Genomic DNA, 142,657 nt, shown 5'->3' on the forward strand with positions numbered 1-142,657 from the left:
TCTTTTTCTTGGCTGGGTCCCAAGGGGGGGCCCCCCGAAAATGAAGCTGCGCACAGGGCCCCACTAACTCTAAATCCGCCTCTGCCTCCAGGTCAGAGTACTGAGGGTCTGAGTCAAACTGGTCTGGGTCTTGTGATTCAATACAATCAGTGCTGGCTTCCCTTCTTTGCACTGTCCATCCCCCATGTCCCAGGCATCCCCTATGTATGTCATCCCCCTACTGATTTTCTTTCCCCTATAGCAGCCTGGCCTATCTACAGAGCCCCCAGGAAGTTCCTTCCCTGCCCCTGCCTCCAATGGGAAGTTTCCCTCAATTCCCGGCTTGGCTCCCTCCATTTATCATGTAACTTCCTGTCTGCTGGTTGATTGGCCCCACCGATAGGTAGAAACATGCATGGTGTAATTTGGTTACAGTGTATTGCCTGTTCCCCTCCTCCTGATTCTGGCTGTATAGTATAGACAGGCAAGTCCCCTTGTCTTCTGATCATGATATAGGGAATTGGTTCCCATCTGTCTCCCAGTTTCTGTTTCCCTTTCTTCTCCTTGGTTACTAGCATCCTGTCTCCAGGAGTCAGCGGAGCTTCTCGCATCTGGCAGTCATAGTACTATTTTGGGTGAAGTTTGGTGGCTTCAGATGCCTGTGCAGCCTCTCTAGGCATTCCCTTAGCCGGGAGATGTACTCCTCCACTCCCTCATCTCCCCGGTGGGGGAAACCCAGAGCCACATCTATCTTCAGCCTGAGGTGCTGGCCAAACATTAAGAAGAACGGGGAAAACCCATTGGACTCATGCTGGGTGCAGTCATGGGCTCAATATAGTCCTTCCAGTTTGCCTTTTGGTCCGGATGCAGGGTTCTCAGCATATCCATGAGTGTTTGGTTGAACCGCTCAGTAGTCCCATTCCCTTGAGGGTGACAGGGTGTGGGTCTGCTCTTTGAAGTCCCCAACAGTTTCCAAAGCTGGACCAGGAGATTACATTTGAAATTTCTCCCCTGGGCCATATGTATCCTTTCAGGGATGCCATAATGGCAGATGAACTGTTTCCACATCACCTTGGCCACAGTAGATGCCCGCTGGTCGTGAGTAGGTTATGCCTGAGCATAGCAAGTGAAATGATCAGTGACTACAAGGACATTCTTGATGCCCCCCCACAGGATGATTCCAGGGTGAGAAAGTTGAGGCACACTAGCTCCAGGGGCCTTTTGGTATGGACTGAGGTAAGTGGAGCTCTGCCTTTAGAGATGCCTCTCTTTCTTAGGCAGCACCTTTCACAAGAGAGGCACCACCCCTGGATGGTGGATTGCATGCCTTGGCAATAACAGCGAGAGTAGATGAGATCCACCATACTGTCAATGCCCATGTGTCCCATGTTCGTGTGCAGAGCTTCGAACACTTCTCTCTGGAGTTTCTCTGGCAGCACCACCTGTTGGATCTCTCCTGGGATTGTTGTCCTCCTGTAAAGGATCCCCTCTATCAGCGACAGTCGCTTCCATTGACTCAGTAATATCTGTACTGGTGTTTCTTCCTTCAGCCTCTCCCAGGCACTGGGTGCCCATTGCCTGGGCAATCCTTACTTGGGAGATTAGTGCATCCTTTTCCTGCAGTCTCTTCAATTCTTCCTTAGGCAGGCCTGGGATTAATTCTATGCTTGGCCTGTGGAGCTCTCTCCGTTGCATTCCTTTAGCATTCACCTTGGGTTGCTATGGAGGACACATTGCATATTCATAATAGTAGCCACCTCCTCCTGGGGTAAGTGAGACAGGCCATCAGCACTGGCATTACTTCTCCCAGACCCGTACTTTATGTTGAAGATGAACTCTGCCGGCTTTGCCATCCACCTTTGACTGGTTGCATCCAATTTAGCAGTAGTAGTAACGTAGGCCAGTGGATTGTTGTCAGTCAATACTGTACATTGGTGTCCTAGAAGATAGTCTCTAAATTTATCTGCAGCCGCCCATTTTAATGCCAAAAACTCCAGTTTATGGGCAGGATATTTTTTTTCTGAGGGAGTTAAGCCCCTGCTGGTATAAGCTATGACCCTCTCCTACCCTGACTGAACCTGAGCCAGTACAGCTCCTAGCCCCTCTGTGGATGTGTCTGGAGTATGAATGGTAAGCTGTAATCAGCATATCCCAGTACTGGTGCAGTAGTCAGCTTTGTCTTCAGCTCTGTAAAAGCTTGGCCACATTCCTCTGTCCAAATAAAAATGGGTATCTTAGTGGGACCCCTCTGATTTCTCCTTCTGGTCTGGGCTTCAACTGCAGTTAATCTGAATAATGGGGCTGTCAGTTTGGAGTAGCCTTTGATGTATCTCCTGTAATAGCCAGTGAATCCAAGAAACTGTAATACTTCCTTCCTGTTAGAAGGGGTCTTCCAATCCCTCACCTGCTGTATCTTATTTGGACCTGTTGCAATGCCTTGGGCAGACGCTATGTGCTCTTCTCATAGCAAGTGACACTTCCTGGGCTTCAGCTTGAGACCGTGTTGACGGAATCTATCAAAAGCCATCTCCAGGCACTGTAGATGCTCCTCAAAAGTATGGGAGAACACGATGACATCATCAAGGTAAATCAGTATTGCTGAGAAGTTTTAATCCCCCAAGACATGCATCATCAGCCCCTGGAAGGTAGCCAGGGAATTCTGTAGACCGAAAGGCACCCGATTACATTCAAACAGCCCCATAGGGGTTTTGAATGTGGTTTTGGATTTATCCTCCTCTGCCATTTCCACCTGCCACTATCCTGAGTGTGAAGTAATATCTGGCTCCTCCAAGGGCATCCAGGGCTTCTTTGATACGGGGCAGAGGAAATGCATCTCGAGTGGTTTTAACATTCAACTATCTGTAGTCAATACACACTCGCATAGAACCATCTTTCTTCCATGCCACCACCATAGGTGAAGCAAAAGGGCTTTGACTTGGTCTGATTGCTCCTGCCTCCGCCATCCCCTGCAAGTGTTTACGGACCTCCTGATATTGTGCTGGAGAATAAAATGGGTATCTTAGGGTTGCCTAACAGCAATAGTATCAATCAGGGGTATCTCATGCTTGATTGTGGAAGTGCAGCCCAAGTTGAGATCATTTTGAGAGAATACGTCTGCATTCTGCATGAGCAATTCTTCCAATATCTTCAGTTGAGCTGGGTCCTGCACAGCTACCTGACTCAAGTCCACCTCTGGCACAGCAGTATCGGCCTGTGCCACTTCCCTCAGTGCTTGTCCTGGAGAATATTTAATGTTGCTGCTCACACTAGCCATGCTGTAGACTACTGAAGCTGTCACTAGATGCTGGTTCCTCTTTATTACAGCTGTTGTTTGTCCTACATTTTGTAGATAAATATAACCCTTCCCGTATTCAGCATCTGTTATGCCTATCTCCACCCTCAGGTCTTCTGGCAGGTGAGTCTTAGCATCAGGTTCTACCAGAATAGTGTATGGTCCCCATCCTACACCACAGGAGGCCTTCACAGGTTCACTTCTTCCTTCTCCAGCTCTTAACAAGATGGGTTGCTGGCCAGTGTATCTCAAGGATGGCCTCCCTTGGCCAGAGACCACTTGCTTGTAGGCTGCATACCAGACACTGACTTCCCTTTCAGGCAGGCCGGGAATTAGTTCCCCCACTTGTTAGCTAAATCCGGCCAACTGGTACGGATGACATTTGTCCCTAACAACATGGGGACTTCCTGGTGGTACTTCATTCCAGGCACTACAAGGTCAGGGACTCCCTTGTAGGTTCGGCAAAGAAAAGATAAATCTAACTTGATTGCTCCTTGATGGGACTGATGGAATGGATAAGACAGAGTCTGTCTGGGCAAAAATCACATTGGGAAAGAAAGCTACTAGAGCCTCCCCTGAGATACTGCTTGGGGTGCGCTACAGACTGCCGGGATCTAATTTGGACATGGCTAGAGACCTCTTTAATGTTTTTAATGAAGTAAACACTAATGGGAATTGTGTGATCATGGGAGACTTTAACTTCCCAGATATAGACTGGAGAACAAGTGCTAGTAATAATAATAGGGCTCAGATTTTTCTAGATGCGCTAGCTGATGGATTCCTTCACCAAGTAGTTTAAGAACCAACAAGAGGGGATGCCATTTTAGATTTGGTTTTGGTGAGCAGAGAAGACCTATAGAAGACATGGTTGTAGGGGACAACCTTGGTTCGAGTGATCATGAGCTAATTCAGTTCAAACTAGATGGAAGGATAAACAAAAATAGATCTGAGACTAGGATTTTTTATTTCAAAAGAGCTAACTTTAAAGAATTAAGGAAATTAGTTAGGGAAGTGGATTGGACTGAAGAATTTGTGGATCTAAAGGCGGAGGAGGCCTGGAATTACTTCAAGTCAAAGGGTATGTCTACACTACAGGATTAATCCGAATTTATATAATTCGAATTTTGGAAACAGATTGTATAAAGTCGAATGTATGCGGCCACACTAAGCACATTAATTTGGTGGTGTGCGTCCATGTACCGGGGCTAGCGTCAATTTCCTGAGCGTTGCACTGTGGGTAGCTATCCCATAGTTCCCGCAGTCTCCCCCGCCCATTGGAATTCTGGGTTGAGATCCCAGTGCCTGATGGGGCAAAAAATATTGTTGCAGGTGGTTCTGGGTACAGCCTCACCCCTCCCTCCATGAAAGCAACAGCAGACAACCATTTCGCGCCTTTTTTCCTGGGTGAACACTGCAGACTCCATACCACGGCAAGCATGGAGCCCGCTCAGCTCAAGACAACAGTCATGAACATTGTAAACACCTCGCGCGTTCTCATGGAGTTTATGCTGAGCCAGGACCAGAAAAACGAGGCGAGGAGGCGGCGGCGATGGCAGCGCAGCGACAAGCGTGATGAGGACATGGACATGGACATGGACACAGAATTCTCTCAAACCGCGGGCCTTATTGGCTCAAAGGGTCTCCTTCAAACTACAGAATCTTTTAAAATACCTTTTCCCCGTAATCTCCCCCAGCAAAGGATACAAACTGGCCTGCAAGGGCAAGTCAAAGATGCCTAGAGGATGAAACAAGCCACACAAATCCACTCACCTGCCAAAGAAAATATTCACTCCTGCCCATTTGCACATGTGCAAAGTGCACACAATCTCACCATGCCCTGAGCTCCCATGGAGCTGCCATTCTGTTCCCTGCTCAGGGGCTTGTGCACTAACGAGGCTTGTGAAGTGAGCGTATTTCAAAGTACCACCAGATTAGCTAGCCAGGGGCTCCCACCTGTCATGGGAGGTGGTTGCCTCCTTTTGGAGTCAAATGCCTGTTTGCATCCCATAAGAAGAGAGGGAAATAAGAATTTTGGGTTGGCTTCCCAGGTCTGATTCATTGTGGGATGATACAGATGTGGAGCTTTTTGTAGAACAACTGCTCTTAACCCTTATTCACTGCCACTACTTCGGTGGATGATGATGTGTCACTAGGATACACTGGCTACCAAGGAAGTGATAGCTTGGAGCTGCCAAAGGACCATTGCCATGGCAGGATATTTCTGCTTTTTAGTCCTCATGGAACAACTTTTCTGGACAATATATAAAATCAGATGTAGTTCTTTATCATGGTCTTGACTCAACACAGTTTGGAGAGCCATATCCCAGAATACTTTCCTTTGTTCCAGTTCTAAGTCCTGGCTGACCAATACAATCAGCCCTTGCTGCATAACTAACCCTTAAAGAACTGAGGCTGGACTCACTCCTTGATAAATTACAATGAAGAACTGAAGCTGATTTTAGTACATAGCTATTACAGTGAGGGGTGCTTTAGTAATCTATCTCTGGGCATTTCCAACACACCCCTCACCTAAGTGTCTGGGTACCCAATAGAATGATCAATCAGTGATTGCTGTCTGAAACGCACTATTCTCTTCATGACCTTTTTCACTGTGATAGGCAGCATTATCTAGTGCAATGGGATAGGGCTCAGGAGACTGGGGTTCTAGCTTTAGCTCTGCTACTGCAGTGCTGGGTGGCCTTGGGCAAGTCACTTAGAATCATAGAATCATAGAATATCAGAGTTGGAAGGGACCTCAAGAGGTCATCTAGTCCAACCCCCTGCTCAAAGCAGGACCAATTCCCAGCTAACTCATCCCAGCCAGGGCTTTGTCAAGCCAGGCCTTAAAAACCTCTAAGGAAGGAGACTCCACCACCTCCCTAGGTAACGCATTCCAGTGTTTCACCACCCTCCTAGTGAAATAGTTTTTCCTGATATCCAACCACTGCAACTTGAGACCATTGCTCCTTGTTCTGTCATCTGTCACCACTGAGAACAGCCGAGCTCCATCCTCTTTGGAACCCCCCTTCAGGTAGTTGAAGGCTGCTATCAAATCCCCCCTCATTCTTCTCTTCTGGAGACTAAACAATCCCAGTTCCCTCAGCCTCTCCTCATAAGTCATGTGCTCCAGACCCCTAATCATTTTTGTTGCCCTCCGCTGGACTCTTTCCAATTTTTCCATATCCTTCTTGTAGTGTGGGGCCCAAAACTGGACACAGTATTCCAGATGAGGCCTCACCAATGTCGAATAAAGGGGAATGATAACGTCCCTCGATCTGCTGGCAATGCCCCTACTTATACAGTCCAATCTTCCACTTCTTGTAAGCTTCTTTTTTGCGTTTAAGATCAGCAAGGATTTCACTGTTTAGCCAAGCTGGTCGCCTGCCATATTTACTATTCTTTCTACACATCGGGATGGTTTGTTCCTGCAACCTCAATAAGGATTCTTTAAAATACAGCCAGCTTTCCTGGACCCCTTTGCCCTTCATGTTATTCTCCCAGGGGATCCTGCCCATCTGTTCCCTGAGGGAGTCGAAGTCTGCTTTTCTGAAGTCCAGGGTCCGTATTCTGCTGCTCTCCTTTCTTCCTTGTGTCAGGATCCTGAACTCGACCATCTCATGGTCACTGCCTCCCAGGTTCCCATCCACTTTTGCTTCCCCTACTAGTTCTTGCCTGTTTGTGAGCAGCAGGTCAAGAAAAGCTTTGCCCCTAGTTGGTTCCTCCAGCACTTGCACCAGGAAATTGTCCCCTACACTTTCCAAAAATTTCCTGGATTGCCTGTGCACCGCTGTATTGCTCTCCCAGCAGATATCAGGGTGATTAAAGTCTCCCATGAGAACCAGGGCCTGCGATCTAGCAACTTCTGCTAGTTGCCAGAAGAAAGCCTCATCCACCTCATCCCCCTGGTCTGGTGGTCTATAGCAGACTCCAACCACGACATCACCCTTGTTGCTCACACTTCTCAACTTTATCCAGAGACTCTCAGGTTTTTCTGCAGTTTCATACCGGAGATCTGAGCAGTCATACTCCTCTCTTACATACAACGCAACTCCCCCACCTTTTCTGCCCTGCCTGTCCTTCCTGAACTGTTTATATCCATCCATGACAGTACTCCAGTCGTGTGAGTTATCCCACCAAGTCTCTGTTATTCCAATCACATCATAGTTCCCTGACTGTGCCAGGACTTCCAGTTCTCCCTGCTTGTTTCCCAGGCTTCTTGCATTTGTGTATAGGCACTTAAGATAACTCCTCGATCGTCCCTCTTTCTCAGCAAGAGACAGGAGTCCTCCCCTCTTGCGCTCTCCTGCTTGTGCTTCCTCCCAGGATCCCATTTCCCCACTTACCTCAGGGCTTTGGTCTCCTTCCCCCGGTGAATCTAGTTTAAAGCCCTCCTCATTAGGTTAGCCAGCCTGCTGGCGAAGATGCTCTTCCCTCTCTTCGTTAGGTGGAGCCCGTCTCTGCCTAGCACTCCTTCTTCTTGGAACACCATCCCATGGTCGAAGAATCCAAAGCCTTCTCTCCGACACCACCTGCGTAGCCATTCGTTGACTTCCACGATTCGCCACTTCTCTTGGTGCCTCTTCTCTCTCTGCCCCACCTTGTCTATTTCAGTCTCTTTGGGGCAGAGACTGCCTTTTTTCATGCCTGTGTACAGTGCCTAGCACAATGGGGCCCCTGATCTGATTTGGGGCCATTGTGTAAATGGAAATGTGGACAAAAGTGATCTGGTAGGTTCTAAGCCCCCTGGGACAGGGATTGTCTCCTCAGGCCACTGCCACCGCCCTGACAGGTGGCTCTTACCAGCTGGCTTTTGGCGGGAGCAGCACAGGGGCAGCACTTCCAGTGGCAGGATCTGGCCCCCACTCCCTGTTTGTGCACCACAATATCCGTGTTAATCAGTGGTAACAATAAATGGCATCAGAGCTGGGCTTTCTCCTCTGGATCCACTGGGCTGAGGGACACCTGCTACCTGCAACTCTCCACCATGGTGATTCAGGCTGCAGCAGTGTCAGGATACTGATGGGTGATGGGGGTGGAGGCGTGGGGGGTGTTTGCACTGGAGAGATACAGGACCACCTAAGGAGCAAGGATCCGTCCTCTGGGCAGATGTCCCTCAATGCTAAATAGAGAGGGGGGAAGAATCCAGGAAAGAGTGGATGGGAGCAGAGCAGCATCTGTGTTTCCCCATCTGGTCCCAGCTATTCCTTCACAAGTGCTGCATTCATGTCAGTGGGCTGGAGGACCGGGGTTCTGCCCCCAGCCACCCCCCCCCAGTGGTGGGGTAGTGTGCTGTCCCTCTTAGAGGTGCAGATGGGGGACAGCGGGACCCAGTGTTTTCCCCAGAAATTGAAATGGGAGTATGTGTTCGAATATGGGAGGGGGGTGAGGACCGACGAGAGTTGAAACCATGAGGGTAAGGTGGGCTGTATGGCACTATAGTAAAATCTGAAAAATGTTTTACGACTATTTTATTAGATTTAACTCATGTTTTAAAATCCTCACAGAAATTAAAGTTGGCTACTCAAGCCTACTATGAAGCACTGTATCTACATCCTTCTTGGTTTCTTCTTGTAATTTTGCACAACTCTTTGGTGTCTTCTTGTGTGTCCGATACTTCCAGTCTTTCATTATATGCTCATGTTCAGACAGAAGGCAACTTCTTTCAGAATACAAAATTCTGTTCAGTAAGGAAAAAGAACACTCAACTATAGCTGTTGAGACTGGGAGTAGCAAGAGATGAATTCCTACTTCTTTCATCTCAGGAAACATAGTAGCACAAAGATTGGGCCAAACCACTAGTGATGATAAAGAAGAAAAAGTTGAAGTTAAATTTTCATTCATTCGTTGTAGGATATTCCACTTTGTGTTCAAAATTCTCTATTCTGTCCTGAGCACAAGGCAGCCCCATTGCTGGTAGATACTTTCCAACTGGCCATCACGTACAGCTCCCAGCTAAAACCTCTCCATCACATCATCAACAATCTACAACCTATCCTGGAAAACGATCCCTCACTCTCACAGACCTTGGGAGGCAGGCCAGTCCTCGCTTACAGACAGTCCCCCAACCTGAAGCAAATACTCACCAGCAATTACACACCACACCACAGAAACACTAACCCAGGAACCAATCCCTGTAACAAACCTCGTTGCCTACTCTGTCCCCATATCTACTCTAGTGACACATCAGAGGACCTAACCACATCAGCCACCCCATCAGGGGCTCATTCACCTGCACATCTACTGGTGTTATATATGCCATCATGTGCCAGCAATGCCCCTCTGCCATGTACATTGGCCAAACCGGACAGTCTCTATGTAAAAGAATAAATGGACACAAATCGGACATCAGGAATGGTAACATACAAAAGCCAGTAGGAGAACACTTCAATCTTCCTGAACATTCTATAATAGATTTAAAAATAGTCATATTTCAACAAAAAAACTTCAAAAACAGACTTCAAAGAGAAACTGCAGAGCAACAATTCATTTGCAAATTTAACACCATTACCCTGTTTCCCCGAAAATAAGACATCCTCCGAAAATAAGGCCTACTTACAGTTTTGCCTCTCGTTGTAATATAAGGCATCCCCCCGATAATAAGACCTCCCCGATAATAAGGCATCCACCGATAATAAGGCATTTTTCATTTCTGAAAAATAAGACATCCCCTGAAAATAAGACCTAGCGCATCTTTGGGAGCAAAAATTAATATAAGACACTGTCTTATTTTCGGGGAAACAGGGTAATTTGGGCTTGCATAGGGACTGGGAGTGGCTGGCTCACTACAAAAGCAATTTTCCCTCTCTTGGTATTGACACCTCCTCATCAATTATTGGGAGTGGACCACATGCACCCTGATTGAATTGGCCCTGTCAACACTGGTTCTCCATTTGTAAGATGTCATAACTATAAAGGGAAGGTAATAACCCTCCTGTATACAATACTATAAAATCCCTCCTGGCCAGAGGCACCAAAGTCCTTTTACCTGTAAAAGGTTAAGAAGCTCAGGTAACCTGGCTGACACTGACCCAAAGGACCAATAAGGGGACAAGATACTTTCAAATCTTGGGGGGAGGGGGAGAAGCTTTTGTTTGTGCTCTTTGTTTTGGTGGTGTTTGCTCTTGGGACTAAGAGGGACTGGACATCAATCCATGTTCTCCAAATCTTTCTGAACAAGTCTCTCATATTTCAAACTTGTAAGTAACAGCCAGGCAAGGCATATTAGTTTATCTTTGTTTTCTCAACTTGTGAATGTTCCCTTTGCTAGAGGGAGGTTTATCCCTGTTTTGTTGTAACTTTGAAACTAAGGCTAGAGGGGGTTCCTCTGGGCTCTTTGAATCTGATTACCCTGTAAAGTTATTTTCCATCCTGATTTTACAGAGATGATTTTTACCTTTTCTTTTTAATAAAATCCTTCTTTTAAGAACCTGACTGATTTTTCCATTGTCCAAAGACCCAGGGGTTTGGGTCTTTGATCACTTTGTAACCAATTGGATAGGATATTATTCTCAAGCCACCCCCAGGAAAGGGGGTGTAAGGGCTCAGGGGGATATTTTTGGGGAAGAGGAACTCCAAGTGGTCCTTTCCCTGTTTCTTGTTAAATCACTTGGTGGTGGCAGCGTACCAGGTTTTAACCTAAGCTGGTAGAAATATGCTTAGGGGGCTTTCATGAGTGTCCCCACATCTGTATCCTAGAGTTCAGAGTGGGGAAGGAACCCTGACATAAGGTAACTCCTTTCTCTTCATGTGTCAGTATATTTATACCTGCATCAGTAATTTTCACTCTGTGCATCTGAAGAAGTGGGTTTTTTTTACCCACGAAAGCTTATGCCCAAATAAATCTGTTAGTCTTTAAGGTGCCACTGGACTCCTCATTGTTTCCCCAATAAAATGACCTCTCGAGACAGCGATGCTGTGAGATAATACCTTGGCAAATAATGCATTTTAAAAATCTTGACCTATTAGGAAATGTATATTTATGTAAGTTTCCTAGCCACAAATCTAGCATTCTGGAGTGAAGTCACTAAAACATAGTCCAACAAACAAATGCTCTGGCTGCTGCTGTTCATCGTGCTGCTGTTCATTCCACTACTCCATCCCCAATGGCCCTGCACCATTACCTTCTGCTGCCACCTGCCACTGTGACCTCTGTGAGTTGGTCTCTTGAGGTTCCATCCAGCTCTCAGAGATTTCAGCTCTCAATGAGGGAACCTCGCTGCTAGTGCAGGCTTGGCTGTCTCTTCCACAGAAATACTGTTCCACAGCAGTAGGGTGACCAGACAGCAAGTGTGAAAAATCAGGACAGGAGGTGGGGGGTAATAGGAGCCTATATAAGAAAAAGCTCCAAATATTGGGACTGTCCCTATAAAATCGGGACCTCAGGTCACCCTACACAGCAGATCTAAGCACTTAGATCTGGTTATCAGTGATTTCAGCTCTCGTGGTCACTTAACAAACCAAAAGACTCTCTATGGAGTCTAATCAACTGTATCTCTAAACATGAGGGAGGGGCAGGTTGGTGACTCTTAGGCGAGCCCACACCACCAAGCAAAACATCTGTGCGCCTCCCTCTGTCTTCACTAGAATATGGCATCCAAACCTCCGGCTTAGGGGTGCAGTTCAGTTGAGGGTGACCAGTGCTTAATTTGTAATGAAAGAGGTGCCGGGGCTCAAGCAAGTTTGTTACTTTCATAACTGATGTGACCAGCCAGAGGTCCCAGGGCTCTGAACTGCGAAGCCCAGAGGTGCCGCTGCTCAGACCTGGCAAGCCCTAGCACAAATTAGGCCCTGACAGTGACCCCCACAGGCAGGCAGGCTAAGCACAGTTCTGCTGCCCTTCACTCAGACAATAAGGAGAACAACATTTCATGACCCCCACATTCAAAATGATTCATAACACAACACCAGCCAAAATGGATCCCTTGGGCAGCACAGCTCTGTCTGCTGGATACCTAGTCAGAGCAGGTGTGTTCATGTAAATACAGTTTTGTCCTGAAGCCTTTCCACCCACCCTGGCTCATCACTAGCTGTCAGGGGAGAGTTCATTCAGACCTTGCTTACAAATCATAATAGGCCATTATAGCCGAAACAAATGTGCAATTATCATGAATAACAGCTGTGTGAAGAAGCTAGGCTTTGTTCAGACTTTTCCAGCCCATTATGCTTTCTCAGTATTGCATCACATACTGTGTATGCTTTTATAAACTTTCAATTTCAATTCAAATGGCCATTGGCAACACTGCTAACTGGGGGGAGGGGGGCTGTTGGGGAAATCCCTGGGGGACCTATTGCAGGAACAGGGCAGAGTAAAGGGCCACGTGCAGACGCCGGGATGTCTGCCCCTTTGGAGCCTGCCCAGCCAGGCCCAGCAGGGGGCAGCCGTGTGCGTTGTGTCCTTTGATATGCTGCTAATGGGGGGGGGGGGAGGAGCAGAGCCTGCGATTATCTCCCCGGGGCTTTAAATAGCCGGCCGGGACTCCCGGCTCCAGTGTACGCCCGGCGGAGACTCCCTGGAGCTGAGGCTGGAAGTTGGTGTGTTTCGCAGCGCCGCCGTGTGAACCCTGCAGGTAGGAGCCCGGCCCTGGTGCGGCTTCGCTCCGGCCCGCGGCAGCGGCTCTGGCCGCTCGGCTAGCGCAGGGCTGGGAGGCGTTTGATTAATAGCCGAGACCCCCCCGCGCGCTCCCCATCAGCTGTTCGCTACGCCAAGGGCCCCGCTCGGCTCTGCAGCCGCGTCTCCGAGAGCAGAACTTCCGACGGGAATTCTCCGGCGGGCTTTGCTGCCCGGGGAGCTGCTTCTCAGGCCAGGCGCCAAGACCGAGTTTCCAGGGAATCCGTCCATCTCAGTCACTCGCTGGTGGGGACTGAATCTGTTCCGAGGCTTCTTTTCAAACCCCCCCCCCACTTTGGGTTTGATCCCTCCTGGCTGGGACGGGGGTGTGGTGTGCACGAGGGGGCAGCGGCGGCCCCCAGCAGAACGGGGGCGGGGTCTGCGCTGGAAATAGGAGTCTGGGAGTTCGCAGTGGGACTGCAGCAGCATCCGCCGTGTGTGGGGATCACCCCCTTCACTCCCTCCTCCAGCGGCTGCCCTGTGGCTGTGCTGGGGAATCTTGCAACTAAACACCAGTTGCTACTGACCTGATCTGGAGGGAGAGATGCCGGAGGCTTGTGGCTGTGAGTGGGTGCCAGGTTGCCCTGAAAAGCCCTCTCCCAGTACTGGCCCTCTGGAGAGCTAAGGGGTTAGTGGAAGTTCTTGTGCGCGATTCCCAGCCTGTTTGGACACTGCTTTGGTGCTGTTGGTCTCCTCCCAGGGTGCTGGGCTGCCCCCCTTTGCGTGGAGAAAAGTTTGGTAGAGAAGTTGGGCTGTTAACAGGGTGTGTGATTTGCAGTTAGCTCTGCTCCCAGAGGAGGTTCTGGCTCAGAGCTGCTGGAATGTGTCCCAGATGGGTTCACATGCCAGACAGTGGGTTTGCAAGGAGCTGGGTGGTCCTCAGGCTTGAAGTGGGCTCCCAGAAATGCCAGGACTGTCACCCCCCCATGACAAGATCTAATGGCAAAATAGCCTCTGCAGAATTGGGGCAGATGCTCCAAGGAAACCACCCCTGGGGGAGAGGATGCCAGGATGCAGAAGGGAACTACTAAGGCTGGGGATTGCGTGCTAATGCACTGTGCCAGCCTCTCACCAGTAACTGATGCCCCTTACAGTTCTCTCTATCTGGGGTGGGAGGTTGGTTGGTGACCCAGTCCCCACAGAGACTGATTGGAGGGAGTTTGGCCCAGGAGGATGAGTGGGACTTATCTTCAGATGCCAGTTGGAACAGTTCCAGTCCAGCTAGAGGGCTGTGTGGATGAGGCCCAGATAGGGGAGATCTCTGGGAACCCCACTATGGACAGATTTATCAGGGCTCTGGGCACAGCAGGGTATGGACTGGAGAAATGCAGCACTAAGGAGAGCATGGGCATTTCCTGCTTATCTGTTAGTACTGCCCTTAGAATCCTGTGCCTTGCTCTTTGAGGCTGGGCTCCCGTGTCAGTGTCTTGGCCCATGCAGAGTAGTCCCAGGTCCAGCACCATGCAGTTTAGGGGACCTGTGGGTGAATGGGGGGATATACACTTTATGCAAGAGGTTCCCCCTTCCTGGCTCTGCAGATGACTCATAAGAAATTCCCCTACTGAGATTCCTAGCCAGAGACCTCCCAGATAGTCATTCAAAGCCTCAGCCTGATCCTAAGGTAGGCAAAACTGCTGCTGCCAAGGGACAACCCCTTCCCTCCCAGCTAAAGCCTCCTGAATGATCCAGGGGTTTCCTACAGCAGCCAACCCTGCTCCAGCAGACATGGCCATAAGCCAGCTCTCGCACTCCCACCACTCATGGCTGGCTCTTACCATCTGACTTTTGGCAGGTTTCTGTGCTGGCTGGTCAGTACCATGAGCTGCATGTGTGATGGGGCCCTGTATTTGTCATGGGTCACATGGTTTGAAAGCTCTTTGGAAAAGAGCACATTTTTCCAAAGAACTTGCCACATTGCATGCTGAGTTCTGGGCAATGTCTCTCCCAAAGGGAGCTGCTGGCTTTGGGAAAGCTGGCACTTCTTTAGGGGCCTAAATGGGAGCCTGAGTACTTTAAGGAAATCTGCCCCACACAGGCTGGATTCTGACGTGGCTCATACCAGTGCAACTCCATTGTTGACAGTAGTTATCCTTGACTTGTGGCAGTGAGATCAAAATCAGGCCCTCTAGCCCTTGAGACAAGGCTTGTTCCCCTGCATTGCACAGGTTTCCCATTTGGCGGGATACATACAGTGTGTTCTCATATTGATTGTGTTGTAGTACTGTGCTAGGCTATATAGGAAGAGAAGGTGCCTGCACCGAAGAACTTGCAGTACAAGTTGTTAATGTCTGCAGTGTCATTCCCAGCAGCCAGCCAGGGAAGTGCAGGTCACATGCCTCTCTGCACCCCTTTACCTGGAAAGGTGCTTGTGCTGTCAGGCTGTGGTGGTAGGAGGCCTCATTCTGATCTCCCTGCTGGGCGTCCATTGACTTCAATGGACTGACTTCCGCTGCTTCTGAGAGCAATGCTAGTCAGAACAGCTTATCTCTAACTGTTCCCACCAGCACCCCAGCTTGCTGATCTTTAGAGGGCAGTGCACTGTGCATCCTGGCTGGGTTATTTCATCTGGTCTGTGGGGGGGCTCTCGGCACTGTCCTTTGTGGGCAGTCAATTTAACGTGAGGCTGTGCTGAATCTGTGTGAGGCACCAGATGTTGCAGTGACATGCATTTTTAAAAATCAATGACTCAAATTAAATCTTAAGAGTGGAGGTGGGAGGAGCTTATTTCTAAAAATGCCCTGACCTGACTTGACCCCCCCCCCCAAATATTTGTTTGAGACTCTGCCCCTCAGCCAGTCTAAGTGTAAGTTAGAACCTCCTGGAGACCAGGAGGCTGCAATGCCTCTCAGAACCGGGTCAGACAGGAGCTGATCCAAAGTGGGTCCAGGGGATCTCTGCCCTCGTCTGCAGTTCTGCAGCTGCATGCTCAGACTGTTGTGGGATACAACTGCTGCTGCAAGATCAGTCAGCCATAGCTTCTCCATTCCCGTGCTGGGTGGGTCCCCATCCTGCCCAGCTTTGCCAGGGCAGCTGAGCCCCAACTGGCTTCCCCCACACCTTCCCAGCTCTGCCGATGCTCTTAGTTCCTGAGCTGCAGCCCTCCAGCTCCAATCCTAACCCCCATCTCTGTCCCAGCTTTGCTGAAACACCTTAGTCCCATGTGAAAACTCTCCAGGTGTGGCTGGCTTTTAGCATAATGTTAGTTTCTCTTGGAAAGCAGCCAGGAGGGAAAACCCTGTATGCCATGTTTTCCTTGCTTCCTGATGATGGAGATCTCCCACATTCTGTCATTCAGGGGCCCCCAGACCAGCAGCGGCACCAGTGCTCCAAGCACGTGCCTGGGGTGGCAAGCCACAGGGGGCAGCGTGCCGGTCCTTGCGAGGGGGGCAGGCAGGCTGCCTTCAGCAGGGGGAGGTCCGCTGGTCCCGTGGATTTGGCGGCAATTGGTTGGTGGGTACGCCGGAGCTGTGGGTCCGACAGACTTCCCACAGGCATGCCGCCAAATCTGTAGGACCAGCGTACCTCCCGCAGCCGTGCCACTGAAGGCAGCCTGCCTGCTGTGCTTGGGGCAGCAAAAAAGCTAGAGCTGCCCCAGACCATTGGGGGTGGTCTCCCAGGGTCCCTGAGCTGACAGGGTGCCAACTTCCTGCTGCCCATGGGATCTCCAAACACCACTGGCATGATATGCTCATGCCTTTGGAACATGTCCACTTCAGGAAGAGCTGCGTTAATAAGCACATAGTTAAAGAATCCATGCAGTGTCATTAGGATCCAGTTTTCCAAACTGGGAGGGTGCTTTGGGTACATGCACTGCTTTAAACTGAATGGCAAATGCAGGATCTCTCAGGGCCCTAAAGCCTGCTTCATATGAGTTACTCAAAAGGAAATAAATAGCCTTCTCCTCCCAGAAATGTTTTCAGTTTCCTTGGTGGAGCTGTGCTGCTGTAGCACTTGTGGTGGAGACACTCCAGCTTGCAGGAGAGAGCTCGCCTGTCTGCTTAACTCCTGCCTCTGTGAGGCAGTAGCTATGCTGGCAGGAGAAGCTCTCCTGCTGAGGTAGTGCTGTCTAAACTGGCAGTTAAGTTCATGTAATTTATGTTGCTAAAGGGGGTGGATTAATCACATCCTGAGTGATGCAAGTTCTACCGAAGTAACCTGTAGAGTAGCCAAGGTCTTGGTGAATCCACCCTGCTGGCAGTCAGAGGGTCAGGGGCATGGAAGCACAGCTCCTTGGGCTGAACACTTCCCCAGGCCAGGAGCAACTGTGGCACTGAGTAGGTTATTACTTGTTCTAGAGAGACAGCAGCTGTGGAGATGGCTCAGTGGAACATGCTTGTGGTGTGACTGGATGAAATGGATCTCTGGATTGTGGGATGAGGGAGAATGGGCCATGGGAGGGTTTTGCAGGTGAATCTGCAGCAATATACCCTGTGATTGCTAAAGCAACAGGAAACCCTTCAGCATTAGCAAGCAGCCTCTGGTGCAATCTCCTCCAAGCTGTTACACTGGGTCAGCGCAATGGCAGGAAATGCTGGAACTCCCCAAAGCCCTGGCCTCTGAGCAGTGCCTGGCCCAGCTTGGCTGCATGTGTCAGTGAATAGGGAAGGATGAACTGGCATGTCCCTTGGAACACCTGGTTGGATGGCTTCCTGCCAGTGAAGGAGTGGGGTATGCCTCAGTGCTGAGTTGACCTGAGAACACTGGAGTTTTCTAAGTAACTCTTCATCCTGAGCTTTGGGGACAGCGACCAGGGCGAGGGTGATGGAATGGGAGCTGCTAGGAACATTGTGATGGCAGAGGGAGGAGCAGAGCTGAATTGCACAGGAGCCTTGCTGATGGACACTTGGGTGGCATTTGTGAGTACTCTGCCCCTGTGGCCCTGCACATATCATGGGTGGGTGTGTCCATATCCATACAGAGCTGGCTTGACTAGCCCAGTGCTTTCTGTGCCACAACTCTTCCACATTTCCATCCCCCCTCTGGCACAGCCTCAGAGCAGAGGCAGGGCAGAGATTGCCTGAGGAGGGAGGGGGCAGAGTGGAAGTGTGTGTGTGAGGGGGGGGGGGGGGCTGGGCAGGGGAGGAATTGGCCAAGGAAGGACTGCCCCATAGTGTTTTGTGACCCTAAAGGCCACTGCAACAGGAGTACAAGATACCATGGCCTGTGCCAGGGGCCACCATAGCTCCCAATAGGGGAGACACAAATCACCCTCTACCTGGGCAAGTGCAGGGCTCTGTGCCCCAACCCAGGAGGAATCCCTCTGCCTAAGCACATGTCATGGAGTTCCCCAGAACAGTGGGGGAGGGCAGGAGATGTTGGCGTTATTGTTGCATTGCTCAGATCCATTTCCATTACAAGATCCATTTGTAAGTAATGCAATGGCTTGAAATGTGGAGAGAGCTGCAGAGACAACACAGTGGTAAGAGCTGTGGTGCCGTCTGCACTAGTGCTTGCAGCTGCAGGAGAATTTCAGAGAATCCTGCTTGTGGGCAAAAGCCTGGGGATTAAGAGAAGGGTCTCCATGGCCTAGCCCTTCACTTGGCATATATGTTGCAGCTGCTGCCAAAGCAGCCTGGGATTTGTGAGGGTCTCTTCTTGGAAGGAAACTAACTTCTACAAGTGAAGGCTGGTAGTAGAATGTGACCCACACAATTATTACAAGTGGCATTACTGCCTGGTGACGGCAGTAATGCCATGTAGCCTCAGGCTATAGAAGACCCATCTACCCCACTGTCACCTTTAAAAGTATAATATTGGCTGACAGTTGCACTCCACCCTTTCTCTTAAAGGCATCCTGGTTAGCATTGTTTCAATGTTAAGTTGCTGATGAATGAGGGAACATGCTCCTTTAAAGTTGTGAAATGCTCCCTTCTAACTTGGCAGTCTCCTGCTTTGTCCATTGCTTGCAGGAAGAGCAGCCCGTTGCAGCTAGCTGCTGGGGGCTTGGAACCAGGGTGGACCAGCAGCCCCCTATCAGCTCTCCACTCCCCTAAGTTCCCTGTGCAGCAGCTGCCTGCAGTTCAGCTGTGTCCCTCCCCCGCCATGTGCTGCTCCTGCCCTCTGCCTTGGAGCTGCTCCCAGAGACTCCTGCTTGCTGTACAGGAGGAGGGGGGGAAGAGGAGGGCTAATGTCAGGGTGTCTCCCTCTCCCCCTGCTCCTGCACCCCACTTACCCCATCTTCCCTAGAGCAGGGGGAACACACTACGGAGGAAGCTTCTGGGCAGTAGCTGCCATCTCAGGAGGTCTCAGCAAGCTGATTTAATTAACAGGGCAGTGTACTTAAGCCTGGGGTCAGCTACTTAAAGGGGAAATGCTTTTTTTTCCCCCTCACACACAGGGTGTGTCTGTCTGCCCCCCTCCTTTCCTGCTGCCTGGTAGAGTGTGAGAGTTAACCAGTGAGGGCTCAGTCAATTGCTAGTTCATTCAGCAGTAAGGCATTCCCTGGAAATATCCCACCCTCCAACTCCTCCACCTCAACCAAGCTTCTCAATCATCATCACTATGTACCAGTATTAAATTTTTTGTTTAAAACTTATAGTGTGTTTGTGTATAATCTTGTCTGGTGAAAAATTTCCTTGGAACCTAACCCCCCATTTACATTAATCCTTATGGGGAAATTGGATTTGCTTAACATCATTTCACTTAAAGTTGCATTTTTCAGGAACATAACTACAACGTTAAGTGAGGAGTTCCTGTACCAGACCCTACTGGAACAGGAAGGGGTAGGAGAGAAAATGTGGTGGTGATGGGGGGTGTGTGTGTGTGTGTGTGTGGTTCCCCCCCCCCCCATAAAGTATCTCTTTTCCATGCAGTTAGTCATGTCCTCTGTGGGGCTTTGTCTAAACACACAAGCTGCATGAGTCTGGTGTGGCTCTGCTGTACTGCTTTCACTATGCCAACATCCTGTAAACTTTGTGTTTAGACAGAGCCCTACAGAGGACACTGACTAACTGCAAGGGAAAGAGTGAAACTGACTCTACAAAAAAATCACAACACCCCCAATGACAGTTATATGGGTACAAAATCTGTTTATGAACCAGGCCTTGATTGGGGGGATTTCACACCACAGCAGGGGAGAGAATTCTGTGCTTAAAATGGGAAAGTGGGAGTGGGAACCACAAACATTGAGAAGAGGTTCTGGGGCAGCAGTATTGCCCAAGCATTTAAAGATTGCAAGTCCCCTCATCTGCCCCCACCCCCAAATGAGATTGTTTTAAAAATCATGAGGTTGTTACTGTTGGGGAGGGGTCTGTCTATTGAGCTTCTGGTTTCTGAGCCATTAAACTTGGAAACATGCCTCCTTTGCTTGGCCACCATAAAAACTAAACTTTAGAAAGCTGAGATTCTCACATCTGCTGCTTGGTGGCCTGTGGGTTGGGTTCAAAGAACATGCCTGAGGGTTTTGTGTATGGCTGGTAAGTGGGTCTGGGTAAAAACACCCACACACTAGACCTACAGAGCAGATGTAACCATAATGATCCCATTATGAATCTGTCGACTTTACTAGCTAGAGGTCTCATTCCTTTGTTTTTTGTCCTGCTCCTGTACACATTTGCATTAACTCTCCTCAAGCCAGCATGAATGTAAATAGCAGCATAGCTGCAGTAGCATACAGTGTTGTACTCGGCATGGCTAACCCCTGCCTCTGCTGCTACTACCCATGTGACTGCAGCTGCCTTGCTATCTATACTCAGGATAACATGAGTGTGTGTACAATCCTGAGAATCCTCTTTAGCTCTTAGTGTACATGTAGCCTGTGACTCCAGGAGTTGGAATCTTCTGAAAAAATGCCCCAAATTGCAAGAGTTTGCAACAAGCAAACACTAGGAGCTATTTGCAATCTGGCCATCTTAAAACCAAAAGGCATTTCAAGTTGCTTCTACTTTCTCTGCTCAGAGCCCTGGAGCCACTTCAGAAGAGTTCAGCACCCAACATGCAGAGCCTTCTTGCAGGCCTGGCCCCAAAAGTCATGCTGGGGGCTGAATGTTTGAACATGGGGCCCCAAGATCCTTTGGGGGTTGGACTAGATGACCTCCTGAGGTCCCTTCCAACCCTGATATTCTAGGATTCTTTGACTGTTTGGTTCCTGTTGCATTGACTGTCAACACTGGCCAGTGCCTTGCTGTTTGAAAACAATTGCAACTGATCTGGGTGAGATTCTCTGGCAGGAGGTCAGATTAGATGACCTCAGCTGGCCTTGAATCCAACTGCATAAAGCATATGGAGAAGGGTTGAGTTTTGGGAACAGGGATTGCATGGGCCTGTAGACTCCCTCCACCCTTTCCAGCTTCTTCCTATGTCTCCTCTTACTGTCACCACCTGCAAGGCTGATGGTATCAGACCAACATACTGAGGAGGTGACACTCACCATGCATATCCTCACAATCCCATCTGAGCAAGTCTTACTTGCCCTCTTTGCCAACAGCCTGCCTCACCCTAACCCCATCCCCTCCAAAAATGCCTGAGGAAGGTGCTGAGCTCAGTGGGACAGCTCAGTTCAGTACTGATCTTTCTCTCTGAGGGAAATGTGTGTGGCCAGCTGTGAGGGCCCTCCTGGGATGTGAAGGATAACCCCAAACAGGTCCCTGTTTTGAGGCATGGTTTCCATATACATCTGCATAAAAGAGCTCACTGTTCTCTGGAAATGAGAAGGATCCAGCAGGAGTCCTGCTGTAGTGGAGACACTCCCTTGAAGAATACTTGATTTCCAGAGCATAATGCTAGCTCAGAAGTTTGGAGTGTTGGGTGACTAGCACAGAAAAGATTCTGAGGTGGCAGAGGATAGCTTAGGTGGAGCTGAAAAGGAAGCTATTATCTAATTAGCAGTTTCAGTGGAAGTGTATTTGTCATGCATTAGACTTCCTCTTAGCTGACGTAAGGATTCCTTTGAGGCTGTTATGCCTTTTTTGCATACAATCTCAGGTCAAAGTCATTAGAAGACACATCTCCCTGGTGTGGCAGAACCCAGTCTTTTTGCACATCAGTTGTCCACTTCACTTCCTTACAAAGTTTGCTAGGCTGTTCTTTCCTGAAGGGGGCGTTGGCATCTCTCCTTAAGATGCCACCTTAACACACAGGAATTAAATTCATGACTACATTCACATACATGCATCAAATATGACCACTCCAGACTATCATATCAGGATGTCCAAAGATGGCTTAGTGATGGTGCCCTTTATTAAGGTGGAAACTCCTAGTTTTACAAGTGTGCACACCCCCCCCCTCCCCGAACTTAATTTATAAACCTATAAAAATATCCTAGCCTTTCCTCTCCTGCATACCCCTCCCTGCTTTCCCCTCATCCTGAAGGCACTGGATAAAGATCTGGAGTCCAACAAGATGGACCAGGTTACTGCAGTGAGTTGCTGAGTTTGTAGCTTTTCCCCTCAGGGTCCCTAGAAGTACTCTGGGGGGAGGGCATTCTACACCAAAAAATAAACATTCTGCACACTATTTTAAAATTATGCAAATTTTATTTGTCAAAATAACACCACATAATCAGGCTAATTTCAAATATTTTGATAATTTAATTGAAAATACCTTTAAGCAAATATGTCTAACAGTTCAAACACACAAATTCCCCAGCAGGAGAGAGTTAAAGAACCCCCGGTGACAACCCAGTTCCTGTTTCCCTGCCCTCTTCCCCTCCCAAAGCCTAGATGGGGAGGTCAGCAGAGGTGAAAGTAAGCTGGTATGGGCCTGTACGGAGTACCAGTTAAAGTTCAGCAGCATACTGGCAAATAAGTGGAGCATTCAGTACTGGCTTACTTTCACCTCTTTTGGCTGCATTTAAAAAAAAAAAAAAAAAAACAGTTTAAACTCCAAGCTAATAAAAGCTTGGAAAGGGAAAACTCACTGTCACATCAGTTTCTCTCCTCCCTCCTCCAGCCAGGCTGCCAACACTTAGGCTCCGTGTTCCCCCAACTCCTTGCACTCAGCAGGGGCTGCAGTGGCTCCCCTCTAGCTTGGAGCAGGGAGACTGGCTGAGGGAGAAGCCTCCCCAGGACGCCTGCTGCCTGCATAAGAACAGTTTAAATTTAGCTGTTCACTCTGTGGGATTAGGGGCCATTTGACATCCTTGTTAATGTCACTCTCAGTTGGGGGGGGGGGGGGGGGGGGGAGAATGGACCAAGGCAGGGGCAGAATAGATTAGGCATTTGGCTGCACAGTTTAAATCCAGAACTCATAGACTCATAGACATTAAGGTCAGAAGGGACCATTATGATCATCTGGTCTGACCCCCTGCATGCTGCAGGCCGCAAGACCCTTCCCTGGACTCTACCGTTGAAGTCCCCAATCCTGTGTTTTAGTGACTTCAATCGGCTGAGACCCTCCTGCTAGTGATCCCTGCCCCATGCTGCAGAGGAAGGCGAAAAACCTCCAGAGGCTCAGCCAATCTACCCTGGAGGAAAATTCCTTCCCGACCCCAAATATGGCGATCAGTAATACCCCGAGCATATAGGCAAGAGTCTCTAGCCTGACCCTTGTTGGCCATTATGCTGTTCATGTACCATTGCTTGGTTTTCCTTGGCTACTATGTTTTATCATTAAACCATTCCCTCCATAAACTCATCCAACTTAATCTTAAAACCAGACAGGTCCGTCGCCCCCACCGTTTCCCTCGGAAGGCCGTTCCAATATTTCACCCCTCTGATGGTCAGAAACCTTCGTCTAATTTCAAGCCTAAACTTCCCCCTGGCCAGTTTGTATCCATTCGTTCTCGTGTCCACATTAGTACTAAACTGGAATAATTCCTCTCCCTCCCTTGTATTAACCCCTCTGATATATTTAAACATAGCAATCATATCCCCCCTCAGCCTTCGCTTTGTCAGACTAAACAACCCAAGCTCCTCTAATCTCTTTTCATACGACAGGTTTTCCATTCCTCTGATCATCTTAGTCGCCCTTCTCTGCACCCGTTCCAGTTTGAGTTCATCTTTTTTAAACATGGGAGACCAGAACTGCACACAGTACTCCAAATGAGGTCTCACCAGCGCCTTATACAACGGAAGCAGGACCTCCCTATCTCTACTAGATATACCTCGCCTAATACATCCCAAGACCGCATTGGCTTTTTTCACCGCCACGTCACATTGCCGACTCATAGTCATCCTGCGGTCCACAAGGACCCCTAGGTCCTTCTCCTCTTCCGTTACTTCTAACCAATGCGTCCCCATCTTGTAACTAAAATTGTTGTTCGTCCCCAAGTGCATCACCTTACACTTTTTACTATTAAATTTCATCCTATTTCTGATACTCCAATTCACAAGCTCATTCAAGTCTCCCTGCAGAGTATCCCTATCCTCCTCCGAGTTTGCAACTCCTCCCACCTTCGTATCATCCGCAAACTTTATCAGCCCACTCTTGCAATCGGTCCCGAGGTCAGTTATAAATAGATTAAATAAGATGGGTCCCAAAACCGAACCTTGAGGCACTCCACTAGTAACCTCCCTCCAACCCGACAATTCACCCTTTAATACGACCCGCTGCATTCTCCCCATTAACCAATTCCCTATCCACCTCTGGATTTTCATATCGATCCCAATGTTTTTCATTTTAACCAATAGTTCCTCATGGGGTACTGTATCAAACGCTTTACTGAAATCCAGGTATATTAGGTCCACCGCATTTCCCTTATCTAATAAGTCCGTTACTTTCTCAAAGAAGGAGATCAGATTCGTTTGGCACGATCTGCCCTTCGTAAAACCATGCTGTAATTTATCGCATTTGCCATTAACTTCAAGGTCCTCAACTAGTTTCTCTTTCAGAATCTTCTCCAGCACCTTGCACACTACTGATGTTAAACTAACAGGCCTATAGTTACCCGGGTCACTTTTTTTCCCTTTCTTGAAAATAGGAACCACATTGGCTATTCTCCAGTCTAACGGGACTACCCCCGAGTTTACAGATTCATTAAATATAGTCGCTAATGGGCCTGCTATTTCCCGCGCCAATTCCTTCAATATTCTCGGATGAAGATCGTCCGGTCCACCCGACTTAGTCCCATTAAGGCGTTCTAGTTTTGTTTCTACCTCGGATGCGGTAATCCCCCATCCCGTATGCCCCTCTGTAACGGTGCTAGTATCCCTAATACCTTCATTGGCCTCATTAAACACCGATGCAAAATATTCATTGAGATATTGCGCCATGCCTAGATTATCTTTAATCTCCTCTCCGGCTATAGTCTTCAGCGGTCCCACTTCTTCTTTCTTTGCTTTCTTCCTATTTATATGGCTGTAAAACCTCTTACTATTACTTTTAATTCCCCTCGCTAAGTCCAACTCTTCCTGGCCTTTGGCCTTTCTCACTCTATCTCTACATTCTCTGACTTCGCTAAGGTAAGTTTCCTTACTGATCCCTCCCCTCTTCCACTCTTTGTACGCTTTCTGTTTTTTCCTAATCGCCCCTTTCAGCCGGTCGCTCATCCAGCTCGGTCTAAGTCTCTTGCTTAGTAATCTTTTTCCCTTTTTGGGGATACAGGCCTCTGACAGCTCTTGCATCTTTAACTTAAAGTAATCCCAGGCTTCTTCTGCCTTTAGGTCCCTTAATACATTTGCCCAATCCACTTCCCTTACCAGTCCCCTTAATTTGTTAAAATTGGCCTTTTTAAAATTATAAACCCTAGTCTTTGACTTAATTCTGGTACTCTTTCCATTTAGTTTAAAGCGAATTAGCTCATGATCACTGGAGCCCAAGTTGTCCCCCACTACCACTTCCTCAACAAGGTCCTCACTACTTACCAGAATCAAATCTAAAATGGCCTCCCCCCTCGTCGGCTCAGCTACCACTTGATAAAGGAATTGATCCGCAAGCACATCTAGGAACATCTGAGCCCTATTATTGCTACTAGCGTTTGTTCCCCAATCGATATCCGGGAAGTTAAAGTCCCCCATAATTACACAGTTTCTATTAGTATTTACCTCCCTTAATACATTAAACAATTCCTTATCCATATCCTGGGTTGATCCCGGCGGTCTATAGCACACCCCAAGCACTATCCCCGGAGAGGCTCTAGTAGTACTTTTACCCAGTGTGAGTATTGCCCAGACGGACTCTGTGTTATCTATTCCATCCACTATTATTTCTTTACAGCTTATTTCACTATTGACATACAATGCCACCCCCCCACCTTTACCTTTATCCCGGTCTTTCCTAAACAGCGCATATCCCTCCATACCTGCGTTCCAGTCGTGACCGCCATTCCACCACGTTTCAGTTATTCCTACGATATCCGGTTTCAATTCTCGGACCAAGAGCTCCAATTCCTCCATTTTATTACCTAGGCTTCTCGCATTGGTGTACAAACAGCCTAATGTATGTCGTTTAGCCTGTCTCCCATTACTAGCACTGTATGTTGCGGGCCTCTTTGTGTTCGTCCCCCCTGTCCCTCCTATGTCCAATCTCATCTCCCCGGCTATGTCTCCTCTTATTACACTCAGCTTTCCAATACCGGAAACTGGCGTGGAGATTAACTGTGCATCTCCCAACCATCTCCCCAATAAAAAAGCCAGTGGAAGGGGAAAAGTCACTGTCACATTGGTTTCTCTCCTCCCCCCTCCAGCCCCAACAACATTGAGACATTAACAAGGATGCCAGTGTCAAAGTTAGACTCAGGACTCGTAGTTTGTTAGACCACTCTGTTTTATTAGCACAGCGCTCTAATACATTCAGATATTGTGAGCCCCCATGCAAGATTCAAACAGTCTTATTTATACAGATAAAAGGGTGCAAACTAAACAAAGGGACAGAGCAAAATTGTAAAATTTGCCTGGGGCATAATATGCATATCCTGCTTCCTTATTAACTCTTATCGATCTAAGGCTAATGCTTCACCAATTGCCCTTAAGTGGGGCAATTCATTAAGCAGTTAATGTCTGCTTTCCTACCCCCTGGCTTGCAGCATTTCTCATTTCTACTTAAAGGTACATACAGCATGCTTTAATTCATTCTACTTCTTTAATATAATTCATCTTACTTTCACACCAGAAATGGTCCCTAATTCCACAGGTTGAACCAGGGAGGTGAACAGGTGAGTTTAAACTGTTCCTATGCAGGCAGCAGGCTGGCTGAGGGAGAAGCCTCCCCAGGAAGTCCCCCTGCTCACTGCTGCAGCCCCTGCTGAGTGCCAGGTTAGTGGGAGAGGAAGCCTGGAGCCTAGTCCTGTCAACAGCCTGGCTGGAGGAGGAGGAAGAGAAACCAATGTGACAGTGACTTTTCCCCTTCCACTGGCTTTTTTTATTAGCTCTGGATTTAAGCTGTGCAGCCAAATGCCTAATCTATTCTGCCCCTGCCTTGGTCCATTCTCTCTCCTCCCCCCCCTTCCCCCAAACTGTGAGTGAAATTAACAAGGGGGCAGAGTGGGCGCCATACCAGTAAGAGCTGTATTTTACTTTCACCTCTGGCAGTCAGACACCCACAACCTTCCTCTTCTCCTCCTCCCCACCCCACAATACACCCAAACCCCCTCTCCTCAAAGCCCAGCTGCAGTGCCCCCCAGTCCAGATATCCCCACTGACTCCTCCCCAGAGCCCAGCCATGGGGCCCCTTGGCCCAGATACCTGCACTGTTTTCCAACCAGAGCCCAGCTGGGGGGGCCCAGCCCAGATATCCACCCCCCCCCCTCACCCAGGGATCCAGAGGAAGAAACAGCCTGATGCTCGGTCCCAGGCTTGAATGGAGTTTCCTGCACATGGCTGTCTCCTTCCCTCAGGGCATGTGGGGAACTGGAGCTGCCAGGAACTCTCTAGCTTCCTCTCCCTCCCCCATCAGTGTCTCCAGTGTGTGGACTGGGCTCTGCTGGGTCCAGTGGCCCCTAGTAGCCCTGCAGTCCATTTCTGTGGAGGAAAGGAAATTCTGCATGCACAACATTAATTTCTGTGAAATTCTGCATTGTGCAGTGGACAGACACATTCTCCCCTGGCACATGTAGTGCAGCACAGCTCCCTGCAGTGTGGCAAACTAGGGCATGCCCCCCAGAAGTCTTAGCACCCCACATGAAGTACTATGTGGATGCAGGATATCACAGCAACTTGTAGAGTCAAAGGCCTGAAGGGACCATTATGATCATTTGGTCTGGCCTCCTGTGTAACACAGGCCAGAGACCTGCCTACAAGTTCTGTAGAGTGGCTATTTTTTCTCCTAAAAGGATAACATAAGGGAAGTACTCAAGGGTGGATTGCTTATGTGAATTCTGGAGTTCAGACCCACCTGCAGTGAAACAGAGGCATCCTCCAAAAGATGCACCCAGTTAGCAAACACACAATGAGAGCACATTGGTGTGTTCGGATAAGCCTGGCACTCTTGTCCCAGTTGTACCAGATGCTCTATACTCTTCACAGTAAAGGTCCTATCTATCTCATAGAACTGGAAGGGATCTGGAAAGGTCATTGAGTCCAGCCCCCTGCCTTCACTAGCAGGCCCAAGTACTGATTTTGCCCCAGATCCCTAAGGCCATGTCTAACTACCTGCCGGATTGGCAGGTAGTAATCGATCTATCGGGGATCGATTATCTCATCTAGATGAGATGCAATAAATCAATCCCTGAATCAACACCCCTACTCCAGCTTGGCAGGAGGAGTAAGTGGAGTCGAGGCAGTCAACTTGTTGCTCTGGATGGCCAGGTAAGTCAAACTAAGATACTTTGACTTCAGCTACACAAATAATGTAGCTGAGATCATGGTGTGTGTTTTTTCTCTCCTCCCCCATGTAGATAAGCCCATAGTGGCCCCCTCAAGGATTGAACTCTCAACCCTGGGTTTAGCTGGCCAATGCTCAAACCACTGAGCTATCCCTCCCCCTCTGCCAAAGAGATTAGTCTCAGGAATGCATTTTTCTTTCCCAACACTTTCTGTGTTTGGACAGCACCCAGCCAATGCAGTCCTGGCACCCCCACAACAAGATAATTGCACCAAGTGGAACATTAAAACAAAAAGGCCTGTAGACAAACAAAGCCACCTCATTCCTCTCCTCTTTGTGGTGGCCTTTCCAAGGGGCTAGTTGCTGGAGTTTGTCTTTCTGTTAGTGGAAGGGGGTATCTCTGCTTTCCTGCTAATAGCAATTTCATTTCTTGCCATAGGAAGAGCTGTGCTAATAAACAGCAGTTTGATGTTTGTCCAATATGTAATAAACAGAAGCCTGGCATCAAGGGTGCATTCCATACCCCTAATTTGTTGTCCTTTTCTATACCTTTCCAGTTCTAATATATAATTTTTAAGATGGGGTAACCAAATCTGCATGCAGTAGTCAAGGTGCAGGCATACCATGTGTTTAAATAGTAGCATTATGATATTTTCTGTCTTATCTATCACTTTCCTAATAGTTCCCATCATTCTGTTGGCTTTTTTGACTACCACTGCACATTGAGTGGATGTTTTCTGAGAACTATCCACAATGACTCCAAGATCTTTAAGTGGTAACAGCTAACTTAGACCCCATGATGTGGTATGTATAGTAGGGATTATGTTTTTCCATTGTGCATTACTCTGCAGTAAGGGGCTTTCACTGCCTGCCCAGCAACTCTACATGCCTTCAGTGCTCTGCTTCTGTGGCTCACACCCCTGACACCAACAGCCCACATACAAGCATGCAGGTCCCACCCTGCTTCCGCCGGCCTTGGTTACATTTTGCAGAGTGACCCCAACACCTTCCCAGTCCCAAATTGCCCCAAACCCATCTGTCTTGTGATCATCTGCTGAGGTTCCCAGAATTCTGAGTTAGTGTTACCCTTCTCAGCCTCTGCCAGTGAGAGCTTTGCTAGTGGGAAGCTGTGTGACAACTCCCAGACATGCCAGCTTGTCTGTCTGGCCAGCCAACTCTGCAGGTCCACACCTTGCCTTGGAGGTAACAAACCATGACCCCCAAGCTCCCCAAATATGTCTCCATCCACTCCCACAAGTCATTAAGTTCACTGCACCTTTAAAGAGACAGTAATACCAGCTTGTTAATGGAACTGAGGTTTGAAATAAGAGTGTTTGTCAATCACAGCACTGAACTGGCATATAATTAAATTAAAACAAGTTTATTAAACAAAGTCATAGGTGTATGTGATAGAGTTTAAACAAGCAAAAGTAAAAATGAATTTCAGCAAGCTACAATCTTTGCCCAAGCAGGATTCTTATCTGTATTGAAGGATCCCTCTGCCTCAGATATACAGGAGCTCTGGCCTTTTGTATCTGTCCAGTAGAATCCTAGAATATCAGGGTTAGAAGGGACCTCAGGAGGTCATCTAGTCCAACCCCCTGCTCAAAGCAGGACCAATCCCCAACTAAATCATCCCAGCTGGGGCTTTGTCAAGCTGGGCCTTAAACTCCTAAGGAAGGAGATTCCACCACCTCCCTAGGTAAACCCCTCCAGAGCTTCACCACCCTTCTAGTGAAATAGTTTCTTCTACTATCCAACCAAAACCTCCCACCCCACTGCAACTTGAGACCGTTACTCCTTGTAACGCATACCAAAAATGACTTACTTTCTTCTGCTTATATTTCCCAAAGTTCATTAACCTTCCTTCAAGAGGCAGGAAGGCTTCTGGCTGTTCTTCCCATCCCCTTGCTGATTCATATGTAAATTAGACTTCCATTGTTGTTGGTCACATCTTGCTTAATTTCACTGGAGACAAGTAGATAGCTACCTTTCCTCCTGGCAGGAGGGAACCAGTTTCTCCCTGTGTTTGGTCAGATTGTAAAGCATGATATTGGTGAATATCCATAATTCCCCATATAGTGTTAATAATATAATGGTGAAATATCTGCAATCACCAGTATCTCACAGGCTGTTCTAAAAGACCTTGCTTGGTACACTTCTATCATACAGGTTTCAGAGCAGTAGCCGTGTTAGTCAGTATCGGCAAAAACAATGAGGAGTCCTTGTGGCACCTTAGGCTATATCTACACTACAGGGGGGAGTCGATTTAAGATACGCAAATTCAGCTACGTGAATAGCGTAGCTGAATTCGACGTATCGCAGCCGACTTACCCCGCTGTGAGGACGGTGGCAAAATCTACCTCTGCAGCTTCCCGTCGACGGTGCTTACTCCACCAGCAGAGGTGGGAGTAAGAGCATCGATTCGGGGATCGATTGTTGCGTCCCAATGGGACGCGATAAATTGATCCCCGAGAGGTCGATTTCTACCTGCCGATTCAGGTGGGTAGTGTAGACCCAGCCTTAGAGACTAACAAACTTATTTGGGCATAAGCTTTCATGGGCTAGAACCCATTTCATCAGATGCATGGAGTGGAAAATACAGGAGCAGGTATAAATACATGAAAAGATGGGAGTTGCCTTACCAAGTGTGAGGTCAGTCTAACAAGAATTCAATTAACAGTAGGATACCAGAAGAAAAATAACTTTTGTAGTTGAAATGGGCCACTCTCATTACCAACAGTTGACAAGAAGGTGTGAGTAACAGTAGGGGGAAATTAGTATGGGGGAAATTAGGTTTAGGTTTTGTAATGACCCAACCACTCCCAGTCTTTATTCAGGCCTAATTTGATGGTGTCCAGTTTGGAAATTAGGCCTGAATAAAGACTGGGAGTGGTTGGGTCATTACAAAACCTAAACCTAATTTCCAAAATGAATAATTTTGTTAGTCTCTCAGATGCCCCAAGGACTCCTCATTGTTTCTCTCATACAGTAATATTGGATTGCATCAACTGATTTTATTGCTTAGTGTTTGAAGTTCAGAGCCGCTGTCCTTGTAGCCCAATAAACAATTGCAGTGTATTCTCCAATAAAGTTCCTTTTCTCCTTCTGGGAAGAGGTACCATGTGGCCTGGTGAAGACTTCATGCAGGCTCCTTCCCAGCTGATGGTGGTTGAGTTATTGCCATCTCCCCTTGCTAGCTTGATGGCTTTGTTTACCTGTTCTGTAAATTCATCTTCATTGCCACTGCCTGGTGATCATGGGGGTCAAACAAGCAAATAGACATTCCTTTGTCTAAGGCAGACTGGGCTTATGCATTGCTTACCAAACTCATTTTAAGAACATAACTTCAGCAGTTGTGTATTACCCTTTGTACGTGCCCCATACATCCATCATGCAGTGATTAGTGGGGCCATCGTGTTACCAGTTGGTATATGAAACCTTACGCAACAACCTTTTTGATACAGGTTATGACACCAGTGTGCAAGGTGTAGTGAGCACATCAGGCCTACCGAGCTGCTGACGCAGGTTAGTGGCGTGCCAGTAGAGCTCCGTCATGATGTTTGATGATAGGAAACTTGGAGCTTTTATCAAAAGAACTTTATTGCCCATCCAGTAGTGCAAACAATAAAATCATTAACTGACCAAGGCTTGCAAACTGTTAACCCCAGTACCACAAAATAAAAGGCTGCAAATTTGGGAACAGTGAAAGAAGGCAGAATGCATACCTAAAAGAGCTGTGCCCATTTCTGTCGCACTGCTTGTAAGTGTGCGTAGGTGCAGGAGTTTAGCTTCTTTCATCCTTCCCTTGCAATGTAGCATGAGGAGGAAAGAAGCCTGCAGTTGGATGGGAGCTGGGGTCCCAGTATCTGCTGTTTTCCATGTCCTGCAGTGTAGAGTGGGGAGGGAAGTGCCTGTGGCTAGAATCTGGGAAGGGTAAAGCTGCTCCCGGTACAGTGTTCATAGGTTGCAGGCAGGGCCGGTGCAATCCATTAGGTGACCTAGGTGGTCGCCTAGGGTGCTACAATTTGGGGGGCGGCGACTGCAGCGATATTTTGGCTGCAGGACCTTCCACCGCCTCTGGGGGGGGCGGCATTTCAGGGCGGGACCTTCCGCCGCCTAGGGCGACAGAAAAGCTGGCGGCGCTCCTGGCTGCAGGATATGGCTGGGATATGGTGGTGGATGGAACACTGCTTTAAGACTAGATCTTTGTAGTGTCTTGTTTTTACTGCATCTGGCATTTTGGCAGACACATGTACATTACATAGGTGTTTTAACCTCACTGCTAGCTTGCCAGGATGGGGAGCATGGCAATCGAGGGAGGGAGCAGGTATTGGAAAGGGGAGTGGGTGTGGGTGCTGGCCCAGCCAGGGCCCATGGATTATTAAAATGTAGGGACAACAATCAGTTGAGGAGTTCAGCTTTGCCACTGCAGATGCCATTTTGAGCATGGGATGAGGGGCACCTGAACACTCAACCAGCAGAGAGTGGGGAAGGGGCTGACTCTAGTTTCTGAACTAATTTAGGGCTGGTTTCCTGAGGAAGTTGCACCTGTTTCACTCTAAGGTGGGAATTTCAACCAGTTAGTAAAACTGGTGTAACCCTACCCCACCTAGGGTTGCCAGATGTCTGGTTTTTGATCGGAATGCCTGGTCGAAAAGCGGCTCTGACAGCTCCGGTCAGAACCACTGATCGGGCCGTTAAAAGTCCAGTTGGCAGTGCAGTGGGTCTAAGGCAGGCTCCCTGCCTGCTGTGGCTTCCAGCCTGCTGTGGCTTCCAGAAGCAGCAGCATGTTCCCCCTCCAGGTCATATGCATAGGGGCAGCCAGGGGGCTCTGCACGCTGCCCCCACCCCAAGCGCTGGCTCTGCATCTTCTGGGAACTGCAGCCATTGAGAGCTGCAGGGGCAGCGTTTGGGGACAGAGCAGCATGTAGAGCCACCTGGCTGCACCTCTGCATAGGAGCTGGAGGGAGGGACATGCCGTTGCTTCTGGGAGCTGCCTGAGGTAAGCACCGCCCACAGCCTCCTCCCTGATCCCATTCTATGCCCCTGCCCCACACCTGATTGATCTCTCTCTCTCTCTCTCTTCTCCTCCCCCCCCCCCCTTGGCCCCAGCCCAGAGCAACTCCTGCACCCCAAATCCCTTATCCCCAGAGCCCGCACCCTCAGCTGGAGCCCTCACTGCAACCTCCTGCCCCACCCTGGAGCACCCTGCAAACCCCTTATCCCCCACCCCAGAGCCCACATCCCCAGCCACAGCCCTCAACCCTTCTGCACTTAAACCCGCAGCCCCTTCTCCACCCTGAACCCGTCATAGAATCATAGACTAGACTATCAGGGTTGGAAGGGACCTCAGGAGGTCATCTAGTCCAACTCCCTGCTCAAAGCAGGACCAATTCCCAACGAAATCATCTCAGCCAGGGCTTTGTCAAGCCAGGCCTTAAAAACCTCTAAGGAAGGAGATTCCACCACCTCCCTAGGGAACCCACTCCAGAGCTTGCACCCCCAGCTAGAGCCCACAGCCCCCTCCTGCACTTCAAACCCCTCATTTCTGGCCACACCCCAGAGCCCACACTAAGTGATTCTGCAGCAATCCCATAGCTTCTGGTCAAGCTAGTGCACATTTCTTTAGAAAGAGACATCTGATCTTGATTTACAGACTTCAGGTGATGGAGAATCCACCCCAACCTTATCCCAATGATTCATTGTCCTCCTTGTTAATCACGTGCACCTTATTTCTAGTCTGAATTTGTCTAGCTTCAGCTTTCAGCCACTGGATCTTGCTCTGCCTTTGCCTGCTAGATTAGAGTCCTCTATTTGAAATCTTATCCCTTTGTAGGTACTTGTAGACTGTGTGATCAAGTCACCTCTTAACTTTCTCTGCAATAAGCTAAATAGATCGAGAGAGAGAGAGACTCCAGATCATTCTTTTAGTTCTTTTTTTGAACCCTTTCTAATTTGTCAATGTCCTTTTTGACATGAGGAACCAGAACTGGACCAGTCCCCAGTGATATACACCGAGCTAATATTACCTTCCTACTCCTGCTTGTTCTTCCCATCCCTCCACCTACTAAAGGAAGCTTCCAGAGCTGTGACTGTGGGTGTGAGCTACATTGGCACAGCTGGTTTGGGAGGCTACAGGACTGGAGTAGCAGGGGATGCTGCAGGTAAATAATGCCACACATCTGCAGAGCTGGGGTGAGTGAAGTTTGCGGAGCACCTCTCCGTGTTGCACCTGGCTCTGCTTGGGAGGGCAAGAAAATTTTATTGCTTATCTGAATGTTACAATTCCAAATTCAGTTCAGAGACACAAGGGCTGGATTCACATTGGGTTGGAGGATTGTCTCAGTCAAGTTCCCCAAATAGCAAACGCTGGATACTGAAAGCCTGCAGAGGAGCTTGACCCAGCACCAGGCTCATGCCTAGAGCCACCTGACTGCTGGAAAACCATTTATGGCTAGATCTTTATAAGACATCAGCTTCCCTTGTGAGCAACGGTCCCTACAGTCCTTCCAACTCCCTCTCCAGTGGAGAAATCCCACCTTGCCCCTCCACTGAGAGCAATGGAGATCTCTGCTTCCCTCCCCCATTGAGAGCAGTGGGGAATTCCCTCCCCAGGCTGTTCTCAATGGGAGCTCTTGGATGCTGAGCTCACTTGTAAACCTGGCCTCCAGCCTCTGCCCCTGGGTACCCATGCTGTCCCGGGGCAGCCATGAGGCCTGCTGGCAGGAGCTGTCCTGCTGAAAGAGGCGACTCAGCACTGCTGAGTGTAATGTAGCTGATCAGTGGCCGATTCCTGCCCCCTGCTCCTCTGGGCCATGGGGTCTTGTCAGAACTTGGCACTGAGCAAACCACCGTTTTCCCCCATCTGTGAATTAGGGCTGAGGCCCACCTTATGGGGGCTGAGGAAAAGTTAATACATCTCCAAACAGCAGGCAGGCCCTCAGCTGGAAAGCACAATAACCTCCCTCCATGCTATAGAACATGCTCCAGCTGCTTGTGATTTGCCAGACCAGCTAGCTCTCCCTGCCAGCTGGCATGGCAGGGCTCGTCAGAGGTTTGTGCTGGGGATGCTGGTTAGTTCTTCCCCCTGATGCTGGCTGGAGTTTTTGGAGGAGGCCTGGTTGTGCAAGGCAACTGCTGTCCCCTGCCAAAATCTCTGTGCTACCCAGGGAGCAGTTACTGAGCTCCAAAGGCACCTCTGTCACTGGCACCCAGCAGGCTAACCTGAGGGAATTGACTATTGACGTTCACCAGGCTTGTCTCAGATCCTCCCCCTCCCCAGAGGAGATGGGTCCCATAGCTTGACAGTGCAAAGTGCGTGCAGTGGATCCCCTCCCTCCCTCCCCCACCATGGTGCTGCTGCTCAGGAGGTGAGGATAGCTTTCATTCTGCTCTGTCCTCCCTATCCATCCTGGGAGATTGCTAGGACATTAAAGGATATTGCTGGTTTACCTGTCGCCTCGCACAGCTCGTCAGGTGAGAGCTGGAGTGTTTGCACTGCAATTCCACTCTCTGTGTAGTGATTGCCACAGTATCGGAGTGAAGATCCATTCTTAAGTAAAAAGAACAGGAGTCCTTGTGGCACCGTAGAGACTAACACCTTTATTTCAGCATAAGCTTCTGTGGGCTACAGCCCACTTCATCGGATGCATAGAATGGAACACACAAGATATTTATACATTCTATGCATCCGATGAAGTGGGCTGTAGCCCACAGAAGCTTATGCTGAAATAAAGGTGTTAGTCTCTACGGTGCCACAAGGACTCCTGTTCTTTTTGCGGATACAGACTAAAATGGCTGCTACTCTGAAACCATTCTTAAGTCATGACTTGAACCATGGGTCACCTGTGAGGACTGAACCTGTGACCTAAGCACAGGCCTCAGGAAGGAGGGCTGTGTTTGGGCAGAGGAGTGATGGTGCTGGGCACTGCAAGACAGTGCAGTTCAGTGCATAGGGGTCTGGACAGGGAGTCAGGAGACTTTGGTCTATCTCCAGATGACCTTGGGCAAGTGGCTTCAGCCTCTCTCTGCCTTGGTTTTTCCTTTCCCACTCTCTGATCCATTTGGGGCAGGGGCTCTCTCACTAGGGCTCCTTGTCTTCACTAGGAAAAAAGGGTGGAAAGCCATGTGGTAAAACCCCCATGTAGACAAGGCAGTTGCAGTTTCAACGCATGTTAGCAGGATGAGGTAGTCTCCAGGGCCCCCCTTAGTGTTTACCTCAACCTGCTACCACATGGGAAAACTAAACTGCCGTATCCTCACTAGGATTTTACTATGCATCTGACAAAGTGGGTATTCACCCACGAAAGCTTTATGCTCAATACGTCCCTTAGTCTATAAGGTGCCATAGGGCTCTTTGTCACTTTTTACAGATCCAGACTAACACAGCTACCCCTCTGATACTTGACACTGTGTAAGCTACCAACGTGGTAAGACCACACCTTTCTTCCTACATGTGGATGCATCCCTAGTTTCTGTCCAGCATCTTGCACCGTGGGGCTCTGATCCCTCCTGGTGCCACCAGGCCCCACTGTAATACAAACAGGAAGCCCAGTCAGAGGTGGTGCAGTGCGGGGGCCCTTGCTGCATTGAGAGGGAATTTAGAAGATGTTGCAGGACAATAAGAGCTCTATATTGTTTGAGAAGTGCCAGCATGTCTTAATGGACCTCAGCACCCTCCCCCTGGAGCAAAAACTATGTCCTGGGCTGAGTTGGTTGGACAGCAGAACAGTTTAGCCCTTCCAGCCTACCTGGGACAATCCAGTCCCTGAAGGATTTCACCCAGGCTACAGCCAGGTCTGTCCTCTCATGAAAGCTGTTCTGCATGGGGGAAGCAGAGAGAGGGACAAGGAGATGGGCTGGGGTAGATGTCCTTTCTCTCTAGTGCAGCAGTACAAGTGTTCTCTGTGTCTTCCATTCCCCAGAGTCTGCTACACAGGAACAGATCCTCTGCTGAGCATACAGGTCCCTGGCGTCAGTCCTGAGTGATTGCCAGCAGCGTCATGAAGGCTCTTCTCCTCATCCTGCTGGCTGAAGTCTGTCTTGCTTCCCTTGTCCCAGGTAGGTGGCTCTGTAGAGACTCACGCCCAGGGCTGTCCCTAGAGGGGTGCAGGGCCTGGGACAAATCAGCTCCCGCCAGCTTGGGTGCCCTGCTGTTCATCGGCGGCCGGGCAGGGCCCCCGGTTGTGCAGGGCTGGCAGCTGGGAGCCCAGGGGTGCTGCATCACCCCCTGAACCTCTAGTTCCTGTGCCTGTCTTCCAGGACTGACTGTGCTGGTCATCTGTGCCAGCCAATTGCACTAACCTGTGGGGGGGACCCTAAAGCACAGGGTCCAGAGTGGTTGCCCCGATCTGCCCTACCCAAGGAACAGCTCTGCTCATGCCCATGGGCGTACCAGCTTTGAGGCATGTGGTTTGAAGAGTGTGTGCGACAAGAAAGGATTTAGGAGTTCTGATCCCCTCTGCCGACTGCTCAACATGCTCCAACCATTCCTTAGGGCTGCACACGATGGCCCTATGTCTGGGGCTTACACACTGCCCTGCAGAGAACCCATCAGCTCCAGGTCTGCAGAGCTCTGTACTGGGGTCTTTCAGCAGGCAGACAGAACTCAGGATGGCTGGTGCCAGCCCATACTCTTCAAGGTGGATGGTTCATCCCCTGCAGTATCAGTTGTCCCTCTGCTCCCCCTGAGCCAACGGTGCAGCCTTGCAGGCTGGAAGGGAGACCAGTTAGGAGGGCTGGTCTTGGCATAGTCCCATAGTCAGATGGGTCAGGCTCTGGCTCATAAGGCAGTTTGTGTGGTGCCCCGCGCAGCCTGCACATATAAGGGTGAAAGATGTCCTTGTTTTAACATGTGTTCGCTAACCCTAGCGTTGAGAGGGCAATCTGTATTTTAATTTCTGTTAGCTGGTCAAGAAACTCTGTCCTCTTCTCTTAAAACATGTTAGTTAGCACCCCTTAACTGGTGTGCCTGCACAGGTCTGAAGGCAGCCCCACCCCATCTATCTAAAGCACGTCATAGAAGATTAGGGTTGGAAGAGACCTCAAGAGGTCATCTAATCCAATCCCCTGCTCAAAGCAGGACCAACCCCAACTAAATCATCCCAGCCAGGGCTTTGTCAAGCCTGCCCGTAAAAAAACCTCTAAGGATGGAGATTCCACCACCTCCCTAGGTAACCCATTCCAGTGCTTTACCACCATCCTCTAGAGGTGATCCTGGCAATTACAGACCAGTAAATCTAATGTCGGTACCGGGCAAATTAGTTGAAACAATAGTAAAGAATAAAATTTTCAGACACATAGAAGAACATAAATTGCTGGGCAAAAGTCAACATGGTTTCTGTAAAGGGAAATTGTGTTTTACTAATCTATTAGAGTTCTTTGAAGGGGTCAACAAACATGTGGACAAGGGGATCCAGTGGACATAGTGTACTTAGATTTCCAGAAAGCCTTTGACAAGGTCCCTCGCCAAAGGCTCTTACATAAATTAAGTTGTCCTGGGATAAAAGGGAAGGTCCTTTCATGGACTGAGAACTGGTTAAAAGACTGGGAACAAAGGGTAGAAATAAATGGTAAATTCTTAGAATGGAGAGGGGTAACTAGTGGTGTTCCCCAAGGGTCAGTCCTAGGACCAATCCTATTCAACTTATTCATAAATGATTTGGAGAAAGGGGTAAACAGTGAGGTGGCAAAGTTTGCAGATGATAACTAAACTGCTCAAGATAGTTAAGACCAAAGCAGACTGTGAAGAACTTCAAAAAGATCTCACAAAACTAAGTGATTGGGCAACAAAATGGCAAATGAAATTTAATGTGGATAAATGTAAAGTAATGCACATTGGAAAAAATAACCCCAACTATACATACAATATGATGGGGGCTAATTTAGCTACCACGAATCAGGAAAAAGATCTTGGAGTCATTGTGGATAGTTCTCTGAAAACGTCCACGCAGTGTGCAGAGGTCAAAGAAGCAAACAGGATGTTAGGAATCATTAAAAAAGGGATAGAGAATAAGACTGAGAATATATTATTGCCCTTATATAAATCGACGGTACACCCAGATCTTGAATACTATGTACAAATGTGGTCTCCTCTCAAAAAAGATATACTGGCATTAGAAAAGGTTCAGAGAAGGGCAACTAAAATGATTAGGGGGTTGGAACGGGTCCGATATGAGGAGAGATTAGAGGCTAGGACTCTTCAGCTTGGAAAAGAGGAGACTAAGGGGGGAATATGATAGAGGTCTATAAAATCATGAGTGATGTGGAGAAAGTAGATAAGGAAAAGTTATTTACTTATTCCCATAATACAAGAACTAGGGGGTACCAAATGAAATTAATAGGCAGCAGGTTTAAAACCAATAAAAGGAAGTTCTTCTTCACACAGTGCACAGTAACCTGTGGAACTCCTTACCTGAGGAGGTTGTGAAGGCTAGGACTATAACAGGGTTTAAAAGACCACCGGATAAATTCATGGTGGTTAAGTCCATTAATGGCTAAGGAATGGTGTACCTAGCCTCTGTTTGTCAGAGGATGGAGATGGGTGGCAGGAGAAAGATCACTTGATTATTACCTGTTAGGTTCACTCCTTCTGGGGTACCTGGCATTGGCCACTGTCAGTAGACAGGATACTGGGCTAGATGGATCTTTGGTCTGACCCAATACAGCCGTTCTTATGTTCTCCTAGTGAAACAGTGTTTCCTAATATCCAACCTCGACCTGCCCCACTGCAACTTGGGACCATTGCTCCTTGTTCTGTCATCTGCCACCACTGAGAACAGCTGAGCTCCATCTTCTTTGGAACCCCCCTTCAGGTAGTTGAAGGCTGCTATCAAATCCCCACTCACCCTTCTCTTCTGCAGACTAAATAAGCAGAGTTCTTCTTCGAGTGATGGTTCACGTCCATTACATGTTAGGTGTGCGCGTGCCGCGTGCACGGACGTTGGAAACTTTTTCCCTCAGCGGCTTCCGTCGGGCCGGCAGGGCTCCCCCTCCCACCAGAGCAGCGCCCCGCTCTAGGGTGTGTATATATATATATATATCCCTGCAGGCCCGACCCTCCCTCAGTTCCTTCTTACTGTCTGTGGAGGTATTGGAACAACTCTGTCTCTCGGCTGAGAGTGTCCCTTAGCATAGTCGTTAGTGTTATCTTTACAGTTATCAGTTCTTTAGTAGTTAGTATTAAGCTTAGCACTTAACAGTTCTTTAGAAATACTCAAACTTCTTGTATTAGGTGTTTGGTCAATCCCGGCACCGGCCCTGGGCAGCGGGGCATGCCGCACCCCCAAGGCTTCAAGGCTTGTGCCACGTGCCGTAAGCCGATGCCATTAAGCAATCCACACTACTCGTGTCTCCATTGCCTGGGGGAAGCACACCAAAAAGAGCGCTGCAAGATCTGTAAGGCTTTCAAGCCCAGGACTAAGACTTTCGCCTTAAGCAGCTGCTCATGGAGACGGCGTTACAGCCCTCCGCACCAAGGCTGACGGTGCCGTCGAAGTGGAGTGCCCCGGCATCGGTCTGTGATCCGGTGCCAGCGGGACACCCTAAGCCCATGGCACCAAATCAGTGAGAACACCTCCGGCACCGGTTGTCTTCGCTGATGAAATTGGAGGCCTGAGGACGCTCCCCGCATAAGAGGGCAGCGCCCACAAAGACCTCGAGTGAGCCTAAGGCCGTTGTGGCCCCGGCACAGGTCCCGGTGTCAGTGGCTCCGGCGCCGAAAGGCCCGTCGAGCCCCGGGATACGCACGTCTAGTGAGGAGGAAGGGCTGGAGGAGCTTTTGGAACAGCCCTCCACCCCAGACACATTTGAGGCAGCAAAGGACCTCATTGAATTGTCCGTTGAGGGCCCCTCCAAACTAAAGACGTTCCGCCGAGACTGCTATCCAGAGGCAAGCCGGCAATGGTGCGCCTATCACAGTCGCCATCTCGGCACCGTTCACAGCGCCGGTCCCGGTCGAGCTCCACCTCGGTGGACTCCCGGCTTCCCTCCGTGCAGAGAGCTCCACAGCCGTCGGGCCTCAATAAGCTTCCGGCACCGACCCAGCAGCCCTACTCGAGTAGGCACCGGGACGTGTCAGTTACACGATCCCTGAGACCAACCACCCGTAGTCGTTCCCGATCCCATGGTCACCGGTACCGATCCAGATCGGCAAGACACTACTCCAGGTCCTGGTCATGGAGGCACTACTCTCCGACCCCGTCCCACGGCACCGCCGTGGCCTTCCAGATCACTGTCCGTGGTTTTGGAGGCAGACTCAGGCTGGTACGGCGGATATGCCCACAGGGCACAGGCCAGTAGGGACCATGAAGCCGCTTGGCATCCTCAGTGGGGCCAGCCAGGACAATGGCCATTCTGGACCCCTTGGGCCTACCACCAGCAAGGCCCCCCATCCAGGACCTCGAGATCTGGGCCCTTGGGACACGGGTTCCGCTCTCCGCAGTGGCGCCCGCTATCTCGCAAGGAGGCCACGGTCTCCAGACCACCGGAGCGAGAAGGAGCAGACTCTGCACCGAGCCTGGTACCGTCTCAGACCCATGTCATGGAATGGGCCCCAGAGGAGCGCCCAATCGGTGAGGAGTTGCAGGAAGACGAAGATGCGCAAAAGGCCCTGTCCTCTTCCTCCTCACCAGATGAAGCCGTGGCAGGCACAACAGTGTCTGGCCCTCCTCCGATTGATCATCGGGCGCACCAGGACCTGCTCCGCTGTGTAGCCCTCAATCTGGGCTTGTAGGTGGAGGAGACGGTAGAGCAGGAGGACCCCATGGTCGACATCTTAAACCCGGAGGGCCCCTCCAGGATCGCGCTCCCAATCATAAAAATGCTCCAGTCCAACTACAAAACAGTATGGCAAACACCAGCCTCCAGTGCACCAACTGCGAAAGGCGTGGAGAGGAAATACTTCACCCCATCTAAAGGGTTTGACTTCCTCTTCTCTCACCCAACTCCCTGTTCGCTGGTTGTCTCTGCAGTCAACGAACGAGAGCGTCATGGCCAGCAAGCCCTGGCCAAGGCCAAGGAGGCGAAACGCTTGGACTTATTTGGTAGGAAGGTCTACTCGTCCGGGGGCCTCCAGTTGAGGATTGCTAATCAGCAAGTGATTCTGAACAGACACAACTTTACTTCTTGGGCATCAGTCTCCAAGTTTAAGGAATCCCTGCCTCAGGACTCACAACCAGAGTTTACGGCTCTAGTGGACAAAGGGAAGGCAGTAGCCAAAACCTCCCTACAGGCCTCCCTTGACTCCGCGGACACAGCTGCGAGGACAATCACGTCAGGGGAAATAATGAGACGCTCTGCATGGTTACAGGCTTCCGGCCTTCCACCAGAGGTGCAAAACACCCTTCAAGACCTTCCGTTCGAGGGGTCAGGCTTGTTTTTGGACCAGACGGATGCCAGACTACATAGCTTCAAAGACTCTCGAGCGACCCTCAAGTCGTTGGGAGTGCATACCCCAGTGACACAGAGGAAACCCTTCAAGCCCCAACCACCACAGAGGCAGTACCACCCTCGTCCTTGACAAGAACCGTACCGCAGACGTGGCAGGGATAACAGTCGGAGACGTAACAATACACCTAACCAGGGCCAAAATCATGGCCAAGGCAAGTTGCAGCCAGGAAATAAACCAGGGTTTTGAAGCTGCGATCGAGCACAGCGTACCACACTCTATTCCGGATCCACCTCTGTTTCAGGGACCGCCTGTCCCATTTTTACCGTGCTTGGTCACATATAACATCGGACCGCTGGGTCCTGCGCACGGTGGAGGCCGGCTATACCCTTCAGTTCTCCTCGCCCCGTCCCTCTTCAGGGACCCCTCTCGCGAGCAACTCCTCATGCAGGAGGTGCAGACCATCCTCACTGTAGGAGCAGTGGAAGAGGTCCCCCCGGACCTAAGGGGGAAAGGATTCTACTCCAGGTATTTCCTGATTCCCAAAGCAAAAGGGGGCCTCTGTCCCATTTTGGACCTACGCGGACTAAACAAATTTCTGGTCAAAACACGTTTCCGTATGGTCTCCCTTGGAACTATTATCCCATCCCTAGATCTGGGGGATTGGTACGCTGCCCTCGATATGAAAGATGCATATTTTCACATCACCATCCGCCCGGCCCACCGGCAGTTCCTGCGCTTCACCATCAACCAGCGTCATTTTCAATTTATGGTCCTGCCCTTCGGCCTGGCAACGGCCCCACTAGTGTTCACAAAATGCATGTCCATGGTGGCAGCTTTTCTTTGGAAGACAAGGATGCGTGTGTACCTGTACTTGGACGACTGGCTCCTCGCGGGCAGGTTGGCGGCAGAGGTCCGCTCCCATGTGACGCTGGCTCTACAGGTGTTCTGCAAGCTTGGCCTACTGGTCAATGTACCCAAGTCCTCACTGATCCCCACGCAGAGACTGGACTTCATAGGAGCAGTCCTGGACTCGGTGGTAGCGCGGGAAAGTCTTCCAGTGTCACGATTCTTGGCCATTCAAAGGGTCATAGGCTCCGTCTAACAATTTCCCACGACTACGGCCAGGTGCTGCATGCAACTCTTGGGGCACATGACGGCCTGCACACATGTAGTCAGACATGCCCACCTAAGACTCAGGCCATTGCAGTTGTGGCTAGCCCAAATGTATCGCCCCAACAGAGACCCTTCAGACCTGGTGGTGACAATCCCGGCTTGGGTGTTGAACTCCCTCCGCTGGTGGCTCGATCAGCAGCAGGTTTGCAAGGGGGTCCCCTTCGCTGCCCCACAACCCACTCTGACGTTAGTAACAGATGCATCGGACCTGGGTTGGGGGGCGCACCTGGGGACCTGCGGACCCAGGACTTGTGGTCTAGGGAAGAAAAGTTGCTTCACATCAATCTGAAGGAGCTAAGGGCGGTTCGCCTCGCCTGTCAGACCTTTCACGCCACCATAGAAGGCCATAGCGTGTCAGTTCTGACGGACAACACTACCGCCATGTTCTACATAAACAAGCAGGGTGGGTCCCGATCCTCTCCCCTCTGTCACAAGGCGCTCCGCCTATGGGACTTCTGTATAGCCCATTCAGTCCACCTTATCGCAACCTATCTCCCAGGGGTCCAAAACGGGTTAGCAGACCGCCTCAGCCAGTCCTACCACATGCACGAATGGGCGTTGAGACGGGACGTCCCGTCTCAATCTTCAAGAGGTGGGGGTTTCCCCTGGTGGATCTCTTTGCCACCAAGGACAACAGCCAATGCCCTCAGTTTTGTTCTTACCAGAACCTCAGCCCGGGCTCGTTGGCAGATGCCTTTGCGATCCTGTGGGGCGGGAGCCTGAGGTATGCCTTTCCTCCATTCCTGCTCATCCACAAGGTCCTCTTCGAGACCCGCAGGGACAAGGCGGCAGTCATCCTCATCGCCCCAGCGTGGCCATGCCAGCATTGGTTCACGACCCTGCTGGAATTGTCCATAACCGCCCCGATTGCCCTCCCCCTCCATCACGACCTCATCACACAGGACCGGGGTTGCCTACTCCACCCGAACCTACCGTCGCTACATCTCACGGCGTGGTATCTCTCTAGCTAAACGATACAGAGCAAAGGTGCTCTCACCAGGTCCAGAGAATTCTCCTTGGTAGTAGGAAGCCCTCCACAAGAGCGACCTACCTTGCCAAATGGAGGAGGTTCTCCCACTGGTGTGAGCCTCATCACATACAGCCTCTGCAGGCCTCGGTCCCATCAATTCTGGACAACTTGCTGGACCTCAAATGTCAAGGGCTTGCCCCCGCCTCAAAGTGCATCTGGCTGCCATATTGGCGTTCCATCCTGGGGAGTTGGGAGTTTCAGTGTTCTCCAACCCCACAGTAGCCCGATTCCTCAAGGGACTGGAAAGGGTGTTTCCCTATTCGCACCTGACAGTCCCTGCGTGGAATCTCAACCTGGTCCTAACTAAACTCATGGGGGGGGGGGGGGGGGGGCTTTGAACCCCTAGCCTCTTGCTCCCTCATGCACCTTTCATGGAAGGTAGCGTTTCTCGTGGCCATCACATCAGCCAGGAGAATATCGGAATTGAGAGCCCTCACTTCGGAACCTCCTTATACAGGTTTTTCATAAGGATAAGGTGCAACTGAGGCCACACCCTACATTCCTTCCAAAGGTGGTCACGCATTTGCACATGGGCCAAGACATTTGTCTACCGGTGTTCTTCCCTAAGCCCCATACGGACCCAAGCCACCGCAGCCTGCATACCCTCGATGTCCGTAGGGCCCTAGCATTTTATCTAGAGCGGACCAGGCCATTCCGCAAATCAACTGTTTTTATTGCCATTGCGGAGCGAATGAGAGGCCTGCCTATCTCGCCGCAATGCTTGTCAGCATGGATTGTGCTTTGCATACGCACATGCTATGAGCTCGCCAACGTACCAGCCCCGGGGATCCGGTCTCACTCAACTAGGGCCCAAGCGTCTTCGGCGGCTTTCTTGGCGCAGGTTCCACTCTAGGAAATCTGTAAAGCGGCCACCTGGTCGTCGGTGCATACGTTCACAGCCCACTACGCGATCCATCATCAGACCAGTGGTCGGCAGGGCTGTGCTTCAATCAATTGTTCCTTGACTCCTACCCTCCTCCAATGGTAAGCTTGTGAGTCACCTAATGTGTAATGGACATGAACAATCACTCGAAGAAAAAAACAGTTACTTACCTTCTGTAACTGTTGTTCTTCGAGATGTGGTGTTCACGTCCATTACACTTCCCACCCTCCTTCCCCTGTGTCGGAGTCACCGGCAAGAAGGAACCGAGGGAGGGTCGGGCCTGCAGGGATATATATACCCTAGAGTGGGGCGCCGCTCTGGCAGGACTGGGGAACCCTGCCGGCCCGACGGGAGCTGCTGAGGGAAAAAGTTTCCAACGTCCGTGTGCGCGCACACCTAATGTGTAATGGACGTGAACAACACATCTCGAAGAACAACAGTTACAGAAGGTAAGTAACCGTTTTTTACCTCAGCCTCTCCTCGTAAGTCATGTGCCCCAGCCCCCTGATCATTTTCGTTGCCCTCTGCTGGACTCTTTCTCCAATTTGTCCACATCCTTTCTGTAGTTGGGGCTGGGGGGGCGGGGACAAAACTGGACACAATACTCCAGATGTGGCCTCACCAGTGCCAAATAGAGGGGAATAATCACTTCCCTCAATCTGCTGGCAACACTCCTACTAATGCAGCTGAATATGCCGTTTGCCAAGAAAGCTATAAGGGCACACTGTTGACTCATTACCACCTTCTCATCCACTGTAATTTCCAGATCCTTTTCTGCAGAACTGCTGCTTAGCCAGTCAGTCCCCAGCCTGTAGCAGTGCATGGGATTCTTCTGTCCTATGTGCAGGACACTGCACTTGTCCTTGTTGAACCTCATCAGGTTTCTTTTGGCCCAATCCTCCAATTTGTCTAGGTCACTCTGGACCGTATCCCTACCCTCCAGCATATCTTCCTCTCCCCCAGTTTAGTATCATCTGTGAACTTGCTGAGGGTGCAATCCATCCTATCATCTAGATCAGTGGTTCCCAAACTGGGGTTCGTGAAATGTTACAGGGGGTTCTCGGGGGGATTCTCTAATGGCAGACAGAGCTGCCCCTAGGGATCCAGGGCAGCATGGGGCCACCAGCCTGGAGTCCCTGGACTTCCAAGAGCTAAGCAGATCAAAGCAAGCATATCTATCACACTGAGGGAGATTTAAACTTCAAGACTCCTTATAAGAAATGGAAAGGGAGGTGGATATTTTTTGCTGTTTTTAAAATTATATAGGCAGCTAGTATTGTTTTTAAAATTATTATGAACAATTTTAAGCTTTGTTGTAACGTGCATTGTTTGCCTGGACTGCTCAAGACCTGAATGCTTGTGTAGGAGGAACTCTTTGAGTTGGCTTCTTAAATGCCTTCATGCGGTTTCACATCTGAAACATAGGAGTCTTGTCTTATAACAGGCTTATTCAAAGTGATCCAAGATCTCACTTTTGTAGCTTGTAAGAGTGTTGCCATTTTCATAATGCAATAATACTGTAATGATAACTAATAATAACAAATAGTGTGTAATAAGCATGTCATAAAAACAAATTTTATATTTCCAAGATCACTGCTTTTATAATTTATACTCAGGTAAAGGAGAAAATCCCTGGAAATACTCATTTTTATGAGGGAGTTCACGAGACTTCACATGTTAGTGAAAGGGGTTCATAGGTTGTTAAAGTTTGGGAATCACTGATCTAGATCATTAATGAAGATGTTGAAGAAAACTGGCCCCAGGACCGACCCCTGGGGAACTCCGCTTGATACAGGCTGCCAGCTAGACATCGAGCCGTTGATCACTACTTGCTGAGCCTGACAATCTAGCCAGCTTTCTGTCCACTTTATAGTCCATTCATCCAATCCATACTTCTTTAACTTGCTGGAAAGAATGCTGTGGGAGATCATATCAAAAGCTTTGCTAAAGTCCAGATATATCATGTCCACTGCTTTCCCCATATCCACAGAGCCAGTTATCTCCTCATAGAAGGCAATCAGGTTGGTCAGGCATGACTTGCCCTTGTTGAATCCATGTTGACTGTTCCTGATCATCTTCCTCTCTGCCAAGTGCTTCAAAATGGATTCCTTGAGGATCTGCTCCATGACTTTTCTAGGGACTGAGGTGAGGCTGACCAGTCTGTAGTTCCCTGGGTTCTCCTTCTTCCCTTCTTTAAAGATGGGTACTATATTTACCTTTTTCCAGTTATCCAGGACCTCCCCTGATCGTCACGAGTTTTCAGAGATAATGACCAATGGCTCTAGAAGTGCATCAGCCCACTCCCTCAGATACATTAGATCCGGCCCATAGACTTCTGCATGTTCAGCTTTTCTAAATAGTCCTTAACCTGCTCTTTCACCACGGAGGGCTGCTCACCTCCACCCCATACTGTGTTGCCCAGTGCAGCAGTCTGGGGTGAAGACCGAGGCAAAAAAAGCATTGAGTACTTCAACTTTTTCCACATCATCTGTCACTAGGTTGCATCCCCTTTCAAGTAAGTGTCCTACACTTTCCCTGACCATCTTCTTGTTGCTAATGTACCTATAGAAACCCTTCTTGTTACCCTTCATATCCCTGGCTAGCTGCAACTCCAATTGTGCTTTGGCCTTCCTGATTACACACCTGCATGCTTGAGCAATATTCTTATACTCCTCCCTAATCATCTGTCTAAGTTTCCGCTTCTGAAAAGCTTCCTTTTTGAGGGAGTCAGTCTGCTTTTCTGAAGTCCAGGTTCCGTATTCTGCTGGTCTCCTTTCTTCCTTGTCAGAATCCTGAATTTAACCATCTCATGATTGCTACCCACTTCTAATTCCCTTACCAATTCTTCCCTGCTTGTGAGCAGCAGTTCAAGAGGATGTGCGGTTCCTCCAGCACTTGCACCAGGAAGTTGTCCCCAACTCTCTCCAAAAACTTCCTGCATTGTCTGTGTATTGCTGACCTAGTAGATGTCAGGGTGATTAAAGTGCCCCATGAGAACCAGGGCCTGTGATCTGGAAACTTCTGTTAGTTGTCCGAAGAAAGCCTAGTCTACCTCATCCTCCTCGTCTGGTGGTCTATACCTTACCCCTGTAATAGAGACTCCTGCGCGGCAGGGGCATCACCCCTTGGACAGAGGGGTAACTAAGGCACAGTGAGGCTAAGGGGTTTGTCTACACTGTGAAAAAAGACCGGCATCAGCAAGACTCAGAGCCCAGGTGTATAGCCCCAAGCCCATGCTATACATAGCAGTATGGACATTCCCACATGGGCTCAGAGACCCACCCTGCTCTCAGCGTTTCAGAGCCCAGGTTGGAATGTCCATCAGAGCCAGTGCTAGCCCATTGGGGGCCATAAGTAGGAATATTTTGGCTATCCCCTATATTAAAGCAGACAAATTCTTATAATAAAAAGTGACTAGGGGCCCCCTTGAGCTGCTCAGGGCCCTAAGCAACTGCTTAGTCTGCTTCTGCCTAGCGCTGGCTTGGATGTCCACGCTGCTATTTTTAGTGCCCTAGCACAAGTACTGGTTTGCAGACTCAGGATTTGAGACTCACAGCCACATGGTTTTTTGGGGGTGTAGATACACCCTAAGCAACTTGCACAGGAAGTCTGAGAGAAAAGGGAGTGGAACTCAAGTTTTCTAGAGCCCAGTGGTGCACCCTAACCACTGGGCCATTGTTCCTTGGGGGGACATCTTCACCATACTGCCCTAGGATGCTGCTAAGCACTAAGGGTGTAAAAAAAGGCTGCGCAGCACATAAAGAAGAGAGACATATTGTGCAGCAGGACAGAAAAGGATAAAACCAGTAAAGGAATAAACCTCCTTTGTCAGCTAGGAAGAGGGGATCCTGAAGAACACAGGAGAAAACACTTGACGAATGATATTCAGAAAGGATTCTTCGGTGATTGCATCTGAATTCACTTCCCAGGGCATTTTTGTCTGACAGTTAGTCAAAGGCAGAGGATCAGAGTCCTGGCTCAGCAGAGCCCCTGCCAGCAGCATGTGAGAGAATTCAGGCCCCAATGCTTGGGGGTTCAGGGCCAGTTCATGGCTCTGGGATTGGATCCTGGCCTGGGAGAGGTCAACATAAATCAATGGCAGCAATTAATTGGAAAGTGCTGCCTGCAAGAGATTCACTCTACTGGATCAGGGACTTGTGAAAGAAGAGAACGTAGGCTAGAGAGATGGGGACAGTCCTTGTTGTTTCTGGGCAGGGGTGCTGGAACAACATTTATAGTGGAAGCCATTAACAAAACTCGAAAGCATTTGGTTGCTATTGTTATTTCAAGCTGGGAGTGCTGCAGCACCCCTAGCATGGGGTGGAGCCCAACATGGGAAAAGGGGGTGGCATTGCTTGCCCTGGTGTGCTAAGGGGTTGCACTACAAAGTGTGCTGCCCTCTGATCTGATGGGGGTCCACATCAGTGAATTAAAAGCAGAGGCAGGCCCGGGTCTGAGAATCCCCTGGCTCTGGGCATTCAGTATCCAGACTCGCATGTCAGCAAAGAGCTCTGTTGGGTTTTAACGGGATACTAACAAAGGAGCCAGCTCCAAACACTCCATGATCTTTGGTGTGTGTGAGTTCTGGATTGAAATCCTGTGGTTTGAGCCCCTATCTGTTTGGGAGTTGATAGTCCGAGCCAGCTAGGGCTGTCCGCTCACCCACAGTGGGAGGGTGACCAGGCCTGACAACAGCAATTCCAGGCCCCAGGGTAGAATAATTAATAGGCCCCCATGCACACACAAGCCATGCCCACGGTCCACCTGACTTTTGGATGGTGCTGCGCATGCGGTGGCTGGTGCCCAGCGAGCTGCTAGCTGTGCTGCTGGGCATACTCTTCTGGCATGGCCAGGGCTGCCACATGCCCACCTGGTAGGGCTGCCAATTGTCCAATCATGCAAACCCAAAGACCATTGCCCCACCACCTGCCCCTTCCGTACCCTGAGACCACAACCCTGTCCTGCCCCTTCTCTGAGGCCCTGCTCACTCCATCTCCCCTCCCTCTGTCGCTCGTTGTCTGCCACCCTCACTCACTTTCACCAGGCTGGGGCAGGGGGTTGTGGTACAGGCTCTGGGAGGGAGTTTGAGTAAGGGAGGGGATGCAGGGTTTGGGTGCGTGAGTTCTGGGAGGGAGTGTGGGTGTGGGCTCTAGACTGGGGCAGGGGGTTAGGGTACAGGAGGGGGCCAAGGGGTCTGCGTTTCCCTTGGGGCCCAGGAGGTGTCTGCGTGCCGCTGCCCCCAGGCACTACCCCTCCAGCTCTCATTGGCCAGGAACTACAGCCAGAGTCGGCGCGTGGGGCAGGGTGCAGATCCTGTGGTGTGTAGATAGTCCACGGACCACAGGTTGAGGTATGTCCAAGGGGTCCACGAAAGATTTAAACTGAAAACTGACTGAACAGAAATCAGCTATAGATACAGACGATCCATTTCCAAAGGGGTCCTCACCTCCATTTGAAATTTTTTTAGGGGTCTGCAAATGAAAAAAGGTTGAGAACCACTATTTTAAATAATTGGTGAGCCTTCTAGTGGTCCCATTGAATTTGTGTTTTCATAGCTGCCAGAAAACAAATTTGCTTTTATCCAGCCTTTTGAATTCAGGATTAAACAGAGGTTGGCTGTTTTAAGCCCCAGCCAGAAAAATCAGAGGCAATTCCTAGCTGAAAACCGGAGTGTGGGGTATATGAACTGCACAGACCGATCCATTTTGGATCCTCCCTCATTTTGTTTGTGACAAGTTGCCAGATGCCCAGTGTGCCCAATAGGGATGAGGTTTATAGAGAGTGGGTAATTCCCAGAGTTTGTTGGGTGGCTGGCCAGCACCAAAGGAGCCCTGGCCCCACCAGCCAAGCCTTTGCCCTATAGCCCAGCTTGTACTTCTTGATTTCTATTTTTCTCTTGTGGTGGAACATAGAGCCGGCAGCATTAACTCCTTCCAGACTTGGGGTAGAGAACAATGGGCAGGTGAAGGGACCAGATCAGAGGAGGCTCGGAAACCACTGCTGGGCTGTGTAGCCCCAAGCAGCTCTTCTTGCTGGACTCCCCCAAGTGTTTGAGTCTCGTGGTCCCCACTTCGTGCAGGGATTCTCTGCATCGTTGCTACCTTCCAGCACCCACCATGATGGCCTTTCTGGCCCAGGAGCGAATGAATTTGTAGTGGCTAGGAATAAGATTGTAGCCCTTTAAATAGTTTGCTAGCCCTCTTGTGGTGCCCACTGTGTGTGTGTTTTTAGGAGCTGCCAGAAACCAGCCAGAGCGGCTGGATGTGTGTAGCTAGGCAAATTGTACTACTGATGCCAAACGTTCAAAAGCTTGAGTCTGGCCCTGTGAAAATCATGAGATTGGCTTACAGCTTATGAGATTTAAAAAATATTCTTTGCCTTCTGTTTTTTTGTGCTTTCAGGTCACATTTGCTTCATGTTCAAACTTTTCCGTGCAACCAGGAGGGCTAGAAATTTGCTGTGTGTGTGTGTGGGGGGGTGGGTTTAAGCCAAGATTCTCGTGCAGTACCAGGATTCCAGCAGCTGGGGCTTTAAGCAAAACACCCGAACCCAGAATTGGAAACAATGAATTAATGAATACTGTTGTTATTTGGGACCCAGTAGTGCTGGATGCTTCCTTCATAGTGCTGTAGAAAGAGGAAAAAGCCCCATCAGACCCTCCCTTAGGGTCTCCCATCTTTGGTCAGAGATCAAAGGGCAGTCCATCCTTGGGACACGAGTCCCCACGACTCTGAGTCTGCTCAGGGACAAGAAACTGGGACTTGATCCAAGAATCCTCTTCTGAGCTTCATTCCACAGGCTAGAAACCTCTCCTAGTCCCATGCACAATGCCCCAAACCCTGGAAACTGGCCAGTCCCCAGGTGACATCCCTGAAGGGTGGCTGATTTCGTAAGTTAGTATAGCAAGGAGAAGGCTGTGCAGGCACATGCTGCTGGCTTCCTTAAAGACATGCAGAGACCCCTCGTTACTTCTCATGTCTACATCCAGACCTGTGGAGGCAGGCTCTTGTTGCTGCTTTTTGGGGCTTGGTTCCTTCTGCTAAAGGATGGAGCACTGTGGTGACAGTTGGGGACTGGGAGTCAGGACCCCTAGGTTCTTCTTCGAGTGATTGCTCATATTGATTCCAATTAGGTGTGTGCGTGCTGTGTGAACAGTCGTTGGAAAGTTTTCCCCTTAGTAGCTGTGGAGCCCCCTGGAGTGGCGCCTTCATGGCGCTCAATATATGACCCTGCCAACCCAGCGCCGCCTCAGTTCCTTCTTACCACCCGTAATGGTTGTTGGAACTGTAGCTTCTTGCTCAGCAAGTTCTCCACAGTTCCCTAGCTCTTGTTTCTCTTCTGCCTTTCATTTAGTTTTATTGTAGTTTATTTTAGTAGTAGTTTGTAGCAGTTGGGATGGGGGTTTACCCTCGGTCCTAACTGCTTTTCCTTGCGAGGACTTAAACTCTGGGACTTGGGCATGTAAGCCCTGCAAGTCCTGCTGCAAGCCCATGCCAGCGGACAACCCCCACCGTGCTTGTCTCAAGTGTCTGGGGGGAGGCTCACCAAGCCGATAGGTGCAGGATTTGCAAGGGGGAGCAAGACTTTTTTGCCTTAAGCAGCTCCTTAGACCTCAGCCTCCTTCGGCATGGCAGGATCTGGCACCGAGTTCTTCGGTGCGTAGTGCCCCGGTGGCAGTGGTGGAAGCGGCACCGTGGACGGACTCTGGCAGAGACCTGCGGTACTGCTGCTCCCTGGCACCGAAACCAGAAGGATCGACCCAGCACTGCTCCAACTCCCTGGGCAGGGGAGGGACACAGACACTCAGGCCCCTGTGTCCAAGTCCAAGGAGGTCAAGCACCTGGACTTGTTTGGCCGTAAAGTGTACTCCAGGGGGTGGCTTCAGCTCAGGACTGCCAACCAGCAGGCAATTCTGAGCCCATATAACTTCAACTCCTGGAACTCGATGCTCAAGTTCAAGGAGCTTGTGCTATCTGAGTCCAGGGAGGAGTTTGGGGCGATAGTAGAGGAAGGCAGGGCGGTGGCACAGACCTCTTTACAAGCCTCACTGGACGCTGCGGACTCGGCGGCGTGCACCTTGTCCTCGGGTATTGCCATGAGGTGCACCTCTTGCTTGCAAGCCTTGGGCCTACCGCCCAAGGTCCAGCAGACCATGCAGGACCTGCCTTTTGATGGGGCGGGCCTGTTCGCGGAGCAGACTGACTCTTGGCTGCATAGCCTAAAGGACTCAAGGGCGACTATGCACACCCTGGCAACCCAATGCAAACATTTCAAGCCCCAGCAGCAGCACTCCTACCCTCCTCGGCCGTGGCAGGACTTTTACAGACGGAGGGGCAGGAACGGCAGAAAGCCTTCCAACCCCCCTTCCAGACAAGGCCAGGGCCCGACCAAACCATCGTCTGGTTCCAAGCAACCCTTTTGAAGGGATGCCCGAGGATGGTGCATCCGACTCATCCCTAGATCCTTCACCACACTTTTTGAATCATTTATCCCACTTCTACCATGCCTGGTCCCAAATAACCTTGGACCGCTGGGTCCTCTGCACCGTGGAAGCAGGATATTCTCTCCAGTTCAGGGACGCATCTCACGAGCAACTCCTTATCCAGGAGGTGCAGGCATTCCTCGCCATGGGAGCAGTGGAGGAGATTCCTTAGGAGCTATGGGACAAGGGATTCTACTCCTGTGATGTTCCCCTCTGGTGTTATCCGGACCAGTGAGCTGCTAAGCCACTCCACTCCTTGACTCGGGGAGCCAGCCTTGCCCTGCTCTGCTATGAGAACTCCCACTCCTGGGCTGTTCACACACAGGCTCTGGCATGTAAGCTGCTCCTCGCTGCCGAATGACACTAGCCAATAGCTCCAGTCCCAGACACAACCCTAGGAACCTCCCATCTTGCAGTGTCCAGTTATACCTGCTGGACACTGCAAGCTTATATAAGTTCATCAATTTAACAAAGAAATTGATATGTACCAGGCTTGTTATCCCAGGGGAGTCTCTGATACACTTCAAACCAAATGCCCTGCTTCAGGTAGAATAAACAGATTTATTAACTATAAAGATAGATTTTTAAGTGATTATAAGTCAAAGCATAACAGGTCAGAGTGGTTACCAAAAGAAAATATAAGGATGCAGTCTAAATTCTCAACCCTATTAGACTGGGCAGCAACTAGATTAAACAGTTTTTCTCACCCCTCTAGATATTGCAGTCCTTAATACACAGGTTTGTCCTTTAAACCTGGGCCAATCTCCTGCATTGGAGTCTTGTCTTCTTCTCAGTGTCTTGGTTGCTTGCAGCATAGGTGGGGGCAGGAGAAGGGCCCAGTATGTGTCCACTCTGCCTGTTTTATATCCTCAGTCCATGTGCTTGTAGAACACAAGTCCAGGCATGTCTGTAGGGTATTGCTGAGTCTCTCCCACCAAGGATGAGCAATTCCCCTGGTGGGGCCTCATGCAGGTGAATCATTGCATTGTAGCTCCTTGCTGGACAATGGTAGTTGATAGGTTGGTTCACACCCCGCCCGGCTGTTGGTTACTTTCCTTGCTGTTGCCTCTGGAGAGCTAATATTTGACTGATTTCCCCCAACTTACAGCATGTTTTAGTGAAACCATACACCACAATTCTCATAACTTCATATGCATTAATGATATACATATATGGATAGAGAAATGACTTTCAGCAGATCCTAACCTTTACCCTGATACCTTACAAGGCATACTTTATATGCAAGATCACGATTATATGAAAATGAGGAATATGGGGGTTACAGCATGCTCCCCCATGGTATAGAATGTCACAACTTCCTAATCCCCAAGGGGGGTCTCGGACCCATTCTAGACCTGCATGGGCTCAACAAATTCATGGTGAAGTTGAAGTTCCACATGGTCTCCCTAGGCACCATTATCCCCTCCCTGGATCCGGGAGACTCCCTTGCCGCCCTCAACATGAAGGGCGCGTACTTCCATATAGTGATTTGTCCCGCACACTGGCGTTTCCTACACTTCGTGATCAACCATGAACATTATCAATTCGCAGTCCTTCCATTCGGCCTCTCAACAGCTCCCCTGAGTTTTCACCAAGTGCATGTCGGTCATGGCTGCTTTCCTCTGTCAACAGCAGGTGCAGGTATACCCCTACCCCGACGACTGGCTGTTCAGTGGCTGCACCAGAGTACAGGTGCAGTCCCAAATCCGCTTGGTCAGGTGCATGTTCGAGCAGCTGGGTCTCCTCCTCAACCTGGGAAAGTCATCCCTGGAACCAACTCAGAGAATAGAATTCACTGGGACAGTGTTAGGCTCGGTCCAGGTACAGGCCCTTCTACCAGAGTCCTGATTCTGCGCCATCACGGACCTCGTTCAAAGCCTCCATCAATTCCCAACCTCAACAGCAAGGGGGTGCCTGAGTCTCCTCAGCCACATGCCTGCTTGCACTTACGTGACCCAGCATGCCAGGCTCCGGCTCAGACCGTTGTAGACGTGGCTCACCATGGCCTACTGCCCGGGGTGCAACAGTTTGAATTCAGTGGTCACAGTGCCAGGGCAGGTCTTCACGTCACTTCGCTGGTGGCTTGACCCCCAAGCGGTGTGCAGAGGAGTCCCCTTACGCAACCCTCAATCTTCCTTATCCCTGGTTACAGATGCGTCAGCTATGGGATGGGGTGTGGATCTGGGGGACCTCCAGACACGGGGCCTGTGGTCACAGGATGAGCTCTCCCTCCATATCAATGTCAGGGAGCTGAGGGCGGTGCTCCTTGCTTCCCAGGCCTTCCAGGCCAGACTACAAGGGCAGTGCATAGCAGTTCTAATGGACACCACCACCCCCGTGTTTTACATCCACAAGCAAGGATTCATCCACACTGTGCCAAGAGACCCTTTGGCTGTGGGAGTTCTGCATAGCCCACTCCATTCACCTGGAAGCATCCTTTCTACCCGGAGTTCAGACCACTGGCAGACCGCTTCAGCAAGTCCTTGCATACTTACGAGTGGTCCATCCGGCCGGATGTCATACACCTCATTTTCCAAAGGTGGGGTTTTCCCCAGGTCGACCTGTTTGCCATCCGCCACAACAGAAAGTGCCCAATGTTCTGCTCCTTCCAGGGTCACAGCCCAGGCTCCCTCACGGATGCATTCCTGCTACCCTGGAGAGGTCGCCTGCTCTACGCCTTTCCCCCGTTCCCTCTCATGCACAAGGTCCTGCTCAAAGCCCGCAGGGAGGGGGCAAAGGTAATTCTGATAGCTCCAGCATGGCCTCAACAGCTACTGGAGCTGTCAGTGGATGTGTCGCGTTGCCTCTCCTCCCCGACTTACTTACTCAGGACCACGGTCGCCTCTGTCATCCTGACCTAAGGTCCCTCCCCCTCACAGCTTAGAAGCTTCATGACTGAACCCCATGGAACTTCTGTGATCGGAACAAGTAAGGAAGGTCCTCCTAGGCAGTACCTCCTGCATCTGAAAAAGCAAGGCCTGGTGGCGCCCTCCATAACAGTACACTTCGCTGCTATCTTGGCCTTCCACCTGGGTGTGTCTGATTGCTTGGTCTTTGCCAGCCCTATGGTTGGTTGCTTCCTTGAAGGTTTGGACCGCCTATATCCTCAGATCTGGCAGCCTGTCCCTGCGTGGGACCATAACCTGGTCCTTTCATGGCTTGTGGGGGGGACATTAGAACCATTGGCGACTTGCTCCCTCCTGTATCTGTCTTGGAAGACAGCTTTCCTGGTCATCATGTCTGTGAGAAGGGTGTCTAAGCTAAAGGCCCTCACCTCAGAACCGCCTTGCACAGTTTTCCACAAGGATAAGGTGCAACTCAGGCTGCACCTGGCCTTTCTCCCCAAGGTGGTGTCGCATTTCCACAGCAGCCAGGACATTTTCCTGGCTGTCCTTTACCCTAAGCCTCATGCCAGTACCCGAGAGTAGCAGCTACACTCCTCGATGTTCGGCAAGCACTAGCTTTCCACATCGAGCGCACTAAGCCGTTCAAAAAATCGACCCACCTACTCATAGCGGTGGTGGACCAGATTAAAGGCCGCCTGGTCTCATCTCAAAGAATATCCTCCTTGATTGTGTCTTATATCCGCATGTGTTGTGAACTGGCCAAAGTGCTGACCCCAGCTCTCCCAGCACACTCCACTAGGGCCCAGGCCTCGTCAGCGGCATTCCTGGCCCAGGTCCTGATCCAAGAAATCTGCAGGGCAGCAACTTGGTCCTCGGTACATACCTTCATCTCTCACTATGCCATTGTCCAGCATGCCAGGGACGACGTAGCTTTCGGTAGAACGGTGCTGCAATCAGCGTTTCATTAACTCCAACTCCACCGCCTGGGTAAGGCTTGGGAGTCACCTAATTGGAATCGATGTGAGCAATCACTCAAAGAAGAAAAAATGGTTACTCTCATAACTGTTCTTCGAGATGTATTGCTCATATCCATTCCAAACCCGCCCACCTTCCCCTCTGACAGAGTAGCTGGCAAGAAGGAACTGAGGAAGCGCAGGGTCATATTTGAGCGCCATGAAGACGCCACTCCATGGGGCTCCTCAGCCAACCCGACGGGTGCTGCTAAGGGAAAAACTTTCCAAGGACTGTGCATGCGGCGCCCACACACACCTAATTGGAATGGACGTGAGGAACACATCTTGGAGAATAACAGTTATGAGAGGTGAGTAATTGGGTTTTTGTTTTTTGTTTTGTTTTGTTTCTGGCTCTGCCTGATTTGCTGTGTCACCATGGGGCAAATTACTTTGATCAAGCTTTCAAAAGTGCCCATAATTCAGGGCACACGAGGATCTGATTATTATTATTATTTTTTTTTTATCCCAAAGGTTCTGAGTGTCATGGCTCAGGGCTACCGCTCATGTAGTCCCCCTCTGTAATCCCAGCCAGGCTGTCCACCCTGTGGCTCCTCTTGGGCAGAGGGACTCTCCTGTTGCTGTAGTTAGTGCACCTCTCCAATGGAAGCCTTCTGTCAAGCCGTGTACACTGGGAGTTAGGTTGGCTCTGTCGCTCTGAGGGGTGGATTTTTCACACCTGGAGCGATGGTTGAGTTGACCGAACGCTGCAGTGTAGACCTGACTCTTCTCTCTGGCCCCTGTGCTCTTACCCTGCTGTGGCTCTGTTTTCAGAGAAGGAGAAGAATCCACAGTACTGGAGGAATCAGGCTCAGCAGACACTGAAAATTGCCCTGAAGCTGCAGCAGCTCAACACCAATGTGGCCAAGAACATCGTCTTATTTCTTGGTGATGGTGAGTGCTTTTCTCCGCTGCCTGAGCAGCGTGCATGGGGCTGGAGTGGCCTGTGTCAACCCCAGTGTCTCAGGAGTGGGGGTTGGGTCAGTTTGGATTGGGAGCTGCCCAGATCTGGAAATTGGGGGTGGTGATATTGCCATCAAACTTTCTTGTGAGATTTCCCATAATTCCCCTGGTCAGAGGTTCATAAATCCCAGTAGATTCTGTCTGAGTCCTCCACTGGCTGGGACTGCACTGGTCTGTGGCCCAGATCCACAATGGGAGTTAGGAGCCTAAACACCTTAGAGGGTCTGGGCCTCTCTCCCTAACACTACTCACTGGGGCTAACACTGGCTCCCTAGTGGTAACTGTGTCAGTGGGGTGGAGGAGGAGCAGTAGTGCGTCCTCTACTGGGCTGGAGTAAGGAGGCTGGAGATGGCAACTCCCCCTCCTTTGCTTAAAGCAGAAAGGGGTCCCCCTTCCTCACCTGGCCTAGGTAAGGACCACTGAATTGTGTCATAGACCCTAGACACGAATCCTTTGGCTCAACCACAGGGGCCTATGCTTGTAGCCTTGCTACAATTGCAGAGCTCTGAGTGGCTGTGGAGTGCAGCACAATGATAACTGTGCTGATGTTGCACTCACTGTGACATCACACTATCAAACATTCGCCACCAGTGGGAGTAAGCTTCCATTGGCTGACCTGACCTCCTTCCTGCCAGCTTTTGAAAGCCACATTACCCAAATATACCCTTTCCCAGGACATGGATGCTTCTCCCCACTCCTCTCCAACCCCCTCCCCCAGAGTTCAGTGACCCAGGTTGAGTTGGAGTTGGTCCTGCTTTGAGCAGGGTTTGGACTAGATGACCTCCTGCAGTCTCTTCCAACCCTAATCTATAATTCTTTGAGTCACAATGCCAGCTGAAGCTGGAGAGGAGAGGTTGATTCCAGAGATGCTGGGAACCATTGGGTTTCCAAAAGCCAACCCTGTTACCACCAACAGTAGGGCTGGGGTGCCAAGTTTATCTAACCTTTCAATTAGCTGCCATGTGGTTAGACAGCCCGGGAAAGCCTGGTTCAGAAGAACCAGTGCCGGCATGCCATGCCCCAGGCACTGCCGGGGACAGCTGTTCCCATTTAGACCCATGCTTGGGAATATTCTTCTGCAGTCTTGGTGTAAGACATGTGGGGTTGTTAGTAATCCTGGGCTGTGCTTTTTCTAATAAACAAAAGAAAGAAAAATCAAAATGTCAAGTCTGCTCCATAATTGCACAGTCAAGGGTAAAATTTTCAAAAGCACCTAAGTCCCATTTTTCAGAAGTGATTTGGGCTCTTTCTATTGACTTAGACTTAGGCTCCTATGTTAAGTAGATGCTTTTAAAAATGTTACCATAGGTCACTGTAATGTGCTAGGTCCCAGGCCTTTACTTGGTCCATCTCTCTGAGCATCGTGGAAGTTAGTGGGCATCTGTGGAGCATCTTGCAGATTCAGAGCTCATGGTTCTAAAAGAAATACCAGCTATAAAAATGTCACTGAGCTACCAAAAGAATGAAGGTGAATGCAGCAACAGAGTTTGTATTACAAGAGCACCCATTGCAGATAAAAGATGGGAGGGCAAACAGACACAAAAGGGTATGTCTATACAGCCTGCCTCTGAGCCCGAGTCAACAGACTTGGGCTTGTGCTACCACATTAGAAATAGCTGTATAGACATTGCAGCTGGGGTGGAGCTCATGCTCTGAAGTCTAAGGAGGGAGTAGGTCTACAAAGCTATTTTTAGCACCATAGCACAAGCCCTAGTCTGTGGTGTGGTCTTGGAAGCTCACTGCTGTGCGGTGCCACTGGCTGTGTAGATGTACCCAAGTCACAGAACACGTCAATGACCGAGCCAGGAATAGAATCCCTCGTGCCTTCTTCCTAATCCAGTGCCTTGTCCCCTAGACCAGGAATAGGTCCCCTTGCCTACCAGAACAGTTAGATGAGAGCAGCTCCCTTGCTCTCCTTACTCCTATGTGACCGGTTCTCTAAGAAACTGTCCCAATGTGGAGATTTCCAGGGACTCCTTTAAGCTGAGAGATGGTCACTGGAGAAAGCTGATGCCCATCTTCTGTGTGTCCTCACATTGAAGGAATGGCCTTATATCAGTTTTGTCTGAACCCACGCAGGAAGAGAGGAAGCACCTAATACCCCAAAGTCTTTGATGAACTGGAACCGTATATTGGGAAGGGTGAAATGGTTTTGCATAGATTGCTTTTAATGTGTATAACAGCCATGGGTTGGGACAATGGTCCTTAGCCCTGGACTTCTTTCAGGGGAATAGAAATGGGATGAAGAGCAAAATAAATGATATTGTGCATTGTTCTGTTTTAATCCAGCAGTTAAAGGGTTTATTGTGTCATGAGCATGGTTAATTATAATGTGTCACCTGATGTTCCCCTCTTGGGGCTAATGGAGCCATGCTCTGACAAAAAAAGAGGAATCATTGTTGCAACTAATGTTCTAGTCTGTACCTGATCTGGAGACAACTGTGTGGAGAAGCTGCTGGCCAGTGGGTTGAACTGGCTTTTCTGATCCCCTGCAATGCCTTGCAATAGCTTTTTAGGAAGTCGGCGCTTTGCAATTCTTCAGTGTTGGGCACAGGTCACTGTTCCATGTGATTCAGTCTCCCTTTGTCCAATTGCAGGCATGGGAGTCTCCACAGTCACAGCGGCGCGTATCCTCAAGGGACAGCTGCAGAACATGAAGGGGGAAGAATCCCTGCTGGAAATGGACAAATTTCCTTATGTGGCTCTATCCAAGGTGAGCCCAGTTACTTTTGCCTGCCTGGCTATTCCTGGGGTATGGTTTGGGGTGGGAGCAGGCTCTACAAGCTGGATGGGGTGAGGCAACGTGTGTGGCTGAGAATCTACAGGAATCGGTCCTGCTCTGGATTTCATAGCTGGGCCCAGGCTGTGGCATGTAGACATGTCTGTTGGGGACACTGTGATGCTGCTCAGCCTGTGAGGGAAGGTAGAGGAATGGCTGTGGCCCAGCTTTGAAAGGAATGTACATGTTTCTGTGCTCAAACGTGCAACACCTAACTGATTTAGGAGCCTAAATCCCAAAGGGAGCCTAAGTCACTTAGGCCTTGCAATACCTAAAGTAGGGTTACCATATTTCAACACTGAAAAAAGAGGACACTCCACGGGGGCCCGGCCAACTCCGCCCCTTTCCAGCCCCCTCCCCTGAGCACCCCACATTCCCCCTCCCGCCCCTGGCTCCAGCTGCTGCTGCACCAGGGAAGTTGCTTCTGCCCCCGCCGCGGTGGAGAGTGGCGGGAGCTGGGAAAGTTGGAGCCCGGGGAAGAGGTGGTTGCGCGCTTGGATGCCGCCGCCGCCTCTGCCTCTGTGCCCCGGCAGATCGCGGGAGTTGTAAGTTTTGCTACAGCCACTCGCACTCGGGGTCCCCTTACCATGCCTCCCTATTTTCCTGGACATGTTCGGCTTTTTGGAAATTCATCTCGGACAGGGATTTGAGGACCAAAAAGCCGAACATGTCCGGGAAAATCCGGACGTATGGTAACCCTATCTAAAGGAGGTACAATCCCAGCTCCATTGCTGCAGGGTTGGGGGGAGGGGCAGCAAGGATTGTGCTTTGCCCTGGCTCTTGCACCTTCAACTTGTTGTGTTTCTCCCTGGGGTATGGGGGAAGGTTTCCCTCCAGCACCTGCTCCCCACCCCCCTCCTCTCATCACACACCCTGCCTAGTATCGGAGCCCCATCTCTGGGCCTCAGCTGCATTTCCCCAGTTGCTCAGCAGAAGCAGCTCAATTTGTTTCAGCCTGGGTGCAGAAAGAGGTAACTGTGGACAAAGCATCTGCCACGGCCATGGAACTGTCACTTTTCTCCTGGGAGCTGGTCGCTTTGGGTCGCCTGCAGGGCATTTGCCACCAGTCCTTCCCTCCCACTCAAAATTACTTCTCTCAGGGGCTAGGGACTCCTCTGTTCTTGGCTCTCGCCAGCTTCCCCAGGGGAGGGGTGGGAGGAGAAGCTGGGAGACTAACCCCTCTTTGTGGGCCTGTTGATGAGACTGCCCCTTTGTTGACACCCGAGGCAGAATCAATTTCAGTGACCCCAGTGCCATCTGCCCAGCAGGTATTGATGAGTGCTGTAAATCAAACCAGCAGCAAATAGGCCACTGGCAAAGGCAAAGATCTGTGCCAGCTGACTGACACATGCACGCCCAGGGCAGCTCCTCTCTGCAGGAAGGCGTCTCTTAGAGACATTCAGTTTCCATTTGTTTGGGTTCATTCAAGTGATTGCAATTGCATAGGGATTAATGCCAGATTTACACAGGTGTCTTGGCCTCCCAGGGACCAGGAAAAGATTTATGGCAGAGAATACGGAGGTGCTGGGCTAACTTTGATGCCTTTTGGAAGTTTGACATTTGAAAGGGCTCTTGTTCAAGGGCAGTTTTTAAAGATTAGATTGTGGGAAAGCAGCCTCCTGAGCATTGGCCTGCTAAACCCAGGGTTGTGAGTTCAATCCTTGAGGGGCCACTTAGGGATCTGGGGCAAAATCAGTACTTGGTCCTGCTAGTGAAGACAGGGGGCTGGACTCAATGACCTTTCAGGGTCCCTTCCAGTTCCAGTTCTAGGAGATAGGATATCTCCATTGAAAAAGAAGGGGGGGGGGGGAAGAGCCTGTGGAGTGGGGGGCTGTAGTGATCAGTGGTCACAAAGAGGTTACAAGAGATCTGCTTTATTCTAAGTTCAGTTCCAACCATCTGTGCATGACATGAGCTTCATGGCACCCCACCCAGACTGACTGAGAAGCTCAGCCCTTGAACGCACAGTCCCTAATACCACAGGGGCCAGTGCCTCATTTGCAGAGTGGCAGCTCTTAGGGTAAAACACTGCAGAGACGAGCTGCTCTTAAAAACAAACTTTAAAATGCCACCTCATTTCTCTCAAACTACTTTTCCCTGGAAATGAGTCCCTGGCATTTGGGTGGGAAAAGGGATCCTGGCACCAGCATTTGCAGGGCTGTGCTCTTCACCCAGCCCATCAGCTGGCAATGGGTGGATGGCCTGGCACTGAGACACCTGCTGTTGCCGCCCTGATTTGATCCATGCTTGTGTCAATAGTACATTCACCACAGTGGAGTGCAGGGCAAGGCTAGCCAGCTGTTTGCCACGAGGCAGGGGGGTGAGGGAGGACCCGCTTTGGAGGAAATATTTTTTGCAAGTTATTACTATTTTAATTGAATAGGATCAAATATGTGTTGCCTAGTGTCCCTGCTCAGTGGCAGGCTAAAAATGTTCTGGACTGAGTTAAAATATGCATGGAGCTGAAAGGCGGGGATTGTGGGCATAGGTGATAGCACGAGGGTCTGTGCAGGTGAATGGGGATTGTGGGCACCTGGGTTATGTGCCAGCTCCCTCTTCTGCTGTGGGAGTCGAGCCTGAAGGCACTGGCACACCCCCAGAGGCGCTTGAGGCAATCTTTCCCTTCCTGCTCACCATTGAGCTCAGCCGGGTGAGGGGGAAGGCCATCAGTGGGTGGAGGGCAAGGGGGTCTTATCAGTGCTAGCAAGTGCAAGGGTTGAGAACATGGGCATCTCTCAAAGTTGCCCCTGCACGCTTCAGAGGTTGGCAGTTGGATCAATTTCCTGGCATCCTGACGTCACCGGTGGGCCCCATCCCATCAAGGACAATGGGAGTCTTGGCGCCGACTCGGCAGGGTTGGAAGGGGCCCACAGGGAGGCTGGGGCACCTGGCTAGTCAGGGTCTGTGTCTGAAGCAACAGTTAAATGCCCCAAAGCTGGCTGGGGGTGGGGGGTAGGGGGGGAAGAATCACAGGGCAGAGAGTGGGAGAGCTGCCAGGCCTCGTTGGGAATGGGAGCATCTCTCTGGAATGGGACTCAGGGCAGTCTCCTTGCAACTCTTGAGTTGCCATGGGGCAGAATCCAGATCTGGTATGAGTGGCAGTGTCTCTGGGCCCAGTCCAGCTTTGTGGCCTGTAGCGGTGCAAATTGTATACATGGTGCATGGAGCAAAGAAGTGAAACTTGCACCAATTTGTTCACAAAACCAGTGTAATTTGCATGCTGAGAGGATGGATGAGAGGGAATCGAAGAAAAGCAGCACCCAGGAGAATGCTAGACAAAGCAACCCACTCCTTTCCTTATCTTGGCCCCTCTCATTAGCAGACGTCCACGCCAAGGCACAGGAGAGATTCCCCTCCTTTTTCACACCCATGGAATGCCATCTGCTTGGAGTGTCCCTGCTTTCCCATGCCCGTCCCGAGTGCCTTACCCCACCAGAAACCTCGCCATGGAATCTGGGCTTGAAGCCTGCATCAGGGCTGCCCCGAAGACAGCCGGTGTTGTGATCTGTTCTTTGCCTGGGGACTTGAATCCAGCTCCTAGTCATATAACACACCAGCCTCCTGAAGCCTGTATATGTTCATTGCCTTTCTCCTAACTCGCCCCAGCTCCTTTCCCCATAGGCCATCAGCAGACCAGTCCCTGGTAGGTAGAGTTGGGAGGTTTGGGGCTGTTCTCGGGAAGAAAGGCAAGTGGCCAAGGCCTTGTGACAGAGGTTGCTGATGCTGGTCTTGTTCATTCAACCCTGCCATTCATCCTTGCAGACCTACAACACCAACGCCCAAGTGCCAGACAGTGCAGGCACCGCCACCGCTTATCTCTGCGGGGTGAAGGCCAACGAGGGGACGGTGGGTGTGAGCGCAGCCGTGACCCGCGCTCAGTGCAATACCACAGCGGGCAATGAGGTCACATCGATTCTCAAGTGGGCGAAGGAAGCAGGTGAGCCAGTGGGCAGGGCTGTAAGGCATCATGTGTGATACAGACCAGCTGTCTGGGCTGGGCCAGCAGCCAGAGTGGAGGGTGGGCAGGACAGGGGCATGGCCAGGATAAGTTGATTCATTTTATGGATTCTTTGTTTCCGACATTCCTGTCCCTTATAGCAGGACTTCCTGGATGTGCTCCCCTTCCAAAGAAGGGTTGGGGAAAAAACATCCCCAACCTCAGAAACAACTGACGTGCCGAGGACACCTGAACCAAAGCAATGTGAAATTTCATCCTAAACTAATGGACAGTGTCCCCTTCCATGTATCAGTTGAAAAGAAATACCTGGGACATTTTCCCCAGTAAAATCCCCATCTCCTGTCTGTTCTGGGCATATCCTACAGTGCCCCCTTTAGGGCTGTGGCTAGAAAACATGTCCCTCCAACATGACGGTGAGCAAGGGGAAAATGATCGGCGGAGGGTGCACTGCATGATAGCATCCCAGAATGCTTTGTGGTGGTCTCTCCTACGTGGGTGTCAATACAGCATGGTTACACTCAGAGATCGGGATCAGGCCTTTTATAGTTCTAACCACCTATCACGCTCCCCACTCACTCATCCAACTGTTATCCCTTCTCTCCTGCTGCAGGCAAGTCTGTGGGCATCGTAACCACCACACGGGTAAACCACGCCACTCCCAGTGCTGCCTATGCCCACTCTGCTAACAGGGACTGGTATTCTGATAACGAGATGCCCCCGGAAGCCATCCAGCAGGGCTGCAAAGATATCGCCCAACAGCTCTTTGACAACATCCCAGACATCGAGGTAGAGTGTGGAGAAAAGCAGAGTCGGTGGATGAATAGCATTATATTCCTGCGGTCGGGGAGGAATGACTTGGGGGGCTGAGTATAATATGGTGAGGGCTGGTATCCGTGGGAGCTAGCATTGATTAGATTATGAAATTGTAACACAGGTAAAATGTGTTCTGCAACCTCAGTTGGTGGCTGGGCCACATAGAAAGAAACAGCCTGCTGCTGCTGCCAGTTAATGGAGTTCCTCCTTTAGCACAAGAGGTAGAAGAATGTTCTGCAGTGCTGGAGGTTGTGGGTTCATACCCTGCTGCATAACCATGGGGGGCTGTTAGAAAATTCTGTTGCCTGGGCAACTTTCAAACCGGACTGGACAAAACACAATTATTGGGGGGTGGATTAGGTAACCTCCTAGGCCTCTTGCCTCTCAGTGGGTGAACCCCTGCCTGCACTCAGCTCTGCCGGGGGTAGGGCTGACAAAGCTGGGGAGCCCTCAGCCAGCTCTGGGGGAAGAGACTCTGCCATCTCTCCTGCTACTCCAAGCCAGACCACTGCGTTTCAGGTGCTGCCTGCTGTAACATGTACGTGGAGGCCAAGGGCTTGGACCACGCCCCCAAGCTGGGATACCCCGGGGGGCAGGGGTAGTCTGACCACCCACTGCCCAACCATGTGCCAGTGCTCAGGAAGATGCTGGGAGGGAGCCCTGCCCTACTCTGGCTGAGGTACCCTAGGCTACCTGCCATACCTGTCCAGCAGAGGGCAGGATTAGGCCTATGGCTTTATGAAAGTTAGAAGGGTTGGCTGGTCAGTTTGGATCAACACCCAGAAATGTGGCTACTTCTGCTAGGCTTCAGATGTCTGGGAACAGGGTTTGTCATGAGAGGCAGCATGGCGCAATAGGAAGGGCGCCATCCTGGCAGGTAGCAAACTTTGGCTCTGCTCCCTGCTCTGCCATTGACTTGCTGAACTGGGGCAAGGGCTATCAGTGAGGGTGATGCAGGGTATTGCCCCTTATAGTGATAGCAAAGGACTGTTTCTGTTCTGTACTTGGGCTTGTCCCAGCTGGATTTGTATATTACTGTTGTCCTGACCACTGGTGTAATATAATTACTGGCAATCTCTCTCTCTCTCCAGAGAGAGACTAAAAAACTATGGCAACTGGAAAACATTCCTCTGTATACTTGAATCTTGGCTTGCTTTTACTTTGGACCTTGGAGAGTTCACTTAAATCTTCTTGTCACTCAAGTCGTGTCAGCATTGTGTACTTTGGAGCTGTGCAATACGTCAGAGCAAATCGGGGGAGAGGGGTGACCAACTGGTTGTCAGTTTTAGAATTAGGAGTTCTGGAACTTCCCTGACCCCTCTCAAAAAATTGTTTCACTTTCTACCCTTGATTCCTGGGGAAAAGCAGAGTCTATGAAAATATGGGATAAACTTGTAGTAGGGTCAGATTAGTGGGAAGAAAAGATGGTGATCTGCTAAGCTCTGCCCATGTGAATTATCAAAATGAGACATTGCTTGCAGTAGATTATGCACATACTTATGTTTATGTTTGCCAATAGCTGGGAATGGGCGACAGAGGATGGATCACTTGATTACCTGTTCTATTCATTCCCTCTGAAGCACCTGGCATTGATCACTGTCGGAAGACAGGATACTGGGCTAGATGGACCTTGGTCTGACCCAGTATGACTGTTCTTGTTCTTGTGCTGGATGACCTTGAGGAAGACCATTCCCTCTCTGTGCCTCAGTTTCCCCACCTGTAAAACCAGGATAATGGCCGTTTCCTACCGTGGCAAAACGCTTTGAGATCTCTGCATGGAAAGTGCTGTATGTGACTGTGCTACACTGCCTTGATAGCCCTTGCCCCAGTTCAGCCCCTCCAATCCCAACTCCACCTGCGAAGGAGAGGCTCTGCAAAAATAATAAGAAACACTAAAATTATTTGCACTTCTTCACCCTCCGTGGCTGGATTTGGACGAAGGTTAGGTTGGCTTTTGCCTTGCCCTAATGGCGTCTAAGGGCTTATCTACACAGCAGCGCAATGCAGAGTATGGGGAGCGTGAATTGTAGAGTGTGCTAACGTGTCATGTTTTAACTGCGCCATGTAGAACCTGCTGGTGTGAACTGAAAGGTACCTAATGCACCTTGATGTAGTCCCATTTCAAACAGCTGCCATATAGACAAGCCCTAAGAGACCAGGTTGATTTCAGTGGCTTTCATAAAACAGGCTGAAGGAGAAGACCCTGGCAGCAACGGGGTGTGTTCCAATCTGGGCAGGACTCCCTTGCCACATTACCTTCCTCTGAGAGTGATTAGTTTATTTGTATTGTGGTAGTGCCTAGACCCAGGATTCCAGTGCAACAGAATATAAGCTGGTCCCTGACAATCCAAGTTAATATCTACATCGTGCTCTGTCTTTGGTGTCCTGCTGTGGGGGTTAATAGAATCATAGAATATCAGGGTTGGAAGGGACTTCAGGAGGTCATCTAGTCCAACCCCCTGCTCAAAGCAGGACCAATCCCCAGACAGATTTTTGCCTCAGATCCCTAGGTGGCCCCCTCACAGATTGAACTCACAACCCTGAGTTTAGCAGACCAATGCTCAAACCACTGAGCTAGCCCTCTTGTTTGGAGGGGGGAGGGGGGGCAGGGCTGGGGTGAGGAAATTGGGAGCAACATGGGAAAAGTACCACCTAAGCCTCCCCAAAACGCCATGAGCGCTACACTTATTAGTCAAATGAGCTGTGTGTCTCACCCTCGGACCCACTGTAGTGTGCCACGATGGCTTAGGAAGCAAGAAAGGAGCGAAGGGAAGCCCCACACAGCAGTCCAAGGAACACTGACAATTAAAGGCTTTCAGATTAATAACACAGGATCAACTGACTTATCTGGGCTCTGAGAAAACTGCCTGCTTTGCAGACACTGCTCTGCATAATGGTGGAGCTCACCCATCACAGAGTTACCCTGTCCCACCCCTAGGGCTGTGTACTGGCTCTGCTCTACCCAACTTGCCTTCCTCTGGCAGCAATATTGCTAGCAAGGTGGCATCTGGTGGGGCTGTCTCTTGGCCTGGGGTCCCAGGCAGTTAGTGTGGCAGAAGGGGGGATCCAACAGCCATCTAGCAGAGGCAAATATTGCAAGCTAGGCTCAATCAGGGACTGTGGCAAGTGAAAGGAGTTGGCTGAGAATTCAGCTCGACATGGTGCTGGTCACCCTCCATCCCCAATAAGCTTGGCGTGTCTCAGAATCGGGCCCTAGTGAAGTAGTCCTGGAGCATCAGCAGAACAATGATGTCCTTCCCAGAGCTTCCAGCTTTGCTTCCGTGTGGATTAATAGCTGGTGTCTGCTGCTTCCCAGGGAGCATTTGGGATCCACCAGCCTGTCCTGGGCTAATGGCTCCTTCCCTGATGGCAAAGGTGTGAAGTGATTGTGTGAGTCTTTGGCAATGAAAATGGCAGGAACTGAGTGGGAAGAAAGGGAATGTTCTTGGGGATCTGCCAGCCTTCTGTGTGACTCTTAATAAAGCAAATGTCAATGCTGGTGCCTGGAGGGCTGGTGTGGGCTACCTGGGTCCCCTCCTGAAAGGCTAAAAGGGGATGGTGGGCCATCCATGGGGCCACCTGGAGAGGGGATAGAAGGCTACCTCTGCTCTCAAAAGGAACATTGGAAGCTAGGCCTGTGGGAGTACCTGCATGAGAAGGGCTGTTTCTCGGCAGGGCTCATAGCTTGGATGTGTCCCATGATATGTAGGGTTACCATACGTCCGTTTTTTCCCGGACATGTCCGGCTTTTCGGCAATCAAACCCCCGTCCAGGGGGAATTGCCAAAAAGCCGAACATGTCTGGGAAAATGCCGGCCGGGCACTTCCCCTCCCGCGGCTGCTCTGCTCCTCCCCTGACTCTTCGGCTCTGTTTAAGAACCGAGCTGCCTGAGCGCTATGGGCTTCAGGCAGCCCCCTTGCCTCTGGACCCCAGCCGCCGGCCGGGCACTTCCCCTCCCGGGCTCCAGCAGAGCAGGGTCCGGAGGCAAGGGGGCTGCCCGAAGCCGGTAGTGCTTGGGCAGCTCGGCTCTTAAACAGAGCCGAAGAGTCAGGGGAGGAGCAGAGCCTCCGGCCGCGGCGGCTCTGCTCCTCCCCTGACTCTTCGGCTCTGTTTAAGAGCCAAGCGCTACGGGCTTTGGGCAGCCCCCATGCCTCCGGACCCTGCGCTGCCGGAGCCCGGGAGGGGAAGTGCCCGGCCAGGGGCGCAGGGTCCGGAGGCATAGGGGCTGCCCGAAGCCCAAGCGCTACTGGCTTCACGGTTTGCCGGGCAGCCTCCAGACCCTGCGCCCCCGGCTGGGCGCTTCCCCTCCCGGGCTCCAGCTGCGCTGGGGAAGCGCCGGTCGGGGGCGCAGGGTCTGGGGGCTGCCTGGCAAACCGTGAAGCCGGTAGCGCTCGGGCAGCCCTTTTTGCGTGGCTGGGAGTGGGAGGGAGGAGGGGGCGGAGTTAGGGCGGGGTTGGGGTGGGGAAGGGGCGGAGTTGGGGCGGGGCTGGGGTTGGGAAATGGGCGGGGCCAGGGCCCCGTGGAGGGTCCTCTTTTTTTCTTTGTTAAATATGGTAACCCTAATGATATGGGCCTTCATCTCTGTAAGCTCGGGTGCTGGTGTGGGGTATTTCAAGATAAAGGGTGTCTGGGCCAGGGGTCTGTAACTGCAAGGGCCATCAAAGCAACTTAGAAACTTCATTACAACCTCTGATCTTGGGCACTCTCATCTGTCAGGATCACAAAGGCACTGGCTTTTCAGCAAGATGGCCGTCTCTGCCACTCGGCTCAGCAAAATGGCTGCCTTTTTGCTTCAACTCCGAAGTGGTAGATAGGGGAACAAGGAGGAAGCCACAGCCTCCAACTGGTGCCAATGCCAGGGGCCTATGTGACACTTAAGCCTTTTGGAGGATTCGCTCTCTGTCCCATTGCTTGAACATCTCCGTGAGGAGACTGTCAGAACTGGCTGGCTGGATTTGGCTGGTCTGAGGCTTCTGGGGACAGTTGCTGGTGCTTCCAAATGAAGGCTTTATATCTCAGATTCTGAGCACTGATCAGTCCCCTTTGTTGCCCTTGGGTACAGGGCGATGAGGGGATCTGGGCCTTTCCACAGTGATCTACGCCTCTGTCATCTCCGGATTGGATTATTATGTACTAGGAACTCTCTCTCCACATTGGTCTGAAAAAGCCCTGGTCTGTTGACCTTCAGGGATCATGGGATCCATCTGTTCTCTCAAGCCCTTTCACAGGGACCAGAATTTGGCCCTAAATGCAAGACCTGTTCATGCAGAAGTAGGAGTGTCAATGCACAGTGTCAAGGTTCCTTCCCCACACTGAACTTTAGGGTACAGATGTAGGGACCTGCATGAAAACCTCTAAGCTTCTCTACCAGCTTAGATCTGCTTTTGCTGCCACCACTCCCAGTGTGCTAACTCCCTTCCCTGGGTAGCCTTGAGAGACTCCTCCACCAATTCCCTGGTGAACACTGACCCAAAACCCTTTGGATCTTAAAACAAGGAAAAATCAATCAGGTTCTTAAAAAGAAGGCTTTTAATTAAAGAAAGAAAGAAAGAAAGGTAAAAATCATCTCTGTAAAATCAGGATGGAAAATAACTTTACAGGGTAAGCAAACTTAAAGAGCCCAGAGGAACCCCCTCTAGCCTTAGGTTCAAAGTTACAGCAAACAGAGAAACACTCTAGCAAAAGGAACATTTACAAGTTGAGAAAACAAAGATAAACTAACACGCCTTGCCTGGCTGTTACTTACAAGTTTGAAATATGAGAGACGTGTTCAGAAAGATTTGGAGAGCATGTCTGGTCCCTCTTAGTCCCAAGAGCGAACAACTTCCCAAAACAAAGAGCACAAACAAAAGCTTCCCCCCCACCAAGATTTGAAAGTATCTTGTCCCCTTATTGGTCCTTTGGGTCAGGTGTCAGCCAGGTTACCTGAGCTTCTTAACCCTTTACAGGGAAAAGGATTTTGGTGTCTCTGGCCAGGAGGGATGATACTATTGTACACAGGAAGGCTGTTACCCTTCCCTTTTAGTTATGACATGCCCCCCAAATCACAGATAGTGTTGGACAGCCGGTTCCACACTGGCTGTGATTTCTTCCTGGAGCTCTAGGAGAAAACAGTTAATAAGACACATACCCCTTTAGACATACTACTGATTATGTAAAAACTAACTATGTCCCGCATTCCAAAAACAATTTTTAACCAGTTCATTCTGGGAAACTTTCACGGGAGAGTGCATCAGTCACTCTGTTAGAATCTCCTGAAATGTGTTGTATTTCAAAATCAAAATCTTGGGAGAGCTAAACTCCACCGAAGAAGCTTTTTGTTATTCCTCTTGGCGGTATGAAGCCACTGTAGCGCAGCATAGTCGGTTTGTAGTTGGAAACGTCGTCCCCAAACGTATGGGCGTAGCTTTTGCAGTGCGTACACAATGGCGTAGCATTCCCTTTCGCTGGTTGACCAGTGGCTTTCCCTCTCAGACAGTTTCTTGCTGAGAAACACGACAGGATGGAATTCTTGATCCGGTCCTTTCTGCATTAAAACTGCTTCCACACCACGCTCGGGCGCATCTGTGGTTACTAGGAACTGTTTGTCAAAGTCTGGGGCCCTTAGCACAGGGTCAGACATGAGTGTTGCCTTAAGCTGGTTAAAGGCCTTCTGACACTCATCAGTCCACTGAACTGCATTTGGCTGTTTCTTTTTGGTTAGGTCTGTCAGTGGGGCGGCAATTTGGCTGTAGTGTGGTACAAATCGCCTATAATTTCTGGCCAAGCCTAAGAAGGATTGGACTCGTTTCTTTGACTTTGGGACAGGCCACTTTTGGATAGCATCCACTTTGGCCTGTAGGAGGTTGATAGTTCCTTGACCCACCTGATGTCCAAGGTAAGTCACTCTGTTTAGGCCTATTTGACACTTTTTAGCCTTAACAGTTAGTCCTGCCTGCCTGATGCGCTTGAAGACTTTTTCCAGGTGCTCCAGGTGTTCTGCCCATGAATCAGAAAAAATGGCCACATCATCGAGGTAGGGAGAATCTGCAGTTGCCAATCCTGCTAGGAGACCATCTACAAGCCTTTGGAAGGTGGTGGGTGCATTTCGCAGCCCAAAAGGGAGCACCTTAAATTCATACACCCCTGCCTGGATGACGAAGGCTGACCTTTCCTTGGCAGATTCATCTAGCGGTACTTGCCAGTACCCCTTGGTTAAGTGTAAGGTAGAGATGAATTGGGCATGTCCCAATTTCTCCAATAGTTCATCTGTGCGTGGCATTGGATAGTTGTCGGGACAAGTTACAGCATTTAGCTTACAGTAGTCCACGCAAAAGCGTATTTCCCCATCTGGTTTGGGAACTAGAACCACTGGAGATGCCCATGCACTCTTAGAGGGGTGGATTATACCCATCTGTAGCCTGTCCTGGATCTCCCATTTTATAGCAGTTTGGGCATGAGGTGACTCCCGGTAGGGTGGGGTTCTAATTGGGTGAGCATTACCTGTGTCAATGGAGTGGTATGCCCGTTCGGTCCATCCTGGGGTGGCTGAGAATATCGGCACAAAGCTAGTGCAGATAGAGACAAGCACCTACAAGATCTCTATCAAGCATTCTTAAAACTACAATACCCACCTGCTGAAGTGAAAAAAACAGATTGACAGAGCCAGACGAGTACCCAGAAGTCACCTCCTACAAGACAGGCCCAACAAAGAAAATAACAGAACACCACTAGCTGTCACCTTCAGCCCCCAACTAAAACCTCTCCAGCGCATCATCAGAGATCTACAACCTATCCTGAAAGATGATCCTTTACTCTCACAGATCTTGGGAGACAGACCTGTCCTCTATCTGAGGGATTGGAGCAAATGCGGTTATATCTTAGAGTTTGGCTGTAGACAGTGGATTGTGTGGTATGTCCGGGATGGAAGCTGGAGGCATGTAGGTAAGTGTAGCGGTCAGTAGGTTTCCGGTATAGGGTGGTATTTATGTGACCATCGCTTATTAGCACAGTAGTGTCCAGGAAATGGACCGCTTGTGTGGATTGATCTAGGCTGAGGTTGATGGTGGGATGGAAATTATTGAAATCATGGTGAAATTTCTCAAGGGCTTCTTTTCCATGGGTCCAGATGATGAAGATGTCATCAATGTAGCGCTCACAGATCTTGGGAGACAGACCTGTCCTCGCTTACAGACAACCCCCCAACCTAAAGCAAATACTCACCAGCAACCACACATCATTGAACAAAACCACTGACCCAGCAACCTATCCTTGTAACAAAGCCCGATGCCAACTCTGTCCACATATCTATTCAAGTGACATCATCATAGGACCTAATCACATCAGCCATACCATCAGGGGCTCGTTCACCTGCACATCTACCAATGTGATATATGCCATCATGTGCCAGCAATGCCGCTCTGCCATGTACATTGGCCAAACCGGACAGTCTCTATGCAAAAGAATTAATGGACACAAATCTGACATCAGGAATCATAATACTCAAAAACCAGTGGGAGAACACTTTAACCTGTCTGGTCATTCAATGACAGACCTGTGGGTAGCTATATTACAACAGAAAAACTTCAAAAACAGACTCCAACGAGAGACTACTGAGCTGGAATTGATATGCAAACTAGATACAATCATTTTAGGCTTGAATAAGGACTGGGAATGGCTGAGCCATTACAAGCATTGAATCTATCTCCCCTTGTAAGTATTCTCACACTTCTTATCAAACTGTCTGTACTGGGCTATCTTGATTATCACTTCAAAAGGTTTTTTTCTCTTACTTAATTGGCCTCTCAGAGTTGGTAAGACAACTCCCACCTGTTCATGCTCTCTGTATGTGTGTATATATATCTCCTCAATATTTATTCCACTCTATATGCATCCGAAGAAGTGGGCTGTAGTCCACGAAAGCTTATGCTCTAATAAATTTGTTAGTCTCTAAGGTGCCACAAGTACTCCTGTTCTACTTTGAAGGATCGTTCTCTGGAATGTTTATCATACCAGGCCTTTTGCTCTTCCTGAGCATCGTTACGTTTTCTTTAGCAAGGGCTAAAGAGTGTGGGAGGGTGCTTTGTAGGTTGCTTACAAAGTCTAGAATGTTAGTTCCTGGAGAAGGCGTAAACCCCTCCCATTGCTGCTTCACCAACTGTAATGGCCCCTTAACCTTGCGGCCATACACATTTTCAAATGGTGAAAACCCTAAACTGGGATGTGGTACAGCCCCATAGGCAAAAAGCAACTGCTGCAACACTAGGTCCCAATCATTGGAGTGTTCATTTACGAATTTACGTATCATGGCCCCCAAAGTTCCATTAAACCTCTCCACCAGGCCATTGGTTTGATGGTGGTAAGGGGTGGCAACCAAGTGATTCACCCCATGAGCTTCCCACAGGCTTTTCATGGTCCCTGCCAGGAAATTAGTTCCCGAATCTGTAAGGATGTCGGAGGGCCAATCTACCCTGGCAAAAATGTCTGCTAACGCCTGGCACACACTTTTAGCCCTGGTGTTGCTTAGACCTACTCTTCTGGCCATCGGGTAGCAAAATCCATGAAAGTCAGTATGTACTGCTTTCCTCTGGGTGTCTTCTTTGGGAAAGGACCCAGAATATCCACAGCTACTCGCTGAAATGGGACCTCAATTATGGGGAGTGGCTGGAGAGGGGCTTTGACCTGGTCTTGGGGCTTTCCCACTCGTTGGCACACCTCACAAGACCAGACATAATTAGCAACGTCCTTGCCCATTCCCTCCCAGTGGAAGGACTCCCCCAACCGGTCTTTGGTTCTGTTCACCCCAGAATGGCCACTGGGATGATCATGGGCTAAGCTCAAGAGCTTTACCTGATACTTAGTTGAAACTACCAACTGTCTTTGAGGATGCCAGTCTTCCTGGTGTCCACCAGAAAGAGTCTCCTTGTATAAAAGTCCTTGTTCTACAACAAACCGGGATCAGTTAGAAGAGCTGAGAGGCGGTGGGGTGCTCCAAGCCGCCGCCCAAGCTTTCTGAAGGCTGTCATCTGCTTCCTGCTCGGCCTGGAACTGTTCCCTTGATGCTGGAGACATCAGTTCCTCCTTGGATTGTGGACTTGGGCTTGGTCCCTCAGGAAGCGAGGCAGGTGCTGGGGTTGTTTCCGTTGACTGTGAACCGCTGTCCGCTGGTGCACTGTGTGGTATTTCAGGTTCTGGCTGAGCCTCTTGGGTAGGGTTATCTGCTGCTTCTGCCAGTTCAGGCTTGCTGGTGCCCTCTGGCGTTGGAGTTGTAGACGGGTTTGCAAGCGCTGGACTCAGTGCTGGCAATGGTTCTGGTGCTGGGTGCGTTGCCAGTTTCAGTTCTGGGACTGGCTTTGGCTGGGTCTCTGGGATTGGATCCACTATGGCTGTTGCAGTCGTTGGCAGGGGATCCGGTTCCACCACCTCTGTCTGGGTCTCTGGTAACACAGACGGGGCCCTGGTGGACGGCTCAGGAACAGGGATGGGGGTGCAAGCTTGCTTAGCCTGGCTGCAGGTGACCATTCCCACCCTCTTGGCTAGCATCACATGGTTGGCCAAGTCTTCCCCCAGTAGCATGGGGATGGGATAATTGTCATAGACTGCAAAAGTCCACATTCCTGACCAGCCCTTGTACAGGACCGGCAACTTGGCTGTAGGCAAGGTTAAAGAGTGTGATATGAAGGGTTGAATTGTCACCGGAGCCTCTGGGTTGATGAGTTTGGGGTCCACTAGGGATTGGTGGATAGTCAACACTTGTGCCCCAGTGTCCCTCCACGCGATATCCTTCTTTCCGCCCACTCTCAAGGTTTCCCTTCCCTTCCGAGGGTATTTGAGAGGCATCTGGGCCTGGGGATCTTTGGTGTGATTGTGGTGTAATGAACTGTAATCGGTTGGGGTTCTTGGGGCAGTGGGCCTTTATATGTCCCAGTTCATTACATTTAAAACATCGCCCTGCTAAGGTATCACCGGGGCAAGGATGGTTGGTGGAGACTGGTGTGGTGGGATGAGAAGGCGTCTGGGGTTTTCCTTGGGATGTCTATGGGGCCTTGGGTTGCCCCCGGTGATAGGGTTTTGTTTCGGGTTGCCCCTTCTGATATTCGCCCCAACTGCCAGTAGGTTTTTTTTCTTTTCTGCCACCTCCACCCATTTGGCTCCAATCTCCCCTGCCTCGGTTACAGTTTTGGGTTTTCCCATCTAGGATGTACCTTTCTATTTCCTCAGGAACACCCTCTAAGAATTGCTCCATTTTCTCTAGGAAAGACAGATCTTCCAGAGATTTAACACTTGCTCTTGATATCCAGGCATCACAATTTTTTTTCAATGTGGTAGGCACGTCGGGTAACATCTGGTTTCTACCTTAGGGCTCTGAATCGCCGACGGGCATGCTCGGGTGTTATCCCCATTCTGATTCTGGCCTTGTTTTTAAAAAGTTCATAACTGTTCATGTGTTCCTTAGGCATTTCAGCCGCCACCTCTGCTAAGGGTCCACTGAACTGCGGCCTCAGCTCTACCATGTACTGGTCTGCAGCGATGCTGTACCCAAAGCAGGCCCTTTCAAAATTTTCTAAGAAGGCCTCAGTATCATCGCCTGCCTTGTAGGTGGGGAATTTTCTGGGATGGGAAGCAGTACCTGGAGAGGGGTTGCTAGGGTTGGCTGGTATTTCATGCCTAGCCCTTACCAACTCCAGTTCATGCTTCCTTTCTTTTTCTCTCTCCTCCCTCTCTTTCTTTCCTCTCCATCTTTTTCTTTCTGCTCCATAGTTCTCTCAGCAGCTTCTTTCTCGAGTTTTTTTAATCCGAGAAGTCTCTGATGTTTCTTTTCATTTTCTTCTGCTTCTAGTCTGGCCAGTTCTAGTTTGTTAGCTGCTTCACTGGTAGTCTTTTTCCGGCTTTCTTGTGCTGGGCCACACCCCTCTGCAGTTCACTGAAACTGGGATGCACTCAGCTCAGGGCTGCTTAGGTAACAGAGACTTTCTAACTAGCTATACCTGAGAGGCAGAAAGGAGAGAAAAAAAAATTCAGCTTGTAAATTCCTTTTGCTGTCTGCTTGCTCAGTTTGAAACCTTCTCTTAACAAAGACCCTTGTTAAAAAAACTTAACACCTCTGCCTTTGGGTAAGGAGAGATAAGATATGCATCTACCTTCAGCTCTGCTTTCTAAGCAGCTAGAAAGGAGAAAAAAAAATCTTCCTGGCTTTTGGTTTAAAATGATCCCACCGCTCTGCCACCATGTCAAGGTTCCTTCCCCACTCTGAACTTCAGGGTACAGATGTAGGGACCTGCATGAAAACCTCTAAGCTTCTCTACCAGCTTAGATCTGCTTTTGCTGCCACCACTCCCAATGTGCTAACTCCCTTCCCTGGGTAGCCTTGGGAGACTCTTCCACCAATTCCCTGGTGAACACCGATCCAAACCCCTTGGATCTTAAAACAAGGAAAAATCAATCAGGTTCTTAAAAAGAAGGCTTTTAATTAAAGAAAGAAAGAAAGGTAAAAATCATTTCTGTAAAATCAGGATGGAAAATAGCTTTACAGGGTAAGCAAACTTAAAGAGCCCAGAGGAACCCCCTCTAGCCTTAGGTTCAAAGTTACAGCAAACAGAGATAAATACTCTAGCAAAAGGAACATTTACAAGTTGAGAAAACAAAGGTAAACTAACACGCCTTGCCTGGCTGTTACTTACAAGTTTGAAATATGAGAGACTTGTTCAGAAAGATTTGGAGAGCATGGATTGATGTCTGGTCCCTCTTAGTCCCAAGAGCGAACAACTCCCAAAACAAAGAGCACAAACAAAAGCCTTCCCCCCCCACCAAGATTTGAAAGTATCTTGTCCCCTTATTGGTCCTTTGGGTCAGGTGTCAGCCAGGTTACCTGAGCTTCTTAACCCTTCACAGGTAAAAGGATTTTGGTGTCACTGGCCAGGAAGGATTATAGTATTGTACACAGGAAGGCTGTTACCCTTCCCTTTTAGTTATGACACACAGTCTCTTCTGACAGTGGTGTGCTTCTACTGTAGGAGAAATAGTCCCGCAGCGCATACGAGGTGTAGAGGTAGGCGTCAGGACGCGTTATTGAGGAGCACCTGTCTATAGGAAATTGCAGAACAGCTTTTTGACAGAGGGTAGACAGGCTTGGACAGAAAACCTTCAAATCCAGCTAATCATTCATCTGCATTCCAGGTTCAAGGCAGGAGAAACTACGATCAACATTATGCAAAGCTGCTGTCAGCGAGCTCTTGTTTACAAACTCGCCTCTCACTATGGCATTGGGCTGGAGCAAAGAGCGGCCCCTGCTCGATCACTTTCACCACTTCCTACTGCACGTGGGCCTTTGTGGGAAGTGTCCCATCCTAACAGTGGCCTGGCTGGCTGAGCAAGTGAGACCTGAGTTACTGTGGCACGTATGAGTAAGGCAGGGCCTATCTTTCTGTTCTATGTTTGTACAGCACCTAGCACAGTGGGGTCCTGCTCCATGGCTGGGCTATTACACAAATAATTACTAATGGACATGCCTAGGTACTGCAAGAGCATGGCTCAGAGTACCTTTTCCAGGTACTATGGGAAGCTTAGCTGTGTCTGTTTGAGACGCCTCGTGTGAACAGAGCTTTGAGAACCACCTTGTGCCATGAGAACTGCTCAGATAGACGCCTGGTATCCAGCATGCTGCTGTACTCCTGGCAGTGGGTGAACCTCAGTGCTGGCTGCTCCGGATGTTTCTCTGAATCCTTTTAGTTGCTTTTCTGAGCCTGCTGGGGCCAGAGATTTGAACACTGAAGGGAAAAAAAACATTTACCAAACTGTCTGTTTTTGACCCCAAAACTTGTCTTCTACTTTGGCTGAAGTTTGGGTTTGCCTGTGTTACTCCAGATATTCTCATCCAGGTTAACCTTTATTGTAGATGAAGAGAGCAATAAAAATCAGGACCAAGCTACAATAAAGTGTCCATGAGGGAACATAGGGCCAATCTCGGCTGGACCAGCCTGCGCTGAACGCGGCACCCATGGCCAGATTTTCCATTGCTCTCAGTAAAGAGGGGAGTTCGCTGTGGTTTTCATTGAGAGCTGAGTAACTTCGAAAATCTGGCACTTCATTTTGGCACCTAGATGGTAACTGGGCTCTTCTGCAAATCTGGCCCAAAGTGGCTGCCAGTCTTTTCAGGCAGCAGAGGCCTCAGACATAATGTAGACACAGAAAACAGAAGTGTAAGAGTTACGTAGCTAAATCCGCCTGTGGTGGAGATTTGAGTTCAGGCTGGATCTAATTTTATCCCGAATGGTGGTCTCAGTGTTACAGGCATAAGAACTCTTCGCGCCACCGAGAAAAACACACGTTAGAAGCAGGAAACGAGTAGTCTGATTTCCAGTAACATATGGATCCTGTGGATTTTGTTTCATGCTCCCATTAGCATTACAGTGGAGTGGAGATGGGGGCTGAACCCAAATGCTGGATCCCAGCACCCATGGAAAATCTTGGCAGCTTGGATCTGTCCCAGATTTTGTGGTCTGGGATTGAAATGGCTTTCTTCTTTGGAAGAAACCACTTTCCTGACAGCTTGTGAAAGGCTGTAATTCTGGGCTGCCGAAAGACTGGGGGGAGAAGGGGGAAAGAAATGGTGAGTAATAAGAAGTCGTCTCCCAGGCTGACCTTCAGATTGCAACTGGCACTAGAAGTAAAGGGCCATGCTCTGGTGCCCATTGATTCCCTGATGCCACAGAACACACTCTGCCACCACAGAGGTCTAGCTACTGGTGTGGCCGCTCAATGTGCTTTTTGCCAACGAGGCCACAAAATCATTAAGTGTCTTATGGGCACGGAAAGAAAGGACGTGAAAATTAAACGGGGGCATCAAGTCGGCCGGGGCAGCTGTAGCGGAGCAGGTACCTGCCACAGTGGCACAGTCTCATTAATGTAGCCCTTGTGCAAAAAATAAAATAAAATCAGCCCTTCTAGTTTCCACCCCTTGCCAACACCAGGCTGTGGAATCCAGCAGAAATGTTCTCTGGTGCCAGTCCTGTAAATCAATATCCCTCTTTGCTTCAAAATAACCCCAAATCAAACAGCCAAGCCTGTTAGTTTGTGGTTTAAAGAGCACGTGTTTTATTATTTTAACTCTGGCCTGGGTGGGAAATGATTACACGGGGGCAGCAGGCTTTTTTCCCTTAATATTTTTGCTGTTGATTTTGCAGCTTTACAGGTCACCTTCTGAGAAGGGAAATCTGTGCCTGGGCTAAAAATAATAATGAGCAAATAAAAACACCTTCAAAGCAAATGCCCAGAGATGTGGCTCAGGTGCAGCATTGGATTTGGGGTCTGAGGTGCTAGCCAGTCAGACCTGTTCAGATCTACGGCTCTGCTCTGAGCCCATAGAATCATAGAATATCAGGGTTGGAAGAGACCTCAGGAGGTCATCTAGTCCAACCTCCTGCTCAAAGCAGGACCAACTCCAACTAAATCATCCCAGTGAGGGCTTTGCAAGCCGGACCTTAAAAACCTCTAAGGAGATTCCATCACCTCCCTAGGTAACCCATTCCAGTGCTTCACCACCCTCCTAGTGAAATAGTTTTTCCTAATATCCAATCTAGACCTCCCCCACTGCAACTTGAGACGATTACTCCTTGTTCTGTCATCTGTCACCACTGAGAACAGCTGAGTTCCATCCTCTTTGGAACCCCCCTTCAGGTAGTTGAAGGCTGTTATCAAATCCCCCCTCACTCTTCTGCAGACTAAATAATCCCAATTCCCTCTGCCTCTACTCATAAGTCATGTGCCCCAGCCTCCATATCATTTTTGTTGCCCTCTGCTGGACTCTCTCCAATTTGTCCACATCCTTTCTGTAGTGGGGGGGCCCAAAACTGGACGCAATACTCCAGGTGTGGCCTCACCAATGCCGAATAGAGGGAAATAATCACTTCCCTCGATCTGCTGGCAATGCTCCTACTAATGTAGCCCAATATCCTGTTAGCCTTCTTGGCAACAAGGGCACACTGCTGACTCGTATCCAGCTTCTCGTCCACTGTAACCCCAGGTCCTTTTCTGCAGAACTGCCAATTAGCCAGTCGGTCTCAAGCCTGTGGCAGTGCATGGGATTCTTCCTTCCTAAGTGCAGGACTTTGCACTTGTCTTTGTTGAACCTCATCAGATTTCTTTTGACCCAATCCTCCAATTTGTCTAGGTCACTCTGGACCCTATCCCTACCCCTTAGCTTAGTGTCATCTGCAAACTTATTGAGGGTGCAATCCATCCCATCATCCAGATCAGGGGTGGGCAAACTTTTTGGCCTGAGGGACGCATCGTGGCCCGCTCCTCCCCCCATCCACCCCCCTCCACTCCTGCCCCAGCCAACTCCCCTGTTCCCTGACTGTCCCCCTGGAATCCCCGCCCCAGCCAACCCCCTCTTCTCCCTGTCCCCTGACTGCCCCCAGAAACCCTGCCCCTGACTGCCCCCCACCACCCCAGCCAACCCCCCCCGTGTTCCCTGCCCTCTGACCGCCCCAACCCCAACCCCATCCACACCCCCACCTCCTGACCACCACCCCAAACTCCCCTGCCCTCTATCCAACCCCCCCCTCCACTCCCTGCCCCCTTACCGTGCTGCCTGACGCACCGGTGGCTGGCGGCGCTACAGCCCCACCACCCAGCTGGAGCCAGCCACGCCATTACCACCACACAGCAAAGAGCACCGGGTCAGGCCGGGCTCTGCAGCTGTGCCACCCCAGGAGCTCGCCGCCCAGAGCACTGTGCCGGTGGCAGGGCGAGCTGAGGCTGCGGTGGAAGGGGTCAGCTTCCTGGGCCAGGAGCTCAGGGGCTGGGCAGGAGGGTCCCGCGGGCCGTAGTTTATCCACCTCTGATCCAGATCATTAATGAAGATGTTGAACAAAACTGGCCCTAGGACAAACCTCTAGTGCACTCCTCTTGATACTGGCTGCCAACTAGACATCAAGCCGTTGATCACTACCCATTGAGCTCGATGATCTAGCCAGTTTTCTATCCGCTGTACAGTCCATTCATCCAATCCATACTTCTTTAACTTGCTGGCAAGAATATTGTGGGAGACTGTATCAAAATTTTTGCTAAAGTCAAGGTACATCATGTCCACTGCTTTCCCCATATCCACCGCTTTCCCCATATCCACAGAGCCAGTTATCTCATCATAGAAGGCAATCAGGTTGGTCAGGCATGACTTGCCCTTGGTGAATCCATGTTGACTGTTCCTGATCACCTTCCTCTCTGCCAAGTGCTTCAAAATGGATTCTTTGAGGATCTGCTCCATGATTTTTCCAGGGACTGAGGTGAGGCAGTAGGTCCTAGGATTCCCCTTCTTCCCTTTTTTTAAAGGGAGACACTACATTTGCCTTTTTCCAATTGTCTGGGACCTCCCCCGATCGCCGTGAGTTTTCAAAGATAATGGCCAATGGCTCTGCAATCACATCAGCCAACTCCCTCAGCACCCTTGGATACATTAGAGCCGGCCCATGGACTTCTGCATGTCCAGCTTTTCTAAATAGTCCTTAACCTGTTCTTTCACCACTGAGGGCTGCTCACCTCTTCTCCATACTGTGTTGCCCAGGGCAGCAGTCTGGGAGCTGACCTTGTCTGTGAAGTTAAAAAAGGTAAAAAAAGCTGACCTTGTCTGTGAGGTAAAAAAAAGCATTGAGAACTTCAGCTTTCACTGACACTAGGTTGCCTCCCCCATTCAGTAATGGTCCCGCACTTTCTCTGACCTTCTTGTTACCCTTCACATCACTGGGAGGGTTGGCCCCATCTCCAACATCCGCACCAGTGTGAATCCCTTGATTTAGTGGAGACATGCCTGATACTCACCAGGAGCGAGAGGAGACTTAGACCCTTTGTCTCTGTGTAGATGCTGTTGGCATCTGTCGAGTGCAGGGGGAGGACACCACGCTATGAGTCTCTGTCCACTGCATTTGGGAGGTGTGATTGCAGCACATGTAGACAAGCTAGATCAAATAACAACAGTATAGCTGCAGCAGCACAGGTGGGAGCTGTTCGAGGTGTGTGGGAGGCCCCCCCCATGCTGTCCTCGAGGCTCTTGCGGCTTCACTGCTATTGTTACCTGAGCTGGCATTGATCTAGTTGGTACGATACAGCCAGTGCAGTAGGGCTGGCTCCTGCAGCTGGGCTCCCCCCAGGGGTTCTGCCTGGCGTTTCCCCACTTCTGGAGGCTCAAGTCCCTTCTGCTCTGCTTGCAGGACTTGCTCAGCGCCAGCTAGGGTTGCCAACTGTCTAATCATATAAACCAAAACACCCTTGCCCCACCCCCTGCTCTTCCCTGAGGCCCCCACCCTTGCTCCACCCCTTTTCCGAGGCCCTGACCTGCTCACTCCATCCCCTCTCCCTCCTTTGCTTGCTCTCCCCCACCCTCACTTACTGTCACTAGTGTGGGAGGGCGTGTGGGCTCTGGGCAGGGGCGTGGGGCCGAGGGGTTTGGAGTGTGGGAGGGGGCTCCAGGCTGAGCCTGGGCACAGGGGTCCAGGAGGGGGCATGGGGTGCTAGCTCCGTGAGGGAGGTTGGGTGCTGGAGGAGGCTCAGGGCTGGGGTAGGGGGTTGGGATGCAGGAGGGGGTGTGGGGTGCAGGCTCCAGCTGGGAGGCGCTTACTATTGGCGGCTCCTGGTCGGCAGTGCTGGGGGGCTAAGGCAGGCTCCTGCCTGCCCTGGCCTCGCATCGCTCCTGGAAGCGGCTGGCATGTCCCTGCGGGGGTGGGGGGACAGGAGGCTCAGTGCGCCGCCCGCACCCGCAAGTGCCGCCCCTGCAGCTCCCATTAGCTGTAGTTCAGAACCAAATCCAGCCTTTCTCCTCCGAACAGTGAAGGGCCACGAGCCAGGGCTGTGGTTTGGCCTGTGATTCAGGGCTACCCTGGTCTGCTTTGCAAATCTGGCACTAAGAGACTTGCCAAAGACCCCCATTCTGGCAGCAGGCCTGGGACACAATGAGGATGGAACCCAGCTGGGCTGGCCCAGGGCTCTGCTCTCACCATTGGAGCCAGCTCTCACCCAGTGTCTTTAACAGACTAGGCTCAGTTCTGCTTTCAGCTGCGTCTGTGCATCCCCAGACCAGGTGCTACAGAATGTCTCCCCTTTGTCAGGAGGACACCAGGATCTGTCCAAGCTAGTGGATTATTTTCCTGCCCCCTCCTGGGCTGTTCCTTTTTTATTTTAAAATAGTCATTTAAAAAAATCCAAATACACAAGAGAAGCAAAAACAAATATGGTCCCTTTCCTGAATACTCCTGCTCAGCGCCATGAGTGCCCCTTTCATAAGCAGACAGAGTCCCTGGGGCACCCTGAGGCAGGCGATGCCTGTTTGCGCAAGGCTGGGCCTGCAGTGGTTAGGCCTCCCAGCGCTGTGGCAGCAGCACCACAGGCGTAAGCTGTGTGTGGGCACTGAGGGACATGCCATGCAGGGATGGAGATTGCTTGAGGGCATGTCCATTTGTGATGCCCTCTCCTCCCTTTGGGACCCGTGGGATGGGAACGAGAACAGGCTACTGCAACGGCAGGCAGCACATGCTATTCCCAGCTGTGGCTCATAGAAAGCAGCAATGGGGCTTTGCAGCCTGCATTCGCTTGAGCCAGTGGTACTCCGTGTACTCCTGCCACTTCTGCTGCCAAGGAGTTTTTGCATAGAGTCCAGGAATAATGTCTAATAAAGCCCAAGCCTTGCAGTGAGCCATATCCCCATTCCAGACCACAGCTGGCTGGCACCTTGCAACAAGAATCTGCTGTGGTTAGGGTGATCAGATAGCAAGGGTGAAAAATCGGGACGGGGGTGAGGGGTAATTGGCACCTATATAAGACACAGCCCCAAATATCGGGACTGTCCCTATAAAACTGGGACATCTGGTCACCCTAGCTGTGGTCACTGTAAGTGACCCAGGTGTCCTGTAAGCAACAGCTGGAGGTCGTGGTGAGTTGGGTGCTCTGGGCCAGGCTACCGGGTTCATTAGCTAGTGCTGGTCTCTCTGCATTCACGTCAAGAATCCATTGAGTACGAGGGCCATTCAGACCAGTCAGTCCAAATACTTAAATATTTGTGCCCTGCTCTAGGTGATCATGGGAGGTGGCCGGAAATACATGTTCCCAAAGAACACCAGTGATGTGGAATACCAGAATGATGACAAGTACAGGGGCACTCGTCTGGATGGCAAAAACCTCATCGATGTCTGGAGAGATAAGAAACCTAAAGACAAGGTAAAGGGGAGGGAGGGAGATGTCTGGGGAGAGGATCAAGGCCAGAGGGGCTGCAGGTTTAAAGATTCTTTACTTGGGGATCTCTGGTTCAAGCTCATGTTAAAAGATAGGGAAATGATCCTGCTGATGTAGCACTTCCCTTGTTCAAAGCCCCGCACAGTCTGTAACTAACCTCCACAGTGCCTGCCAGGAATGGGGAGTGTTTGCAGTTCTGTCTGGCACCTTCCATCCAAATGAGGAGTTGTGTGTCCTACAGGCATCAACAGGGAGCAGATGGGAAACTGAGGCAGACAGGTGATGAGTCTCACCCCGGATCATACAGTGAGTCAGCAATGGAGCCAGGATTACAGCTTGGGAGCTCCTGACCCACCGTTGAGGGTTCTTCAGGATGAAAGGTGCTCTAAGAAACTGTTATCTGGACACCCAGGGCACTAATGAAAGAAGAGAAGGTTCCTGAGTTTCAGCATAAAAGTACTTCTCTTTAGAGTATGCAGTGTTGTTGTAGCTGTGTCAGCCCCAGAATATTAGAGAGACAAAGTGGATGAGGTAATATCTTCTATTGGACCACTTCTGTTTTATGGTTTTATTTTGATTTATTGGGCCAGTAAAAGTTATTCCCTCACCCACCTTGTATCTCTTTAGAGTGACACAGATGAGCCCAGCTGCCTTTGACCTTTCTTGGCCAGAGACTTTGTCCCATCAGCACTTTGCTGTCTCTCTAGATATCTATGTGGCTGCTAGAACCATAGAATCTTTGCTGCTGGAATGTCAATGGGGGGCTTTTGATTACAAAGAGGGTTGTTGCCAGCTTCCACCCAGTTTTTCCAGTCACCCCTCATACCCAGGCTAGGAGATAATCTTCGCAGAAGACCCTAAATGGTTTTTAAATATTCCATTTAAATAAATGGTTTTTATTTATATTCCATAAGTCTTGAGGTCAAGACCCCCCTGAAAAAACACACAGGAAGAGCTTGCAGACTAAATAGCTAAGATAGATAAAGGGTGGGAGGGGGTGAAGCCACTTGCCAAGGTCACTCAGTAGAGGTTGGTGTAGAACCCAGGCCTCTGAAGCCAGTGTCCTAGCCACTGGACCAATCTGCCTCTCTTTGTATATTCCACTGCCTAACTAGATAGTATCCCCAGTGCTGAAAGCTGACTTTGTCCTAATATAGCCTCCCTAGCAGATATCCTGGCAAACCCAGTTCTGAGCTGTGTTGTCTGGAATTTCCTGCATGTGCTGCTCTGGGATTGAGAGCTCTGTCTCAAAATCTATCACTTCTCGGTGTGCAGCTTGTCTACACCTGAAACGCTACAGCGGCACTGACAATCTGTGCTGACAGGAGGGGTTCTCCCGCTGGTGCAGGTAATCCACCTCCCCAAGAATCAGTCGCTAGGTCAACATTCGTCCATTGACTAGCACTGTCGACACAGGGACTTGGGTCAGCTTAACTGCATTGCTTAAGGGTGTGGATTTTTCACACCCTGAGTAATGTTGTTAAGCTGACTTAATTTTCTAGTGTAGACCAGGCCTGGGATTTCAGTTCCTGCTTAGATGGGGATGCTGGGGGGATGAGGGAGAGAGACTGGAAATGATGGCGGTTGAACCCCTGAAGACCGTAGTGAGCCCTGGTGGTCTGAATGGCTTTGATGTTGATGGAAGTTAAATTTCTAATTTAGGGTTACCATTCGTCTGGATTCCCCTGGGCATGTTCGGCTTTTTGAGCTAAAAATAGCGTCCGGGGGGAATTTGTAAATGTCCAGACTCTCCCCCCCGCCCCCCACCCCCGCCTGCAGAGCGCACACGGCTAACAGGGCAGCCGGCCAGATGGTGCCACTTACATGGGGATCTGACAGCCAGAGAGAGCCCCTCCTCCCCCCTGCAGCAGAGCTCACTCCCTCCCTGCATTCGCAGATCGCCTCCGGCAGTCTGGAGCTCCTCCCCCACTGCTGCCCAGCGCGCTGTGCCCGGACGAGCGGCTCAGGCAGTTCCTGAGCAAGTTCACCGAGACATTAGGCGAAGAAAGGCCAACAACAAGGGGGCCAGGGGGTCGGAGAAGGGGCAGGGAGGTTCTGGAGGGGGCAGTCAAGAGACGGGGGGGGTCGGGAGTTCGGGGGGGCTTTCTGGGGGTGGGGGTGTGGATAAGGTTTTGGGCAGGTAGGGGGTAGGGTCCTGGGGGGCAGTTAGGGTGGGGGGGTCTTAGGAGGGGGCAGTCAGGGGACAAGGAACAGGGAGGCTTAGGTAGGGGGTGGAGTCCTGGGGGGCAGTTAGGGGCAGGGGTCCCAGGAGGGGGCAGTCAGGGGACAAGGAGCCGGGGGAGGGTTGGGGGTTCTGAGGGGGGGAAGTGGGAGGGGCAGAGGCAGGGCTAGGGCAGGATGGGGCGGGGCCAGGGCAGGACAGGGGCGGGGCTCCTCCCGTCCTCTTTTTTGCTTGCTGAAATATGGTGACCCTATCTAATTGGCTTCAGCTTTAAGTGCCCACGTTGCATCCACTGAGAACATAAGGCATCTCTCTCCTGCCATCCCTCTGACAATCAGAGGGTAGGGACACCATTCCTTACCCATTCTGGCTAATAGCCAATAATGGACTTAACCTCCATGACTTTATCCAGTTCTCGTTTAAACGCTGTTATAGTCCTAGCCTTCACAACCTCCTCAGGTAAGGAGTTCCACAAGTTGACTGTGCGCTGCGTGAAGAACTTCCTTTTATTTGTTTTAAACCTGCTGCCTATTAGAGTGAAAACAGGAATCGGCAGAGGACAAATGGGGATGGTTATTCCTATCTAAGGGATGATATTGTGTGTGGGAAACTGAAAACCCCTGGACCCTCTGGAGTGACCTTTGAAACTAGCCCTGCAGCAACCCTGGGGAGCTCTGCAAACACACCAGCTCACGCCCTGATCCAAGCCTGAGCCCTGAACTCCTCTGTTGCTCCAGCAAGTGCTGCCACTAGCACTTGTTGTAGCACTGGGAAGGAGACAGCACTGCTCCGTGTATCGGGAGCAGCCCTTGGAGCAGCTTGGATGGGCTCAGGAAGGAAGCACATCCAGGTCTTAGCCAGGGGAGGCTGCCACTGCATGGTGCTTTGGTCAGGGAGAGAAGACCTTCCATGCCCCCACCCCCATCCCAACTGATCAGATCTGAGTTGAGAATGAATGTAGCCTCCAGTATGAAGAATATCAGTGATGCTGCTGGTCTGACTATACCCCTCCCTTCTCCGTAGCACTCTATTTCTTATTGCAGTTCCTGTTATTCTTTTGGGGTTCCGTTGTGCTCACCCTCTCACATTCGTGCCTTTCATCACAAAGGATCCCACAGGGGGTTTTACCAGCTGTTGGCCTGTATGCTCAGGAGTTGCTTTGCTGCAACAGAATTGCAGCCATCTCTGGGGTGGCACTCAATGGCCATTTAACAGCCCACGGCAATGCTGCATGGCAGCTCATAGGAAGGAACAAAGGAGAATTCTGTATCCAGAATGCTTTTCTCTTCCATTGGTTATGATTTAGCTGGGACATAAACGATGGAACATTTGAGTTTGACTAAGACCAGCTGGTATATCCTGGTTCTGTTTCTTCTGCTGCTCGCGCCCCCAAAGGGGAGGTTCTGCGTTAGCGGCATTGGTGTTGCCCGGCCATTTAGGAGCAGGCAGTCACTCTTCGGGGTATCTTGGCTAGCAGAGGGAATCTGGAGAGATGCCAGACTGGGTGAGGAAGGAAGGGGGCTCGCAGTCCGTCTGCAATGGCTAGAGCCAGAAGAGCAGGATTGTCCCCAGGCACGTTTAAAATCCCTCTGTGATGTCAAGCGGAAGGAACTTTCTCTTCCCTTGGCATGGTGGGAGCAGGCGTAAAGTGTGCTGTGACTGGAGAAGGTTGAGCTGGCCTGAATCTTGGCGTGACCCAAACTGGAACCTTGCCCAATGGTCAAACTTTGCACAACATTTGTATCCTTTCCCCCCTCACACTGCTCAGTGCTGGCTTTGGCCAGAACTAGCCCTGAAACCTGTCTTATGCAAGAGGCTGAGCTCAGGGTCTTTCTGGCTCAGCCCAAACCAGGAATTCTCATGGCAAAGCCTCTCTAGGCCAAGGCACGTGGGAGAAGCATCTGAACTGAATGGAACCTTCAAACCTTTGAGGTTCTCCCCATCATTTAGTTTCTGAGGCTGAGATGGGGGTGGAGGGGAAGGAGACACAAGGGTTTGTTTGCTCATGGCAGCTCCTATAAGCAACATGAAGGTCAGCACAGGTACAGGGGGCCACCCACCTGGATCTGATTTCAGGTTCTGGACCAGAAGTCCCTCTCCCTACAGCACTGGCAGATCTATGGGCATTGTTGCTATCAACCCTCACTAGCCTTAGCTCCAACCCCCTGGTTCTAGGTCAGAACCAAACGCAAGAGGGCTCAGTTTTCTAGTTCTGAGGAGACTACAGCCTCCTGCTATTCAACTGTTGGGGATCTTGTTACATTTATTTTCTGCTGCTTTGGGCCAAAACCTTGTGAGAATGGCTTGTGGGATTTTAGTGCCAAACCTGAATCCCAATCTTGTGCCTTAAAGCCAAAGCCTCTGCATGCCCTGGTACAAGGCTCAGAACTGCAAAACTTTGCTCTGAGCTTAAACTTTATGGGTGGGATGTTCAAAAAGTGCTCCACTTTGGCCTACCTCTTCTTCAGCAGGAGCTGAGGGGAGTTCTGTCACTGCGGTCACTGAAAGCAGAGTCAGGCCAGCACTGAGTGCTGTGGAGGAGCACGCCCTGGTGCTGTATTTGTTTTATTTTCCACATGAGTCCTCGGAATACAAGGTCCAGTCAATTTTCTGCAGAAACTAAAGATTCGATTTCACTTCTTGATCAAAAAATCCCCCACACCACTGTTGTGTTGTTTGTGACTGTTGCCCTCCACCTCAGAGTGGCTGCATTTCTATGCTGCTCTATGTAGCTGTGTGTCTATTGTGTAACATTTATACTGCAGTAGCACCTAGAGGCCAACCAGGTCAATACCCCATGGTGCTGGGCACCTTACAAACGTATAGAAAATGATAGTCCAGCCTTAAAGAGCTAACAATATCTGTAGTTTGTGATCTGCTTTGGGATCCAAGTTGCTATATGAATTTAAGATTCATTCATGAATTTAAGAGCTCAAGTTGCAGTGGGGGAGGTCCAGGTTGGATATCAGGAAAAACTATTTCACTAGGAGGGTGGTGAAACACTGGAATGCGTTACCTAGGGAGGTGGTGGAGTCTCCTTCCTTGGAGGTTTTTAAGGCCCGGCTTGACAAAGCCCTGGCTGGGATGATTTAGCTGGGAATTGGTCCTGCTTTGAGCAGGGGGTTGGACTAGATGACCTCTTGAGGTCCCTACCAACTCTGATATTCTATGATTCTATTCTATGATTCTATGATTCTATAAGATCCTTATTATGATGAACATTCATTGCACAATAAAATACATTTACTAAGATACAAGATAAATATGTGTTAAAGAGGGCAAAGTTGCCTGATTTTCATGACTCTGAAGTTGTCTGGTCAGATATCAATGCATGTATCTGGGATATATGGCAGATGTTCTCTGTGTGTGCAATACATATGGCAAATACCGTATCGGGGAAATACCTATGGCTTCTAGATTCTAAGGGCAGAAGGAGCCACTGTGATCATCTAGTCTGACTCCCTGCGTAGCAAAGGCCAGAAAAATTCTCCACAATAATTCCTGTTCGAACTAGAACATATCTTGTAGAACATCCAGTCTTGATTTTAAAATTGCCAGTGACGGAGAAGCCACCCTTGGGAAATTGTTTCCAGTGGTTAATTCCCCTCCCTGATAAATGTATGTCTTATTTCCAATCCCCTCGATAAGGAAGTGTACGTAACAGCTGCTGTTCCATTGCTCTCCTCTAGAATTCCCAGTACGTCTGGAATCGCAGTGACCTGTTGTCCCTTAACCTGATGGAAGTGGACTTCCTCTTAGGTGAGTATCTAAGAGCAAAGGCTGGAGGCGCGGGAGCTAAGTGAAAATCAGTGAGCTGGGGGACAGATTTACAAAGGTGTTCAGGCACCTGGAGATGCAGATAGGTGCCTAGTGGGATTTGTGAAAGCTCCTCAGCAAGTTAAGTACCTAGCTGCCAGTGAACGTCAATGGGAGTTAGGTACCAGCTCACTTAGGCACTTTTTGTAAATCTCAAGTTGGGTGGCAAGGGGCCAAGACCACCCTGCCCCTCCCTTGTTACTAAAAGAGAGGTATGGTCAGATGTCGGCTGCGTGTGTGTGTTCTCGTTTTCTCTCTCTCTCTGCTGTCCCAGCTCTGCGGAGATAGCAGACTTTGATTGAGCTGCCCACTAAATCCACAGACTCGGTTTTCAGCAAAGGAACTTGGTCAGGTTTATTGCCGACGAACGGTGCTAATTCCCTGGCTCAATGGTACACTAACACATGTATGCTCATGACAATGGACTGGCTCAGTGAATGGCGGGACTTTCCATTCTCCCCTCGGCCAGACCCCGACATCCCCTCAGCGATATCTCTTTATACCCCAATACAAACAAGTTACGTATTGCCCCTCTGACATGGCTAGGTGCCACCTCTGACATATCTGGGTGCCACTCTCTGATGTCCACCCATTGTCTTGTACCTGTTGGTTCGATCAAAACATCTCTATCCATCATGCTGTCATCCTGACCTTATCTTTAGGATGGGTCAGTGTGTTCCTGTTATCTTTTGAGGAATGTGTTTTGGTATCAAGGTTTTCTGGTATCTTTCTGGAATACGTTTTTGTATATATTCTTGTGCCTAGCACTACTTAAGAATGTGTGTTTCTGCAATATCAGCCCTGTTCTTGCCAAATTCTGTGGGCAGGGCCTCTTGTGTGTGCCTCTTGTTCAAAACTTAACTTTAGCAGGAGGGTAACCTGAGCAACAGATTGCAGTAAGAAGGTGTCTGTCAGACAAACTCCTCAGGAGAGCTACTGCCCCTGTCCCTGGGGATCTGAGTATGATGTAGACGTCTGGGACAAGTGCAGAGGAACCCAGCATGGGTTGGGATAAGTGCTCAGCCCTTCTCAGCGAAAGGGATACGCTCAGTCCCTGGGCACATTAACCCCTCTGCTCCATGCACTGGCCTGTAGCTTTGGAAAAACCTGGGTGTGTGTCTCTGATCTATACCAGATCCCCTGGGCCTCCAAGCAAAGTTCTGGGCCTGTCTGGAATGGTGTTGGTGTGTGTGTGCTGCTGGTGTAGCAGGGTATGGTTACACTCAGTCATTGTATTATGTCAATAAAACGTGTCGAAGCAGTTTCCCAAAGGAAGCCCTTGCACACTGGATCTTGTGCTGGATTTCACTGTTTATTTTTGCATTTTCAGAAAGTTGGCTACCGAGGTAGCAAAAGTGCTCAACTGTCTCCAAAGTCTGACCCTCCATGGTGATTTGTGGTGGGTCATGTGCAAGGCCTGAGGCAGGTTGATAGAGCACTTTAGTCATCTCAATATTGAGTGAGAGTTCCTAGGCTCTGGTAAGATTGTGCAAGAAAATCCAGTATGGACTGAAGGTCGTTCTCTGTGTGTGCCAGGATGGCACAGTCATCAGCAGGTGCGGCAGGACACCAAGATCCAGGTCTATAAGACAATTGTTCCTACAGGTAGAACCTGCGTGACCTATCGACAGCACCTCAACAGTCTGGTGAGGTGCCACCAACGATGCTTCTGGAAGATCCTTTGTGTCAAGTGGCCAAGATCGCTGCACTAATGCCAGCATCCTCGCTGAAGCCAATGTCACCAGCATTGAAGCAATGATCCTCATGCACCAACTTAGCTGGGCTGGACATTTTGGGCGGATGCCAGACTCTCGCTTTCCAAAACAAGTCCTCTACTCTCAGCTAACCCATGGTTGGAGATCCCGTGGTAGTCAAAGGAAATCCTACAGCAGTTCTCAAACTGTGGGTCAGGACCCCAAACTGGATCCCAACCCCTTTTTAATGGGGTCTCCAGGGCTGGCTTGCTGGGGTCTGGGGCCCAAGCCCAAGGGCTTCAGCCCTAGGTGACAGGGCTCAGATTACAGGAGCCCTGCTTGGGCTGAATCATAGAATATCAGGGTTGGAAAGGACCTCAGGAGGTCATCTAGTCCAACCCCCTGCTCAAAGCAGGACCAATCCCCAACTAAATCATCCCAGGCAGGGCTTTGTCAAGACGGGCCTTAAAAACCTCCAAGGAAGGAGACTACACCACCTCCCTAGGTAACGCATTCCAGTGCTTCACCACCCTCCTAGTGAAATAGTGTTTCCTAATATCCAGTCTAAACCTCCCCCACTGCAACTTGAGACCATTACTCCTTGTTCTGTCATCTGCCACCACTGAGAACAGCCTAGCTCCATCCTCTTTGGAACCTTCCTTCAAGTAGTTGAAGGCTGCTATCAAATCCCCCCTCACTCTTCTCTTCTGCAGACTAAATAATCCCAGTTCCCTCAGCCTCTCTTCATAAGTCATGTGCTCCAGCCCCCTAATCATTTCCATTGCCCTCTGCTGGACTCTTTCCAATTTTTCGACATCCTTCTTGTAGTGTGGGGCCCAAAACTGGAGGCAGTACTCCATATGAGGCCTCACCAATGTCGAATAGAGGGGAATGATCACGTCCCTCGATCTTCTGGCAGTGCTCCTACTTATATAGCCCAAAATGCCGTTTGCCTTCTTGGCAACAAGGGCACACTAGTAACTCAGATCCTGCCCTTGGGTTTCGGCTTTGGTCCCCTGGCCTGGGGAGGTGGGGCTTTGGCTTTGCACCTCCTCTCCCCCGCCCCCCCGGGGTGGTGGGGCTTGGGGAGGCTCAGGCTTCGGTCCCCCCTTCTGGGGTCCTATAGTAAATTTTGTTGTCAAAAGGAGGTTGTGGTGCAATGAAGTTTGAGAACCTCTGCACCTCAAAGACACACTGAAAGCATATCTTAAGAAAACTGATGTGGGCATCACAAGCTGGGAGGAGCAAACCACCAACTGATCCCAGTGGCACCATATCGTCCATCAGGCAGTGGCCCCTTCAAGGAGAGGCGCCTAGCTCTCAAAGCTGAAAAGAGAGAAAGAAGGAAGGAAAAAGAAAGAACTTTCTCCCAGCAGGCAGCTGGCCTGCCACAAAATGTCCGGTACCTACTGCGGGCGGATTTGCGATTCCAGGATCGGACTCTTGAGTCATCTAAGGACCGATGATAAATCCATGGTAGAGAACATCCTTGAATTGAAGGATTGCCAATCAATCATGATGTCCATAGCAGGCTGCTGACGCATTCAGAGGAAAATCTACTCTGAACCCCGCACCTGCTTCTCAGTTACATTCCCCCATCACACCACACAGCCCACATCCCGATGCATACTGCAGTATACACACGTTATCTCATACATCCAGGGTGGTGCTGCCTAGTGAGCAGAGCAATGGGCGGGGGTCAGGGCGCCTGGCTATTCTGTCAGAGTGTGTCCAGCTCCTGGTGGCAGAGAGAGGTGGGAGAGTATCAGAGCCCATGGGGGATCATTATTCCAGGAAGAACTTTGGTGATCAGGTTGGTACAATTGGAATTGGTAGCACATGGATCTGAGGCCCTCGTGAAGATCAAAATGTGGTGCATAGCTGACACATCTTCTCCCTTTTCAGGACTCTTCGAGCCAATAGATATGATGTATGAGCTAGACAGGAATGTCCAGACAGACCCTTCCCTGACGGAGATGGTGCAGGTGGCCATCAAAATCCTCCAGAGAAATCCCCGAGGATTCTTCCTGCTGGTGGAAGGTGAGAGCCAGGGTCTCCAGACTGGGGACACGCCCACCACCCCAGTGCCCTGTGGGGCTGAACTTCCCATCCCAGCTTTTCAGGGCTGGAAGCATCCCGTGCTGAGGACGTGGGCCTGTTACTGGAGGTCTGCTATTGACTTCTGACCTGAATGTGCCTCTGGGAGGGTGATTAAATGGTTTTGGAGTTGAGTGACAGTGGGCAAAACCCACCCCTGTTGCACCCACCATTGCTTCACCAGTCAGGAAAGGAGCTGACAAGTTCCCTAGCCATTTACTCTACAGGGAACGTATGGAAATTGCTTTGGGGGGAGAGGCTAGTATGTAGGCAATGGGTCCCAGAGCCCACGGCTCCCAAGGGAGAGGGAGACCCTGGAAATGGGTAAATACCAGCAATGGTGTGATACTGGCCCACAAACTCCTAGCTTAACTGCATTAGCCTCCCTTTCTAGCATCTGAAGTGCAGGGAATGCTGGCTCCTGATTGCACCTTTCAGTCAAGGGAAGTTGGTTTCCTTTACTGGCCTGGAAGGGAGGGCTTGTGGTGAGGAACATTCACCACATGAGAACCAAGACTCCAGCCTAGCAGCTCCCCCATCCTGAGGGCTCTGGGAGGTAGTACTTATCCCTGCTGTGTGGGTGTTTCTTCTAATAGCAAAAAGAACAGGAGTACTTGTGGCACCTTAGAGACTAACAAATTTATTTGAGCATAAGCTTCGTGGGCTACAGCCCATTTCATCGGATGCATGTAGTGGAAAATACAGTAGGAAGATCTATCTATCTATCTACAGAGAACATGAAACAATGGGTGTTCTCTCTGTGTGAGTGTGTGTGTGTGTGTGTGTGTGTGTGTGTGTGTATCTTCCTACTGTATTTTCCTCTACATGCATCCGATGAAGTGGGTTGTAGCCCATGAAACTTTATGTTCAAATAAATTTGTTTAGTCTCTAAGGTGCCACAAGTACTCCTGTTCTTTTTGCGGATACAGACTAACACGGCTGCTACTCTGAAACCTCTTCTAATAAGGAGTCTGCTGCATGCCCTGTTATCTCAGTCAGCTGTTGGTCTGTTCCTTGGAAAGCAGCAGGAGACGACTCGGTTGTGGCCATGATCCTAGAAGTGGCTTGATAGAAATGATGTATTTTCCTTGCTCTCTCCCTGTCAGCTCCTTCCATCTGTTCTCCAAATACCAGCTCAGATGCACCGTGCTGCACCGTAAGGTGCGGTAAACATGGTTTGCACCTTCCAATGCAGCACTCACCACAGGCCAGTGTTGGGACAGGAGAGCGGATTGGTACTGGTCAAGTGCAGCAGAGAGGCAGGATATTGGACTCCATAAACCATTGACCTGGTCCAAGATAGCAGGAAGCAAGAGCTCTGGCAGGATGGACCAATGGTGTGATCTGTTATTGGTGAGTCCCAGGTTTCTAGTCCGACTAGTTGTTCCCTTCTTGCTTTTTCCTTTCCAGGGGGCAGGATCGACCATGGTCACCATGAGGGGAAAGCCAAGCAAGCACTGTATGAGGCAGTGGAGATGGACAGAGCCATAGGCGAGGCTGGTGGCATGACCTCACTGGAAGACACACTGACCGTAGTCACTGCCGACCACTCCCACGTCTTCACCTTTGGTGGATACACACCCCGCGGCAATCCCATTTTCGGTAAGGGTTTAACCCATTGGTTTCCCACACAAGCCAAAGACCCGCCAGTCTCCAGATGGTGGCACCTGGACAGTTACTGCTGGAGGACTGTTTGGCATCGCTGCCTAGCAGGATTGACAAAGCCCTGGCTGGGATGATTTAGTTGGGGTTGGTCCTGCTTTGAGCAGGGGGTTGGACTAGATCATCTCCTGAGGTCTCTTCCAACCCTAATCTTGTATGATTCTATGATGTCCCTTGAAACAGCAGCGATTGAAATGTGTCCAGTGTCAGAACCAGGGCAAAACCTTTGGCAGCTTTTCTAGACGGTAAGGCCATTACGATCCTTGAGTCTGACTCCTGTGTAACTCAGGCCTGAGAACTCCCCCAGAGAGTCCTGCATTGCACCTGAGCCCATGGCTTGTAGCCGATCTAGAGTGCATCCAATCTCAATATAAGGACTCCACGTGAGGGGAAAATTTACCACCTCCTAGTTATTGGGGATGGGTTTCTAATCACATCATAACTTCCAGCCCATGGACCAGAACCAAACCCCAGTCCTGAACACCCCAAAACTCTCTGGATTTAAGGCCTGGATTTCAGTTGTACTGGAGCTCATCTCTACTGCAGCCCAAACTCGCATCATCCACCCCAGCTACTGAAACACTGCAGCTGTTTAGCTACCCCAGCAAAATGCCCTATTTCTCCTTTCTCATGGAGCACTGGCCCGACAACACTCTGCCTGCTGCAGCACCGGCACTGCTTGCTACAGCACCTTGGGGTTGTCTTGTTGGGTCCCCCATCCAAATGCTGGCCAGTTCTGACCCTGCTTAGCCAAGGAGAGCCAATGAGCTTCCAGTGGGGTGGAATGGCTGCATGGGCTATGCTGGACTATAAAAAGATCAAACCTGGCCACCTCCTGAGTTATTCACCCCTGAAAACTGGCTGCAGTGATTGTTTCTCATGCCCCACTCCCCCTCTCCCTGTTCTCACTTGGGAACCTGAGCTTGGTCTGTTTGATAGGCATGTGATCAGCCCCAGGGTAGCAGAAGCAGCACTGGCTGACACTCCAGTCAGTGTCCTTGGCTAAAGAGAGGATCGGGGTGAGGGGCTGGGGGCAGATAAACTAGGGAATCTTGGAGATATGCCTCCCCAACAGAAATACTCTATGGAAATGGGCAGGACTGGAGTATTGGAGTCAGGCATGATATCTTCTGCAGAGGAGCGATGGCCACCATCCCTCAGGCTAACCATGCTCCTCCCTGCACAGGTCTAGCGCCAATGCACAGCGATGTGGATAAAATGCCCTTCACCTCCATCCTGTATGGAAATGGCCCTGGGTACAAAATCGTAGCCGGAGAGAGGGAGAATGTGTCCGCTGTGGATTATGGTGAGTTTGGGGCGATGGGCGGGGGGGGTGGGGGGGAGCACATGGCAGGGACCAGCTGACGCCACTGGATTCATGTCTAATGCATTGCTTGTCCCAATCTAATTCCCAGTGAGCCAGAGTCCATTTCCCAAACCCACTGCCATTAACGGCCACCACGTTGGTCCCTCAGCAGAGAGGCCAAGGTCTGAATGGGCCATGGAGACTGAACTCCCCCACTCTCAAAGGTGGCCTGTCACTTGAGGATGGAAGCTGGGGAGGCCCCTTCCTCAGTGCAGAGTAGGTGCCAGTCTCCAGCCTGGTGGTCTGACTCCCCAGTCTCTTACAGCCGTTTGTTCTCTCTCTGCAGCTCATGCCAACTACCAGGCCCAGTCGGCTGTGCCTCTGCGCCAGGAGACCCACGGGGGTGAGGACGTGGCGATATTTGCCAAGGGCCCCATGGCCCACCTCTTGCATGGAGTCCACGAGCAGAACTACATTCCACACGTCATGGCCTATGCCGCCTGCATTGGCCAGAACACAGACCACTGCAGATCCGGAGCCCACCACAGCACAGTGGGGCCTCTGCCCTTTCTCTCCACCCTTACCTCCATCCTCCTCCTCAAATTCTTGTTTTAAGGTCTTGCCCTCAATCATCTCACTTCCTTCAGTCACAGACCAGGGCTCTCCAGCTGTCTCAAATAGAGATCTTGACCCCATTCAAAGACAGATCTTGAAACCTGTATGATACAGGGTCTTCAGGTTTTAACCATGTTGGACATATTACCAAGGCTTCCTATGTCTTTGGTCAATGGACCCACCTTGCCCCTGAACCAGGGCAGCTGGCCTATGGCCATGAATCACTGTTCAAGATCATTAGGGGTGAGGAACTGAGTGAGCGGTTCAGTTGCTGGTGACGCTGCTGAATGTCCCTGGTGTGGATGCCCTGGATTCCAAGTTGGCTTCCAGAGCTGGAAATGTTGGGCTGTTTTTATAGCAATAGCCTGGACTGGTTCTGTGAACCCAAAGGCAAAGACACACAGGTTCAGGCTGGGGCAGACTCTCTTGGACCCAGATGTTTCATATCTAATAATGTTTTCTTTTATTTTAAGCTCCTCTAGCCTCACTCAAGCAGTTTTTAAAAAAAATCAGATAAACAAAACTCACATATTAGGAAATGTTCTGTTCTCCTCCCATGGCTGTTGATTATGTAAATAGAGGCTTCCTCCCGGGGAACCAAAACCCGCATCTAAACTTTGAGAGAAGAGGCTTTTGGAATCTGAATCCACATGTGGATTTTGGCTCTTTGTTTCATTTCTGGTTGATGTTTTCAACCAGAGAATTAGTCACTTAAGTCAGCAGGATCCAGATCCATAAAGGTATTTAGGCTCCTAAGTCCCTCCAATTTCAATGGAAGTTAGGAGCCTAAATACTTTTGTGGTTCTGGGCCTCAGCCCCTTTGGAAATCCAGTCCTCTGTCTGACAACAAGAAGTGATGCTTCAGATCCTGCACTATGGCATCACTGATGAGAGACTTTCAGCGGGGCCAAAGGAATCATTCACATCCATAGAATCATAGAATCGTAGGACTGGAAGGGACCTTGAGAGGTCATCTAGTCCAGTCCCCTGCGCTCATGGCAGGACTAAGTATTATCAGTGATGTTTTATGTTTGAAGCCAGGGTGATACAATATATGGAGCCCTCTTTGATTCTTCCCTTTAGCCCCCTTGGTGCCAGGCATATTAGGCACTCCCTGCCTATGCTGGGGTTGCCACGTCTGTCCTAAATCTTGTGCCACAATTTGTCTGGGGTCTGCTTTGTCCCTCACGTCTGGCTTGTAGGACACTAAAGGTCTCTGGGAACAATGCTTGTTGGTCACTTCTTGGTGATGCTGTGATGTGAAGATGTGGGGCAAACTGGCAGGTCAGGTTAGGAACCCAGGTTGTCAGCCAACCCCTCATGTCTCCTAAGCTGGGTGGGGCAGGTCTGAGTAAAGGCATTCCTGTGAGATTTCCTGCAGCTAGTTAAGCTGTGGACAATATCCCACCATCAGCCTTTGCTAACATATTGCAGTCCTGGCCTGAGCTCAGCAGTGGGGAGCAGCTGGAGAATAATGTTGGCCAAACTTTTCTTGACCATATAAAAAGGTGGTTTGCGGTGCTGTGGCCCTGTTGGTTCCAGGATATTAGAGAGACAAGCTATCTTTTATTGGACAGGCTTCTGTTGGTGAAAGAGACAAACTTTCAAGCTCCACAGAGCTCTTTGTCATGGCTGGGCTCACTGACCCACCTCGTCTCCTATATAAAAAAGGTCCATTTGAGTTTCAGGCTGGGTCGTATTTGAACCAAACTGTTTTCCCTGTCTCTGATTGCATCACAATGTGATGATGCAACAGCCTTAGGAGCCAAAATCCTATTAAAAGTCAATGGGACTTAGTTGGCCAACTAGTATCTAGAAACAGTCCCCAGAGTGGCCAAGCCCCCTGCTGCCAGACAGACAGAAGCAGGGTGGGAGTGGGGGTAACATTGTCAAAGGCACTTGCGTGCCTTGAGAGACTAACAATCATTTCTCCTGACAAGTTGAAGCAGCGGTTGGAGGGGAATTATTTGCCATGGCATGTGGTGATTAGTTTCTGAGGATGCTCATCGGCATGCTGTTAGGAGACCTGAGCAATTTAATTCATTATCAAGGTTTCATTCAGCTGTTTAATTTGTCAGTAGGTTTGTTTTTTTTTTAAAAAATAAAGCCTTTTTAAAAAAAATTAACTATTTTAAGACATTTCAGGCCATAGCGGATTGTTTGAAGACACTTGAATTCTTGGGGCCAATGGGGCGCTGGAAGGACAGCCTCTTTGGGTTTTATTCGTAAGAAAACCACTGGCCTGAACACAGCCAGTTGGAAGGAACTGTCAATCCACTTCATAACCTGAGACCCAAGACCCCGTCTGTATTTCCATAGAAACTGTTGCCATGGGTGTCATCCATGGTGACAGCAAATCAACTGTCCATGATAAATAAATACAAATCTGGGAATGCATCTGGATTGGATTTGCATTGAGGCCTCTTGTTTCAATTTTTAGTCTGGAGATCTTGTTATTAAAGCTTCTTGTGGTTTTTCCATAAATGTGCATCGACTTCTCAGCATAAAGCTCTCTGGTCAGCAAAAGCTGGGTGCAGAACTGTAATGGTGGGTGCCAGGCATTGCTTCGTGGAGCAGCTGGTACGGGAACCCACAAGGGGAGAGGCAACTCTAGATTTAGATTTAGTCCTGAGTGTAGCGCAGGAGCTGGTGCAAGAGGTAACTATAGCAGGGCCGCTTGGACATAGTGACCATAATACAATAGCATTCAACATTCCTGTGGTGGGAAGAACATCTCAACAGCCCAACACTGTGGCATTTAATTTCAAAAGGGGGAACTATGCAAAAATGAGGGGGTTAGTTAAACAGAAGTTAAAAGGTACAGTGACTAAAGTGAAATCCCTGCAAGCTGCATGGGCGCTTTTTAAAGACACCATAATAGAGGCCCAACTTCCATGTATACCCCAAATTAAGAAACATAGTAAAAGAACTAAAAAAGAGCCACCGTGGCTTAACATGTAAAAGAAGCAGTGAGAGACAAAAAGACTTCCTTTAAAAAGTGGAAGTCAAATCCTAGTGAGGCAAATAGAAAGGAGCATAAACACTGCCAAATTAAGTGCAAGAATGTAATAAGAAAAGCCAAAGAGGAGTTTGAAGAACGGCTAGCCAAAAACTCAAAAGATAATAACAAAATGTTTTTTAAGTACATCAGAAGCAGGAAGCCTACTAAACAACCAGTGGGGCCCCTTGATGATCGAGATATGAAAGGAGCGCTTAAAGACGATGGTCATTGTGGAGAAACTAAATGGATTCTTTGCTTCAGTCTTCACGGCTGAGGATGTTAGGGAGTTTTCCAAACCTGAGCCGGCTTTTGTAGATGACAAATCTGAGGAACTGTCACAGATTGAAGTGTCACGAGAGGAGGTTTTGGAATTAATTGATAAACTTAACATTAACAAGTCACCGGGACCAGATGGCATTCACCCAAGAGTTCTGAAAGAACTCAAATGTGAAGTTGTGGAACTGTTAACTAAGGTTTGTAACCTGTCCTTTAAATCGGCTTCTGTATCCAGTGACTGGAAGTTAGCTAATGTAACGCCAATATTTAAAAAGGGCTCAAGAGGTGATCCTGGCAATTACAGACCGGTAAGTCTAACGTCGGTACTGGGCAAATTAGTCGAAACAATAGTTAAGAATAAAATTGTCAGACACATAGAAAAACATAAACTGTTGAGCAAAAGTCAACATGGTTTCTGTAAAGGGAAATCGTCTTACTAATCTATTAGAGTTCTTTGAAGAGGTCAACAAACATGTGGACAAGGGGATCCAGTGGACATAGTGTACTTAGATTTCCAGAAAGCCTTTGACAAGGTCCCTCACCAAAGCCTCTTATGTAAATTAAGTTGTCCTGGGATAAAAGGGAAGGTCTTTCATGGATTGAGAACTGGTTAAAAGATAGGGAACAAAGGGTAGGAATTAATGGTAAAATTCTCAGAATGGAGAGGGGTAACTAGTGGTGTTCCCCAAGGGTGAGTCCTCGGACCAATCCAATTAAACTTATTCATAAATGATATGGAGAAAGGGGTAAAACAGTGAGGTGGCAAAGTTTGCAGATGATACTAAAGTGCTGAAGATAGTTAAGACCAAAGCAGACTGTGATGAACTTCAGAAAGATCTCACAAAACTAAGTGATTGGGCAACAAAATGGCAAATGAAATTTAATGTGGATAAATGTAAAGTAATGCACATTGGAAAAAATAACCCCAACTATACATACAATATGATGGGGGCTAATTTAGCTACAAGTCAGGAAAAAGATCTTGGAGTCATCGTCGATAGTTCTCTGAAGATGTCCGCGCAGTGTGCAGAGGTCAAAAAAGCAAACAGGATGTTAGGAATCATTAAAAAGGGGATAGAGAATAAGACTGAGAATATATTATTGCCCTTATATAAATCGATGGTACTCCCACATCTCTAATACTGCGTACAGATGTGGTCTCTTCTCAAAAAAGATATACTGGCACTAGAAAAGGGCAACTAAAATGATTAGGGGTTTGGAATGGGTCCCATATGAGGAGAGATTAAAGAGGCTAGGACTCTTCAGCTTGGAAAAGAGGAGACTAAGGGGGGATATGATAGAGGTATATAAAATCATGAGTGATGTGGAGAAAGTGGATAAGGAAAAGTTATTTACTTATTCCCATAATACAAGAACTAGGGGTCACCAAATGAAATTAATAGGCAGCAGGTTTAAAACAAATACAAGGAAGTTCTTCTTCATGCAGCGCACGGTCAACGTGTGGAACTCCTTACCTGAGAAGGTTGTGAAGGCTAGGACTATAACAGTGTTTAAAAGAGAACTGGATACATTCATGCTAGTTAAGTCCATTAATAGCTATTAGCCAGGATGGGTAAGGAATGGTGTCCCTAGCCTCTGTTTGTCAGAGGATGGAGATGGATGGCAGGAGAGAGATCACTTGATCATTACGTGTTAGGTCCACTCCCTCTGGAGCACCTGGCATTGGCCACTGTCGGTAGACAGGATACTGGGCTAGATGGACCTTTCGTCTGACCCGGTACGGCCTTTCTTATGTTCTTATGTACAGCTGCTGAGGGTTCAGCTCTGGTTGCTCACATGTGCTGCTCCCTACGGGATTCTAGAGTAACTTGCACAACTCAGTGCACTACAACTCAATGGCTTCCTGAGATTATTGCTCTCCGCCTGCTCACTTTCATTTATGACCCTTGGAATGGGGGTGAAGCTCTTTAGAGCCTGGAGGGTGGGGAAAAGACCTGGTTGGTTGGGCTGTCAGCCACCCAGAGAGATGGGGCAAGACTTCCCCTCCTCCCTCAAAGGGTCCTGGGAAGTCCTCTGTAGAACTCCCTGGTTTGGTGTTGAGAATCAGCATTGCAAGAGGAAAGTCCCCTGGAGGTCCCCGTGGGTCTGTCGGATGCTTGTTGTGGCAGGTATTCCTGCTTGGATTTTTATTTTTATTATTTAAAATAAATCTGGGCATTATTTTAAAAAAAAAAAAAACCTCCAAACTGGGTCTTAATGTTAAATTAGACAAGGGGTGGACAAACTTTTTGGCCTGAGGGTCACATCTGGGTGGGGAAATTGCATGCAGGGCCATGAATGTAGGTCTGGGGCAGGGGGTTGGGGTGCGGGAGGGGTGCAGAATTCAGGAGGGGGCTCAGGGTAGGGGTTCGGGGTGCGGGCTCCAGCCCAGCGCCAGTTACTTTGAGCGGCTCCAGGGTGGCAGCGGCGCATGGCTCAGGCAGGCTCCCTGCCTGCCCTAGCCCTGCACCACTCCTGGAAGTAGCCGGCAGCACGTCCCTGCAGCCCCTGGAGGATGGGGGGAGGGCAGAGAGCTCTGTGGGCTGCCCTTGCCTGAGGGTACCTCCCCTGAAGCTCCCATTGCCAATTCCCGTTCCCAGCCAATGGGAGCTGTGAGGGGCGGTGCCTGTAGGTGAAGGCAGCGCACGGAGCCCTCTCTCCGCCACATGCCCCAGGGGCGGCAGGGACGTGGTGCCAGCTGCTCCTGGGAGTGGCGCAGGGCTGTCAATCCCACAGGCCGGATCCAAAGCCCTGACGGGCCGGATCCAGCCCATGGGCCGTAGTTTGTCCACCCCAGAATTAGACATTCTTGCTATTGCCCTGTGCCACAACCCTCTTATTTATTTATTTATTTATTTGTGCTGGAGGGGTGACTAAGAGACCCCGTCATGGACACCATTGTACTAGATGCTGTACAAATACAGAACAAAATGATGGTCACTGTCCCAAGGACCTTCTCTTCCCAGACACTTACCTCCCCCCCCCCTCCCCCGAAAGTGCCTTCTTTGTTTTCCTGCCCATGTTTAGGGTTGCATTTTGATACATGGAAGCCTTTTGTTTGCAGCTGTAGTTAAAGGGGGTTTTATTAATTATCACTGAGATGTTTTTTGTGGGTGAGGAAGATGGACCTTGAGCCAAGAGCCCTGCATTTGGATCCTAGCTCATCACTTGAATATCTGTTTCTCTAATGGGCTAAATTGTAAATATTCACAGTAGAACAGTCCAAACTGTGAACATTTACAATTTGGCCCACTAGAGAGTTTGGATCCAGGGCTCTTGCTAGGCTCCTTGTGTAGCCCGACAGTTCAGACCTGGAATCTTGGCATATTTGAGTTGGGTGGCTTCAAAAATACATTCCAAGGGAAGAGCAACTTTGAAAATGGGCAGAAGGAGGGAACAGATGGGGGTGACTGATTAAGTAGGTGGCCTGGCAGCATAGAACCATAGAATTTGAGGGTTGGAAAGGACCTCAGGACGTCATCTAGTCCAACACCCTGCTCAAAGCAGGACCAATTCTCAACTAAATCATCCCAGCCAGGGCTTTGTCAAGCCTGACCTTAAAAACCTCTAAGGAAGGAGATTCCACCATCTCCCTAGGTAACGCATTCCAGTGCAAACTTGCTGCCTCTCGACTGAAGCACTACTAAGCTCTGACTACGTGCGGGCAGAGTCTGTGGGTGGCTCATACCTCTGTGGGTCTTGATCAAAACTCATCTTTCATGTGGAAGCAGTTTGGGGGTTTTCTTTCTGTAATCAGGAGGAGAAGTTCTGGTGATTGCTGAAGTGGATCGGAATGTCCAAGTGCCCTAGTCCATTGCTTGCAGATATTTATTTATGCAGTGCTTTCTGTTTGTGTCTAATAATCCCCTAATCAGTCAATAAAATCAAACCAGCCCATCTGCATACAGCACGCAAGGAACGGGTGGAAAAAACCGACAAGCTGCTTGCTAATCACTGCTGCTCGGATGTAGCTGTTGGTGTGGGAGTGGTTGGGCTGGGCACGTGGCTTTTGGAGTGGCTAGAGTGTGTGTGTGTGTGTGTGTGAGAGAGAGAGAGAGAGACAAGGCCCTGGATCTCTGCTTTGACCTGTTGGTAGATGCAGGACGCCTGGTGCAGACCCCTGACCTTCTCTCTGCCTGGCAACAAAAGTTGGTCCAGCTCCTGTTATGGTCCAAGATGAGATGGGGGAGGTGACTGGATCTGGGATTGGATGCAGGAGAGTAGAGACCCCACACACTGTTTAGGTATCCCACTATCACTTCTTTCCATTGACAGCAGCGCCTGATAGTGTCATGGAAACCCCCCCACACCCCTCTTTATTCTGGGGGCTGCCATGTCAACCCTTTGATGGACCTGATCCTTCTTCTCTTTTATACCATTGGACTCCATGGCCTTGAGTGGAGTTACTGCTGATCTGCATTGGTGTAAGTACAAGAAAATCAGGCCCAGAGTCTCTCCAAGATTGCGACACCAGAACTAGGTGCTCCCTGCTCCCATCAAAGGGTTGGGGAAGAGCTGCACCCATGTAGGTGCCTGGGTCACCCAGCAGGAGGCAGTGACACTAGTGTCCACTGTCATGCTTGCATCCTATGGAGACAAGCTTTCCAGTGAAGAAGAAACCCTAGGCTGCTCTCTTCCCTCACTCCCATACTGGGGTTTGCTGGGAGTCTGCCCTACTTGGTCCCAAGGCTCGGACTTGTGTTATCACTCTGTGACACAGGGCTGTGTGTTCTCAGTGAGCTGCCCATTGCAAGCCAGGCCAATGCCCCTCGAACCTCTGCCTGATCTTATCTGCTCCGCCCTTGCATGTCATCATCCTTGCAGATTTACGGCCAGGAGGCCCTAGGTAAAGGGGGAGAGCTGGGTGTTTGATGCTGTGTGCTGCTGCTGCCTCTCTTGGGCTGGACATGGCTTTCTGGAGCCAGCTCACTGGGCTGCCCCTAGAATCATGGATACTCCAAGAGGATTGGTTGGGTCCTGGTTGTCATAGCGATTCCTGAGCTCAGCTTCTGCGGCAGACTGGACATTCTTAGCTGTGACTGCTCCTTAGTCCTGCTTGTCTGCAGAGCTCAGCTTTGCTGGCCTGTGAGCAGTGTATGGCCCTGAGGGTTTGCTTTTGGGGGGGTTGATCATGCAAGTGCCCTGGGATGGGGCTGTCACTCCAGGTTGAGCCTCTTGTTTGCTATTGTCCACAAGGTAAATTTTGCATAAGCTGCAGAATAAGGCAGTGGGGGAGAAGCTGGGGCCCACCTTGGACAGACTGCACAGGTACTGGTGGGGACAATTGGTGGGTGGGAAAGGTGCACTGCTGGGCTGTATTGTTGGCTGTGCCTGTATTCCTGATTTCCCGAGCTTCTGGTGGAGAACTTCGTTGTCCTTCAGAAGGAGCCTAACTAACCATGGGGTCTCCTCTCCTTGCTAACAGTGGGTTCCAACCTCTCCTCCCTCACCATGAGGTGCTGCCCCGTCCTCCTAATTTTGGGGAGGCAGGGCTTCACCCAACATCATTATTGCTGGAAAACAACCAGTTTGGTCAGCACCAAGCAACCCCAGCATTAGCCCCCTTAGTCCCTGATCAGGGGCCTTTTCTCTCTGGGCTCTGGTTGGGCCACACTCTCAGCCTATGCCTTGGGCCTGGGCCCCAACCCTGAGCTCAGACTATTGGCCTGCTGTGTCCCTGCAGCAGCAGCAACTGCTGCCCGTGACATCCTTACCTCTTCCCCGGAGAGCTGCAACAGGAGCTCTGGGCAGGAATTCCTGCCGTCTCTACCCAACTCAGCATGCTCATAGCCCTGCCAGTCCAGGGCCGGGGCCAGCATTCACAGTTCGGCAGTTCATCTGTGGAGTGATGGCTCTGCCTGGACTTGGACTGGGGAAGCACTGCTAATGCCACAGAAGTGAGCAGTTACAGTTCTCCACTGGATAAATCCCAGACGGGAGCTGGTGCCAGCCCCGCCATAAAACTTTCCAGCAAAGCCGATGTCCTCGCTCCATGTGTGGGCTCCCATCTGCCTGCCTGGCTTCATTCCAGGCAGGTGCTGATGTGCTGACAAATGGCCACTGGTCAAGCTAAGTCCTCGGTTTCTGAGCTTTTGCCAGGCCTGGCAGCTGGTTCCGTTGCCTGGGTGGGAAGGATATTGTAACTCGGAAAGCTGGGTGGCTGCATGTATGCTGCGATAGATAAACAGAGGGCCTGGGGCTAAAGGGGAGAGTGCCGGGGCTGGGGCAAGGTGGATTGATTTAAATTGAGCTTAAATCATTGATTATAATCATGTTTTGTTTTTGTACTTTTTAGTTATTTTCCTAAAGAGAGGCTGATTCTCATTGTTTGGTAAACATTAAAACATGTTTTGCAGCTAAATATAGTCTTGATATTACATTTGGTATTACTTTTTGCTAAGTGGGAGGATACGCTATCTGTACACATTTAAGCAATTATGTAGCTTAACATACACATATTCAGATTCTTAATTTTTACATTTTTATGATGTTAGAAAATAATGAATTATGCACTGCTTATTTACTAGATGATTAATTTTTGACTTGTGATTTTTATCCAGCTTTATTTGTATGGAAATTCAAGTTAAATTAAAAATGCACAGGATTTTAAAATCTTTTTTTATTAGTTAGTTTTATCTATCTTAAGTGATTAACAAAAAGTTTATCAAAACATGTTTTGCATTTAAAACTAACTGCTTTATTAAGCAAAATATGTATTATCTGTAGTTAGTAAATTGAACTCTCTGTTTCTGGTCCTCATGTCTTTCAAGATTTTAGAACTAGTAGATCTTGTCCTCTCACACCTACATTTTACTCATAGATTGGAAGTGGAAAACAAGATTTCTTCTTCGAGTGATTGTTCACGTCCATTACACATTAGGTGTGCGCGCATCGCATGCATGGACGTCGGAAACTTTTTCCCTCAGCAACTCCCGTCGGGCCGGCAGGGTCCCCTCCCTCCTGCCAGAGCGGCGCCCCTCTCTAGCGTGTATATATAACCCTGCGGGCCTGACCCTCCCTCAGTTCCTTCTTACCGTCCGTGATGGCGTTGGAACAACTCTGTCTCTCGCTTGAGAGTGTCCCTTAGCGTTAGTAGTTAGTGTTACTCTTAGCAGTTATCAGTTCTTTAGTAGTAGTTAAGCTCCTTTGTTTTAGATGTTTGGTCAATCCCGACACCAGCCCTGGGTGGCGGGGCATGCCGCACGCCCAAGGCTTCAAGGCTTGTGCCACGTGCCGCAAGCCTATGCCGATAAGTGATCCCCACGACTCGTGCCTCTGCTGCCTGGGGGAAGCACACCAAAAAGAGTGCTGCAAGATCTGTAAGGCCTTCAAGCCCAGGACTAAGAAAGAGGGAGACTTTCGCCTTAAGCAGCTGCTCCTGGAGGCTGCATTACAGCCCTTCACTTCGACGCATCAGGCCGCGGCACCGTCAACTTCGGAGCGGAGTGCCCCGGCATCGGTTCGTGATCCGGCACTGGTGGGGCACCCTATGCCTACGGCACCGACACAGCAGGACCGCCCCCGGCACCGGTCATCTTCGCCGGCAAAATCGAAGGGCCAACCCAAGGCCCGAGGACGCTCCCCACATAACAGGGTAGTGCCCGCGAAGACCTCGAGTGCGCCTAAGGGCGTGGCAGCCCCAGGACAGATCCCGGTGCCAGTGGCTCCAGCACCGAAAGGCCCTTCGAGCCCCGGGATAGGCGCATCGGGTGAGGAGGAAGGGCTGGAGGAGCTTTTGGAACAGCCCTCCACCCCGGACACGTTTGAGGCAGCAAAGGACCTCATCAAATTGTCCGCTGAGGGCCCCCTCCAAGCCAAAGATAATCCGCCAAGACTGCCATCCAGAGGCAAGCCGGCAATGGTGCGCCCATCACGGTCACCATCTCGGCGCCATTCACGGCACCGATCCCGGGGAAGAAAAGTTGCTCCACATCAATCTGAAGGAGTTAAGGGCAGTTCGCCTCGCCTGCCAGACCTTTCACGCTAACATAGAAGGCCACAGCGTGTCAGTTCTGACGGACAACGCTACCGCCATGTTCTACATAAACAAGCAGGGCGGGTCCCGATCCTCTCCCCTCTGTCACGAGGCGCTCCTCCTATGGGACTTCTGTATAGCCCATTCAGTCCAACTACTGGCAGCATATCTCCCAGGGGTCCAAAACGGGTTAGCAGACCACCTCAGCAGGTCGTACCGCATGCACGAATGGACGCTGAGAAAGGATGTCCTGCATTCAATCTTCCAGAGGTGGGGGTTTCCCCAGGTGGATCTCTTCGCCACCAAGGACAACAGCCAATGCCCTCAGTTTTGTTCATTCCAGAACCTCAGCCCGGGCTCATTGGCAGATGCCTTCGTGATTCAGTGGGGCGGGAGCCTGAGGTATGCCTTCTCTCCATTCCCGCTCATCCACAGGGTCCTGCTCAAGACCTGCAGGGACAAGGCGACAGTCATCCTCATTGCACCAGCGTGGCCACGCCAGCATTGGTTCACGACCCTGCTGGAACTGTCCTTGACCGACCCGATTACCCTACCCCTCCATCGTGACCTCGTCACGCAGGACCGGGGTCACCTACTCCACCCGAACCTACCGTCGCTACATCTCATGGTGTGGTATCTCTCTGGTTAAACAATAAGGAGCATAGGTGCTCCCACCAGGTCCAGCAAATTCTTCTTGGTAGTAGGAAGCCCTCCACAAGAGCGAGCTACCTTGCCAAATGGAAGAGATTCTCTCTCTGGTGTGAGCATAATCTCATACAGCCTCTCTGGGCCTCCATTCCATCAATACTGGACTACTTGCTGCACCTCAAGCATCAAGGGCTTGCCCCTGCCTCAATTAAAGTGCATCTGACCGCCATATCGGCGTTCCACCCGGGAGAGTTGGGGTTTTCTCCAACCCCACAGTAGTTCGATTCCTCAAGGGGCTGGAGAGGGTGTTTCCCTACTCGCACCCGCCGGTCCCTGCATGGAACCTTAACCTGGTCCTAACTAAACTCATGGGACCGCCCTTTGAACCCCTAGCCTCTTGTTCCCTCATGCACCTCTCATGGAAAGTAGCGTTTCTAGGGGCCATTGCATCGGCTAGGAGGGTATCGGAATTGAGAGCCCTCACTTCGGAACCCCCTTATACAGTTTTTTTATAAGGATAAGGTGCAACTGAGGCCGCACCCCAAATTCCTTCCTAAGGTGGTCATGCAATTTCATATGGGGCAAGACGTTTGTTTACCAGTGTTCTTCCCCAAGCCCCATACGGACCCAAGCCACCGCAGCCTGCATATCCTCGATGTCCATAGAGCCTTGGCATTCTATCTGGAACAGACCAGGCCATTCCGCAAGTCGACACAACTGTTCATTGCCATTGCGGAGAGAATGAAAGGCCAGCCTATCTTGGCTCAATGCTTGTCAGCATGGATTGTGCTTTGTATCCGCACATGCTATGAGCTCGCCAACATACCAGCCCTGGTGATCAGGGCTCACTTGACTAAGGCCCAAGCGTCCTCGGCGGCTTTCTTGGCGCAGGTTCCACTCCAGGAAATCTGTAAAGTGGCCACCTGGTCGTCGGTACATAAGTTCACAGCCCACTACGCGATCCATCATCAGACCAGAGAGGACGCGGTGGTCGGCAGGGCTGTGCTTCAATCAATTGTTCCTTGACTCCTACCCTCCTCCAATGGTAAGCTTGTGAGTCACCTAATGTGTAATGGATGTGAACAATCACTCGAAGAAGAAAAAACGGTTACTTACCTTCTGTAACTGTTGTTCTTCGAGATGTGTTGTTCACGTCCATTACACTTCCCACCCTCCTTCCCCTCTGTCGGAGTCACCGGCAAGAAGGAACTGAGGGAAGGTCGGGCCTGCAGGGTTATATATAAGCTAGAGCGGGGCGCCGCTCTGGCGGGAGGGAGGGGACCCTGCTGGCCCGATTGGAGCCGCTGAGGGAAAAAGTTTCCAACGTCCACGCACGCAACGCACGCACACCTAATGTGTAATGGACGTGAACAACACCTCTTGAAGAACAACAGTTACAGAAGGTAAGTAACCGTTTTTTCCTGCTTTTTCAACTCCCAATCAGTTTCTTAACCTTGAACTGAACTAGTCGACTAAACTGAAATGAAGAAAATATCCTCTCTCTGTAGCAGCAGAGGAGGCTTCTGCTGGTTTAGCTTGTCAACAGACTCTGGTTCCAGGTGTTTTGCCAGTGACTTCCATCACGTCAGTGGTTTCTCTTTCTTTAAAACTTGGCAGTAAATATGAACTAATTAATATTGCTTCTTTGTATTTAAATGTTTTTAATATATTATAACTGTCAGGATAGTTAAGCACTGGAATAAATTGCCTAGCGAGGTAGTGGAATCTCCATCATTGGAGATTTTTAAAAGCAGGTTAGACAAACACCTATCAGGGATGGTCTAGATAATACTGAGTCCTGCCATGAGTGCAGGGGACTGGACTAGATGACCTCTCGACGTCCCTTCCAGTTCTATGATTCTGTAATATGTTTGCAGTGTTGTGGTAGCTGTGTTGGTCCCAGGATATGAGACAGACAAGGTGGATGAGCTAATATCTTTTAGTAGACCAACTTTTGTTGGTGAGAGACATAGGCTTTTGAGCTGCACAGATCTGTGACACTCTGAATGTCTTTCCCAGATTTGAAGAGCAGCTCTGTGTAGTTTGAAAGCTTGTCTCTCTCACCACCAGAGAATCAATTGGGATTTTTCCAACCGATAAATCTTTCTGTAAAAGCATGCGATCCATTGGAGAAAAAGCTTACATAGAAGGCAGTAAACATTTCCAGTAGATGGAGAGTAAATAAATCAGTTTTACACAACAACTTCACCGTTGTGCAGATGAAATTAAAAAAAAGTTCTTTAGAAAACATTTGTTGCTTCCCTGCAATTACCCGTGTAGAATTCAGGAAGTGTTCTACAGCCACATTTCGACACACAGCCAAACCTACAGCAACCCCAAACTGTGACTGCCATTTTCATCATATTTTCTCCTCAGTGCAGGATCTGAAGGAATTTGGTTAGTGGTAGATCTCTTGCGTTATCTTTAGCTTTTTTCTTCTTGCACAGCTTTGAGTGTAGTCACACACTGCTCTATTTCTACAGCCTTTCCTTCTGCTTGCAAATTTTCAATGTTACCAGCTCCAGGTAGGCTGCATTGCTCCATGTCATTTTCTTTTCAAACACCAGAATTCTCTTGTAGGGGCTTCTCTGGGTTTTAAAACTAAGACACTCCTGTTGACTTAATTAATCCACCCCCAACTAACAGTTATAGCACTGTCAACACCAGCACTTAGGCGGTTCACACCCCTTAGCAACAGACATTATACTGCCATAAGTGGTAGTGTAGACAGAGCCTAAAAATGCCTGAAAACTTTTATCACCTTTGCGTGTTTCAAATGGTTCAGTGCAAAGCTGGTTCCAAAAGGGATCATCATCATCTCACTGCTGCTTTGACAAAGACAGCAACACACTTGAGCTAAAGGTGCCACCAGGCCACAACATTTTGCCAGCTAAGCAAATTTAACTGCCACACTTTCACAATTTGAGTAAATGAGCAAGCGGCAAAAAGAATGGGAAAGTTTTCTGTCTTTATCCATTCTGGGCACGTGGCCAAAAAAGTAATAAAAAGCAGGTTTGTTTTTAAACATGTTACAAACACGTAGCAGCAGCATGGGATTTGATTTAGCTATAAAGTGAGTTCTTAGCTTTAACATCTTTATTTAACTGTATTTTTTTTAATATTTAATTGTATCAGACTTGTTAATCCCAATTTTGGGATAAGGAACCCACAAACCTTAAAATATAACCAAGTACCTTCCCCCCTCCCTGTTTTTGTTTGTAATTGTGATTTTTATGAACCAATGGCTGATCCGAGGTGGAATAGATCCATAAGAAAGGTTATGTTGTAATAATTGGGCCTGCACAATTTGGGTACCTTTGAGTCCAACTGTAAAAAGTGAATGAAAGTTAATAAAATGTCACGTTAACCTTATAACAACAATTGTTGATGGGAAAACGTGCAAAAAGGAGCCAAAGGCTAGCTTAGCCCAAACAAAAAGGCCTATCAGTGCAACTCAAGAACTGTGTTAAAATAATTCTTGATAATCAAAATAAGTGTGGAACTAGAAATCAGTGAATCAAAATGGTTATGTCAGAAATGAGTCCTGCTTCGTACCATTAACTGGGGAACAAATTAATAAGAGGATGGCCTATTCTGCCTAACTCTCCCTTTGCAGGTTTTTAGAAAGAGAAGACTTCTGGAGAAAAATTACCAGCAGCAGCAGCAGCAGATGCTCTCTGCCAAAACCAGCTGCAGCGAGGTTTACAGCATGGTTCCTGCCTCTGCTGGCTCCTGGGAGCCCAGGATCTGCTCCTTCCTTGTTCTAATCCTGACCAAGATCCTGGCTGGCCTGGGCTGGAGAGGTGACATAGCCAGAGCAGGTGGAGGTGGCAAACTCCTAGTCACCATCTGCTATGTGAGACTGCCATGCGCCTGCACCTTGTGTCCTTTCCTTCCACTCCTTATTTCTCTGTCCAATCCCTCTCCTTTTTCCTTCTGTCTAATACAAGTCTGGATTAGTCAACCTAGGCAGTAGAGTTTGCAATGGGGCTGTAAGCATGTGACCAGGAAGGCAATGCCCTGAATAGCCTGATGCTGGAGCAAGTTTGCCAGGTCTCAGAGCCGCTGATCAGACCGGGTGCTGGCCTCAGCTCCTCCAGCAGGGAGCTGGCAAGTGAAAGGCAACATGAGACCAAAGCCGCATGTTTTGTCTTTGCTGTTCTGTTCTCTCCCTTCTTATCTTTGGATTGTAGGAAATGGGGAGAGACTGTAACAGCTCCAGCCCATCTCAACTAACATCTTGGCTTTTCTTCAAAGAGGACAGTTATTGCCGTCTAAGAGACAGTCAGACAACGGGGCATTTCCTGCTAAAGTCTCTTTCCAGCTGAAGGGAACAAGGGATGTTGTTAAAATAAAAGCCTGACTTCGTACTTGACATTCAAATGCTTTCGCTATTTTTCCTTTTCTGTATCTTTAATAACAGAGCTAAGAAACCAGTCCTGGTACGAAGCAGGCAGACGTCTCTGTACAACAGACCCTGGACCTTGTTTAAAACTGGTTAATGTTGGACAGTGACAGCATCATACCTTTAACTCTTTGGGCCCGTTTATTCTGTCTAAATGCAGCAGGCCCACAGTGACATACTATATCTTGGGGAAGCATCTTGTAACCCCCATATTCCTCATCTGTATATAATTGTGATCTTACATATAAAGCATGCCTTGTAAGGTATCAGGGGAAAGGTTATGATCTGCTGAAAGTCGTTTCTCTATCCATATATGTACATCATTAATGCATATGGAGTTATGAGAATTGAGTTGTATGTCACTAAAACATGCTGTAAGTTGGGGGATCAGCCAGATATTAGCTCCCCAGAGGCAACAGCAAGACAAGTAGCCAACACCTGGGTCAGGTGTCAATCAACCCATCACCAGCCCTTGTCCAGCAAGGAGCTACTATGCAATGACTCACCTGCATGAGGCCACACCAGGGGAATTGCTCAACCTGCATTGGAGACTCAGCAATGCCCCAGACATGCCTGGACTTGTGTTTTCCAAGCACATGGACTGAGGGTATAAAACAGACACAGGGGCCCCATGCTGGGCCTTTCTCCCTCACCCACCTACGCTGCAAGCAACAAAGGACACTCTGAAGACTCCATCTGAGGGGACTGGCCAGGTTTCAAGGGTGAAATCTGTGTACTAGGAACTGCAATATCCAGTGGGATGAGAAAAACTGCTTAATCTAAATGTTCCCTAGTCTAATAGGGTTGAGAGGTTAGACTCTGTGCTTATATTTTATTTCTTTTGGTAACTCTCTCTGACTTTTTGTCTATCACTTAATATCACTTATTTACTACAAAAGAGATTTTAAACTTGTTTAGCTGTTTATCTTTACCAGTGATTTTCTATGAAGTGTGGGGCAAATCTGCTCAGGTTTACAAAGGCTTGTTGTGTATATCCACTTTCCATTGCTGAAGTGGTGAACCAATTACTAAGGAGCAGGCCTGGTCTGACTCTTGCTCCTTCTTGGAGTATCTAGGGGCTCAGCTGGACCCGGATATCAACAAAGAATCCCAGTCCCTGCTAGAGCTGGGCCCAAGACAAAAGCTGGGTCCTGCCCACCCAGGCTTTAGTTTCGCCTCTGCAGCAAAGTGGCTCCCAGTGTCTCTGCTGTTGCCTGAACTGAGCTAGAACCAGAGAGGAAAGCTCTTCCTGCAAGGTAGGAAGCAACAGGGGTGGGCGGAAGGTGCGGGAGCAGTTGGTGACACATCAGTGGCAGATTTAGAGTTAGTGGGGCCCTGTGCTCACTAGGGTTACCATATTTAAAAAAAAAAAAAAAAAGAGGACACTCCATGGGGCCCCCGTGTAGGAGCAGGCTGGGGGTGGGGTAAAGGGTCTGGGTGAGAGGGTGTGGAAGGAAGTTTGGGGCTGGGGGTGCGGGGTCTGGGTGAGAGGGTTCAGGGCTGGGGCAGCAGGGGGTTGGGGTGCATAGCGCTTACCTGGGGCAGCTCCCATTTGGTGCAGGTGGCTTTACGCACCTCCCACAGCTCTCATTGGCTGCAATTCTCGGAGCCACTGCTCCCCCCCAGCCAGGCAGGGCTGGAATGCAGGGGCTTTAAGGGCTGCAGCCCAGGGAGGGTCCCGGGCTAAGGGGGCCCCAGGGCCCTGGACTGCAGCCCCTAAAGCCCCGCCCCCTTTCTGAATCCGTCTCTGCAAGCACCGGCCAGAGGACTCAGGAGGAGCAGGGGCAGCCGTGCAGCTGGAGAAAAGCGGCGGTTTCCCCTTCAAAGCGCCGCTTCTCTCCGGCCGCCCTGTCCTCCGGCCCATGCTCACAGCGCACCTGCACCGCCTGCCTGCTCCCCTGAGGCTGCAGGTGAGCCACCCTCCCTGCCCTCCGCAGTCCCGCCCCGCAGCCGTGGAGCAGCCCCCCCAGGTGCTGAGCTGCCCGAGTGCCCGGCCCTGGGGCACCCTGTGTTTAATGGTAAATCTGCCCCTGTGACACACGCTCAGAGGTTTGTTTGCTGGTATGTTGCTTGTATGTTGGGCTCCAGAGGGCTAACGGAGAAAACAAGCTTATGGAGGGTAATGGAGGATTTCTCCCCAGCCTGCCCTGCCAGGGGGGTGCCCACTGAGGGGAAAAGAGCTGGACTCATCCAATTAGGATGGAGATCAACTGGTAAAACACAGTGGGCAGGCAGGGGCTCATGTGCACAGATACTTCCATCCACCAGCCTTGTGCCCTGACTGTTGCCCCTGCCCACCCCCCATACTAAATTCAGGCACTCCCCTCCCCTGGACAGCATCCCCTGCTGCTGTTGTGCTGGGACCATCCTGAACAGCTGGGCCTGCCTGGCTATCTGCTCTCCTTGCCCGAGGAAGGCTGAGACCCCCAAGCTCCTCTTCTAATACCTTTGCCAGCTACACTGCCAGGCCTTTCTGAAACCCCTGTGTGGACCCCTGAATGCTCATGTCAATGGGCTACTTGTGCTGGGCCCCTGCAATCCCCATCATGACCCACTGGATGAAAGGGAAATCCTCAGGCTAATGGGTGGCCCAGAAGTGACTGACAAACTACCTCATGGGCCCCCTGCATGACAGCGTTGGATGTAGACTCTTGTGCCAAGCCAGGGGGGCACAGGCAGGGGTGCAGCAGCTACCATGTGAGCAGGTTTCAGCCACACCTGCTGATTGCTCAGGAATGAGACAAAGAGAGTGTGCAGGCCTGGGGAGATTGGAGGCAGGATTGTGGTAAGAGGGGACAAGGCCTCCAGGAACATGCAGACACACTACCTTGCTGTGCTCTTCAGAGCCTGCATGGCTGTGACTCCTGGGCCTGTGGTGGGAGGTGCATGTTCCCCTCTGTTGTGCTGTGAATGTGCATGCAGATCATAGAATCATAGAAGATTAGGATTGGAAGAGACCTCAGGAGGTCATCTAGTCCAACCCCCTGCTCAAAGCAGGACCAACACCAACTAAATCATCCCAGCCAGGGCTTTGTCAAGCCGGGCCTTAAAAACCTTTTAAGGATGGAGATTCCACCACCTCCCTAGGGAACCCATTCCAGTGCTTCACAACCCTCCTAGTGAAACATTTTTTCCTAATATCCAACCTAGACCTCCCCCACTGCAACTTGAGACCATTGCTTCTTGTTCTGTCATCTGCTACCACTGAGAACAACCGAGCGCCATCCTCTTTGGAACCACCCTTCAAGTAGTTGAAGGCTGCTATCAAATGCCCCCTCTTCTTTTCTGCAGACTAAATAAGCCCAGATCCCTCAGCCTCTCCTTGTAAGTCATGTACCCCTCCCCCCCGAATCATTTTCGTTGCCCTCCACTGGACTTTCTCCAATTTGTCCACATCCTTTCTGTAGTGGGGGACCATTAGCCTTCTTGCAACAAGGGCACACTGCTGACTCATATCCACCTTCTCATCCACTGTAATCCCCAGGTCCTTTTCTGCAGAACTGTCGCTTAACCAATCGGTCCCAGTCGCTTGCAACAAGCCTTCTTGCAACAAAGGCACACTGCTGACTCATATCCAGCTTCTCATCCACTGTAATCTCCAGGTCCTTTTCTGCAGAACTGCTGCTTAGCCAGTCGGTTCCCAGCCTGTACCGGTGCATGGGATTCTTCCTTCCTAAGTGCAGGACTCTGCACTTGTCTTTGTTGAACCTCATCAGATTTCTTTTGGCCCAATCCTCCAATTTGTCTAGGTCCCTCTGGACCCTATCCCTACCCTCCAGTGTATCTACCACTCCCAGTTTAGTGTCATCTCAGAACTTGCTGAGGATGCAATCCATCCCATCATCCAGATCATTAATGAAGATGTTGAACAAACCCGGCCACAGGACGACCCCTGGGGCACTCCGCTTGATACTGGCTGCCAACTAGACATCGAGCTGTTGATCACTACCCATTGAGCTCAACGATCTAGCCCGCTTTCTATTCACCTTATAGTCCATTCATCCAGCCCATACTTCTTTATCTTTGCTGGCAAGAATACTGTGGGAGACCGTATCAAAACCTTTGCTAAAGTCAAGATATATCACATCCACCGCTTTCCCCATATCCACAGAGCCAGTTATCTCGTCATAGAAGGCAATCAGGTTGGTCAGGCATGACTTGCCCTTGGTGAATGCATGTTGACTGTTCCTGATCACCTTCCTCTCCGCCAAGTGCTTCAAAATGGATATTTTGAGGATCTGCTCCATGATTTTTCCAGGGACTGAGGTGAGGCTGTAGGTCCTAGGATTCCCCTTCTTCCCTTTTTTAAAGATGGGCACTATATTTGCCTTTTTCCAATCATCCAGGACCTCCCCTGGTCGCCACGAGTTTTCAAAGATAATGGCCAATGGCTCTGCAATCACATGAGCCCACTCCCTCAGCACCCTCAGATGCATTGCATCCAGTCCATGGACTAGTGCATGTCTAGCTTTTCTAAATAGTCCTTAACTTGTTCTTTCACCACTGAGGGCTGCTTACTTCTTCCCCATATTGTGCTGCTCAGTGCAGCAGTCTGGGAGCTGACCTTGTCTGTGAAGACCGAGGCAAAAAAAGCATTGAGTATTTCAGCTTTTTCCACATCATCTGTCAGCCATCCCATGGGTGAAGGTGCTCCTGGCACGGCCTCATCCCTCGGGTGCCCTTTTGTTACTGCAACCTGTCACATCCAGCCTTCAATTTTCTCTCAGGGTCACACTCCAGCTCCCCTCCACAACCCCAGCCAAGGAGCCAAACCCCCAGGGGGTGGCACAGCACAACTAATGTTCCCATGATCTTTTGACATGAGGAAGGGGGGAGGATGTTAGGCTGGGAAACCACGGACCCTTCATAGCATGCACCATCCCCTGTCTGTCTCATCTGGTTTCTAGAGGCCCCTAATCACTGTAGGAGCCAAGCAACAAGAGTGCACTGACCCGCATCTTGGACAGTTTAGTTGGGTGAGGGCCAGATTCTCTGCTGACAGCATCTCCCCAGGACTGCACCAGGTCTGTCCTCCAGCAGAGCATGGGAGGCCCAGGGGCTGTGAGTCTGTTATAGCCATAAGCTAGACAGGCTTGGTCCTTAGCTCGAGCTGAAGCAACCAACACTTTTAGCTCTGGTGATTCCCTGGTTTAACCTCTGGAGTATCAGACAAGATGGCGACATCACATGAGCACCAGCGGTGAGAAGGGTGTTCAGTCCTCCTGAGCCCTGAGTGACAGGAGTTTCGCTCCTTTAGCCCGTCTCCAGTCCAGGGCCAGCAGCTCACCCATGGTGCCGGGGGTGCTCACTAGGAAGTGGAATCAGAGCCGTGGCTGGCAGAGAAACTCCTAGGCAGCAGCCCCAGCCCTGCTCCTCTCCCAACAGCCTCTGGAAATGCGATTGTTACTTGCGTGAGTTTGTCCAAAGAAATTAGTACGTATGTCAAGACACCATGGTATTTTCATGGCACTGGTGCTGGGGCACGTCATGATGCCATGTGGTTACCTGCTATCAAAACATTGCAGCGGGCATCATTAAATACGTGCCATTGACAGCCACTGCCGCTGGCTTTAATGGGGCATTGGCAGGATTGCCTGTTATAAGTTCATGAAATACCAGGGGATAGTATTAATTCTGCCCTGTTCTCCCTGCTATACATCATGGGCAGCTCCGTCGTAGGGCAAGACAAACGCGGCAGGTGTCGGGGTGATGGCTGTATGTAGTAACGGGCTGTGATACCATTATGCCACGACGCGCCATGCTGCACTGCAATGCAGACCCCAGGAGTTATTACATGGCTCATTTGCATCTCGTGTGTTATGTGAGCCGGACCAGTCACCATGTGAGCAACAGCAAGCCCAGCAGCAGAATGGAAACAGCTCTGGGTAAGCCGCACCCTGGGAAGGCCAGAGTCTCACGGGCTTCCTCGCAGCGGGGGGTCACTGTAGTGTGTAGGAGCAGGCTCACAGCCTAGTGTGGAGCACAGAGGGATGCTACCCTATTTCTCTACACTACAGACATAATGCTGGACAGGGAGTCCACAAACAGCCATTGGGCCTTCCAGCCAAACATGTAGTCACTGGAGACTCTTAATGCCAAAGCACAGGCCTCACTTGGCTGAAGCCCCATTAGCTGTAGGAGCTTCAGGGGTTATAGTCTCAAGAGACCGCCAGCCTAAGGGCTAGCACAGCCACCCGTACTGCTCAGGGCTGGTTCTGGCCCACAGAGGGCAGCACTGCACACAGCGCCTTACAACCAGCGGGGGACCACTCAGCCAGACTCCAGCAGGTGGAAGGATCTAGCTACTTCCCTGAGCTCCATGAAGCAGCTTAGTCCAAAGATTCAGGAAGGTACCTGCCATAAAGGGAGGAGGGTGCCATCCCCATCCCATTAGGCTCCCTATGTTGTTGCCTCACCGGTCCCTTTACAGAGGCAAAATATCCCAACCAGTGGTTTGTCCTGAGACTTTTATTGATGCAAATAATTCAGCTGAGGAAGTTTATCAGCCCTTTTTCCCCAGTGCTGTCTTGGCTTCAGAAATTGCTTCCCCAGCTGCGGCCAGCCAGCCCTTAGAGTCATGCAGCCGAGCATGGGGTCAAGGCTCTCCCAGGCCCTTTGACACGCTGCAACCACTTCGCTTGTCAGGAGAACAGATGATGTACCACAGCCAGCCCTAGAGTTGGCCCTGTGTCCCCCAGCCATCAGGCCATCCCCATGTTCAGCCTTCCCAGACCCCTGGCCATGATATTTGGCCCTAGCATGCCTTGGTGGGTTTATGGGCTGGCTCCAGCCCAGGGGCACAAGCCGTGAAGTATGAACTGGCTTTCTGTCTTCCCGCGGGGAACCACGCTGGCATAGATTGAGAACAAACAAGGAAGCTGCAGAGTCTGAAGCCAAGGGCTTGCTCTGCTCGGGAGACGCCAGGAACCCAAGCCAGCATGTGGTTTCAGCTTCTTTATTTGCTGAGTCGGATTCAAATATACATTTACTGGAGTCCACAGCCACAGAACATGTCCCAGCCAGGTTGTTAGGCTGTCTTGAAAATACCCCTTTGGCAAACAGCCTTCACCTCTGCCAACCAGGCCAAGTTTCCAGCTTGGAGCCGCAGCCCAGGCAGTTCACCTCGCACGCACAGGGCAACGCCAGGTTAAGCATGGTAGTTTCATTGCATGATGCAGAGCGGCCCAAGGGAGGGAAGGGAGCAAGGCTGTGGGCACCGTGTGAGATGGGTGATATTCCACGTGACAGCTGTTCCTCACAGCAATGATGGAAAGAGAGACACACGCACAGAGAAAAGGGGTTGCTGCAGCATCACCAGAAGTCATTGCACTGCAGGCAGTGAAGACAAACCCACAGAGGCCCCAAAAGATCTGGGCCCTGCTGTGCAGTGCAATGCACAGACACGGCGAGAGACAGCCCCTGCCCCTTGAGTTTGCATCTTACAAATCAACAAGCCAGGCAAAGGCTGGGGAAGGACAACAGGGACAGAACAGGGAAGTGACTCAGCTAGGACTGCCAACTTTCTACTCACACAAAACTGAACACTCTTGCCCTGCCCCCCTTCCTCCAAAGCCCTGCCTCTGCCCTGCCTATTCTCTGAGGCCCCGCCCCCTGCTCACTCCATCACACCTCCCCCGTCGCCCACTCTCCCCACCCTCACTCACTTGCTCATTTTCACCAGGCTGGGGCAGGGGTTTGGGGTGTGTGTGGGGGGGTGAGGAGTGCAGCTGGGGGTGCGGGCTCCAAGGTGGGGACATAAATGAGGAGTTCAGAGTGTGGGAGGGGGCTCCTGGCTGGGGGTGGAGCTGAGGGGTTTGGAGTATGGGAGGGGGCTCCGGGCTGAGGCAGAGGGTTGGGGTGTGGTAGGAGGTACTCCTGCACCCCCAACCCAAAGCACTCCGTGCCCCTGGGTGGCCAGGAGGCTGGGTGCCAGATCCAGTGGCAGATGAAGCCCAACTGGGGATTCAGCATGAAGGCAGGAAGCTGCAGAAGTAGGGGGAAGAACTGTGCAGTCCCTCTCCAGTGGCTGGAGCAGTTGTTCTCAATCAGGAGTATGTGTACCCCTGGGGTCATAGAATCATAGAATATCAGGGTTGGAAGGGACCTAAGGAGGTCATCTAGTCCAACCCCCTGCTCAGAGCAGGACCAATTCCCAACTAAATCATCCCAGCCAGGGCTTTGTCAAGCCGGGCCTTCAGGTAGTTGAAGGCTGCTATCAAATCCCCCCTCATTCTTCTCTTCTGGAGACTAAACAATCCCAGTTCCCTCAGCCTCTCCTCATAAGTCATGTGCTAATCAGACCCCTAATCATTTTTGTTGCCCTCCGCTGGACTCTTTCCAATTTTTCCACATCCTTCTTGTAGTGTGGGGCCCAAAACTGGACACAGTATTCTAGATGAGGCCTCACCAATGTCAAATAAAGGGGAACGATCACGTTCCTCGATCTGCTGGCAATGCCCCTACTTATACAGCCCAAAATGCCGTTAGCCTTCTTGGCAACAAGAGCACACTGTTGACTCATATCCAGATTCTCGTCCAATGTGACCCCTAGGTCCTTTTCTGCAGAACTGCTACCTAGCCATTCGGTCCCTAGTCTGTAGCAGTGCATGGGATTCTTCCGTTCTAAGTGCAGGACTCTGCACTTGTCCTTGTTGAACCTCATCAGGTTTTTTTGGCTCAATCCTCTAATTTGTCTAGGTCCCTCTGTATCCGATCCCTACCCTCTAGTGTATCTACCACGCCTCCTAGTTTAGTGTCATCTGCAAACTTGCTGAGAGTGCAGTCCACACCATCCTCCAGATCATTAATAAAGATATTAAACAAAACCGGCCCCAGGACCGACCCTTGGGGCACTCCGCTTGAAACCGGCTGCCAACTAGACATGGAGCCATTGATCACATGGGTGTGCAGAGGTCTTCCAGGGGGCATCAACTCAGCTAGAGATTTGCCTAGTTTTACAAGAAGCTACATAAAAAGCATTAGCAAAGTCAGTACAAACTAAAATTTCATGCAGACAATGGCTTGTTTATGCTGCTCTTTATACCATACACTGAAACGTAAGTATGATATTTATATTCCAGTTGATTTATTTTATAATTACATGGTAGAAATGATAAAGGAAACCATTTGTCAGTAACAGTGTGCTGTTGCACGTGTATTGTTATGTCTGATTTTGTAAGCAAGTAGTTTTTAAGTGAGGTGAAACTTGGGGTATGCATAGGGTGACCAGACGTCCTGGTTTTATTGGGACTGTCCCGATATTTGCTTGTTTGTCCTGCGTCCCGACCAATGTTACAGCTGGGACTCCTTCTCCCATATGGCTCCCTTCAGAGGCTTTGTCTTTCAGGATGAAGATGCATTTCCCTGGCAGTGTCTGGCCCATGTAGTCTATGTCTGCTTCGAGGCATCCCATCACTGAGATTGCCAGTCCATTAACTGCTGTTAGACGTACAAACTTTGTGCTGTGCATGGTCAGCTCCATGTATTTCAAATATTTTTGAAAATGCGACTCAGTAATGGTGGTGACTTCTGAGCCAGTATCTAACAAACATCTGGTCTTCACTCCTGCTATACATACTTCAGCAGTTAGACAATCTCCAAATGCTCGCTTACAGAAGTCGCTAGATATGTTGGCACTGCCCACGTTCCTCTCAACACTGTTTGCAGAGTGATTTTCCACCAAGGACAGGCTCAGGAATCCTTCTGCCACTGCTTGGCCACTACTGTAGATGGACCACTCGCTCCTGGTGCCCCATTGGTTTCCAGCGCCTGGGATTCTGTTCTCCTTCTCAGTGGACATTCTCGGCTAGTATGCCCTGGCCTTTCACAAGTGTAACAGATGCACCTTCCCAGCTCGTCCTTCAGTGGGGATCTTTGGGATCCCAGTGCCCTTGGATACTTTGGCATACTAATGGGATTTTTTTCTTTCATCAACTTGGTCATCACTTTCAGGATCTCCTCCTGTTGGACTGCCAGTTTTTTGACAGCTTCACTTAAACTTTCCAGTGTTAACTGTGTTTGGGGCAGGGTCTTTTCCCTAGCAGCTACATTCACTAGGCCCCTACTTCGCGTACAGGGGTTAGGCTTGGCCATCTCCTCCACAGGAACTTCCTCTTCTTCCGACCACATAATGGAAGCCTGCATGAGTTCATGGAACTTCTTACCAGGCTCTTCCTTCAACTTTCTTTTCCTTTCACAGCAGAGGAAATCATCCCAGAGCCCCAGAACCAGCTACTCTTTCAGAACCGTATCTGGGTCTGGAACTCATCGAGGGTCTCGCTGCTCCACTTTGCTCATTCTCTCCTGGAGGTCATATGCATATACCCGGACAGTTTCACCAGGCTCCTGATTTCTCTCAAAGAACTCCTTTAGTCGGGATCCAATAGGTACCTTGTCTCCATACACTTTTAGAAGGAGTTCAAATACCTTTTCCACATCTTTCTTGTCTGCCATTGCCATGAACTTTACTGTGGCCTGCGCCTGGCCCTTGAGGTGTTCCTCTATGAAGTCCACACGATCTTCTTCGGGTAGTCTTAGCACACGCAGAGGTGCCTTCACAGATTTGACCCACTCCTCTATCGTAATATCTCCTGATCTAGTTGGGAAGCCACCAAACTCTGTGACCTTCAGTTCCTGTGGGACATAAATAGTAGGGGGTTTCTTAGCTTCTGCTGCCTTTTGGTCTATTACTGCCTTAGTCAGTGATAAGGCTTCTCTCTGTTCTGTTCTAGCTTGTTGTAATGCCTCAGATTGGTTTGATTATCTGCACTAAAGTTCAGAAAACTGGACCCATAGTTCTTCAATTCCAGCCACGGTAGGATTCTTGACCAGGCCTAGACAGTGCTACCAGAACTCCACCAGTAAACCAATGGGGTGGACCCTGCAGATAGGATCCTGTTCGTGACGCCAATTATGTAAGCAAGGGAATAGTCCCACTATTGTGGGGAACTCTCCTGGCTTATACACTACCCGAGTGAAGTGGGCTAGTGAAAGGATCTGAGTCCTCGCTCCCACTTCCTTTACCCAGAGGCTTGCCTGACCTCAAGGGCTCCCCTTCCACTCTCCTATGTGGCAGAGTCCTTGCACCCCAACAAAGCTGGGCCCAGGGTTCCTGGTGGGCTCGACCCCCAACCTTGTTGTGGTCACTTAGGGCAGGGGTTAGAGTGTCCCCACTCCGGGGTGCTCTCTCTGCACTGGATGCTTCCCTGACCCACTGATCATAACATACAGTTCAAAGCAAATACAATTTATTAAACAGCCATCAATTTTAAAAAATAAGGAAAAACTGGGAAAGGTTAAAGGAAAACATGTCACCCTGCTCTGTAGCATGGAGACATCACAACCAGCATCCCTGGAATGTCTGGGCAGTTCAGTCTGTTCCTCACATGTCCCAGGCCCCTGCCCAGGCCCTGGCTGTGCTGCAGAGACGCTGCAGGTCGGACACGTGCTCTGGCGGTGGCCACACACCCTCAGGCTCTAGGTGGCAGGACCCTTCTTCCCAGCGTCGCCCCCGCCCGGTCGGGGTTACGATCCCCCTCCCAGTGTGGCCTGCAGGGCCTCTTGGCTGGGGGCATCTTCCTGCGCTGGGCCCACTGCCCAGGGTCACCCTCCTCTCCCCAGCTGCTCCCCGCACCCGGCTCCGGACTGCTCCAGCCCCAGCTCCAGCTCCAGCCCCAGCTCCAGCTCCACCTCCACTCTGACTCAGCATGGCTGCTGCTGCTGCTCTGCCTTCAGCTCCCTGGGCTCTTGTCTGGCCCCTCTGGCTCTGGTGGCTGCAGCTCTGCCCCCAGGACAGGTCTGCTCCCTGGGCTGCTTCTGTGACTCTGCTCCCAGCTCTGACCTGCTTCCTAGGCTGCTTCTCCAGCCTCTCTGGATCTGGCCCAGCTCTGCTCCCCAGCTCTGCTCGGGCCCCTGCTCTCTCCTTAGCTTGGCCCCACTCAGCCTGACTCAGGCCATTCCAACTCACACGGAGGACGGGACCCCCCGGCCTCCTGACACCCTGATTAGACTGCCTGCCCTGTCAATCAGGCTGACCTGGAGCATTGGCCTCTCCCCATTATTCCTGGGGACTGTCAGTCTCAGGGTCCTGATTTCCCATCAACCCTTCCCCTTTCTTTTGGTACTGGGAGCTAGCAACCAAACCCCCACCCTGAGTTTTAGTAAGGGGACCACAGTCCCCTTACACATGCATAACAACTGGCATCTTGGCCATCAATAGGTTTGGAACCCAGAACTAAAAGTGTGAGTCTCTATGACTTGAGCTAAAGGACCAAATCCCCTCACTGTCACCTATAGGAGGGTCAAAAACACAGCGGGAGCTACATAGCACATGCTGGTCAATAGGACAGCAGCAGCCTACTTCCCCTGGACAGAGGCAGTTCCTCTGAACACCACAGCAGCTTGCAGCCCAGAGAAGCGCTCACTTCTACTAGTGACCATCTTCTTGGTCAGTGATAGGGAGTGAACCCAGCACCCTCAGCACTAAGAGAATGAGTTTAAGGACCCAGGCACATGGCTGGTGTCTGCAGCAGACTTTCCTCTGTGAATCAAGAAGAGAGAGGGAGGGAGACACCTAACACACTGTGAACAGTAGTGCCTGTGTGGAGGGCAGGTTGTTGTGCGTGTGCTGGGGCTATTTGAGTGTAGGTTTTTGCATATCTGTTTTGGGGAGGCTAGATGGAAATCAGGGTGGGGGAAATTTAGGTGAGTGACTGTGGAGGCCTTGCGGGGTGCTTGTGTTAGAATGAAGGGGGTGGGTTCGTGCCCTGGTGGGACCCAGGTGCAAGGGGCCAGCAGCAGAGCCCTGGCTAAAGCATGGGGGTGCTGCAGCACCCCCCGAACCTCTAGTTCCCACACCTGTGGGCCCAAAGGCTGCTGGTGGCTCTACTCAAGCCACTGATCATACCACCAGCCAGAGCCTCAGAAATCCGAAAGCCAGGTGGAGCTTTCATCTTATCCAGCTGCCAAGGTATCAGCCTCTTTGAGAGCTGCAGTGAAAGGGGAGAGCAGCTTCCCGAATCTGATGAGGGTCAACAAGGACAAGTGCAGAGTCCTACACTTAGGATGGAAAAATCCCATGCACTGCTACAGGCTGGGGACCAACGGGCTAAGCAGCAGTTCTGCAGAAAAGAACCTGGAGATTACAGTGGATGAGAAGCTGGATATGAGTCAGCAGTGTGCCCTTTATGCCAAGAAGACCAACAGCATATTGGGCTGCATTAGTAGGAGCATTGCCAGCAGATCGAGGGAAGTGATTATTCCCCTCTATTCAGCACTGGTGAGGCCACATCTGGAGTATTGCGTCCAGTTTTGGGCCACCCACTACAGAAAGAATGTGGACAAATTGGAGAGAATCCAGCAGAGGGCAACGAAAATGATCGGGGAGTGGGGCACATGACTTATGAGGAGAGGCTGAGGGACCTGAGGTTATTTAGTCTGCAGAAGAGAAGAGTGAGGGGCGATTTGATAGCAGCCTTCAACTACCTGAAGGGGAGTTCCAAAGAGGATGGAGCTAGGCTGTTCTCAGTGGTGGCAGATGACAGAACAAGAAGCAGTGGTCTCAAGTTGCAGTGAGGGAGGTCTAGGTTGGATATTAGGAAAAACTGTTTCACTAGGGGGGTGGTAAAGCACTGGAATGGGTTCCCTAGTGAGGTGGTGGAATCTCCTTCCTTAGAGGTTTTTAAGGTCAGGCTTGACAAAGCCTTGGCTGGGATGATTTAGTTGGTGTTGGTCCTGCTTTGAGCAGGGGATTGGACTAGATGACCTCTTGAGATCTCATCCAACCTTAATATTCTATGATTCTATGATTCAATGTGTGGAGAACATGGGAATTGTTGTTGTATTTGTAATGGACAATATAATACGCATGTGTCATGCACTCCCAGGCCCTGTGCTCTCTTGACTCCATATGGTCCCTGGGAGGAACTCCCTTCAGTATGTCAGCTCTTCTCAGGGGTTCACTCTCTCTCTGGGGGCTAAGGCCTGGAACCACACCTCTCTGAGCCTCAGCAGGCTTGTCTCTCTCTATGGGCCCCCTCAGGGAGTCCACTTGCTCTGGACCCTTGGGGCCTCCACATCCTGAGGGATAAATGCACCATGATCTCTAGCCTGCAGGGACTCCCAACCAGCATAATTCAGGAGGTTTATTGAACATCTGAACTCAGCACAGGAGGTTCTCAGGATCTTTGAGCCTGGCCAGTCTCAGCACCGTCCATCTGGGTCTGTCCCAGTCCCTATAGGCTCAGGCTGCTCTGTCCCTAGTCCAGCAGCCCCCTCCTTCCAGCCGATCACCTTATATCACCTCCCCCAACAGCCCCTGCTCTGTCCTTTGTCTTCGGTCCCAGGTAAACAGGCCGCCTGGGCCCTCTCTCTTCCATCCTTTGTCCCTCCACTGGCTGGAACCAGCTGGTCAGGTCATCGGCTCCGCTTTCCTCAGCCCATTGTCCCCTCACTGGCCAAAACCGGCTAACTTCCAAGCTGGTGTAGGCATCCCAGTCACCAGTTGCTAGGGTATGCAATCTCCAGGTCACTGTCTGTGGTCCCAGCTGGTGTGGTCCCAGCTGGTCCTCTGCAACAACAAATACTCTCTCCCACCATCTCATTAAACAAGCAACACCCAGGGAACTGAGTCCCATGCACTCTTCATGTAAACCATTGAAAAAATAAGAAAATCCCCCACTTCGTCACAGCATCTCAGTTTACCCACCCAATTGCTACCCACAAGCTATGCCCCAGGACAGGAGAATAAGGGATGGCTGGAAGTCACATAGGCAATAGGTGTGAATGGGGTGTGTGGATGCGTTATCAAGACCTGTCCACAGGTACATGAAGGGCTCTGCAGAGACAGTGGAGGCCTCAATGGCTGAATATTAGCTGTTAGCAACTGTGAGTCAAGGCTAGGTTTACGAACACAACAGAGGCTGCAACTGGTGCCAAAGACACAGGAGGTGTTAGGTGACTGTGTTATGAGCTGGGCACATGGACAGAGAGAGGCTCACAGGGTCAGACACAGAGATGGTTTCAAGGAGGCTGCAAGAAAGGGAGGCAGAGCATTCTGCTAAGAAGCACCCTGACTGAGGCTTAGTCAGGCACACCACCATTGTCTCCAAATGAACTCATGAATATCATGAGCCAATCCAGAACAAAGCTAGGAGGGTTAAAATCAAAACAGCCATGGCAGCTAGCAATAGATCACAGTCTTCTGTGCCAGAATTAACATTTTCCACACTGGAAAATAACATTAAAGCTAAATACAAGAACTCTGGACAAAAGCATGTTCCGTGGAGAAAGTGACACATGAGAATATTCTTTTGGGATGATAAGTAATTAATCATAGAATATCAGGGTTGGAAGAGACCTCAGGAGGTCATCTAGTCCAACCCCCTGCTCAAAGCAGGACCAACCCCAACTAAATCATCCCAGCCAGGGCTTTGTCAAGCCGTACCTTAAAAACCTCTAAGGATGGAGATTCCACCACCTCCCTAGGGAACCCATTCCAGTGCTTCACCACCCTCCTAGTGAAATAGTGTTTCCTAATATCTAACCTAGACCTCCCCCACTACAACTTGAGACCATTGCTTCTTGTTCTGTCATCTGATACCACTGAAACAGCCGAGCTCCATCCTCTTTGGATCCCCCCTTCAGGTAGTTGAAGGCTGCTATCAAATCCCCCCTCACTCTTCTCTTCTGCAGACTAAATAACCCCAGTTCCCTCGGCCTCTCCTCATAAGTCATGTGCTCCAGACCCCCTATCATTTTCATTGCCCTCTGCTGGACTCTCTCCAATTTGTCCACATTCTTTCTGAAGTGGGGGCCCCAAAACTGGACACAATACTCCAGGTGTGGCCTCACCAGTGCTGAATAGAGGGGAATAATCACTTCCCTCGATCTGCTGGCAATGCTCCTACTAATGCAGCCCAATATGCCGTTAGCTTTCTTGGCATCAAGGGCACCCTGCTGTCTCATATCCAGCTTCTCGTCCACTGTAATACCCAGGTCCTTTTCTTCAGACCTGCCAATTAGCCAGTCGGTCCCCAGCCTGTAGTGGTGCATAGGATTCTTATATCCTAAGTGCAGGACTCTGCACTTGTCCTTGTTGACCCTCGTCAGATTTATTTTGGCCCAATCCTCCAGTTTGTCTACGTCACTCTGCACCTTATCCCTACCCTCCAGCGTATCCATCTCTGCTCCCAGCTTAGTGTCAGCCGCGAACTTGTTGAGGGTGCAATTCATCCCATCATCCAGATCACTATCTGTTGAGCCTGACAATCTATCCAGCTTTCTATCTAAAACTGTGGGAGACCGTATCAAAAGCTTTGCTAAAGTCAAGGTAAATCACGTCCACCACTTTCCCCATATCCACAGAGCCAGTTATCTCATTAATTAATAAGTAATTGTTTCTTCTCAGTCCCAAAATAGTCTTTCCAATGGTGTGTAACTTTGTCAGCTGTTTTTAAATGCAATCTAATTAAGTCCCACTCAGAGTATTGACAACCTCAAGAGACCAAAAAATAAATGACACACCCAGCAGATCAGGAGATTGCCCCACCCCCAAATGTCGTTATTTACAAAAAGATTATATTGTTTTCTCAGTCTGTCTATAGGTGCTGAACTGCCCGTGCCCTTCCCCGGAGAGAGAGAATGTGTTAGTGCTGCTCATGCTCCCAAATGTATTGGGTATGAGGATTTTGGCCCCTGCTGCAGGAGTTCTCACCTGCACATCTGCCTGTCCCCTGCCCAGCAATAAATTGTGCCCCCTAACCTCCAAATCAATCCTGTGCCTCTAGTCTCCAAATCAGTTCTGCACCCTGCAGCCCCCATCACTTTTGTCCTTATTCTCCACCAGTCCAGCTTCACCACACCCCAATTCTGCCCTGTCCACACTCCCCAGTTCAGCCCCTCTGCCTCACCTCTGTTTCTCAGAGTTCTTCCCCCCCCTTCCAACCCTGGGGGGCTACAGTGGGGTCCCCGTTCCCTTACCCCTGGCTGGCAGCTGCAGTAGAGAGGGAGAGGGACAGAGGAGCTGACCCATTGCTCACAGGAGAGGAGGGGGAAGGAGAGGGAAATTGAGCTCTGAGGGGTTCTTCTGCCCCTGGAGGAGGCAAGACAATGAAGCAGACAGCCAATCAGAAGGCAGTTTCCCCTCCTTTTTTCCCCTTCCCAGCTCCCACTCCGCAGGACTCAGATTTGCTATCTTAACCTGACTTTGGGAATGGAATGTGTTGGATGCGTAATATTTGAAAGGGCCCTTGTTCTGAAGAGCAAAAGTACAGAAGGCAATCCATCGCCGACATGAATTAAAATACAAGGGAATAGTTTTTTTGTTCTCACATGTACTTTTTCAACATTTTTCTGTGCACATCTGTTCAGGCCTGACGGCACACCAGCTAGGTCAGTCAGGGGTGTGAAAAGCCCACCCTGGTGTAGTCACAGCTCTGTGGACAGAAGAGTTCTGTAGTGTAGACAGGCCTCCAGCCCAGCTTTTCATACTGACCTAAGGACTCTCAGAGCTGTACTCCAGATGACTAATAAATGCTGGCTTTTGTTTAGAACAGCTGCTTCGTTGCTGCAGATGCTTACTAGCTACGTCGCTCACTGCAGGGGGAAAGTCTCTGACAGGAACCTGAACTCATCTGGACTCACTGGGGAGCTACACTGAAGGATGCTGTACCTCACAGGCCCAGTCTTGGAGTTATGAAGCTCGCTCTTGTAAAAAGCTAAGCCTAGGGCCTCGAGAATAGGGGTCCTCCTGAAGAGACTGAGCCATCAAGACCCCTGTGGATATGGGGCAAAGCCCTGAATTTTGGCTAACTGCTCAAGCCAAAGGGACAATAACATTAAGAAGAAATATGTAGTACCTCCTGTGGTCACATGACCCATTAAGGCTCAGACACCTAGCGTCAGCAGATTATACAATGTGTGGATACTGTCATTGGGAGTGGAGTGCCCATAGACGTGGGCAGATTGGGGCCTGTCAGGTACAGAAATTGTTCCAAGCTGATTGCGGTAATCTATTATTTGTATTGTGCTAGCACCAAGGGATCAGTGTCCCATTGTGTTGCACAAACACAGAACAAAAGGATTGTCCCTGCCATGAAGAGCTTATACAACAAATGTCCAGAGGAGCACAAGGGAACAGTGAAAATTATGGTCTGGACATCTTGGCAGGCTCTTGCTATATAGTATTGTTTGCAGAGTTGTTGTAGCTGTGTTGGTCTCAGGATATAGAATCATAGAATTGTAGGACTGGAAGGGACATCGAGAGGTCATCTAGTCCAGTCCCCTGCACTCATGGCAGGACTAATTATTATCTAGACCATCCCTGACAGGTGTTTGTCTAACTTGCTCTTAAAAATCTCCAGTGATGGAGATTCCACAACCTCCCTAGGCAAGGTGAGAGAGGCAAGGTTGGAAGGGCTCTGTGGAGCTCTAAAGCTTGTCCCTTCCACCAACAGCTCTTGGCCCAATGAACGCTTAACCCTCACCCAGCTTGTCTCTCTCATTAACAGGCTTGGCAGAATTTTTTTGTTAAATGATTTTGACAGATAATATTGATGTTTATTTTTATTGATATAAATGTTCACAGTTGTGGGAAATGATGGGGCAGTCAGACAATGGGAGGTCAGACAATGGGAGCAGTGAGACAGTGGAGGTCAGCGAATAACTATTTAATGACAGTCAATGCTGAGATTCAAAAAGTTAATGGTTTATAACCATGAAAACACAAATTGTCAAAATATACAAAGTAGATATCCTTAAATGAACCTCAAATGAGTTCTCAAGCAACATTTTTCTTACTTTGCCTATCTATAAATTGTCACTATTACCGATAGAAATATTTTTTGTGGGTTTTTGCATGTACAGTGAAATCAATGTTTACTGACATTTACTAATCAAAATCTAATTCTTCCAAGCGTAATCAGTAATTATAATCACTTCAGTGGTGCCATAAATGCCTGAAGCTCAATGTGTGACTATTTTGCAGCAGGGCCATAATTACCACAGTCATTCAGAGAATACCTCATACTAATGCTCAGAGCAGGTAAGGTGACTCTGATAAAGATTTGGGAGTCATGGTGCATAAGCAGCTGAACATATACTCCCAGTGCGACTCTGTGGCCAAAAGAGCTAATGTGATCCTGGGATGCACGAACAGGGAAATCTTGAGCAGGAGTAAAGAGTGGTGTTGTAGTCATGTTAGTCCCAGGATATTAGAGAGACAAGGTGGGTAAGGTAATATCATCTATTGGACCAACTTCTGTTGGTGAGTGAGACCAACTTTCGAACTTATATACAGCTCTTCTTCTGTGTCGGGTCGAAAGCTTGGCTCTCTCACCAACAGAAGTTGGTCCAATATTACTTCACACCCCTCTCCCCCCGTGTATTGCTTGGAAGTAAAGAGGTTATTTTACCTCTATTTGGCACTAGTGCGACCACTGCTGGAAACCTGGGTCCTGTTCTGGTGCCTCAGTTCCATAAGGATGTTGATAAATTGGAGAGGGGTCAGAGAAGAACCACAAGAATGATTAAAGATTTAGAAATGCTGCCTGATAGTGATAGACTCAAGCAGATCAGTCTATTTAGTTTAACAAAGAGAAGGTTAAGGGGTGACTTGATCACAGTCTATAAGTAACTATTTGATACTGGGCTCTTCAGTCTAGCAGAGGAAGGTCTAACACGCTCCAATGGCTAGAAGCTGAAACTAGACAAATTCAGACAGGCATTTTTAACAGTGAGAATAATTAACCATTGGAACAATCTACCAAGGGTCGTGGTCAATGTTCCCTCTAACTTTTTCCATCCATTACTCCAGCCAGGACAGGTTAGGCATTGTAGAACTCACTACTCAAAGAATTAAATGTAAGCATAAGAGAGAAATAAAAATTATGAAATGCATAGACCAGTCAAAAATCTCAAATAACAGCACTTTGAAAGAATAAAATTACAGAGAATTTATGTACATTGCAGAAAGTATCAAGAAGAAATAACAACAACAATAATACAAGTATGTGTTGGGAGGTGAGTGTGAAAGATAGAGTGTGTGTGACAGAGACACTGTGTGTGTGTGTGTGTGTGTGAGAGAGAGAGAGAGAGAGAGCGAGAGAGAGAGAGACACACACACACACAGACACACACCGTGTGTGTGTGTGAGACAGAGACACAGTGTGTGAGTGTGTGAGACACAGTGTATGAATGTTTGACACACAGTGTGTGTGTGAGAGAGATACACACACGTTGCCCCTTTAAGTACGTTAACCTTTTAAGTAGATCGGCACTCAAAGCAGCCACAGCAGCAGCCACCAGTAAGCTCCCTCCATCCCACTCCTGAGCCCTGTCGTGTCCTCCATTCGTCTACGGAGATGGGGTACAGGGGCAGGGGGAAGGCGGACACTTGACATCGGGGCCCCTCTTCCCTCCCTCCCACTCTGCGTAGCAAGCAGGAAGCTCCCGGGAGCAGCTGACCAGGGGCTCAAAGGCATAGCACAGCAGTGGGGGGAGGGGCACCTGAAGTGCGCGGCACTTGATAACCTGCTGGGTGGCTGTGCGGCTACGCAGCTTAAAGGGAACTTAGGTCGTGGTGGATTCTCCATCACTGACAATTTTTAACTCAAGATCAGATGTTCTTCTAAAAGCTGTGCTCTAGGGATTATTCTGGGGGCAGGTCTCTGGCCTGTGCTATCCAGGAGATCAGACTAGACGATCACAGTGGTTCCTTCTGGCCTGGAAATCTGGCCTATGAAAATGTGTATTGTCGCCTACTTCCCTTTACTCCTGGTCTAGGAAATCAGATCTAGCTCTGAAGTGGCCCCATGTGCTGCAATGAAAAAGGGGTGAGGGATATACTGTAAGTATTAATGTAGGGGCAGAGTTGAGTAGCTCTTCGATACTTACTAAATAACCTTTGCCCTCCAGGAGAGCATCGTGACCCTTGTTATGAACTATTATAACATATACTAAACTAAGAGTTGAACAGCACAATTTTCAAATCAAGCTTACAATTGGAATTGAGTTAATAAATCAATAAGTTGGCAATAATGTGGAATAAAATCCATGATTGACCAGATCATTAGATGAACACAATCAAGACTTAGATCAGGACATTAATACAACACATGATCTGTACATACTGTCCCCAGAAACCTAAGGAGATGTAGTCTTCCTCTCAGCCTGTGAAGCAGTACTTTGATTCCTTCAAGGTTGCTGTTTACTAAGAATGTCTACCTAGCTGTCTTCCCAGCTAATTTATCTCTACTTTGATAGAGACTGATTAACAACTCATCCTTTTCCTTTGGGGGCAGAGTACACATTCACAGCCCAGGGCAATGCCAAGTGATCTAGAATAGGATTTACTTTAATTTAGATATGCACGTGCTATTTCTTCCAAATAAATTCACACATGTGCATGCGCACACACACACACGTGTGCCCACATGTGTGAACGTACACACATTTGTGCATAGACATTCTCACACACACAGTCTCAGCCACATCTTAAAAATGTTAGAGGAGAAAATCCTGACTGCAGCTGACAGCATCCCTGCCAAACCACACAGTAGGAAAAAGAGAAAATGTTACTTGAAAGAACAAAGGTTAACTCTTCACTGGCAGTTCAGGGAACTGGGTAATGCCATCTCTGGGCATTACCTTAAACAGGCTGGCATGATTCCTCAGGCATGTGGCTGGTCAGGGAGGCATAGCTGTAGTAGACTTGGTCTCCTCCTTCCTGGGGGAAAGAGGGCAAACAGCCTTTCTTGGTGTAATGGTGGCCCCAGGGGGATCACACCTTCTTCCACTTTTACCTCAACCTTTACAGTTGCAATTCTAGCTTGCTGCACTGCATGGCAGCTCTGCAAAGCTCTTCCCAGCAAATCAGGGATTGCAGGTCTTGCACCCCGATAACAAGACCCTATCTGGGGTGAGAAACTTGCCCTCTGGTCCATCTGGAAAGTCCTGTCTCTTACTGGCAGTTCTGTAACAGTGTGCATCGCCAGACAGCAAACACAGATGTGCTCCTGAAGTATAAAAAAACTAGTGTTGTCAAACACAGTTTTAATCACACTGTAAATAATAGAATACTATTTTAAAAATATTTTTGAATGTTTTCTACATTTTCACATATATATAGATTTCAATTACAGAAAGGAATACAAAGTGTACAGTGCTCAGTTTATATTATTATTTTTATTACAAATGTTTGCACAGTAAAAAAGATAAACAAAAGACATTTTATTTTTCAAGTCACCTCAGACAGGTACTGTAGTGCAATCTCTTTATCATGAAAGTGCAACTTACACATGTAGAATTATTATTATTTTTTACATAACTGCACTTAAAAATAAAACAATGTAAAATTTTAGAGCCTACAAGTCCACTCAGTCCTACTTCTTGTTAAGCCAATTGCTCAGACAAACAAGTTTGTTTACATTTATGGGAGATAATGCTGCCCACGTCTTATTTACAATGTCACCTGAAAGTGAGAACAGACGTTCGCATGGCACTGTTGTTGCCAGTGTTGCAAGGTATTTATGTGCCAAATATGCTAAATATTTGTATGTCCCTTCATACTTCCACCTCTGTTCCAGAGGACATGCTTCCATGCTGATGACGTGTTCTGCTCACTAACGATCCAAAGCCTGCCTGTAAAGGCCTATACTTTAAGAACTTAGGTGTATTTTTATCATGCCCCACAAGTAGTAGAACAGGCAGAAATCCACCCCTTGTCTCTGAAGGACCGGGAGGCAGTAGTGGACCATTTGGGAAAGGTAGCCCGGGATGATTGGGATCAGTTTGTGCTGTGGCTAGTGGAGGTGGGCAGGGAGATGGAGAGTCTAACTCGTGAAAACCAGATGATCATATGGTGTAGTCTTTTGGGACAGGGCACATTGGGAATCAATTGGCAGGACTGGCACACCCGATTCTAAACCCCAGACAGGTGGCAAAACAGTTGTTTGGGGTGTACTCTTGTACTGCAGGGATGAATAAGATAAAGCGAATCCCTGGGGAAACAGGGCGGGATACACTTAATCACATACAGGCATGGGCATGGTGCTGGGTGAATCCCTTGGATGGTCCATGGGTGATACCACAGAGAGGGGCACCAGGACCTGGTGGGGGTGTGGAGCAGGGTAGGGGTGTGGAATTGCTGGAGAAATGGTTGGAGCTGAGTAATCCGCACTTCATGGGACATTTAAGGTTGCAGCACCCTGAACTTGCTCCCAATCAGCTAGCCCAGTTTCTGGAACAGGCATCGGGGGGAGAGCCAGTCCATGTTATTACTCCAGGGGATCAGTACAAGGTGGAAAGGGGTGGGTCAGCCCGAAGGGGAGGATGTAGAGGAAGAGGTCGTGGCTTTGGGGGGTAGTCAGGGATGAGCGGGCAGCTATAGAGCAACAGATCCAGAGACTGCAGGCTAAACTGACTACCCAGGATCTTACCAGATCAGGGGGAATGTGGCCCCAGAGCCAGAGGAATGGCACTGCCTGAAATGCCAGGCATACAGTTTTGCTAAGGAGACAGGAATGTGTTTGGTGTGAGGACCCCCTGCTCCCCTGTGAACCAGTGGGAGGGACAGAGGTGGGTGCTATGACTTAGCCCTGGTCTACGCTACGAGTTTAGGTCGACTTTAGCAGGGTTAAATTGAATTAAGCCTGGACACGTCCACACGACAAAGCCCTTTCTTTCGACTTAAAAGGCCTTTTAAACCGGTTTCTTTACTCCACCTCTGACGAGGGGATTAGCGCTAAAATCGGCCTTTGCGGGTCGGAACTGGAGTAGTGTGGATGGAATTCGACATTATTAGCCTCTGGGAGCTATCCCACAGTGCTTCATTGTGACCGCTCTGGACAGCACTCTCAACTCAGATGCACTGACCAGGTAGACAGGAAAAGCCCGGCGAACTTTTGAATTTCATTTCCTGTTTGCCCAGGGAGGAGAGCACAGGTGACCACGCAGAGCTCATCAGCACAGGTAACCATGATGGAGTCCCAGGATCGCAAAAGAGCTCCAGCATGGACCAAACGGGAGGTACGGGATCTGCTCGCCATATGGGGAGACGAATCAGTGCTAGCTGAACTCCGTAACAGTAAACGAAATGGCAAAATATTAGAAAAGGTCTCAAAAGCCATGAAGGACAGATGCCATAACAGGGATGCACAGCAGTGCCGCATGAAAATTAAGGAGCTAAGGCAAGCCTACCACAAAGCCAGAGAGGCAAACGGAAGCTCCGGGGCAGAGCTGCAAACATGCCGCTTCTACGCGGAGCTGCATGCAATCCTAGGGGGTGCAGCCACCACTACCCCAACCGTGTGCTATGACTCCGTCAATGGAGAAACACGCAACAGGGAAGCGGGTTCGGGGTATGAGGAAGATGAGGATGAAGATAATGTAGATAGCTCACAGCAGCAAGGAAGCGGAGAAACCGGTTTCCCCAACAGCCAGGATATGTTTATCACCCTGGACCTGGAACCAGTAACCCCCGAACTCATCCAAGGTGTGCTCCCAGACCCTGAGGGCACACAGGGGACCTCTGGTGAGTGTACCTTTGTAAATATTACACATGGTTTAAAAGCAAGCATGTTTAATTTGCCCTGGCAATCGCGGCCAGTACAGCTACTGGAAAAGTCTGTTAACGTGTATGGGAATGGAGCGGAAATCCTCCAGGGACATCTCCAGAAAGTTCTCCTTGATGTACTCCCAAAGCCTTTGCAAAAGGTTTCTGGGGAGGGCTGCCTTATCCCGTCCGCCATGGTAGGACACTTTACCACGCTAGGCCAGTAGCACATAGTCTGGAATCATTGCATAACAAAGCATGGCAGCGTATGGTCCCGGTGTTTGCTGGCATGCAGACAACATCCACTCTCTTTGTTATCCTCAGGAGAGTGATATCATTCACGGTCACCTGGTTGAAATGGGGTGATTTTATTAAGGGGACATTCAGAGGTGCCTGTTCCTGCTCGGCTGAACAGAAGTGTTCCCCACTGTTAGCCACGCGGTAGGGGGGAGGGGTGAAGTGATCATCCCAGAGAATTGTGTGTGTGTGGAAGGGGTAGTTGGGTTTGTGCTGCATGTTAACCCAGAAACCGCAGCCCCTCCTTTTACATTGCAAACCCATTTTAAATGGCCAACCCAAGGGGTGCTTGGTATGGGAAATGAGGGCGCTACTGTTTGAAACCATTCCCACATGTTAAGAAGGTTAAAAAAGCCAGAAGACTGTGGCTTACCATGGCTGCCTGCAAGCCGAAATCTGTTGCCTGGCACTGCGTGAGTGATCTCTCACACCAAACCAGCAGGCCCTCAATATAAGAGGAAAAATGCGACCTTGTAATAAAAGCACATGTGCTGTGTAATGTGAACAGCAAAATTTAACGTGAAAGAGTGTACCCATTGTTCTCTAAAATGTGTCTTTTTTAACCACCTCTCCCTTCTCCTCCACCAGCTGCAAATGTTTCTCCTTCACAGAGGCTAGCGAAGATTAGAAGGAGAAAATGGCGGACTCGGGATGATATGTTCTCGGAGCTCCAGATGTCCTCCCTCGCTGACAGAGCACAGCAGAATGCGTGGAGGTAGTCAATGTCAGACTACAGAAAAGCACAATATGAACAAGAGGAGAGGTGGCGGGCTGAATCGCGGGATGAACAGAGCAAGTGGCGGGCTGAAGATGATAGGTGGCATCAGCTTGCAGACAGAAGGCAAGAGTCGATGCTCTGGCTGCTGGAGCATCAAACTGATATGCTCCAGTGTATGGTTGAGCTGCAGGAAAGGCAGCAGGAGCAGAGACCACCGCTACAGCCCCTGTGTAACCAACAGCCCTCCTCCCCAAGTTCCATAGCCTCCTCACCCAGATGCCCAAGAACATGGTGGGGGGGCCTCCGGCCACCCAGTCATTCCACCCCAGATGATTGCCCGAGCATCAGAAGGCTGGCCTTCAATAAGAGTTAAAGT

General features: G+C 49.9%; 1 protein-coding gene across 2 annotated transcripts; it reads left to right on the forward strand.

Moving 5' to 3' along the window:
- Window positions 1–12,715: 12,715 nt before the first annotated feature.
- ALPL (alkaline phosphatase, biomineralization associated) lies at window positions 12,716–102,828 on the forward strand. Of its 2 annotated transcripts, XM_054009451.1 has the most exons (12): window positions 12,716–12,837; window positions 37,442–37,577; window positions 59,105–59,224; window positions 61,891–62,006; window positions 65,835–66,009; window positions 66,641–66,816; window positions 86,884–87,027; window positions 92,914–92,983; window positions 96,640–96,774; window positions 98,242–98,433; window positions 99,680–99,799; window positions 100,146–102,828. In XM_054009451.1, exons 2-12 carry the CDS (start codon window positions 37,520–37,522, stop codon window positions 100,412–100,414), a joined length of 1,575 nt encoding a protein of 524 aa, XP_053865426.1. In that variant the 5' UTR covers window positions 12,716–12,837; window positions 37,442–37,519; the 3' UTR covers window positions 100,415–102,828. The 2 variants fall into 2 exon arrangements, with proteins under 2 accessions (XP_053865426.1, XP_053865425.1); XM_054009450.1 differs by lacking the exons at window positions 12,716–12,837; window positions 37,442–37,577 and adding an exon at window positions 58,481–58,641.
- Window positions 102,829–142,657: the final 39,829 nt, after the last annotated feature.

The sequence above is a fragment of the Malaclemys terrapin genome, chromosome 19 (assembly GCF_027887155.1).
Source record: "Malaclemys terrapin pileata isolate rMalTer1 chromosome 19, rMalTer1.hap1, whole genome shotgun sequence".
In the NCBI taxonomy this organism is placed as follows: Eukaryota; Metazoa; Chordata; order Testudines; family Emydidae; genus Malaclemys; species Malaclemys terrapin.

Coding starts and splice junctions, on each gene's coding strand:
- ALPL (XM_054009450.1), top strand. CDS start 58,494: ATGAAGACGCCACTCCATGGGGCTCCTCAGCCAACCCGACGGGTGCTG. Junction 62,007..65,834: donor CTTATGTGGCTCTATCCAAG/GTGAGCCCAGTT, acceptor TCATCCTTGCAG/ACCTACAACACCAACGCCCA. Junction 92,984..96,639: donor GGAAGTGGACTTCCTCTTAG/GTGAGTATCTAA, acceptor CTCCCTTTTCAG/GACTCTTCGAGCCAATAGAT.